The following is a 139,482-nucleotide window of genomic DNA, read 5'->3' as shown; positions in this document are numbered from 1 at the left end:
TGGTGCACAGTGGAGCAAACTCACTCTTACCGCGACAGCGGTCAAAACCCTTTCCCTTTCTGGGGTCCAACACCTGATGTCAATAATTACCTAATTGCTTATATAGTTGAGCACAAGGTGAGCACCCCAGAACAGCGCCACCCAGTGTACATATAGAGGAAAGGCATTTGATGGAAACATTTAACACCTACAATATATACATACATACATACATACCATTGCGCAGCCCATTCCTCTTTCTGTTAATAGCTACCCCAGCCTTCTGTTGACATGCTGGAGGGGAACAAACGGTGGTGTCAGTCAGTGGACCAACTTACAGTTACGGTCACAGGTAGCCGCCGCATATGCTAGTGATGCTGGTAGGGTGTGGCGCCAGTTAAAGCAACGCGAGCCGTTGTATCTGGTTGATGACCACAGTACTACTTCAATATTCAACAGGAAAACCACTGACGATCAATAACATTATACACCACAGCACCCAGACCTTCACTCACAAAAACATACAGCACTAATGTTAACCGTGAATCAAGCAAGCGATAGCTGACACTAAGTAAACAAATACATAAATGACAGAATGAATAAATAGGAAATAATATATAAATGTATGATACAAATTAAATTAATAACTCAAAACAACAATTACCTCCTGCAAATGATTTCAGAGAAAAATGTATTTCCAACTGTGTGAACGCTTAGTCAAACTTATTAATAAAGAAAACATTTCTAAAGACCAATCTGACTCAAAAATGACAGTACACCACCTCAAAGTCAGAAACTTCAAGGTTCCACTGAGTAACTAATTTAACTTGGGATTGATAGCAGACCACCTCAGAGTGTCACTCAGATAATATCAGGCCATCCTGATGTAGATTGTTATTATTATTGTCAGAATAAGTTAAATTTAGATTAATAGCAGATGACCTTTAAGTGTCAGTCATACAGTATCAGGACATTCTAGCAGTGGTGGGCTGTCAGGGCCAGCTAAGCCTTCTCTGCTGGCCGAAACAGAATCACAAAGTTATAGCTATTTTATCATTTAATAATTTTTCACAAATACACTACATGTATTCTAATTTTAATAATGTTTCCCATTAGCTTATTTTCTCATTGCACAGCTCCTGTCTTCCTCAGTTGCTCTGCTTCCAGCCTGCAGTGCTGCTTCCAGTGCAGCTTGTTTCAAAGAGAGCTTTTATCAAATCAGTTTCAGGAGAGAGGCCTGATGCCCTCTAAGTAGACCTTGCAGATTAAACTATATGGGGACGATACTGGTGATTGTCATTGTCTTCAACCAATCAAATCTTTAGTTTGAGATGTTGGGCGTATTCTTTGACGTGCCACTGCTACCCAGGTAGCCTGCTAAGTACGTCAGCATTAAGGTGCACCGTGATTGGTCAGTTGCCCAGCTGACTTTTGTCAAACAGAAAGCTAGCTAGCAGATCTAGTGTTTAGTAGGAGTTCAAGTTGAAACATATGTAAGAGAAGTTATGACATTTTTAGCGTTTTGCTTGGTGTAGATTTTTACCTAGCGTTGTTTTAACACTCAATTGCTGAAGGAGGTGAAACGGATTTCTGGAGAAGGACATTTCCAGAAAAACTGGACATCATATCAAAGGGTCGGTCAAGCCCACAGCTAGCAGCCCTGACCCAGCATGGAAAAGGATTGTAGGTATTTCTGGCTGACAGCGGCGGAGAAGCGTTGCACATTTTATGGCTAAGAATGCATTTCATTTGCAACTGAGCTCTTGGTGTTTGGAGCTGTTTAGAGCTACGCTACGCTAACCAAGGCAACTACACCACAGGACACGCACAAGCTACATGCTTTTGAAAACTTTTGTACAACCACGGTTTTAAAATTTGTTAACAAAGAAAGGAGGATGGACTTTGTCTTTAAATAGTGAACAGCAGCTTTGGTAAGTGAAGTGCTTTCTACTGTGTTCATTTGTCTATTGTGTCCTTTTTATGAATAATATGAATGGCTCATTCTCTAGCGCTGCAGTGTTGCTGGATTGATTTGTTGTCTTATAAATATATATGTGACCCGTCATGCGCGGAGTTATTGTCCGGACAATTGAATCCGGCTGTTGTTTCCCCGCTAGCTTAGCCCCCCTGAAGACACGTGCGGTGCCGCGCCGCAGCCTCAGCTGTTTTTTGTTATTGTTCTGGGTTCAGAAGTCACAAAGCCTGTTGTCTGTTACAGTCCACCGAAAACATTATATTTCCCTCAATTTAAGTTTCTGCATTTTCCAAATGCACTAGTATTATTCCAAGGTATTGTTCGGTTTGTAAGCCTTGTACCGAACGGTTTAATATGAATAGGTGATGTTACACCCCTAGAAACAAATACCCATAGCTGTGGTGTCATAATGAGCTTATTAGGAGATGGCTCAAGTGTAGTAGGACAGCACAGAAGGCCCAGGTATAAAATGCACGGCCCGCCACTGCATTCTAGTAATAGTATGGCTACTCGTTTTTATTAAACTAAGCTAATATAGGCTAACGTCAGTTGGTACTTGTTGCCCATGGGCCAAGGCAACGATAAACGCTTTCAGTCAGCGGACTGAAGAAATGCAAATTGTAATTAAAAACTATTATATAAAATTGGTCTGTAGATGTCTTCAGAACTGGAGTCTCATCAAACATGTGAAATCTGGTAAAGGTCTGATGATGTGGAGTCGAGTTACATCAGTTTATTTGTTCACGGCAAAGGATCAAAATTCGCAGAGCCACCACGTTGCTGCCCTTCGATAACTTCCTACAATCTTCACAATGAAGCATTATCAAGGTCTTAAAGCTTTTCTAACAAAATTTGAGAGGGATCGGATTAATCTGTGAGCAGTAGGATGTCAAAGTACAGAATCTATTATACTAGGTGGCGCTATTACTATGATTCTAAATTGTCATATAGATGTGTTATGGGTCAGGATCTTATGACATAGGAGAGATTTGGCGCAGATTAGACGATGTACGGCTGAGTTACAACAACTTCCTGTTTCATGGCGAATGGTGTTTTTTTGCCGCCACGCCACGGATACATAGTTTGAAAACCTTTTGATCTTTTTGATCAAGGTCTCAAGAGCATACTGACCGAATCTGATGGCAATTGGGTTAAATCTCTAGGAGGAGTTTGTTAAAGTATGACGCCTTGAAACTTCAAAATGGCCGACTTCCTGTTTGGTTTAATGAAAAACTCCAAGAGGATTTTTTTGTACGTCCCATCAAGTTCCACATACTTTACCAATACCACATTCAGCAGCAGGGCACCCCAATCAGACTGCAATTTTTGCCACGACTTTTCCCCTTCTAAGACATAGAATAATAAGAATAATTAAAGCTGCAAGCAGCGATGTACGGGCCCTCGCACTTTCCCGCGTCTCTGGGGTACTGGCGGGACGCCGGCAGATGCAGCCGCGAATGTCTTTGACCATCGGACAACGCGTCCCGGAGTTTAATGTATTTTTCCCGCTGGACTCTGCGATGCTGAAAATTATGTAGTGCAAATATTCCACCAGTTCTTGTATCCACTATGTGGCACTAGAGAACACGCGCAAACATGCATTATGTTGCTTTACATCAAGTGCAGACCACAACATGTAAATGTCATGTAAATCGGAGTCCGTCTGTCACATAATGCTGACTTCCTGCTACGACTTTGAGTGAAGGTTGGCTTATAGACATCCTCAGGCAATGACCGTTATCAAGTATGGCAAGTTTGGGACAGATTTAAGCAAGTCCAGTGGAGTTACATCAGCTTGTTGTTTAATGGCGAATCACGTAAAATGACCGCCACACCACGGCTACGCCAATCCATCAAACGCAAAGCTTTAAGTAACTTTTAATTTTTTTAAATTTAATTAAACTTTTTTAGATTGTACTGACCAACTTTGAAGTGGATGTGACAAAGTCTCTAGGAGGAGTTTGTTAAAGTATACCGACTAGTTATCAAGTAAAAATTCACACTAAAATCAAAATGGCCGACATCCGGTTGATTTTAGAGTACGGTCCCAAGAGACGTCATATAGATGTGTTCCGGGTCAGGATCTTATGACATATGAGAGATTTGGCACAGATTAGACAATGTACGGTTTGTGACACCTTGAGGTGGTCTGCTATTAACCTGAAGTGAAATGATGCAACTATGCACCATTTCCTCGAAAATTAAATCTGAAATTAGACAAATTGTCTCATGAATGTGATTTAAAGTTGGCTCATGAATGAGATTTTGAAGGGCTTTAATTTTGAAATGCTACATCAGAATGTCCCTCTCCTGGGAGCCATCACCTTAACGTGGTGGAGAGGTTTGAGTGCCCCCATGACCCTGAGGGCTATGTTGTCTGGAGCCTAGAGCTCCTGGTAGGGTCTCCCATGGCAAATTGGTCTCAGGCGAAGGGCCAGACTAAGAATGGTTCAAAAACCCCAATGAAAAAACAAAGAAGAGTTGAGGAGACCCTGCCCGGAGGAAGCCCGGGGCCCACGTCTGGAGCCAGGCCCAGTCGGAGGGCCCGACAGCGAGCGCCTGGTGGCACGCTGTAAGTACGCTAAGGCACCAAAGGGTGTGTGCCAATTACCGCGGTATCACACTACTCAGCCTCCCTGGTAAAGTCTACTCCAAGGTGCTGGAAAGGAGGGTTCGGACGATAGTCGAACCTCGGATTGAAGAGGATCAATGCGGATTCCGTCCTGGCCGTGGAACAACGGACCAGCTCTTCATTCTCGCAAGGATCCTGGAGGGGGCTTGGGAATACGGCCATCCGGTCTACATGTGTTTTGTGGACCTGGAGAAGGCGTATGACCGGGTCCCCCAGGAGATACTGTGGGAGGTGCTGCGGGAGTATGGGGTGAGGGGGCCACTTCGGAGCATCTGGGGCGGTATTGCAGTCGTTGTGACGAAAAGAGAGCTGAGCCGCAAGGCAAAGCTCTCTATCTACCGGGCAATCTTCGTTCCTACCCTCACCTATGGTCATGTGGCCTGGGTCATGACCGAAAGAATTAGATCGCGGGTACAAGCGGCCAAAATGTGTTTTCTCAGGAGGGTGGCTGGCATCTCCCTTAGAGATAGGGTGAGAAGTTCGGTCATCCGTGAGGGACTCGGAGTAGAGCCGCTGCTCCTTTGCGTGGAAAGGAGCCAGTTGAGGTGGTTCGGGCATCTGCTAAGGATGCCACCTGGGCGCCTCCCTAGGGAGGTGTTCTAGGCACGACCAGCTGGGAGGAGACCCCGAGGGAGGCCCAGGACCAGGTGGATGGACTATATCTCCAAACTGGCCTGGGAGCGCCTTGGGATCCCCGAGTCAGAGCTGGCTGATGTGGCTCGGGAAAGGGAAGTTTGGGGTCCCCTGCTGGAGCTGTTGCCCCCGCGACCCGAACCCGGATAAGCGGTTGAAGATGAGATGAGATGAGATGAGACATCAGAATGTCCTGGTTCTCTCTGAGTGACACCTTAAGGTAGTCTGCTATTAATTTTGAAATGCTACATCAGAATGTCCTGGTTGTCTCTGAGTGACACCTTGAGGTGGTCTGCTATTGACCTGAAGTGAAATGATGTTGTAACTATGCACCGTTTCCTCTAAAATCAAATCTGAAATTAGACAAATTGTCTCATGAATTTGATTTGAAGTTGGCTCGTGAATGAGAATTTGAAGGGCTTTCATTTTAAAATGCTACATCAGAATGTCCTGGTTCTCTCTGAGTGACACCTTGAGGTGGTCTGCTATCAACCTGAGGTGAAATGATTTTGTAACTATGCACCATTTCCTCCTAAATCCCATCTGAAATTAAAGCTGCAAGGAGCATTGATCGGGCACTCGCAACTTCACGCATGTCGAGGCTACTGGCAGGACTCTGGTTGTTGCGGCCATGCATTTCTGTGACCATCATACTCTGCGTGCACGAGTTAAACGGTATTTCCTGGTACTGGCAGGACTCTGGGTGACGCGGCCATGCATTTCTTTGACTATCATACTCTGCAAGCATGAATTAGATGATATTTCCTGCGTCGATCAGCAGCGTAGCAAGATCATGTTGCCAGGTCTTAAGCCTCAAATGTTTTGAGTGTACCTCGGATACAATCATAAATGTAAGCCTGTTAAGATCATTAAGAAAATGAATGTGCGTGAATGCGCTTCAGTGTTTGTAACATAACAGACTGTCAGCTTACTGGGATGGGGTTCAACTCCCAGCAGTGTTCTGCTGATTGTATTTGGACTTACATAAAAGTTAACAGAACAGTAGTGTCATTTGCTTTTACTTGAACACTTTAATTGAACACTGTTTTCATTTTAAGCTCTTCTGTAACTTTAGATTGTAGTGTGAAGCATTCATTGGAACATTTAACCTGATTCTCATGTAGAAGCTCTGGACAGATCATTTATACTAATGCCCTCTGACATGGTTTGAGAACCACTGTTATCTAACTTTTGTTCTCCAAGCATCTTAGTTTGCACATATTTAGATCAGAGAAGTATTTTTCTCATGGTGTCCCCACAAACCCTTTTAATAAGTTCAGTGTTTGGGCCGCTGTAATTATAGAATCCTGCTTATGTCCGTGGTTGCCAGTAGGTGGCGCTATGTCTATGAGTTAATATTGGCATGCATAAGTCCTAAAATCATGACAGTAATAAAGCATGTCAGGTTTGGGACAGTTTTCACAAAGTACAGTTGAGTTACAACAGCTTGATGGATGATGGCGAACCATGTAAAGTCAAAATAGGATCTGAGATATTCAGTTTGTTCATTGAAACCTCAAGCTTTTAGTAACTTTTAATCGCTAACGTCTTTAGATTGTTCTGACCAAATTTTAAGTAGTACAGCACCTGGAAATGGAAAAAAACCACGAGAAATTCATATAAAATTCAAAATGGCTGGGTTTAGAGCAGAGGTCTTCAACAGGGGGTCCGTGACCCCTAGGGTCGATTAGACAATTTACTTTTTTTTTTTTCCAAACATGAATCTGTCCATTATTTTAATAGTTCAGTATTGTATGGAAGATAATAGGTATGTTTATGCATGGCAGTGGCACTAATAGGCCATCACTCATTTTCGTTTCCACATTAATGCTAAAATGAAAACCTCAATTTCGATGCATGATTATCATGCAATTGACAATGTTGATATTGGCATTGGTATCAGCTGACAAGGTATGTTTCTAAATGGCAGTGGCATGGCCACCATACTCACTGTACCTTGCACATGTTTAAAATAAAAACTGGAATATGAACCTGTGTATTATTTGAATAGCTTAGTATTGAATGCACAATAAAGTGCCGCCCGTTGCCTCAGGTCCGCCGGTGCAAACACTCTGAAGACCATCAGGACCAAGCGCCGGACCTGGGGTGACAGGGCCTTCGCAGCTGCTGCACCCCGCCTCAGGAACGTGAGGCTCCCTCCCTATCATCATTCAAACAGGCCCTCAAAACCCACCTCTTCAAACTCGCCTTCACCTGCTAACCCCTGCACCCTACCCTCCACTACATGACTCTTTCCACACAGCTTCTCCAGTTTTCTTTTTTTACCAAAATGTTTTGTTTGTTTTGTTTTGTTTGTTCTGTTTGTCTCTGCCCTATGTGAAGCGTCTTTGGATACTTAGAAAAGCGCTATATAAAATTAAAGTATTATTATTATTATTATTATTATGTTTATACATGGCACTAGGCCCAGTTTGATATAAAACACAATTTTATACAATATATGTAGTCGGGGTGTGAAGAATTTAAGTTTAGAAAGCATTCCTAGTATGTTTAATAGCACCCCCTAGTGGTGGATATCTTATGCCAATGTTTAATTATAAGTTTTAAGCCAAAGGTATTATTATATAAAATGTCATAACATGTTTAATTGTAGAAGTGTTAAACCATAAAAGCATAACCATTGAATATATTAAACCAGGGGTATTCAATTAACATTCCAAAAGGTGCAGATTGAGAAAATCTCCTCGGGCAAAGGTCCGGAACATTACTTGCGCTATTTAGTGCTATATATATATATATATATATATATATATATATATATATATATTCAAGAAGCCTAGAAGTAGTAACAACGTCTCTGTGTAGTCAACAACTGTCAAATCAAATAAAGAAAGTACACATCAATTATTATTCTCAGTTTTCAAATTTAACTGGATGGATTATAAATGATACATAAATAAATGTTCTTCTCATTTCAAGTAAAATGAGGGTTGGATTAAAGAATAACTGACATAACAGAAAGCTTTTGAAAAATGTGCATCTTAAAATAAAGTACTTAATTTTAGAAAAAATAATTTCACTGAATCGCCCTGCAGCTTTAAATGCAGTTCATTCAGGTGTGAAGTGATGTCAATCAAAAAAGCCACATTATTATTTTTTTCTCATCTTCTAACAAGATTAATCTGTGTGCAGGGACTTTATCTGTGGTTATTAAACCACTTGTTTCAGCTCTATCCTCTCTGTTAACATCATTGTTGGTCAGTGAATTAACCTGTTAGGATTCTGATCATATTGGGCTCTTAGGTTTATTTTCTGTGACTTAATTTCAGATGTGAGTGGGTACGTTTGCTCAAAAGAGTTGTTCTTTGTCTCGTAGTGGCACTTCACTTTACCGCTTTTAATAATCGTCACGGTCTCTGAACATATGAGACACACTGGTTTTAAACTGTCAGTGTGAAGAATTAACATATAAGAGTCTGTTCATTATTGGTTGGTCTCTCTGGTCTCTCTGACCACTTTTCTCTCTTTGGAGAACGTCATGTGAAATAACTTCTCTGACTCACGGTAATAATTCTCCTGCTCCTCGTTCTCTTTCCTCATCTCTCCCCTGTGTGTGTACATCTCACTTGAGTCAGGAAACGTGTCAGAATACCCAAATTTGATTCTGATCTGGGTCCGGGTCCGGAGGTCACCAAGGAGGTCAGCTGTCCGAAGCCAGGAGGGGACAGTTGGATTTCAGCCAATCACAAAGCTGATAATGGACTTTTATAAGTACACTACTGACTTTCGGGTATAAAAACATTGTTCGGAAAGAAGTTATTTAGTTCTTGGCGACCCTTTTTTACAGTAAACTGGCGTTTGTCTGCCTGTTGGGGGGGGGGGAGTGTTTGAACTCGGCTTCGCAATTCCTTACTATTGATAGTGTAATTCAGTTTGTAACTGTCTTTTAGCTTCTGTGAATTATTAAATATTTTTTTATTGTAAACCGGATACAGCTGACTTTTTGGCGTGACTTCGTTGCTCAAACAACATCAGAGCGAGAGGTCCGCGGCCTCCTGCAACGAGAGGTCCCACAGCATCACAGGGGTCCCTGCTCCATCTCTCTATCAGTTTGGGGGTCCTTGGCCTGAAAGACGGTGAAGACCCCTGACCTAAGCTGTCGGCCAGAGTCTGCAGGCGGAGGCAGCACGTGCAGTTTGCTGAAGGCTGAAGGTGGATGTTTTGTTTTAACTCTCCGGTTCTTCCAAAGTGTCCACAAAATAATGCGGAGGAGAAACTCCGACCCCGTACGAGACGTCCACGTGCACCCGTCCGTCTTTGTCTACTGAACTCCTGAAACATGAGGTCTCAAATCAAATCTAGTCTTTCCTGGATTTCTTCACTAATAATGAATCTGACCAAAACAAAGTTTCTGCAATTTGAAATGGTTAATATTCTATCAGCTGTGTCTTTACTTCACCAGAAAGATGAATGTTGAATCAATTTATACACAGCTTATTCATATTTACAACTATTGGAAAATAAAGACTTGATATGTCTCTGATCATCATTGTGAATTTGTATTGGTCTCACACTTCACTCACAGCCATCAAAGACTTTTCATGAGTCCTTATACGTGTGTTATAGTAGCTTTCATACAATAGCTAATAACTTACAGTGCTCTCACTTCACTTAAAACTCATAAAGTTATGCTATAACGTGTTATTGATGTTTGTAACACATTATTCCATTTCAGAAACGTAGAAATTATCTGTTCTGACACGTGTCTGAATAACTGAATAAAGTTATGGTAGTTATGATGTGCTGTGTAACACAGGACTCATATTCTTCTTTTCGATGTGTTCTCATTATTACTACGAATATTAACAGTATTATTGTGATTATCGTCATTATCAAAAACTTGTAAACAATCATCCACAAATTCCCCAAAACTGACAAACTCCCATCTGCCCATAAACCATTATATTCATAATTTTTTGACAACAAGGCAGAGAGAAAGATAAGCAGAAGGAAAGAAACACACACAGACACATACAAACATCGTTGGTCACTTTGACATGGAGGTAAAAAGCATCATGAACGCTGAACTTAAAAGACATTATTTCCACAATTAATTCTTCTTCTTCTTCTTCTTCTGAGTTTTACGGCATCCATTACGTTGCTTTGCTGCCACCTCCTGGATCAAGATCAATACTGTGATATCTGCATACTACAACCTTGTTTATTAAATCAGCGTCTCTCAAGAAGTCAAGCAGCCATATTACATTACAGTCATTTAGCAGACGCTTTTATCCAAAGCGACTTACAATTCAGTGAATCTATCTACACACCGTAGACGCAGCTACGGGAGCAATTTTGGGGTTAAGTGTCTTGCTCAAGGACACATTGACATGAGACTAGTAGAGCAGGAGCCGGGGATCGAACCGCCAACCCTCTGATTGAAAGGTGGCCACTTAGCTATGGCCACCCGATATTATTCATTTTCCTTTACTTCCTTACTCTAAACATATTTCTTACTGATATTTCTGTCAATCCAATTTTCTTCATTCCAGTTAACATCACTTCTCTTTCTGCCCCACATCTCCTATGTGACATAAGTACATACTGCACTGTCTCTATCTGCTGGCACTGCTCCCAACACTCTGTTGGATTCTTGCCCAAGATGAATAGAGTGCTGTTCAGATTGGTGTGTCCCTCTTTCATTCTGGCCGATTTGACCTGTTCCCTCCTTTTGCTTTCAGATTTTGATAGTTTTATGTTGACCTCTAGTTTCTCTTTTTAACAGCTTCCTTTAACAACTTTTCCACCTTTTTGTTGCCCTGAATGTCAATATGTGCTGGGACCCATAAGACGGTAACCTCACTGCTTTTGTAAAGACGGACATTCAGGACCTCGGAACTACCACGGCAGCTCCTGTTGCATCAGCTGCTGGATCCTTTGACCCGTCTGTGAAAATTTAAAGATGCTCCCTGTACCTTTTTTTTTCTATGTGGCAATAGTATTCATTCACTAGGTTTACTTTTGTATTCCTCACTATGGCCTCATGTAGCTCCAGATCAACTTTTGTGGTCTCTAGCAGCCATACTGGTACAAAAGGCCACAATACTGCAGGGCAGAACTCTTGTTCAACTACCCACATATCCCACTAAGTCCCCCATCCACTCAAAGCCTGTTGTTCTGTCACCCAGCACTCCTGCCCCATCTGCTTTGTGGGGTGATTTCCTCCATGTCGCTTCAAGCTCAGCCAGTAATTAGCCAGTAGCTGCTTAAGGGCTATCCAAATTATTGCCATAGAGTTTGAACTGGAAATTTTGGTCTTTGTAAAAAAACATTCTTTGTCTTCTCTACGGAGAATTTAAAGGCCCATTTCACTCTCCACTCCTCTACCTGGTCTATCCCTTGTTGTACTTTCCTCACAATAAAATCTACACTTCTCCCTCTTTTCCATAGATTGTCATCATCCGCAAAGAGTGACCGTCCAATGCCTGGCTGAATGTTTGCAGGTGTATCATTGGTCATGACTGAGAAGAGGAAACTGAATATCTCAGATCCTATTTTGACTAAAATAAAAGAGAAAGAGAAGCAGGAGGAAAGAAACATACACACACACACACACACACACACACACACACACACACACACACACACACACACACACACACACACACACACACACACACACACACACACAGAGGCTCTTTGCTCTGCCAAAAAACATGTAGTTTGTTAGTTTGTGTGACGACCCTGTTTGGCTGCCTTCCTTGCAGGTGTGGAGGTGGGTATGACAGGGGATTGTCAGGCAGAGTGGAGACACGTGAGGCCATTAACAACACTGGGCCTGTGTGCCAGTGCACCCTTTATAAAAACCCTCTGGATCCTCAGTTGGCCCCCTCCTCCTACCTGAGACACCCATTTTGGTTTTGGTTCAGGTTATGATTGTTTTCGACACTATACAACACTGCATATACACTTTCCACGCACCCACTCACTTACACTGCTGAAATTACTGACTTCACATGTCACTGTTAGTTTATGTTTGTCTTTTATGTTACTTTAAACCTAATAAATAACTGTTAAACTGCTTCATTGAATGCATCTCCCTTTTTTGTCATGGCCGTTCAGCCCGGTTTGTGACATTTGTGAATCTGATCTAAAAGATGAACACGTTAGATAGCATTAGCTAGTAGATCATTTATGTTCAGTTTTCATCTTTTTTTCTGCTCCAGATGCATCATTTCTTTTCTGAGACATCTTGAACTCAATGGCAGTGTCAATACTACTGTCACCACCACTGTGAGCTGAATCTGTTCTTTTTAAATGTTTTTAGAGAAAGTACGGTGCTGCTCACTCACTGGTTTGTAATTTTTTTTAATAAATTTAGATTTAGTCTTAGCCTATTAACTAAAATGTATCAGTACTATATAATACTATAGTTTTATGTACCCTTTTATGAAGCCTCATGAATTTGAAACAAAAACAACTCAACCTCATCAAACTTGTGCTGCTGCTGGAACTCTTCTCTGGCTGAAGGAGGACAGCACACACAGACACCTGTTCACTTCATCAATCTCTATTTATTTCAACAACATTGTGCTGAATCAAAAGCCCAACGTTTCCACATGTGTCTTCTTCAGGGGCCGAGCAAGCAGTCTAAGTACAAACCACTTTTTATACATTTCCAAAAACATGTTCACACATAACAAGACATCCTATAATAGAATCACATCACTGGTGATCAAACCATAGCATGTATCACCTTCATTAACTTGTCACCTGTGTGTGCTTTAAATTTCATGGCAACATCTTGTGGTTGAAATAAGAAATACAACAAGTTGTATCCAAACTAAAAAGTAACAGTTGAACTTCATCTCAAGTCTCAAATCTTTGTGGACTCACACATGAAGAAGCTGGTGAATGCTTTGCCCTCCTACATACAAGACACCACTGACATGCTGCTGAAGAGCAGTGCTCTCATTGTTGATGAGAAGGATTTACTAGTAACCATAGATGTGAATTCATTCTGTTCCTCATGAGGACGCTGTGAATGCTTTGAGATACTTTTTGTCCATTGATGTGAATCAAATGTTGTCTGTAGATTTTGTGTTCAAGAGAACTGAGACGATTTTCACCGAGATTTACTGTAATTTTGATGAGTCCTTTTTAAAATGGATTGTATTTAACACAATTGGGCAATTTGGTCGTCACTGTGGTCATTAAATCACAGTTTGGGGCTGATCTGTAATGATATTTGTCTTGAGTTCAATTGGTAAGTTAGAAAAGCTGGAAGAATTCAAAATGTATTTGAATAGTTTGACACCAACTCTCTCTTTTGACACAAATTTCAGTTCTGGATCAATCAACTTTTTAGATGTTAAATTAATCAAAAATGGTGAAAAAACTACAAACAAGTATTCCCACTAAACCCACTGACAGTAACACTCTGATGACTGCAAGCAGTTTTAATCTAAGACCACTGAAAGAAGGTCTTCCTTTAAGACAACTACGGATTGTGAAGAATTGAAATTGACTTTAATACAAAATCAGTGGAGTTCCAAAAAGACAAGTTTCCTTATCAATAGACTGATTGTTCTTACAAGATCAGAGAAAAAGCCAGAATCTTTACTGAAACCAACCAGAAAGAAAAATATCTTAAAGACGTTCTAGTTTCTTTAGATTTGGTCTCACAGGTGTCAAGTTAATGTAGGTGCTACATGTGATGACTTGATTATGAGATTATCCTATAGGATGCCTTGAAATGAAGCTTTATAGATACATTATAATGTGTTGTGATTGTGCTTATAAAGCTTTATAGACATGACCTTTATATAATGTGTTACAGAATTCTTTATTAATAAATGATTAAATATTATTCTGGTTGACTGACAGTAATGTGTTTGTTTGTGCTGTTTGTTTGTATTTAGTCTCCTTTACTTTTAGTTTATTAAATACTTGTAGTCATACCTTTCTGATGTCCTGCATCGACACGCTCCCAACCGCAACGTCAGATCCATCCCTGTGTCTGATAAAGACAAATGTTCATGCAAGAGCTTGGATAAAACATCACCTCACAAAAACCCAGCAGAGACGTCCCTCTGAATATGATCCTTGATTGTGGATCCTGTTGGCCAATTGATGTGATAAAGTCCAGATTACAGCAACTACAAAACATAGTTTGACGCTGAAAATACAGCAGGAATCTTGTCTCTGGTAAAGATGAGGAAAATATGATGAACTGAGGAAATGAGAAGATTGAAATGTAAGAGGTCTTATAAAGATTGAGGCTGAATATTTCAGGTGCATTGCTTCTTTAAATCAATAATCAATAATTATTCCCCATAATGCACCCTTCCTTTTGATGGAAAGACATTTCCCATAAAAACTTAATTAAAACAATTACAGACAGTTTACTTCTGATAATTAAAAAACTCCGCAAATGACTGTGACCCATTTGCCAACACAATCATTACATAAATACAAATTTTCTGCTAATATTGATATTTTTCCAAACTTTCCTCCATCATTTCAGCAACAGGGCTCTGCAATACATCACAAAAATGAATTCCTCATATGTTATTATTACTCACTGGGATTAATCCCATAATATCCACATATGTTGACAGTGTTACCTGCTCTGTAACTACTCCATCTCTCTGAGCTTCAGTCACTTCAAACTGTAAACCACGTCTTGTGCTACTAAACCATGAGCTCTCTGTATTGTTTCACAACTACTGTTCATATTTAAGGCTGATATAATAATCACTCAATGACAACAAACTTACAACAAGATAGAAAAACACATTTTTTAATGTTTGTGATCCAGATTGTTATAACTTGAAGAATTATTATGAACATATTTTCTATTCACCTCTCATCAAGTTCATTGAATGTAATAAAGAAAGCCCCGTTACTTTGCTGTATCTGTGGCGCTGCACTGACTTCTGTGATTGATGCTCATTGCTCCTCTCCTCCAGGTGGAGGCGCTGTAGGACAAACAAACACAACTGGTTTGTGAATGTTTTCATGTGAACTAGAATATAAAGAAGCAGTGATGAAGCTGCTGTAACATGTAACATGTATCAGCAGTAGAACGAGTGTGAAAAGACTGGTGTCCCGCAGGCTGTACTACAGCGTCTATTCACAGGCACGATCCCACTACTGAGGGCACGGGGGCTTTGACCTGCTCCGTCTCCAACCTGGGTCGCTGCACCCCTCCTTAGACGACCTGGTGGTCCCGGGCTCCTCAGGAGCACCATATCGATACCAAACTTAGTGCGGAAACCCGATCTTCATAGTCCGCTGCAGCTCAAAGCACCTGAGCTCAAACGATCCTCCAGCCTCAGCCTCCCGGTAACTTGGACCACAGGAGCGCGCCACCGCAACCGGCGGGAGCGCTATTCGTTCAGAGAGGTTTGGGTTTTTACAAACGTGACGTCATCAGGGTGCACGATCAAGCGGCATCTAGTGATGAAAAAAACCTGCAGCTGCAACGTTGAAGGCTGATCAGTAAAGTACGATTAACCTAAAACCTTATTTCAATAATGATTAATACTTTATCTCGTACCTTTTAAACATCTGTATGCTCAGTATGAGTTTGTATCATCCACAGTCATGCACAGTTGATGTTTTTCATAATGTCAGCAGATTGCATGATACAATAACTTATATTCACAATCTGTTATTCAAATATAAAGAAGTTATGCTTGTTCTAACGCTTAATAACAAGAGCTGAGTAGCTTAAAAGTGGATCACAATGTCACATATTTTCTTTATTTGAAGAATAAAATTAATACATTTGGAACTACTTTTGTCTCCAACATTTCAATGACAAAGGTGCAACATGACACTTAAATGTATGTGTGATGAGGTTTAAAAAGCCTGTTAACCTTTTCTGGATTCTAAACTTCTTAGACTGGTAATTTGTTGTTATTTATGAGCCTCTGGTTTATTTAGTGAAGTCTGGTTCAACCACACAGCTTCTTTCATTTGTTGTTTCATTAGTTCTCTTGTCAGGACTTTGTAGATGTGTACTGACTGAGCTCTCTTTACACCTTCTGACTCTCTGTGTTGTTACTTCTGTTAAGGTGGTACGATTCACATCTTTATGATTAATTAAACCTCTTATTATTGTGGAAAAAATTACAGCTTTATATCAACAGTGAATTGAAAGTTTAATAGAAAAACTTGTGAAATGAAGTTAAACCTCCAACTGTTTAGTTCAGCTTTAGTGTCAAGATGATGTGAGACATGTTTTCCTCTTGTGTTCAGTTTTCATTAGTAAAGCATGTTCACGGGTGAATGTTGGATTACGTCACATTACACAGTCACTAGACTGGACTTCTCCTGTACTGCTAACAGTCACATCTGGATCAGTGGACAAAGAATATAGCTCAACTGTTTACAATGTTTTCATTGTCATCATAGAGAGGACCATGTGACTCATAAAAAATAACATAACAACCCTCCATTATAACTTTACCCAAGTTAGTGAGAACACGACTCTGGAGAATTTGAACCCAAACGCAAAGCATGCTGGGAAGAGCTCACAACCTTTCAGTGTTCAAACTTCTGAAATGGTTCAAAGGTTCAAAAATAATTGTTCTCACTTTGTACTGAATAAAAACTAGACTTTTCTATATATATATTTTAAAGGTATATATATATATCAACAGTATGTCTTGGAAGATTAATGTAGAAAAATGTGTGATGTGAAGTTAAACCTACAACTGTTTATTTCAGCTTTAGTGTCAAGAATTATTTCTCACTTTGTACTGAATCAAAACGAGACGTTTTACATTATGAATGATCACTGTCGGTGAAGTACGAGGACTGGCTTGGTTTGTTGCTACAACTGAAGGTTTTACTTTGAATGATGATAATTGATATTTTTAAGTTTGAACAAGTTGTGATCTTTATCTATGTTAAACCGTTAGTATTCCTCATTTAAACTAATAATAACAGAAAGCTGCTGGCAAACGGCAAAACAAATAATACAAATGAGAAAAGTGTCTGATGAGAAAATTGTGTTAAAAATCCCACAAATCCACTGAGAACTCGAATATGAAGGAATCTGTTTGATGCTGATTGCTGTGGACTCAAATGATCTGATCTGATGACGGCAGAGATTGATGGACTTTATTTAACTTTGAGAAGAGCAGGAGTTGGTGGTGAACGTGGAGGATGAGGAGGAGGAAGAAGCATCTCTGATGCTCAGATCTTGCAGAAGGAATTCATCCGTTGGGACCCGACTGAGTGTGTCCCTCTGCTCCTCCACTTAGGTCTTCTCAAGGCAATAGGACATTTCCTCCTTGGTGATATCAGATCATCTTTTCAAGTCCATTCGCGATTAAGAAATCTTTATTCTCTGTAAAAGTTAAAGAGATAATTTGTACTTCATTAATAAGGAATGTGATGAGTTTCTGTTCATCTTGCAAATGTTTGACATGTGTGTCTCGCCTCTGTGTCTTCATGATGTCCTCAGGGCTCTTTGGGTCACATGTCCTGCAGGTTAAACTGCTCGGATGCCAGAGTCTGCAGGTGAGGCGGAGGTGCAGGTAGCTGGAAACGTATGGAGGTGGAGGTTTGAGCTGCACTTTTCTGCTGGTATCTGAAGGTGGAGATGAAGGCTGCAGGAAGATTCTGGAACAGGTTGTAGGTGCAGCTGTCTCTCACAACATGTGGGTGGTGGTGGAGGCCATGGTGAAGGTTTCTGCAAAAGGCTGTAGGTAGAGGTTTAGGTTTGTGAATATCTTCAAGTAGAGGCGGAGGTGCAGGTTAATGACAGAGGCCATAGGTGGAGGTGCAGGCAGTACCTTTTTGCAATTATTTGAAGGTGTAGACGGGGGCTGCTGGTCACTGGCGAAGGCTGCAGGCTGGAACTGGAAGAGGCTGGAGGTGGAGCAGGAGTCTGGAGATGTCTACCAGAATCGACAGGTGGAGGCCAGGGCTGTAGACTGCTGGAGGAGGCTGTAGTTGGAGGTTCTAGCTGCAGCTGTCTGCCAGAATGTGCAGGTGGAGGCAGCTGCACATTCTGCAGGTTGCTGGCAGAGGCTGCAGGTGGAGTATGTAAAATCTTTTGGAGGTCTTTGACTATGTGTAAGCTTTATTTCTATTGCTTGTAGTCAGGTCTATGTTAAAGAGAGATTCTCATTGTTGGGCCGTTTGTCAAACATTTACAAATGTCCTCTTTATGTCACCCGACTATTCTTCCACCAAAGGCTCATAAAAGGTTACACAGACCTGAGGTGAAATCAATTTGTAACTATGCACCAATTCCTCTAAAATGTAATCTGAAGTTAGACAAATTGTCTCATGAATGTGATTTGAAGTTAGCTCATGCATGCGATTTTGATGGGTTTTTATTTTGAAATGCTACATCAGAATTTCCTGATTCTCTCTGAGTGACACCTTGAAGTGGTCTGTCAGACTTCTTTTTGCAACCAGAGCAGTCACTCTCGGCTGTCCAGTAGAGAGAATGCAAGTTTAAGACACTTCCACATTGGCTTCACTTTTTAGAACCAATCATTGCCACCTAATTGTAATTCAAGTGGTCTTAGCGTAACTAGACTTTAAGATATCTAGCCTGTGACAGGAGAATTTTGCCAGTCATAGGTCATTTCAGAGAGGGCGTTCCTATTGGCTGTTCTATAAATGCAGTAGCACTCAAACTTCCCTACAACACTATTGTTTGTGTTTTTTTCCGAGAATGACCTGCCTTACTCTGCCTCTGATTGGCTTACTTTGATATTCTTACTATTACCGTAACAAATCTCACTCATCACGCATAAAACTAACCTACCCAACCAACAAAGTCAACCAGTACTATCCAATCAGAGGCCAAATAGAGTGGGTCATGAATTCACAATCCTTGAAAAAAAAGGCTTAGACTATGAATAGGTAAAGCCTGTTTCAGTGGCAGAATTCGGCAGAATAAGTTGCTATTCCACCATTGGCAACAATCAAATCAACACAAAAAAGGAAGACAAACTCAAAGAGTGTCCAACAATAAATCCAATAAAATAAATGTCAACTGCAAAGCGTTTCAGAGAAGGAGAGAAAATGTTGCGAATAGTTTAGCCTTATGCTAACCTAAGCCAAAAGCTCAGGGCTGCAGCTATGTAGCTGGCTAGAGCCTTGAATCTAAACGTAACAGTTAATGTCATAAGGTAGGTAAGTCTGCCCACTCCACCGAGTTTGAGTGGACTTATTAGTCTCGCACTTTAACACGAAACAGCGGTTTCTCGATTAAAAAATAATTGATGAATAAGTGCAGCGGGGGGACTAACAATTAGCCAATCAGCACCAGTCTGGGACAAATGCTGTTGTCAAGCCATTGTTAAGAATTGTCAGCTGTGCGCTGGAGCGGAGGAGTAAAAATAACAATGGAGGTCGCTAATATAGAGGACTGCTATCGAGGCTGTTGTGAATCGATTAAAAGTACCGAACAGCACTCAACTTTGATGTCTGGAAACATTAATTACTTACCTCTGTCATACTACTATGAGATGCCTGCATAGCTTTGACACCGTGGCGTCTTAATTGGCATATCAAAGTCCCTTTTCTCTACTCTTCTCAAGCCTTCCTCATTTGTGTCTTTAACCTTAACGTTAAGCTTTGTTTGTCACCTTTTTACTTTATAATTCATCCACCCCATGAGGGGGGACAGTCGACTCCATGCTTTGCAAAGTTTGTGCGTTGGCATGTTATGTTGAACGCAAGGCCTACATCCCACACAGTGAAGAGGTGTTCATGTGCACCTGGGACAGTGTGGCCTATAAAGCTCTACGTATGGTGAGATGGCTTTGTGAGTGTGTCTCCCAAAGTTATAGGCAAGCAAGAAAAGACCATCCCATACTCCAGACGCAACGTTGCAGTGTTGGTGGCCTTATTCTGTGGGGTGCGTGTCGAGGACATATGTACCCCCAGGTTGTAGTCAATACCTTGCTCGGTAGAACAGTACTGGACTGGTGAAAAGGGTGCGCTGTTTATCACAGCAGGGTGTGCATTTATCGGGCTCCACCCCTGTTCTGCTCAAAGTCTGTGTGAGTTAAAGAAAAGGTTAAGATAGCACAGGTGGAGCCCTCTACCAAGAGGGGCGGCGGGGTCTGTCCCACACTGCTCGTTGAAGAGGGTGTAGGATGGCAGACAGTTTTGTGAACTGCCTAATATACTGTAAGAACCGCACATATTTGGGTAGATGCGTCCTGATTAGCCAGCTATGCTAATGCAAATTTTTAGTGGGTTGAATAGGGCTTGTGTTTGGATACAATATTGTAACCTTTATTACTGGAAAGGGTCCTACAAGAGCTTCAAAGTTACCCTTTTAAAAAAAGTGGAGGCCTGGTATGATTAACACAACCAAAATAATTCAAAACAATTGAATTTCTAAATTTCAAGATGTTAGCATCAGATCATGCAGTCAACATCCTAAACCCTATACATTTTACACATTTTAAATGCCTTAGTACTTTGACCCTGTGTATAGGATGTGCAATAAAAAGTTTATTCTCCCAGAATAGAATACATTAGCACACAGTATTTTGGTTGAAATCCAAAACTAAAGCTCACAGGTACAGCAAGGTAGCAGATAAGCTCAATATTTACCCCAAAAACTGAGCCTCAGACACTCCAGAGAATAAATATCTTTATATCGTCTAAATATAAATTAAAGTGATATGCTCCTTGTACTTATATGTTCTTGTACACAACAGTTGCAATGCTGTGATATCCATACAAACAACGGGTTAATTTATGGCTTGTCACTTCTTTTCTTTTCCCATTAGGTGCTGTTTTGTATTCTTTTCTGGCTTCAGTAAAATAATGTAACATTTTGGAGCAAACAGGCAGAACAACAAGCCAAAGCTGGAAGCCAGAATGGCAAACGACTCCACTGCATCTGCATAATTTCCAGGAGAGCTGATATAAGCAGGAATAAATGCTAGCCAGACAGCACAGAAGATCAGCATGCTGAAAGTGATGAACTTGGCCTCGTTGAAGTTGCCTGGCAACGTACGGGCTAGAAAAGCCAGTACAAAGCAAAGACAGGCCTGTAAACCAATATATCCCAGAACACACCAGAATGCAATGCTGGAGCCCACACTGCACTCCAGTATGATCTTTGAGCGTTCATATTGTGTATTTGGAGATGGAGAAGGGGGAGCATCAATGAGCCAGGCAGCGCAGATAACAACCTGAATTAGAGTACTCATGAAGATAATGGCTCTCTGCTGTTTGGGCCCCAGCCACTTCATGATGTTGTCCCCTGGCCTGGTGGCAGTGAAAGCAGCCAACACCACCAGGGTCTTCCCCAGGATGCAGGAGATGCAAAGTGAAAAAGTGATGCTAAAGGCAGTGTGGCGCAGCATGCAGGACAAAAAGGTTGGTTCTCCAATGAACAACAAGGAACACAGGAAACACAGAGTCAGAGCGAACAGGATGAAGAAGCTAAGTTCAGAGTTATTCACACGGACGATGACTGTGTTTCTATGATAGAAAAAGACTGCAAATACAGCTATAGTGAGGCAGGCACCCACCACAGCGATCACTGTCAGGCTTATACCCAAGGAATCATAGGCCAAGAACTCCACCTCTTTTGGGATGCAGGCTGCTCTGTCGTTGTTTGACCAGAAGTCCTCAGGACAAAGTGAGCACTCTATTGAATCTAGGGAAGATGGTCAAAAAAAGAGTAGTTCAAACATTCAGTATTCAAATATTACTTGGTAATAGAATATAGATTTGAATTAAGGATGTGTACAATTTGTATACCCTTGCTACCTTGCTACACTTGCAAACTACACCAGAAATACTAGTTGGTTAAACTTGTTATTTTGTTCATGTTCACATTTAAATAACATTTTGACATATGCTATCTGAGCTCTTGCTTGAGAGGCTGCTCCTCCTGCAACAGCGGCGACTCTCTGCTCTGATATTAACTCATCAGCCCTAATTTGAATTGTCATTATTTTTATGGCTTGGTTTTGAGCTCACTTGTCTGATTGCTAATTTTGCCACTATCACATGGTACACAGTCAAAGCAGCAGACAGGCTCCCCACGACGGACAGCCTTCCGGGACCCTGGAAGACAGCTGGCACTGCATACAGACACTGGCACCTGGGAGCAAATAATGGCTTTCAGCTCTACAGTGTGAAAGGAGTCTGCAGAATATATATATATATATATATATATATATATATATATATATATATATATATATATATATATATATAGGGAGGCATTATTATATCACCAAACAAGTCACTCTGTATGGTGGGCTTTGAACTGTTTACGGAATACAAAGAGACTCACATAAGATCCAGCTCGTTCTGCCCACCTGACTTACCTCCACCTCAACCTACAGAACTTCAACAGTTGGCATCTGAAGGTAAAAACACAGTGGGAGCAGCTTGCCTCACTCTGATGCCCTGCCCACATTATCCTGTCCTCCTGGATCAGCAGCTCCTCTCCGGCAGGCTTGGTTCCATCAAACAACCCCACGTTGACAAATTCAATGTTACCGCCCGTGCCTCTCTGCCAGTTGAGGATATCATAATATGGTATGGAGTCTCCCTTCAGGTCAAAGTTTACCTCCTCCTCTGCCATGTTAAATTTCACTTCCTGGAGGTAGTACTGGAGCTGGAAAACCAATAGATCATATTCTGCAAAATAAACGTCAAACACGATTTACATCACAATAACAGTAAGAAGACTGAACTATACCTGCCAGGGGTATATGTTGTTGTTTTGAGCACATGAGTTGTTTCGGAAAGGGCCAGTGCCTGGTTTACAGAGAAGAAGATTGTGCAGGGAATGAGCAACTGCATATACAGCTTTATAGACATTATAAGCCACCCTAGGGCTGGATGTATTCATGTAGGCTGAATGCTGCTCCAACAGGGACTCCTGCCCTGAGCATGGAGGAAACTGGGAGCCAGGCGACGGAGAAGGATTGCAGCCATACAGGGCCTCCCACAGCTCCTTAACCAGAGTATTATTTGGATACATCTGAGGGTTAACTGTCTGCAGGTAGAGACTGAGTCTGGAGATATGTCCTTTTCGTATGCCAAACCCGATGGTGCCCCCAAGGTAGGGGTAAAACTCGCTGCCCGTAAAGACAGATGCTGTGACCCAGGCCTCACTAGCCACCCACTGGATTCCAGTGATGTTCTGTGTCATGTAGTCCCTCAAAAAAGGTGTCATCTCTCCCTCAGCTGAAAATACCACCACCACTTTTGCTGAAGAGAAACGCATCACCTTTACAGAGATGCAGATGATGAAGGAGGAAAGTTTCATAAGAGAGAAGGCAGAGAGAAGGCAAAAAAGAAAGCAGATGAAAACTAAGTGACATTCAACAAAACACATAAGTGCATGATGTTAAATAACTGCATTTATTAAGGTCACTATATGTAGGATTTAAAATTTGTCTCGTGGTAATATACCAAAATACACTTTGGCAAACAGTGCATGCAAATACCCGCCTCCCCTCCAAAGCTCCAACCTGGGGACGCTGGAATAATGGGCTGAAAGCAACACATAGACTTCTACTAATTTCACCAGGGATGTCTATTTTTTATTACAAATTAACATGAAATTCCCTACATATGGGCTGACACTGATGTGTTATCAGCAACTACTATAAAAGGGTCTTGGGGTGAATAAAAACTGTCTAGTGCTTTGAAACTTAATTCACTGTGTTGCATCTACCTCCATGATCTCCAGAGCCCTCTGGCGATTGTAGAGCAGAGGGATCATTTCTTGGTACGCCACACACACTTTAGTATCCTGTAATTCTCTCAGTAAACCTTGCACAGCAAATCGGCCGTACTCATGGTCCCCTCGCACCAGCCCCACCCAGGTCCATTTGAAGCGTACCAGCAGCTGAGCAATGGCTTTCACCTGGGTTCAACAGCAGAGAGTGGCAACTCACTCAAAACACGTCATAAAAAAGAGTGACATGTTAATATTATTCTATAGTCTATAAGTTATTTTCTCTTGTATTGCACTACCAGGCAACAGAAATATATGACAATTTCAAGAAATGCCTTTTTACACTGAAATATGTTAAACCCTCACCTGATAGTCATCATTAGGGATTACTCTGAAAAAGGTGGGATATTCTCTTCTGTCAGTGAGACAGGCACATGAAGAAAAGTAGCTGATCTGTGTAAACAAATTTAAGTAAAGTAAAACCAAATTGTAGGGTAATATGCTCATGTTTTGGGGGGATTAAGAAGAAAAGAGTCATCTTTACCATTGGAATTCTGAATGGCTGCAGGATTCTTGACACCACAATAGACTGAGCAGAACCAGATTCCCCAACCACAGCAAGGAGCGGAGAAGCCCCTTGGCACATGGGGGAGTCATCCTCGCTCAGCCCGTTCAACACAGCCAGAGCAGCCCTCTGGCCGGTCAGTGGATACGCACATGAATCAAATATTTTGTACCCAAGGGTGTAATTTGGCAACAGGTCTGCACTCTGATTTATCTCCTCCACTGCCAGCCTCATAGTCTGGGCCCAGCGGAAAGCCCTGGGATCAAAGCTGCAGACACAGATGCACACACCACACATTAATTAAAGGCATATATAATTTTTTAAGTTGAAGTTAGTCTGATTTGAATCTTTGCATCTATCTTGTGAAAAAGTAACAGATTGGTTTCTTTTTGCTTAGTCCACATTTTCAAAACCTTTTTTTTACTAATATGTTACTAAGATATGTCTAAAGTAATGATTTATTCGATACGTCTTTAATTTTTGCTATATTATTTTAGATATTATCTTGAAAGACCCATATGATGTGAAATTAATATCAGTGGAAAATAGACACATGGTCAATTGCTACACTTCCAAGTTATTAATTAAAATTGATTGCTGTGTACTCCAAATTTGAATAATACCAAACTACATAGTTCTTGGAATCTTCTAGGGAATAATTAAGGAAAATATTAGGATACATTATGACTTTTTCTGTCTCTCTCTGGAACTTTATGTTCTTTGTTATGAATATCTAACTCAAACTCAAAGTGCAATTCAGTTCAAGCCATCGCTTTATATTATGTTTTCTCACGTCAGGCAAATTATCACTGTATAGTAAAACCTGGTGGATAAAAATGCATTAATTGAAGCAAAAGTTTGAAATCAGACACCATTTGATTGAGAAAAAGTAAGTTACATACACCCACTATGATTTACACATATATCAAACTTACCCATTACACTTCACTGGCAGTGCTCTGTAAGTACAGTTGAGGTCTGGCATCTCCTGGTTATAGTGCAGTGGGAAGATCCCTCCAATAACATAGTCACCCTTGGCCACAAAGCTTGGCTGAAAGCTGTTTTGAAGTGTGCAGAATTTGGCTGCAGATGGTGGTGAAGAGGTAAAGCTGGAAATTAGGTTACAAGATATAGTGAGGAAACAGAGAGAGTAAAGCAAGGGAAATAACACAAGTAGAGTCATATTGTTCACACATCCCTAAAGAGAGTGAGAGACAGAGAGATATTAGGCAAGATATATGCAGTATGTGACCCTCTTATTCTTACATCTTATTAATGGCAAAGTGGCGCTGGATTGGATATCAGCAGCCCCGCCTGATTTACTAAAGAGAGGTAATGCAGACTGAATGATGCAAATAAATGATATAACAGGACATTGATACAAGAGATAGGATTTCCAATTAAAAAAGACTTTCAACTTACTTTCTAGTTTACAACACCTAGTTAGAACTAATTTAGTCAAATGTGATAAATCTTACTTACTTGTGGGTTATATTGATTCAGTCTGGATTAAACTGTTTCATAGAAGTGTTAATTAAAATCTATGGTAATTTTAGAGGGTGTAGATTGTGGCAATATCGAATGGTATTGCCTTATACTGAGGTATTTCAAATAATGGGTTGACCATTCCAGACAAACTGGTTATCACAGGGTTGGTGGTTCAATCCCTAAGCAAGCTTCTCTTCGATTCAGTTTATCATTTTTATAAACAGGATCTCAAGGCGCAACTGAGGGAGGAGAGTGTCTTGTTTGGGAACCTTAGAATTGCATCTCTGCTCTTTGTAGATGATGATGTTCTGTACACATCTGGTCCATCAGACCTTCAGCAAGCACTGGGGTGGATTACATGTGAGTGTGAAGTGGATGACAGTCATTACCTCCAAACCAATGCGTCAATGCTGGTAAATTATGAATGGCGGTCCCCAGGTTGAGAGTGAGTCATTGCCCCAAGCGAGGGAGTTCAATTACTAAGGGGTCTTGTTCATCAGCGAGGGTAAAATGGAGCATGAGATGAACAGGCGGTTTTGTGTGGCATCAGCAGTGATGCGGGGGTTGTACCGGACCGTTGTGGTAAAGAGGGGGCTAAGCCGGAAGGCAAAGTCTAAATTTACCAGTCCATCTAGGTTCTGACCGTGACCTATGGTCGTGAGCTTTGGGATGTGACCGAAATAATGACATTGCGGATACAAGCAGGGTGGGTGGGACGAATAATGAGTACAATCAAATACATATCACAGCCTTCTTCTGCACATTTAATTCTTCTGCAATGTTTGCCCAGTAGTGCGTAACATTAGTACACAACCAGTACCGCCATGGCATTCTAACAACATGACTGGTAGATGATTTCTTCTCATCTGCTATATTATGCCCTGCTTTTGCAGGACATGAACATTGTATAGATGAATCACAGCACCTTCTTTTTGACGCATCAAAAAAGCAAGCTGCAATGGCAAGGAAAACCAAGACTTGAGAAAAGCAACGGCACAGGTGCGGCAGGGCCCCCACGCAGGCTCCGCCCTCTACTGGACTCTATGGACATAACATCTACCACAATGTGGTCAAGAATGTCAATTTGAGAGGGCAAGCTGGGGCATCAGACTGAGGAGATGCCAGTGTGGTTTAGAACAGTGATTCTTAACCATGGGGCCTCAGCCCAATCGTGGGCCCCATGGCCACCTAGAGGGCCGCAGAAAACTTTCAGTTTTGCACCTGTGGACCGCGAGGGCCGTGGGACTGCATAGGTTATCAATTGAAGACACCAGAGATATTACTGTTATCCATGACGTCAGTTGTTTAACAAGCTCCAATAAGCAGAAGAAGACACTCAGCTAGCCGCTAGCCTGTAGCGAAAGTTATGGAGAAGTATTTAAAATAGTGCTGGGCAAGTTAACGTGTTATTATCGCATTAATTAAGTAACGCCGACAATTATTTTATCGCACATTAACGCAGGTTTTTTATTATTATTAAGCGGACATTTTTAACACAAGAACCGGGCAGCGAGCGGTGAACATCTGTTTGTGTGTGTGTGTTTGTGTGGCGTCTCTTCCTGCCGCTCCCCCCGGGTGACACGTCTCGTTACAGGATCAAACGTGACAATATCAAAATAAATATTGTTGTGTTTTTAAATAAACATATAAGCACTTGAGAACAAACTGATCTTAACTCAACTCTTTATTAGCATAACTTCACATGCACGTTACTGCCCCGGTACAGACTCCCTCCACATTCCATGCTTCACCTACATTCCCCTGGGTCCTAAGTCCCACCATGTACAGCTTCTTATCACTCTATGTACCAACTACATTTATAACAAATACCACACATAGTACACGGTACTCAGCGTTGCATATGTGTCTGACCAAAAAAAGCGAAAAGAAATGATTAATTTGAATATTTGTTGTTGTTTTGTTTGGAATATGTATAATAAGCATATCATTTAGTTATCCTACTGAGAATTTAACAAACGTAAAAAACATGACGTAGATAGGTTTGCAGTTTTCAAGGTGTATATTTCAAATTGCATCAATTACACACATGAAAATAAAGTTGTGAACACCGGCTGAATATCTATTATCAGAATCATTATAACTGTATTTTAACTGCTACGGTGTAAAGGAATACTGCTGTTAAAAAGAACCTGATTTGTTTAAAGTGTGCAAACCAAATGTTATTGGACTTTTGTACATATAGCAGTACTTTTAGTGCACAATACACTACTTTTGAATTCATTATTGAATATTGCGCATAACAATGCGATTTATCACAATTAATCACGATTAATTGCAGAAAATCATGCGATTAATTGCGATTAAAAATTGTAATTGTTGCTCAACACTTATTTAAAACAAAAAAATGAAGACGAAAGTGGTGCCAAACCCCCCGAAAAGTCTAAATTTACAATCCTGACTTCATTAAGTACGGCTTTGTGAACGGACGAGGCAGAGCCGAGAGAGTGAATTTGACGGCGGTACCTCGTCTGGTACGTGTCCTGTGTCGAAGTGTCCCTGAGCAAGACACTCAATCCCTAACTGCTCCCCGGGCGCTTCTCAGCAGCCCCACTGCTCCCAAAAAGTTGGTGATAGGTTGAAAGCAGAAGCTAAATTTTGTATATGTGTAAAAATGTATATGACAATATAATACATGTTTTCTTTCTTTATCAAACAATATACAATGCATGATGTCACATCATTTAATAATTTTTCAACAAAAAATACAATGATTAAATTTCTAGTAAATGATGCATTCAGTGATACTTAATATATATCTATATAGATATGCAATCACATTCATTCATGATATTTGATATTTGATTAAGAAATCCTATTTTCAGGAAGAGTTTTTCTCATGACATGTTTCTTGGTATTTTTCTCTGGCTTGATCAATATTATGTAACATTTAGGTGCAAAAATGCTAGTAAATAAGCCAAACGCTGAAGACAAAATTGCAAATATTTCCACAGCTACAGTGAACTTCCCAGGAGAGCTGACATATGCTGGGATAAAGGTGATCCAGACAGCACAGAATATCAGCATGCTGAATGTGATTAATTTGGCTTCATTAAAGTTATCTGGCAACTTTCTTGCTAGAAATGCCAGGACCAAACATATTAATGCAAGGATCCCTATGTACCCCAGCACTGCATAGAAAGCTGCCTCAGAGCCTGTATTACATTCTAAAACAATCTTCTTATTGCTATGTCTGAGAACCATGTCTGGAAAAGGTGGATTTAACTTAAGCCACAAAACACATATCACTATCTGAATCAAAGTGCAGGAGCAAACTATGATCCTTTGCTGTGCAGGACCAAACTTTCCAGCAAATGTGTTGCCAGGAAATGTTGCTTTGAAAGCTGTAACAACAACAATAGTTTTTCCCAAGACACAGGAAATACAAAGTGCAAATGTCACACCAAAAGCTGTGTGGCGCAGCATACATGTCCAGACTGTAGGTCTGCCGATGAACGTGAGGGGACAGAGAAAACACAAAAAAAGAGAAAGCAACAGGAAACAGCTCAGCTCAGAGTTGCTGGCCTTTATCACAGGAGTCTCTCTATAGCGGATAAAGACCATCATCATGGCCAGCGACAGGGAGGCCCCTAGCAGGGATACAACTGTAATAGCTATTCCCATTGGCTCGTGATATGTCAGGAACTCAATTGTTTTTGGAATGCACTCATCTTTCCTCTCATTGGACCAGTATTCTCGTGAACAGGGTGTGCAGTCTGCTGCACCTGTTGAACATGATCAGAAAGAATCGGTGCAGGGACACTGGCAATGATATATTTTATACATAATATAACTGCAAACACTAAGAACATGCTATGGTATTGGATTGTGTATACTTTTAAATTTGGCAATCATGCTTTTGATACCTGTTGAGTTGGCAATAGTTCCATCAGCACATGGGATACAATCAAAACAGCAATTGGGTTTTCCCTTTTTTTGAGCTTTCCTTGTTCCTACTGGACAAACATCAGAGCACATCGCCGTTGGAACCTGAAAAAAGAGATGTTTAAATATATGTAGTGTTCTGATCTACTGATCTTATGTTTCAACATTTTTTTTTTTTTTTTTACCATTTTCCCTGTCCTCCACACAATTTCTTCCTTCTGGATCCTGAGCTTATAATTTACATGAGTTGCAGAAGCAAAATGACCCACTGTGACATGTTGCACCTGCCCATCTATAAGTTGCCAGTTAATAATATCATAAGAGGGAGGAGGGTCACCATTGACATCAAAAAACACATGATCCCCAAACTGATTCTTAAAATTCACCCTTCGTAGGTGATCAGTGACCTGAGAAAAGGAACAGATTATGTATTACATATTCTATGTTCATATTGACAAGATAATTATACAAACACATTCTTAACTAACTTAACTTGCAGTATTTCTTACCTCTTTGGGCTGAATTTCCGACATATTCAAACATGGCCTCACTGTGTTTTCTCCGACTGGTTGACAGAATATCAGCTGATGTAGGGCATGTGCAATGGCATAAACTGCTTTATACACATTGTAGGACACTCTGAGCTGTGTGACATTGAAGAATACATCCTGTGAATTTAATAGTGTCTCATAGCCTGTGCATATTTCATTTGTTGCCTCAGTCCCTGTTTGTTCCCCAGGTAAGACAGGACGACAGCCGACCATAATTTCCCAGAAATCCCTCACAAAGGCTGCACTTGGATCAGTATAAGGGCTAATGCCTGTAAGAAATTGTTTTAGATTTGGAATAGCCATCTTCTGCACCACAAATCCGAGGGCTCCACCAAAAGCTTGATAGATTTCGGGTGTGGAGGGTCGAGTTGCTGTTATCCAGGCCTCGCTGGCAATCCACTGAATTCCTGTAATGTTTTGTTTCACAACCTCTTTCATCAAAGGGTAAAAGTCACCCTCTGGAATAAAGGCAAGAATGACTTTGACAGCTGACTGCTTGATCATTTCCACAACATCCAGAATTTTATCCATAGTATATGTACGTAGAATTGTCCCGACAAATGCTATACAAACCCCAAGCTTCTTAACCTCCTCAGTAAAAGCTTGAATCCCACCTCGCCCGTAGTCATTGTCTGACTGTATAGCCCCAATCCACTGCCAGCCAAAATGTTCTACAAGTGCTGCCAAAGCTTTTGCCTGGAAATAGTCACTGGGGATGGTCCGAAAAAATGTTGGATATTTAGCTCTGTCACTCAGACAAGCACATGTTGAGAAGTAACTTACCTATAAAAAGAACACCAAAAGGGTCACAGAACAAACACTACATTAGCATCAAATATCACAAAACACTAATGCAATAAAACATATAATTTAATCTCTTACTATTGGCACTTGAAATGGTCCAAGAGTTCCAGCCACTGCTAAAGACTGAGATGATCCTGATTCTGCTATGAGGGCAGATATAGCGGGAGGACAAGGGGAATTGAGTTCTCTCTCCTGTGGTCCACTAGCCAGTGTTAGTGCAGCACGTAAAGTATTTGTGGGAGATGCACAAGAGTTAAGGATCCTATAGCCAAGAGATATGTTTGGGAGGAAAGCAGGATCATTGTTGATTTCTTCAGTTGCAAATATCATCACTTGGGTCCATCGAAAAGCCCGCAGGTCAAATCTAAAAAGGTTTTGGTGATTGAAATAGGTTGTAAAATTACAGAGCTACTTCTGTACAGTGCATGAACGTACAATGGCAAGCTTGTAAGATAAGGAGCATGTAAGTCAGACATGTTAAAACTTACCCTGCACACTTCACTCTAGGTGGCTCGCTCTCGAACGTAGGAGTGCTAATAATTTCTTTGTTGAAAACCGGGAAAATCCCGCCTATCATTACGTCTCCCTGCTTGAACAAACTAGGCATGTCAAACTTCCTAAACAGTTCACAGCCAGAATCTGTGCTCGGGCAGAGAACAAAGAGAGACAAGATAATAGCTCTCTGCAGCTCATGCATGTTTTAATAGTGATGAGGACACAGCTCTTACAACAAGTGCGTTAGGTTGATTTGCTGTCTTCATAAAAGGTTGATTTATTTCCCACAGGGCATGATAGTCTTAGATGGGTAGGATCAATACATCAGGGAAGGGTGATTGTTATATTCAGTATACTATGTACACTTCGCTAACATATCTACTGGGCACAGTTATGTTTTCCAAGATACTTTGATAATATGCGTTGAACTTCATAATGAAGAAAGTTAGTAGCATAGGGAAGACATTTCGAGGCTTTACATTTTTGGAGGTTGTTAAATTAACTTTTAGGATTATCATGTCAATTTCCTTTGATTTTGAATAGATATTTTAATTGTATTAACATAAACTGAAATATTTAACATTTACATAAGACTGATGCACAATGAATGAATCACAAAATAAATACATAGTAACTGGAAGTTACTATGTATTACTATGTAGTGAATACAATACACAGGCACCCCCCCTAGTTGTGAGATGATATCTGCTGGCCGTTTTGGATATTACATACATTGAAGTATAAAATGAGTTACTCATGCAAACTAAAGAAAACAATGGGTATACAACAGGATTCAGCACAGATTTGGATAAAATGGCATTCTTACCACACATTAAACAAATATATATATATCACAGTTACAAACTACATTTTATATACCATATACTCAACAGTATTTATGATCAAATAAAAATCTGAAAAAGTCACTGTATTCAATTTATTCAACTCATCACAACAAGTTCGAAAAAACATGAATTGCAATGTTTTGCCTTTCCATAATATCTTAATATGCAATAACATGGGTTAATATGTTGTTACACCAATGCCATTTGTTTTGCAGGACACTTTGTGATCACAGATTAAAGACTTCTTGGTGGTATTTTGCCCATCAAATGTTTTTTTGAGTTTTGTTCAGGCCTGAAGATAATAATGTAACATTTCGGAAAAAAAATGCATGCCAGCAAACCAAAACTGGAGGCCAGAATGGCAAATATCTCCACAGCCACAGTGAACTTCCCAGGAGAGCTGACATATGCTGGGATAAATGTGATCCAGACTGCACAGAATATTAGCATGCTGAAGGTGATCAGTTTGGCTTCATTAAAGCTGTCTGGCAGCTTTCTAGCAAGAAAGGCAAGTACAAAACACAAGAGAGCAAGAAGTCCGATGTAACCCAACACAGCCCAGAACCCAAAAGCTGAGCCAAGGGCACACTCTAAGATTATTTTTTCTTTATAGTACTTCATGTTCCTCTTTGGGAATGGAGGGTTAATTCTCAGCCAAAGAATACAAATTATAACTTGAATGAGTGTGAAAGCTGAAACACTGAGCCTCTGATGTGCAGGCCCAAACCATTTCATCACATTACTACCTGGAAGTGTGGCCCTGAAGGCCATTAGCACCACTATGGTTTTCCCCAGAACACAAGAGATACAGAGGACAAAGGTGATGCCGAATGCTGTGTGTCGCAGCATGCAGGACCACTCAGTGGGCCGGCCTATGAAGGTCAGAGAACACAGGAAACACAGCTTTAATGAGAACAGCAGCAGGAAGCTCAGCTCAGAGTTGTTGGCTTTCACAATAGGAGTCTCTTTATGAGTCAAAAAAATGATTGATGTCAGAAGAGATAAAAAGACGCCACCACAGCCAAATCCAGTTAAAACGGTTCCCAGGATCTCTTTGTAGGACAGGTATTCAGTCGGTTTTGGAAGACACTTGTCTTTCTTTTCATTTGGCCAAAAATCAGGTGTACAGATCAAACAGTGTGGAGAATCTGTAAAAGAAATTAAATTATACAGAAATACAATCATTAAACCAAAATAAAATAGAATCCAAAATTATATTTTTTCATTTATCCTTAATACAATACATGAATGACTCCAATTTGAAATCTGTTACTCACTTGTCTTATTACTTATTGATCCCTCAGGACACTCAAAGCAGTCAAAGCAGCACACAGGCTTAAACTTGTTTATGGCCTTACGGCTCCCTGGTGGGCATGGCTCTTTGCAGACAGATCTTGGCACCTGATTAGGCAAAACACATGTAAAAAATGAATGTCAGACATTACAATGTTGTATAAAGTTTGGGTGGAAATATAATGTCTCCACTCAGAGAACCTGGGTTACACATGCAACCTTCCATTCACTTTACCTCATGACTGTTTCCTCCCCAAACTATTTTGGTGTTGTCTTTTAGTTTGACTTTTTCCCCCTCTGGGTACAAGGTATCATATTGACCGATATTGACAATCTCAACAGAGCCATCTTCTTTCATTTGCCAGTTAACTAAGTCATACTGGGCAACTGAGTCTCCATTTTCATCAAAGAAAACCTTTGCCCCATTCTGTGTCGTGAAGTTCACATAATTAATGTGTTCCAACACCTGTAGAGAGACAATCAGCACATTCTAGCAAACAAACAACTTGCAACCAAAAGAGAAACCTTTAAGACATTAGTATTGAAATGGTACTTAAAATGAATACACAAGATTGCATTCATCACAAAACAGAATCACTAAATACTAAATATGTATGCTATGCCTGAATAAATACACCGGAACTTACTAGTTTAGGCTGAACTTCGTTCTTGTTCACACAGGGCTTTCCAGTGGTGGGATTTGAGCCATTTTTACATTGCAGTAGTGCATGAAGGGCATATGCCACCAAGTACACAGCTTTGTACACATTATTCTCAGCTCTGAATTGTGTCACGTCTGTGTAGTCATTGGATACCGTCCTGAGATCCTCTGTGCCAGTGCACATAGTGGTATTTGATGGAGAGAAGCTGCAGTCAAAGAACTTCTCCCAGAAAGCTTTAATTATAGTACTCTGTGGTTCATCCAAAGGTTTCAAGTTGAGTAAGTATTCACCAAGACCTGGTATGTATGCCAGAGGGATGGCAAAGCCTATTGCCCCCTGTAAAATGCCCTTTCTCTTGACAGAAGCCAGGTCTGCTTGCGTGATCCAAGACTCACTTCCAAGCCACTGCTTTCCAGTGATATTATAATTTTCAATTTCTGACAGGAACGATTTGGTGAAAGACAAGGGGATAAACAACAGGACCACCTTTGAAGAGGACTCCCTTAGAGTCTGTACAATAGCATCCAACTGGACTAGATTTGTCTTTGCATACGGTAATGTGTATTCAACACATATTCCCTCTTTCTGTGCTTCCATGTTGAATTTAGCTGTACCTTCTTCTGAGTACAAACCTTTCGAGTATATAATCCCCACCCAGCGCCAGTCAAAATATTTCATAATCTGCACCAGACCAAGGATTTGGAAGTGGTCACTTGGCACAGTTCTGAAGAACGTGGGGTACCGTCTTTTGTCACTCAAACAAGCACAGGTTGAAAGATGGCTTACCTTCAAAGAGAAAAAAAAAAATCTTAAAAACAATAAATCTACATATCTTTCAAAGATGGAATTACAAATAAACATATAATACAATGACAATTGGACAATTTGCAGGTATTTCTTCTTACCTGTGGAATAGATAGCGGGCTTAGTATGATGTTTATGTCTTCACTCACTCCAGAGGATGAATGGCCTAAGAAAGCCTGGACCTGATCACTGCAGCCCTTTAAATCTGCTCCATTTACTGCTTCTACAGCTGCTCGAATCAGGTTTTCACTCCCACAGCCGTTATACAGCCTATAGCCCAGGCTCACTCCGGGAAGGAGCTTAGTGTCTCTGTTAATCTCCTCCACAGTAAAAATCATCGTTCGGGCAAACTTCAATTCCCTGTCATTCCACCTGCAAACAGTGTTAAGTGTATTGGTAAATTACTAATAAACAAGTTATTATAGCTGATCATTTTGCAAGCCGACACATAAACCATGTTATTTTCATACATTGCATACCGTATTTACATATTTTAACCACTTACCTAATGCAGTATGTGTGTGGAAGTGCTTGGTAGCCATTATCAATCAGTTTACGTGTACTAGTCATAGAGAAAATTCCTCCTATAATAAGATCACCTCCTTTGGAAAATTCCATGAACCCTGTCTGTCCGATCAGTTTGCAAGTTTGGTTTTCTGACCTTGCCCCTGCCAGCAGAGTGAGTAAGATACAAGTGATCCAACCCATCACGAGCCACCCTCCCCTTCAGTGAAGCAATTCTGACCTGGGAGCTGACCTTTATAGCTTTTCCTACCATATGAGAAACATCAGCAGCCAATGTGAGCACGCTTACGTCTCGAAAGAGATTTTCTATGCATCACTGCACTTCTGAGAAAGTGATCCTGTTGATTGACATGTAGAAGACAGAAGGTCTGATTTACGTTTTTTTTAATCTGAAAATGGACGTAAGGAGTAAGGAAGTGAAGTATTGAATACGCTGTGAGTACATACTGTGCTGTGCAGTACTTCTCAGGAACCCTATAAAGCTTATAGAGTTTAAACTTTATAGTATAAACTTGTTAAGATGGTGTGGATACCATGCAGTCTTCACAGCCAGTTGATGAAACCCAATCGTTAATTAATTGGTACACCCTTGTTTATTATATAAAGACAGTATGATTTTGTATGAGCTGTGCCATATAATCATGTATTTGATCACCTCTATGTACTGTATGTGTTTTATGCCTCTGAGATCTCGGGTTTCTGAGACCTTACCACCTTATTCAACACTCTGGTATCAAATTGACAATTAATTATTGAAATCCAAAACTACAGATAATATTTTTTTGGTAATTATTCATTCTTAGTTTACATTTTGGTTAAAATTACAGATTTAGTTCAACAACAATTTCAGTCATGCATCACTCTATTATTAAATAATCAACTTGACTGCATTTATATACAGCTATATCCAAAGCACAAACAGTTTGCTTCTCATCCACACAATCACACACTAATGAGGTGGCCTAACTATCAGGAGCAATTAGGGTTCAATGTCGTGTTTAAGGACACTTCAATAAATTAATGAGTTCATTCTGAACTCATTATTGATCTATTTTTTTGTCCTCTTTCTTTCTGTATTCTGGTCTAATGTATATCTAAATGTATTTAAAGTAATTGGGCTTAAATAATTTAATGAAATACATTTTTAAGAATGGTTACACATATGCACATTCATAATTAGTTATTAAACAGTTAATAGAGTAATCATTTAAAATATTTATATATTTTAATATATTTACTCTCACTATGGTCACTGTCAAGTTTTTACATCTTTGTGCCATGATAAGGGATTACAATAAATGAAGGCAATATCTCCATAAAAAAAGAAAATGTTTAATAAACTGATGAAGAGCTCTGTACAAGTGTTTATCACAGTCGGAATTTGTGTGAAATGTGTTGTAGAGCTGATAAAAACGTAGCTACAGAGGCTTATTACATTCAACCTTCATGGTCTTCAATCACTGTCGACTGTATGCTATCTTGTGTAAAATAAAAAAGAAGAGAAATTAAATATTTGCCATCACTTCAGCTGCTGAGGATGTCAATGGAACTAGTACACTGAAGTTAGATACAGTAGGGTATGTTTAATGGTTTTATTTTTAAATGAACCTGTTGATATTAATGACCAGTACATATTTTATTGGTACTCTTGAGTTCGGCAGACAGGTTACCAGTTGCACATGTAAAAAGACACTCAAAACATTCAGTCTAGTCAGGATTGATTGTAGCAAACTGGAAAGTGAGACAAACACACAGAGCAACGTAGCCAGTAGCTCTATCTGCCCTAACACAGCCCAGGATCCTAGTGTTGATCCCACACTACCCTCAACAAGTATGTCTTCAAACAAGTGTTTTCTGTTCTTACTTGGAAAAGGAGAACTGAAAGTCAGCCAGAAAAACAACACAGTGACAGGCAGAGCCCTAAATTGATGCTGCGTGAGACACAACAATTTCATGACAGTATGAGCAGCCCTGCAGGCAATTAACACATGAATAGTTTTCCCCAGACCCAGACCACACAAGAGGAAGACAACAACGGAGATCCTGACAGCTACCGGGGACCACTCAGAGGGCTGATGGATGATAACTGATGGTGAAAAACAGCGCAATGTCATGGTGAAAAACATCACCATTGTGGGGTTACTACCATAAGCAGAGCTGACTCTGTTTGATGACATCTTTATTCTTGTCATGTAGATTCCAAGCAGTAACACAGCTGCCAGAAAATATCTTGCTACCCATCTGCTGGTGTCTACAGGCATCCCACTCTTCACCCTGCCTGTGTAAACAAGAAAAAAAGTGTTAGATTACTATTTAAGTTAGAAAAAAAATGAAAGCATGCTTTTCTTGCAATGAATGGCATTTTTGTTTTGTTTTTCAGTATCACCTGCTTGTTTCAGAAGTACTTCTTTAAGACAGTGTGATGCAGAGAACTTTGACGGCATCTGATGACAAGATGTGAAAGATTATTACTGCACAAACATCACACAGCCATGCATACAAATACGGATAGGCTATATCACGATATACTGTAGTATGTGTTAGATAATATACATTTTTCAACTGTCATCACTGCATTTATATACACACATATATATATATATATATATATATATATATATATATATATATATATATATATATATCTATGGCGGTTTGTCATTTGAATTTCCAATACATTTCTATATTACAATATAAGAATTTCTACTGACATTTTATCCAGAATGCCCACATTTATGTACAAGCTACAAAATTCTGCAGATTTCTCACATCCATATCTGTCAATAAAATGTTAAATGTATTACCTATTCTTAACAAATAGCTGACATGATTAAAATACTTCCGCTTTTGAAGCTTACTGTATTTTGTATATATTTGTTAATTCAGTGATGAGCACTGTTGACGATGTAACACACCACTATGGAGAGTCAGAAGTAAGGCACTGCGCAGAAATACTGTAAGTGTACAGGCAAACCTGCCTTTTGCAACTCCTGACATAAGCTTTCATTTATTCAATACCATATGATGAGGACATCAGGCTCACTTGACTCTCAGAAAACTCTTATGGAAATGCCCGTCAAAGTTCTCTGTGGAAAAAAAACACCTGCAGAATTCTGACCTCTAGGTTGCATACTTTACAGATGCAGATACAATCCAATGTTTTCCAGTGGTCTATAATAGTGGTCTAGAACAATGGTAATGATGTAGGAGCAGTAAGCCACATTTCTCTGGAGAACAAATACTGGACAAATACTTCTGTAATTCAAATGTGTGCTGTGATTATCAATCTGTGTCTGTATGAAGGAAAATTACAGACAAACACAAAATATTGTTCATACATTTCATAATAAATTGGTGTGAACTGAAATGCAAGTTCTACACACAAGAAAGGCAATAATTACTGAGTGCCCTGTTCTAAATTTGAATTCAGATTTAATTTAACATACAATTTGATGAATATGATTACTATTATCATGTAACTATGGCGCTTACCTCTATTGTAAGTAGCAGACAGCTGGTCTTCGACCGGAAATGCAGCAAAAACTGCTGAAATTTACACTTGCAGACGGGTCTGTTTTGCTCCACAATTTCCTTCACTCTTTGCAACAGGTGCACACAGTCATAAAAGATCATGTAGTTCAAAGACACACCAGGAAACAGGGTACAGTCTTTTTTCACCTTGTTCTGTGTGAAAATCCTCTCTGAAGCAACAATCATTTCAGGAGATCTACACAAGTGAAAAAACAACAACAATCCGTTCATGTTCATATTATGGAGCAAAGTATTACATATTCATCACCCTTCACAACAGTCATACATCGCATTAATCACGAAACTGCTCAGCATTTAAAAAGCAATACAAAAGTAAAACCTCCTTTTTTTCAAATCCAACAGTGCAACATAGAAACCATAGTGACCCGACTGTATAAACAAAGGCTGTGTCTTTGTATATAATTAAAGTGACTTCAAATTGTAATTGACTCCTAAAAGCTCCTCTAGAGATCTAATTGTCTTATGAGGGGTCTCTCAATACGATGTTTAGGCCCCAATAATTCAGGTAATCAGAAAATTACAAGCTAATTGCTGATGAATCTGTGAGAAACCACACTGGAGTATCCAGGTCCTTCACTAAACAAACAGCAAGATACAAGTGGATGAATTGGAGATAAGAGAAAACTTTACTCACCTTTCACATGTCAGTGTCCGTTTTGTTTGGTCATGAATAACAGTGTTTTTATATGATGCACATAAGCTGCAGCCCTTTGTCTCTTCATCACATCCATACTGACTGAGCTCAGTACACTGGTCCAGTCTGAGCCATGTCCCAGATGACACCATCCAAGTGAACAATGTTAGGAAGACAAATACAACTGTTGACATCTCAGAGCCTCGCCTTTGGCACAGTCAGGATGCTTGCAAAGATGTGTTTTATAGCTTCCTGTCTGCTACTCAGGTGTAGGAGGCAACTCAGTGGTCCATTCTCAAAGGTTCATGCAAATTCCTTCTTTTTTTGCATATGTAAGACTTGAAGGATGTCAGGCATGAAGAGTAAATCTGACAAGAATACACATGGGCCCTGTTCCCAAACGATCAGTCTTAGTTTTAACGTGTTTACTGAGATCAACTTGGTGAAGGCCTTTAAGTATTTATTGCATATTCTGTAAGCCAATACTGAAGAGTGAATACATGTGTATAAACACTGAACATATGTCATAATTTAATTTACCTAATTTTTTGCTTATCTATTGCCTCAACAATGCTCTCAACATGTTTCTCAACATGGCGACGGCTGAGGCATGTGTGGCCCGTTCACATGCACTAACATGCATACCCTGCCGGTCTGGCTATGACAACAAAAGCAAGGGGAATCTCGGATAACAACACACACGGATGGAGAGCAACTTCACTTACTAAACTATATCTTTACATAGCAAATAGTTGTTTTCTTCTAATGCTCTGATTATCCTACAGAAGACATTCAGTTGGTTAACCATCTGGTGATCACATTTATAAGAAAGTACAAACTGAAAAAGGACTGGTCAATGGAGGTTTGTGCTTTTCGGTGATAAATTTACACTACAAGAAGAAGTGGACTGAACTGCCTGCAGATTCTACTTGTGTTCAGTCTGTCACTACCACATAACCGAGAAGCTACATGTAGCTAGCTATCTGGAGAGGTCAGAACTGATGTCACACAAACAGTGAATGCTAAATAACCTGCTTGTGCCAACATCAAATGCTTCTTGCATGATCTGTCCATATCTTGCTGTATAGCCCTCCACCATACACTAGGAAAAGCACAAGAATAGATGATAAATTAATCGTTAATACTACAAGTCAAAATGTTAGCAAAAGCTTTTTATACAATTTAGATATACTTGTGTGCCACACAAATGCAGTTCTCCAACTGTCTGTATGTGTAGCTGCACATGAGACATTATACTTGACCCTAGCAAAAACAAATAAGAGAGATGTCTTTCAAAGCTTTATTTTCGAGAATCTTACAAGCGGGAATTGAGCAAGTGAGCAAAGCAGTATTTCAAACACTTTCAGCAAAACTGAAACTAAACTAAAACTAGCAAACCCACATTGAAATCTAACTGAAAAGAAAATATAGGTCTATACGTTTGTCCACCACAAATTCACACATTCTTGAGGACATTAATAGATGATGAAATTGACGTCATGCCGACCTCAGCAGCCTTTTATGAACCATGTAGTGTGTTTTTTTAGATTTGTGCAGGCAATTAAATTATAATTGTAAATTGTTCATAACCTTGAAGAAATGCATATTTTTACATCACTTAAATTAAGTATTATTTTGTTACTTGAGTAGAGATTGTCAAATGTGAGTATATTGTAGCGACAAACATGAGGTGTCTACCCAAACTTACAGGATTTGCTTCGTAAAATCATCATCTTGCCAACTTTGAAGAGTTAAATGTTTTCAAAATCCTTCATCCATTAGTAAATAGTCTTCTCATAGTTGGAAATCATGACAATTTCAAAGAGACAAGAAATGACCACGAAGAGAACTAATTTCCAGAGGCAAATGTATGTGTGTCTTGAGCCTATAGGAGAGGTTTTTTTTTTTTTTGCTTTCTGTGCCCAGGGATCCATTGTTAAAAATTTCACCCATTTTGTTGAGAAATAGAAGAAAATAAACCAGTTAAAAACAAAAACAGAAGAAAAAACAGCATAATTCTTTAATCCCACTTCAACGATGTACCAACAAACTCTCTGGGCGAAGAAGAATGGCAGCAGACATTACGCAGTGTAAGTCAGTCAAAAGATACAGACTACAAAGCTTGTTTGGAATCAATCTCAAGAACTGAATTTAAAATGTGATTGAAAACCAACTATAATATGAAATGTATTAAATGTATAGGTAACACTTTATAATAACTACATGCTATGAAGCATTAGTTAAGTATCAGTAAACACTTATTTATAATTTATCAAGCAGACCCGACCCTCTGATTGAAAGGCGGCCCTGCTCTCCACTTCTATTGTGTTTCATGATTGGGTTTTCGTACTTTATAATTGATGGATTCCCCATTTGTAATTAAGTATTATATATATTACAAACCAATTATTAAGTAGTTGTAGATGATTAATAAAATAATTTATAATGTGAAAGTAAATGATTTAGAATTTATTTAGATGTAGATTATTTATGCATTTATATATCAAATGATTTAGATATGCACTAACTGTTAAGGACTATGTTAATATATGCTTATAAACGCATATTAATACTGCAATTCATGATTAATTCAGGTAGTTACTAGTCAATAGTGTCAATAGTAAAAGTGTTTTGTGTGACCTCATCTAAAGTCAGGAACATCTATGCCTTACAAAGCATTTATTAATGACATTGAAAGGCCATCACTGCCTCAAAAACCACAAACGCATCTTCTCAACAGAAAAGAAAAACCACAACCCAAAGTGATAAAGAACATATCAATATTTATTGCAAGATGCAAACAATGTACTCTTAAATACATAAGTTACCTTTCAGCCATTCATTCATGTAAAAAAACAAACAAAGACATTCTCCTTCAGGAGAACATGGCTGGATACAAAACGTTTACATTCACTCCACTCATATGAACAGATAAATGGTCATCTAACATTGTCGCTATCATATAACTGCTAGTTAGCCAACTGTCTGTACTTCTGTACCAGTTCCTGAGCAAAATGTTTGTCCCACGTTGATGACGTATTGAAATCGGGATTTCTCCCGATTTCACTTACTTCGCGGATCAGATCATAACCTCTTTGACATCTTCCTAAAACCACCACCGTCCAAAGCATTATTTTTTGCAAACAATGAGCAGATTTACGCGTTTATAAAGCATATATTAACATAGTCCCTAACCATTAGCATATCAAAATCATTATAAGAATAAATGCATGAATAATGTACATCTAAATAAGTTCTTAATCATTTACTTACACTTTATAAGTGATGTTATTAATCATCTACAACTCCTTAATAATTGGTTTGTAATATATATAATACTTAATTTACAAATGGAGAATCCATTATTTATAAAGTATAAAAACGCAATCACAAAACACAATAGACGAGCATATTAATCAAGATTAAAACATGTATAACTGTTGTTATGAATTGCATACTAATCAGTGTTGATGTAGGAACAATGCTTTATAAATGATGAAGTGTTTACTCATACTTAACTAATACTTAGCTAATGCTTCATTGTGTGTACATTGAATATCTTTTGATTTGCCCATTATATGTCTTTTGGTATTTTGTTCTGGTCTCAGTAAAATAACATAACATTTGGGCATAAAAATGCATAAAAGAAGTCCATAACTGGAGGCAATAATAGCAAATATCTCCACAGCCACAGTGAACTTCCCCGGAGAGCTGACATAAGCTGGGATAAATGCAATCCAGACTGCCCAGAATATCAACATGCTAAATGTGATGAATTTAGCTTCATTGAAGTTGTCAGGCAACTTTCTTGCCAAAAAAGCAAGTACAAAACACAACACAGCTAGGAGCCCTATATATCCTAACACAGCCCAGAACCCAACAGGTGATCCCAGTGCACACTCAAGAATAATCTTCTCCTTATAGTGGTTCATATTTTTGAAGGGAAAAGGAGGGTTGATTGTCAGCCATAGTATGCAAATAAGAACCTGTATTAGTGTGAAAGCCAGAACACTGAGTCTCTGCTGTGCAGGCCCAAACCATTTCATCACATTACTACCTGGAAGTGTGGCCCTGAAGGCCATTAGCACCACTATAGTTTTCCCCAGAACACAAGAGATACAGAGGACAAAGGTGATGCCGAATGCTGTGTGTCGCAGCATGCAGGACCACTCAGTGGGCCGGCCTATGAAGGTCAGAGAACACAGGAAACACAGAGTCAAGGAGAAGAGCAGCAGGAAGCTCAGCTCAGAGTTGTTGGCCCTGACAATAGGAGTTTCCCGGAAGTGAAAGAAAACAGATGCTATCACAGTTGTCACAATCGCCCCCATCAAACAAAAGAATGTTAATATGATCCCCATGATTTCTGCATAAGACAAGAATTCAATTTCCTTCAAGATGCACGTGTCTCCTCTGGTATTTGGCCAATAATCAATGGGACATTTGAAGCACTCAATGGAGTCTGTTTTTGAAAGAGAGAAAAACATTGATTAGGTCGTATGGTAATCATGGAAAGGCAAAATCACATTCCAGATACAGTATTCACAGGTAAACAATATGTTTTTAAAAATCCAACCTGTAATATTGTTGATTTCTCCTTCTGCACAGGGTATACAGTCATAACAGCAAATATGTTTGCTTTTCTGAAGGACTTTGTGTTTTCCCGGGGGGCAGCTCTCACTGCACACTGACACAGGCACCTGGTGCATGAAAATGTGGAGTTGTATGTGACAGTGTGTTCACTGTTTTATTTTATTGGTGTTCACATTCCATTAGAATTTCATCCAGATACATTAAATTAGGTTATAAACCAGTTTTACTGCACTTTATTGAAGTGGATTATGAAATATTATGCAGTATGGCATTGTGACTAACAACCCAGATATATGACAACAAAGCAATATGAGCATGTACCGTATGACTTCCTCCTCCCCACACTATCTTCATGCCATTCATTATAAATTGTCGCTCACGGGGCAGAGTGGAATCAAAAACCCCAACTGTGGCAACATGCATGGTCTTTGAGGTCACGTGTCGTAAATTTACGAGTTCATATCTTGCAGGTAAATCTCCATTCTGGTCAAAAGTCACTCTTTCCTCCTGATTTGTTGTGAAGTTGACATTCTGTAAATAATGCAGCACCTGTAAAGAGGAGGAGAGACTAAATTAAACACAACAAGCTCATTTTCTTGTTGACTTCATGGCACAAAAACATCACTGTTTTCTGCCTCACCTGCCATGGTTGAATGTTTCCAGTATCAGCACAGCTCCCATTGTAGAAGGGGCCCCTCCCCTCTTCACACATGACCAGGCTGTGGAGAGCATGAGCCACTGTGTAAACGGACTTGTATACATTATTAGTAAATCTCAGCTCAGAGACATCTGTGAAATACGATTCAACGGTCTGCAAGCTCTCAAAGCCGCTGCATGGCTTTCTTTGTGTGTTTACGGTGCCATTCAGAGTGCAGTCAAACACGTCTTCCCAGAAATCTCTGACAAACTGACTGTCAGGAAATTGTGATGGGTGGAGCTGCCTCAGGTGCTCCTCCAGCCCTGGGATCTTAGCTTTGCTGACAGTGAAGCCCAGTGAGCCCACCAGGAGGCTGTGTCCCTCACTGTCAGTCAGAGAGTCATCTGTAATCCAGGCGTCACTGCCGATCCACTGCAGTCCGGTAACGTTCTGTTTGTACAACTCAGTCACCAGCACATTAATCTCTCTGTGGGACATGAATGCAACAATGACCTTAGAGGTGGAGTACTTCACAGATTCAACTACTTTTGTTAACTCATGAAGAGGACCTGTTTGCTCAAATGCCTGATAATACTCTACGCACACCCCTTCTTCCTGTGCAGCTTGTATAAATGTGGCGATCCCGTTGATGCCATATTCATTTTTGTTACTAATTGCCCCCACCCAGGTCCAACTGAAGTGCTTGACCAGCTTTGCCAGAGCTCTACTCTGGTGGAGGTCACTGGGAATAGTTCGGAAGAAGGATGGAAACTCCTCTCTGTTGCTGAGACATGCACAGGTTGCAAAGTGGCTGATCTGTGCAAAAGAAATTTGGATAGAACAGAAATGTTTGCATTACATGTCAATCAGCTAGAAAAATATGAAATAAACTCTTTAAATCCAAAATTAGACATCTCCAAGATAATGTTAACTCAACTGACTCAACAATGGTTTTAGAAACAAAATATTAAGGGTAGTCTTTCGTAATCTTTAATGTACACACTGAATAAAAGTAAAATATTTACCACTGGTATCTGGAACCTTCCTATAATCCGAGCAAATCCCATTGTGGGTGCAGAGCCAGAGTGGCCAAGTACAGCCTGTGCAGTGTCAGCCTTCGTACAGTTCCTCTCATCTATGATCTCCCTCTGCCCGTTGGCTAAATCTAGAGCAGACCTGATAAGGTTTGACATTCCACAGGAATTGTATATCTTGTAGCCCATTGTGTGGTTAGGAAGAATAGCAGGATTTTGATTTATTTCCTCAATTGCAAAGATCATGGTCTGGGCAAATTTGAATTCTCTTACATTGATGCTAGAAAAAAAAAATTCTTATCAATTATTTGATTTGCACAAGAACGCATTGAACAAGAAAGCACATAATTAAACAAAAACAAAACAAGCATACTTACTCCAGGCACGTTGGAGGATCAGGTAATGTTTGAAAGGTGGGCACACTGCCTCTGTACCCAGTGCGAAAGGTAAAAATTCCACCTGTGACAAAGTCTCCAGCTTTGGTCAGCTCAGGTGATTGTGCCTTCCCCTGCAGCAGACAAACAGGTGCTCCCCTCCTGAATAGAAGAACCAGGACGACCAGCTTTAGTAGTGACATACCTTCACTCCACAGACTGGCCTCATTAACTCTGCCTCTGTGCCACTCTTTATACCTTGCCTACTGTAGGCCTTAGTATATGTCTACGCTCACATACATGGACCTGCTACTTTGAGTGCAGAGACAAATAAGATGCCACAAGAGACCGTGGAAAAACACATTTATTTAGCTTAAATCCATATCTTCTATCAAAGTTTTTTTTCTTTCAGTCCCATCTATTTGTTTGTCTGCAACAGAAAGTGAGAATCTGAATTTTTTTGTTAAGATTTCTCAACATAACAATTTTTTCATGTAATTCTAAAATTATTTCAATGAAAAAATAAATGATACATGTACTGATTCCCATTATTGTCTTTAAGTTGTTTGTTTTATTTGGCATTTTGATGCCAACCCATATCCATATCCCAATGTTGACAACACTTGCGATGACGCCCATGTCTATTATGCATTATAAACATTCTCACAATGTATTGTAATCTACTTACTGCACTGTACAATCACTGTTATGAGCACTCATACTGTACATGTTCATGCTATTACAATAATCAATAACATAACACACTTTGACTAATGGCTTATCAAGTATATTAAACTTTGTAAGGATCGTGGTGCATTATAAAAGTCATAGTTGTAATACATTATAATATTCTTTACAATGCATTAAGTTATTCTAAGTGGTCCTTGTTTACTTTAAGTGCCCTAAAAAATATTTTACAATGTTTTGTGTGTTGATCTTGTATAGATTTAATGTTTTTTTTTCACGCTACTTAAAACTCCCAACGCAATATAACAGTGATTATAAGTCATTAAGAAAAGATTATTATGTATTACAACTATGGGAACTATACACTATGATCCTTGCCAAAAAAAGAGTGACCAGCAATTACGAAGTATTATGATAATAATAATGCATTATCATCATTTAAAATTAGTGCTTACAGCTATAACTATATAACTAATATAAACCATTTGTGTATATATATATATATATATATATATATATATATATATATATATATATATATATATATATATATTAACGGTTTAGAATCCAACTTTTATATTAGTTTGCTCTTTGGGCAAACACTGGGACGGTACAGCAGACCTGATCTCAGAGCAAAAGGGGAAAAAAAATAACAAGGAAAGAAGTGAAAGATCAAAACAAACCCTTAATTGATTTAAAATGTAACATTTACATGTTGTGACAAGGATGTTAATTAACATTGACCCTGTTTTTCTGCTTGAAGCAATATGCCACCTGTTGTTCATGTTGTTGAGCAAAAGGATGAAGCAATCTGCAATGTTTAATCTCTAGTGTCCGCATGTTGGGGCCCTGCGTGAGCGTTCCCACTGGAGTCGAGCCACTGGGTAATAAAGTCGTGCTTACAACAGAAGGGGACTTATTTATCTTCCATTGTTTTTGTATATGTACACATGTAACCTTTATTTCTGTTGTATTGCATCATAGTATATTTCAACTTGAGAGTAGTGTGAAGAGATGTTGTTTTAATTTACTTTTGATTTTACCTTCACATCCCCTTCATCCACTATTGTTGCATTTTAACTTTCATTGATTTACTTTCCATGTTTGTTTCAGAAAACTTTAGCAAAGCTGAAAAGAAGCTGAGGGGAAGGACAGTTATGGATGTTGAGCAGAGAGGTGCAACTTTGATTTAAACTGATAAGCAGAGCCAAAGATTTGAAAGAAAGGCCACCACAACACTGTCAGTAATATTGACAATTTTGGTTTATCTTATTCCCAGTATGACAGAATGGATAATAACAGATACTAATAACTCCTTCAATGTGCATATGGACATGTGAGTACTTAAAAAAATGTGAATTTATCTTTTAATCTGATTACATGCAATTACAAAAGATAGAAATATAAATTATTAAAGGGAAAGTATGAAATTATTTAAATTACAGCCAACATACTTTTAACTTTATTTGAAAAAGTGGTGAACAAGAGTTGTGTGTGCAGCTTGCAAATGATGCAATTATATGGTAATTTGATTAAAAAGTGAGTATGCAGCGCACATATCATGGGTTTAAGGCCATTGCACACTAAGTTCATATCTGTCTACATATTAAGGATATTAAGGATATAACCTCTTGAAGTGTGCATTATATTTACATACCATTTCAATTCAATACATAATGTTCTTCTTTCATATATGTTAAAGATATAGAGAAACATTCTAAAGATAGATTTTCCTTAATGAGTCTTCTTCTGCCTTACATACATACTGTAATTGTTTGGAAGTATTCTTCACATTGCTATGTGTTATATGTCAGACGCTGCAATGGTCGCAGAAGTTTCAATCAAAACTTTATTCCAGACTCAGGGTCAAGACATTCAATTAAATGAATTACATACAAATGCACAATAAAACCACATGGTTTTAAAATAATATATATATACAGTATATATCAGTGTAGTATAATGTCCATGATATTTTATTACATTACAGACACAAGATTATTACCAGACAATTTAAAGTCAGGACATTTTACACATTATCCTCACTACTGATTATGACAACACTCTTATGGGTATTGTGTTTGATATCCACATGTTCCACATCATACACAGAACATATAGTAAGGAAGTGCTCACGACTAGAGCTGGATAACGTTAGGATCAAGTTCTTCTGCATATAATATATGGTTCAGAAGAGTATTAAAAACCATGCCCCCCCCCCCCCTCTGATGGAGCTGAGACCATATTGCCCCATTTAAGGAGCCATACCAGTAAGCCAAAATTCGTCAAAAGTAACCCTCTTTGACTCACAGATTACATTTGGGTTGTAAAAGAGAAGCAAAAACATTCTAAGTGATTTGGGAAATGGTTAATAATGTATGTCATTATTAGATGTCTTTCCCATTATGTGTTTCTTAGTGTTCTGCTCAGGTCTGAACAAGATTATGTAACATTTTGGCATAAAAATGCAGAAAAGAAGTCCATAACTTGAAGCCAGAATAGCAAATATTTCTACAGCAACAGTGAACTTCCCAGGAGAGCTGATATATGCTGGGATAAAGGTGATCCAGACTGCACATAATATCAACATGCTGAAGGTTATGAATTTGGCTTCGTTGAAGTTATCAGGCAGCTTCCGAGCCAAAAAAGCAAGTATAAAACATAATATAGCTAGAAGTCCTATATATCCTAACACCGCCCAGAACCCAACAGCTGAGCCAAAATTACACTCTAAGATGATTCTGTCCTTATGGAGCCACATATTATTGAATGGACATGGAGGGTTGATTGTCAGCCATAGTATGCAAATAAGAACCTGTATTAGAGTGAAAGCCAGAACACTGAGTCTCTGCTGTGCAGGCCCAAACCATTTCATCACATTACTACCTGGAAGTGTGGCCCTGAAGGCCATTAGCACCACTATAGTTTTCCCCAGAACACAAGAGATACAGAGGACAAAGGTGATGCCGAATGCTGTGTGTCGCAGCATGCAGGACCACTCAGTGGGCCGGCCTATGAAGGTCAGAGAACACAGGAAACACAGAGTCAAGGAGAAGAGCAGCAGGAAGCTCAGCTCAGAGTTGTTGGCCCTGACAATAGGAGTTTCTTTGTGGCCGTAGAAGACTAGCGTTGTTATCATAGTTAGAAAAACTCCCAGCAGAGCAAATGAGGCTAGCAAAGTTCCAAGGATTTCATCATATGCTAAAAATTCTAACTCTTTGTTGACACAAGCATCTCTCTTCTTGTTGGACCAGTATTCTGGTGGGCATTTCATACAGTGTATTGAGTCTGCAAAATAGAAAAATAAAGAATACAGATAAATACAGAGTTAAAATTATGTTATGGTTTCAGAGGTCAACACTTCTAAAACTGCATTCCAGATTTTCTGTTTTTTCCCTTTAAGTCATTATGTGTAATATTTATTTAATTGCATCTTAAATCGGAAAATAAATAGTTTCTTTACCTGTTGAATTACTGATTTCGCCTGCTTGACAGGGAATGCAATTATAACAGCAGATTGGCTTGTCTTTCTGGAGGACCTTACGAGTTCCTGGGAGACAGCTCTCACTGCAGACTGACACAGGAACCTCCTACACACATAAACACAATTTATATGTGAAAAACATAAAATATGAAGCTCAACATCCATATCAAGGTTTTTACAATTTTCAGTGATCAGTTAAGATGTCAAAACCTTAGTTTCTACTTTACCTTGGTCGGCCCATTTCCCCAGACAACTGGGATGTTATTCAAGATAAACTGATCAATCTCTGGAAGAGACGCATCATAAATGCCAACTGTTACTCCTTCCATGGTTCCTTTGTTTGTCATTTGTAAGTTTACAAGTTCATATCTTGCCGGTGAATCTCCATTGCTGTCAAAATAAACTCTTTCTCCTTCCTCAGTGGTGAAATTCACGGTGTTGAGATATTGCAAGACCTAGTAAATAAATCATAGAAAGATTAAACTACAAATTCCTGCTGTTATCATTCTTTCATACTAAACTGATGGTTTCTCACCTGCCATGGTTGAATGTGTTTGGTATCAGCACAGCTCATATTTGAAAAAGGCCCTTTACCTTCCTTACATTTAATCAGGTTTTCAAGAGCATGAGCCACTGCGTAAACTGACTTGTATACATTATTGGTGAATCTCAGCTCAGACCCATCAGTGAACATTGATTCAACGGTCTGCAAGCTCTCAAAGCCGCTGCATGGCTTTCTTTGTGTGTTTACGGTGCCATTCAGAGTGCAGTCAAACACGTCTTCCCAGAAATCTCTGACAAACTGACTGTCAGGAAATTGTGATGGGTGGAGCTGCCTCAGGTACTCCTCCAGCCCTGGGATCTTAGCTTTGCTGACAGTGAAGCCCAGTGAGCCCACCAGGAGGCTGTGTCCCTCACTGTCAGTCAGAGAGTCATCTGTAATCCAGGCGTCACTGCCAACCCACTGAAGCCCTGTAATGTTCTGTTTGAACAACTCTTTTGCCAGCAACTTAATTTCTCTGTGAGACATAAAAGCCATAATCACTTTGGAAGTGGCATGCTTAATGATCTCTATTATTCTCTGCAGGCTGTCAGGAGGATGTGAAGATGAAAATACTTCAGAATACTCAATGCACACTCCATATTCTTGTGCAGCTTGGATAAATGCAGCAATGCCATTGAGGCCATATTCGTTTTCCACAGATAGAGCCCCGATCCAGGTCCAACCAAAGTGCTTGACCAGCTTTGCCAGTGCTCTGCTCTGGTAATAGTCACTGGGAATAGTTCTAAAAAAAGTGGGGTACTCTTTTCTGTTGCTGAGACAGGCACAGGTGGCAAAATGACTGATCTGCAGTTGATTATACAAACATGTTACAGAGCAAATATTTAAGATTCTTGCATAATAACCAAATAGCTTCATAATGTAGATGTTTTCAACCACACACTTAAATCAAAGTTAAAGATACTTCACACTAATTGCAATGACCATTCCTCTATGACTTACCACAGGTATATCGAACCGTCCAACAACTTGTGCAAATGCAATAGTTGGTCTCGATCCTGAATGTCCCAAAATAGCTTGCACTGTCTCAGATTTATTGCAGTTGTTGTCACTGAGTTCTCCCTTTAGTCCGCTCACCAGGGCCAGTGCAGCTCTCAGAATGCCCATAGTTCCACAGTTATCATATATCTTGTAGCCCAGTTTAACATTAGGGAGCAAATTAGTGTTGTGGTTGATCTCATTTATAGCAAATATGACCACTTGAGCAAATTTAAATTCTCTAAAATTGAAGCTGGGTTGATAAAAGATAGAATAAAATAATATATATTTGTCTCAAATGCAATACAAAATACACATACACAATTTAAAATAGACATAACAATACATACTTGTTGCATTTTCGTAATTCTGGAAATTTCTGAAATGTGTTAATTACATAATCCTGCGCTGTGCGAAATGAAAATATGCCTCCGATTACAAGGTCGCCATCTTGAGCCAGTTCAGGTGGTTGTGCTGAGCCATGCAGTCGGCACACAGAGTCTCCCTTTCCCATTAGCACAACCAAGAGGAGCAACTTCAACAATGGCATAGCTCTGCTCTGCTCTTCAGGCCAGGCCAATCAGCTCTAATGCTTATGACATGGCTTTATACACCTTCAACAACAAGAGAGAAGTTGTCATGGTTGAACTCATGCCTCAGGAGACCACAGAAAGTTAAGCCAAAGATGTTTTGTCTCAGAAAATGTTGATTTTATTCTATGCTTTTATGAACTGTATTATGTGTTGAATATATCCATTTATTTATTTATATAATGGTCAATATGAAAATCTTGTAAATTAGCCCCCGAAAACCACTAAGGGTTAACTGCTTCCCACCACACACAAACGGACACAATCACCCTACCCTACCGACATCACCCTACCGCCAAATGGATAAATCTCTGTAGACTAGTAAAATAAGCTCCCCCTTGGCCTATGAACCATTGTTCTGGGCAGACGCCCCTCCTTACAGCCACTTTTGTTCATCCCCCGCTCTTAACACATACCTCACCCCCCCTCACAGACACTCAATAAATGCAATGACCACACTTCTTGGTTTAAACTTCTACAAGTATATATTGACATATAATATCCACCACTAGGGTGCTATTAAAGATACTAGGAATGCTTTTAAACTTAAATTCCTCACACTGCAGAAAGACATAGTGAATTCCCCACAAAACCAGGAACTAGGGCAAAAACAATGAACCAATGCAACTCTGGTAACAAAGCACGCAGCTAAAACAGCACAGAGCTGGACCACCTCAACTAGTCAGTCGAGCAATCAACATCATGCGCCTGCCGGCATCTGCTTTACCAAACTAACTTTTTTGCCAGACTAAGATTAATAGATAAGGCACAATTTGTTACGACCTAGAAAGTTGCCAAAACAAAAGGGAGACACACTATATGAACATTGAAAAAGAGACATTTTATTACACAAGACAAACCAAATGCCATCAGTTGAAACAAATTAAACTAAATTTAAGATGTGCTGAATAATAAAAATTTGAGGTGTGGACGTTACTGAAACCTGAAGTATGCGAGAGGGTTTGACGGTACGTGAAAGCAAAAGTAAGGAACTAAGGCAGCATAACAAAACCATACCAGAGTGGGTTCCTGAAGGGAGAAGCAGAGAAAGAGAGTGAAAAAGCTGCAGCCGTGCCTTATAACGTTAAAAAGGTTGCTGGGGAAGTGTTGGACAACCTTTCTTAGCCTGCTGCCACCGCAACCCGGCCTTGGATAAGTGTAAGGAAATGGATGGATGGATGGACTGTTAAAATTAAGCAAAGCAGTAAAGTTGCAGTAGGTAAAACCAAAACAGACCAAATGGGATAGGTTGGATTGGTAAAAGGTAGATAAATTAATATATCTCTTTGTTAAAATTCTCTGATATGGAAGGCATAAAATGTGTAAAATGGCATGAGCCATCATATTATTTTAACTTTTCAGAATTATTTTAATGACTCCTTCCCCATCATATTCTTTTTAGTATTCTTCTCAGGTTTCAGTAGGATAATATAACATTTCGGAATAAAAATGCAAAACAGCAGTCCAAAACTAGAGGCCAGAATAGCAAATATTTCCACAGCAACACTAAACTTTCTAGGAGAGCTGATATACGCTGGAATAAAAGTGAGCCAGACTGTACAAAATATCAGCATGCTAAAGGTGATAAATTTGGCTTCATTGAAATTATCAGGCAGTTTACGGGCCAGAAAAGCAAGAATAAAACAAAACAAGGCCAGAAGTCCAATGTATCCAAGTACAGCCCAAAAGCCTACAGCTGAACCCAGAGCACACTCTAAGATGATTTTGTCCTTGAATTCCTTAAAATTCTTGAATGGAAAAGGAGGAGAAATTGTTAACCAGAGGACACATATGATAACTTGTATGAGAGTGAAAGCCAGAACACTGAGTCTCTGCTGTGCAGGCCCAAACCATTTCATCACATTACTACCTGGAAGTGTGGCCCTGAAGGCCATTAGCACCACTATAGTTTTCCCCAGAACACAAGAGATACAGAGGACAAAGGTGATGCCGAATGCTGTGTGTCGCAGCATGCAGGACCACTCAGTGGGCTGGCCTATGAAGGTCAGAGAACACAGGAAACACAGAGTCAAGGAGAAGAGCAGCAGGAAGCTCAGCTCAGAGTTATTGGCCCTGACAATAGGAGTTTTTCTGTATCTGAAGAAAATGAGTGCAACAACATTTGTGATGCATGTTCCAAATAAGGATGCTGCAGTGAGCAGTGCTCCCATAATCTCTTCATAAGATAGAAACTCTGCCTTCTTCTTCACACAGGCATCTCTTTTCTCATTTGACCAGAACTCAGGGTAGCATCGCACACAGGTAATAGAATCTAAAAAAAAGATATTAAAGCAGGTGTTGGATTTGCTCAGTATATTTGTCTTACATTTCTTCTCTATTTTGCATATTTTTTTGCATACATGACAGCCACTACATGAGTACCAGATACCAAATAGTATTGTGATGGTTGCATGGTATCAATATGAATGATTTGGATTGTATGAGTATAATTTTCAATGGTATTGCACAAACACAATTTAATCCACTCTGAATGCATTTATTGCAGTTTCAGAGATAGAAAAGGTCAAATGTCAAAACCTCACTAGGTGAGATCAAAACAATTTGCATATTCATGCACCACAATGAGGAGGTGAGAAATGTGCTATAATATTACTACACCTGTAATGTTGCTTATTTCTCCCTCTGCACATCTTAAACAGTCATAGCAGCAGACTGGCTTTCCTTTCTGGAGAACCTTGCGAGTTCCTGCAGGACACTTCTCACTGCAAACTGACAAAGGCACCTGTATGAACAAAACAACCATGAGAAAGCAATATGGGCAATTATACCAATTCAAATAGACTGTGTTCAACAGCTTCAGTGATAACATTGAATCATACCTGCTGTGAGTTCTGTGCCCAAATCAAAGACTTATTTTGCAGATTCAGCTGTTTGTCTGCAGGTAAAGATGCATCATGAAGACCAACTGTGACAAAGTCCACAATGCCCTTTTCTGTTGGCTGCCAGTTTATAATTTCATACTTTGCTGCTGGGTCTCCATTCTCATTAAAGTAAACCTCCTCTCCTTCCTTTGTTTTGAACAGAATCTTTTTCATAAGATGTAAAATCTAAGAAGATATGCATAACTGTCGATCATTATCTGACAAATATGCTATAGGCTTAAGTGCAAATGTGTATCTTTTAAAATGATAACAAAATATTTTCATTACAGTTAAAAATGATAATTCAAGTCGTTGGTCAACTCACCTTATATGGATCAAGCTGCACTGTGTTGTTGCAGGTTTTGTTACAGTTGATAATTCTATGAAGTGTGTGAGCCACAGCATACACTCCTTTATAGACATTGTTAAAGATTGGCATGAGCGACATATCAGTGAAGCTGTTTTGCACTCCAGTCAGATCTTCATGTCCAGTACATTCTCTCTGATTCCCTGATGATGACTTTGACTGCCTGAACTTACAGCTAAATAATGCCTCCCAAAACTCTGTAAATATTTCATTACTAGATGAATTGAGCGGCTTTACATCCAACATGAACTCTCTAACGCCACTGACATGTGCTTTGGGGATGGACAGGCCTATGGCACCATCCAGAATGTGATGCCTATCCATTGCTGCAGTTTGGGAATCAAATATCCAGCCCTCAGTGCCTACCCACTGGTATCCAGTCAAGTTGTGGTGAGACAACTCATGTAATACCACATCCATATCCATGTGGGAGAGGAAAGCGACAATAACCTTGGAAGTAGAAGTCTTGATAGTGTCAATTATCTTTTGTATTTTGTCTCGTGGATCTGTTCTAAAGAAAGATACAGAGTACTCCAGACAGATGCCCAGTTGCTGGGCGGTTTCTGTGAATGTGGCCATGCCATTATTGCCATAATCATCATTTGTTCTAATAGCACCAACAAATGTCCAACCAAAATGCTTGACCAACTGGGCCAGGGCTCTGCTCTGGTAGTAGTCACTGGGTACTGTTCTGAGGAAGGATGGGTACTTTGTTTTATCACTGAGACAAGCACAAGTAGCAAAATGGCTGATCTAAAAGAAAAAAAAGAATTATTTCCCAAGATAAACATATGAAATATAATGCTAGACCAGCCGGAAGATTTGAAGAATTATAACATTGTTTTCGCAAGTATTAACAATTTACCAATCTTACCCACCATTGGGATGTGAAAGGGTCCGATGACAGTAGCTATAGCCATGCAAGGAGAAGAAGAGGTTTCTCCCATAATGGCTTGCACTTGGGAAAGTCTGGTACATGGTGCCTCGGAAAGGGCCGATGCTGCGTCATTACCATTAGCCAAGGCCAGTGCAACCCTTACACTTCTGGCAATGGAGCCGCATGCATCATAAATCTGGTAGCCCAGAGAGATTCCAGGCAGTAGGTCTGTGCTGTTATTGATCTCCTCAATGGCAAAGAGCATAGCCTGGGCAAATTGGAACCCTCTGAAATTCAGACTTGATGCAGACAGTTATAAATCTTTGTAATTTGAAATATCTTTGAAATAGAAACAATAGCATAATAAATAAAAGCATTTGATGGTATTAATACACACAACAGGGAAAATTTCTCATTCCGAATACTTAGTATGACTTCCTCTTAGATATTCCTAAATCAAAATAGATTTATTGGGTATAATTTACCTGGTGCATTGCAGTGGCAGTGGTTTTTGAATGTAGGTATCCTGTCTGTCTTTCCAGCTGCTGTGGAAAGAGAATATTCCCCCTAACATAATGTCCCCATCCTTATAAAGCTGGGGGCTCTCAGGATCCCCTCTCCGCCTGCACACCAGCTCCTCAGTCTGAGAGAAAGATGCAACCAGCAAGAGCTGTAAGAGTGCCCATCCCTGCTCTGGCCACCTCTGTGTGGATGGCATACTGTCTAAGAGAGCTAAACCACTGGGTGGCATCATTTGTGCCTTACTGTTAATATAAAGCTTGCACTGGTATTTATACGTTTTGGTACAGCATGGCAAATACTAATAGAACAGTGATGTTTTATCTTTATGGACTGTGGCAAGAGGAAGGAGGTTCCCAAATTGAAAAAAAGGCTTTTGGGCCTTGGCAAACATGGCGAGTATGAAAGCTGATACCTGGCAAACTGCAAATTACCATCCATGCCATCTCCATGGATTCTCAGCCAGATCATCTGTCAACCATCTCCGCTGACGAACAATAAGATCACCAGTCCCCCATCGTCGCCCATCTATATCTTCCAAATCACCAGTTGGCCTTCTCTTCCGAAGCCCAGCGATATCATCAGCCTTTGGGTTCCTGCTCCACTACTTTTCTGTCTCTAGGCCGACCACCAGAGCTTTTCTGTCCTGCTGTCTAAGCATCCACTGTCCAAACAATCTATATTCATTGGTTCTTCCCTATGGAATGTTACCATTTATGCTTTTTATGGGAGCCTAATCAAAAAATATGTATATATTTTTTTTCCAAATTGATGAGGTTGTCCACAGTTTTTCCACGTGCCAACTGCAGTAATACCCTACTATAGGTACTAGAACCCCTGTTTGGGAATCAGTGTTTTAACAATAATGTAATTCCAACTTTGTGGCAGTTTGGTGAAGACCCTTCATATGACAATGATGTCCTGCATAAAACCACAGCCTTGTAAATGGCAGGTTGAAAGACTGACAGAGCCCTGACCTCAACTCAATCAAACAAACTTTGGGTTGAACCGAAAAACAGGCTGAGCCAGGACGTATCACCCAACATCAGTGCCAAACCTAATCTAATCCTAATCTAACACACTTGTGGCTGAATGGGAGAAAATCCCGGCAGCCAACTTTAAAAATGATGTGGACAGTCTTCACAAAAGAGTGTTGTAACTGCATTTTAATGACCATGGTTTTGGAGGGAATTGCTGAGAGCGATATGTTCAACAGTTATACAGGTGTGTAAATTTTGGGTAATCACATAATTTGGCCTTGTCTTGTAGAATTATAGGCAGATCATCTTTAATGTGCAAATACACTGTTACAGGAAAAACAGGAACTTCGTGAGAACAGGTGAAGGTTGCAGGGCTGGGTCCTTTCTTCCCTTTTTCTTGTTGAGATTTACTTGATTTGAGCCAAATACTCATTGTGCCGAACCCTGCGATAAATGTTTTTTTGTAGTATTTATTAGAACTCGCCATTGCAGTTTGCAAACTTGTTGAATCTTGTAGATCAAGAAAAAATATCCCTCATTTTCCATGTACTGTTCATTGTGAAGTTATTGGTGAAACTAAACTGTTTATTTTAGGAATGGGTCTTACATCTATCTGGATGTTTTCTGTAACCATTCAGCACATCACATTGATTCCCCTTCCTATGGTTCAAAAATAACAACCTTAATTCTATGTCTTTATTTGTCATATTCGTAAGTGAAGTTACACAAACTCGTGGTCAAATGCTCATGTTGACATAGGCCTAATATTCTCCAGTAGAGATCTTAAGGGGATCATGATGCAACAGCCCTGAAGGAAATTTTCCAGTGTAAACTGAGGGGACAGGTGCGGTGTGGAGGAAGACTATAGACACTGTGAACACTGGAGGGAGATCATTTGTTTGTTTGCACACTTGTGAGTGGGAAGAGTCTGAGGTGTAAGTCATGGTCAGGCCGGAGGCACCTGTACTTTACCGCATATGTTCCAATAAGCCCCCAAAGGACCCTCTAGAGAGGTCGAAAGTGTTTCATAGAGTCATCTCTACAAACATACAAACAACAATTTCTTTTTAATTAAAGAGGACCTAAGAGGCATATCAGCTGGCTATTAACATCCCTTTGACTGAATAATAACAATAACACCAAATTAAATTTCACATGGTCCAATGACTTGCTAAATCAGGTGTGCTAAATGATTTGTTTTGATCGCTTGACAAAAGTGTAACTTTAATTCCCTTATCCAAATGCAGAATTCACTAAAAGTAATGTGACATGTATGGTAAAGTAAAAGAAAATTAAATATAAATGTCAATAATCATTTAACAGTAATTAATGGATGAGGATGTGCATTATGTAAAATACACAGATGCTTTTTTTAAAAATATATATTTATGGCTTCCATTATTAACACAGTAAAAGCTTACTGGCCAATACAGATATATTTGAAAAAAAGAAGAAATTGACAGAATAAAGAAAAAATAAGCTCACATTTGTTAAATATTTATCTGATCACATTGTGTGTTGATATTTGCATCAAATGTCAATATACTGTCTTAAAAGTGCATTGACTAAGGTGGTAAATGTAATGGACCAATGTTGTAGTGAACAGATTGCACAAAACAACATGATTTTTCAGGAGAGGAAGTTTGTATTCTTCCTCACCTGCATGACCTGTTCATCACTGTGATCTACCGGAAGATGTTTTCAATTAGCCTAATAACTCCTAACTTGAAAGCATTTCAATAAATCATATTTTTTGTATACTGTACATAAAATAAAAAATAGAATGCAAGAATAATGAATTGGCATCAAAACACAGACAACATTTGTACATGGACGTGCATTGAAGACTGCCATCACAATTTAAAAAATGTAATATTTAGTTTTGAATTGTATCACTTATTTTTTTTCAGCTGCAACAGTGGTTGAAGCTGAATATATTCATGAATAATATTCATGTGTAATGTAACATACTGTAGGAGCTGTGGCTTCCATCATAGTTGCCATTGCAAGTCCAGAAGTATTGTCAGCATAATATTCTGTAGTTAGAGAATCCAAAGTAAAAGTATTTTATATAAATTACGATATAAAGTTGGTTACTGTGACGCTCATATTGTTTCTATTTTCTACACTGTTGGAAAGTGTAATCTGTAACAATTCATGATATTTTATAACTTATCATAAGTTTTGAACAGATAATTTATTCTGCAAATTAATTAGTAACTACACCTTTACTATTGTATACAAAAGATTCATAGCAAGAGCCAATCAAGACTGTCCTATCTCACTTATCTCTGATTGGTTAGTAGGAGGCCAGTGACCCGTACCGTCAACCAAGATAATAAAATGTCACATTTAAGATGCTTTGATCCCGACCTGGCTGGGTAACTCTGCACAATCAGGATTTGGGAGTGGAAAATGTCACAAGTGATAATAGGGCTGCTTTTCTGGGGGCATCTGTTGACATTTGGAGTAGCGCAGGAGAAAGCTCCTTTCTGTCAGATCCTGGGGAGTCCAGAGTTCCCTCTGCTGTCTAAGGAGGGAGATGTCATGATTGGGGGAGCCTTTTCCATCCACAGCAAAATCACACAACCTCCACTTTCCTTTACAGAGAAACCATCACGTCTCACATGTTCCAGGTAATTTTGAGCTTTGTATAAAAATATGTACTCAAGAGTTGTGTTATAGTCAAGTTTAATTTTGCTCTTTTTGTCTCAGTGTGAACCTTAGGGAGTTTCGATTTGCCCAGACCATGATCTTTGCAATCCAAGAAATAAACAAAAGCAAATTTCTTCTTCCAAATGTTTTAATTGGATACCGTATTTATGACAACTGTGGCTCAACATTATCCTCAATGCGTGCTGCGATGGCCCTGATGAACGGTGATGACTGGACTGTAGGAAAGAGCTGTTCGGGTCAATCAGCTGTTCACGCTATTATCGGGGAGTCTGAATCCTCTTCAACCATTGTGCTGTCACGCACTACTGGACCATTCAAAATACCTGTGGTAAGAGCAATGTTTGTGTATCACTGTTTATATTACGTGCAAATTCTTCTTATTGGTTCTCTCTCTTTGTGTATTCTCAGATAAGTCATTCAGCTACTTGTGAGTGTTTGAGCAATAGGAAGGAGTATCCCTCTTTCTTTCGAACCATTGCCAGCGATCGCTACCAAAGTCGAGCTCTTGCCCAGATGGTCAAGCACTTTGGCTGGACCTGGGTCGGGGCAGTCAACAGTGACAGTGACTATGGCAACAATGGCATGGCCATCTTCCTTGCTGCAGCCCAGGAGGAAGGAGTGTGTGTGGAGTATACAGAGAAATTTCACCGGGCAGAACCAGAGAAACTCATGAAAGTTGTAGAAGTGATTCAAAAGAGCACTGCCCGGGTCATTGTTGGTTTCCTGGCCCACGTAGAGATGAACAACCTTCTAGAGAAGTTAAGTCTGCACAACATCACGGGCCTGCAGTTTATTGGTGTAGAGGCCTGGATCACTGCCGACAGCCTTGTGACTCCCACCAGCTTTAGTGTGCTGGGAGGTTCACTGGGTTTTGCTGTGCAAAAGGCCAACATCAGTGGCCTGAGTGATTTTTTAATCAAAGATTTCTGGGAAACAGAGTTTATGTGTAAGGAGACAAACAAGGACACCAAGGCAGCATCATGCAAAGGAAACCAGGATCTAATTGGGCTTCAAGACAATGATGATGATGTTGCAGAGCTGCGATACTCCAATAACATCTACAGAGCTATCTATGCTGTGGCCCATTCTCTGCACAGCATTCTAAAGTGCTCAAAAAGTCAGGGGTGTGACAGGACGATAAAGGTTACTCCCTGGCAGGTAAAAAGGACAGATTACCGTATGGTTTATTAATTAGCTCTATTCATTTACATGGTGACATATTGTCTTATCATTTTTTAGGTAGTGGAGTCTTTGAAGCAGGTCAACTTTACCATTAATAACGGAGACCAGGTGTGGTTTGACAGCACTGGAGCAGCTGTGGCTAGGTATGAGGTGGTGAACTGGCAGCGTGGATCAGAGGACTCAGTCCAATTTAAACCTGTCGGCTATTATGATGCCTCCCTACCTCCCGGACAGAAGTTTGTCCTCAATACTGAAGCCATATTGTGGCCTGGAGAGAAGACAGAGGCAAATATAATTTTTGACAGTAATGCAATGCAAGGCTTTGACATATTTCGTCCTGAATGGTTGTTTATAAAAAATGAACATCTATCATCTTCTTTGATTTAAAGATGCCTGTGTCAGTGTGCAGTAAACAATGTCATCCAGGAACTCATAAAGTCCTTCAGAAAGGAAAGCCAGTTTGCTGCTATCACTGCATACCATGTGCAGAGGGAGAAATCAGCAACAGCACAGGTATATGTACCACAGACCTTAGATATGGCAATTTGCACACATTGTTTTCTTTCCACACTCTATGTATCATGCTAAAGTTTGCTATTACAGTCTCTTATTTACATTTTTAGGATGTAACTGATAGAATCATAATAATAGTGAGCATTTTCCTATTACAGATTCTAATGACTGCAAAAAGTGTCCTGAAGAGTATTGGTCCAATCAAAACAGAGATGCATGTGTACTGAAAAATGTTGAGTTCCTCTACTTCACTGAGGTTATGGGTATAATCCTTGTATTTTTTACTTTGTTTGGTGTGGTCCTTACTTTAATTGTGGCCACTCTTTTCTTTGTCAATAAAGACTCTCCCTTAGTGAAAGCCAACAACTCTGAGCTGAGCTTCCTGCTGCTCTTCTCCTTGACTCTGTGTTTCCTGTGCTCTCTGACCTTCATAGGCCGGCCCACTGAGTGGTCCTGCATGCTGCGACACACAGCATTCGGCATCACCTTTGTCCTCTGTATCTCTTGTGTTCTGGGGAAAACTATAGTGGTGCTAATGGCCTTCAGGGCCACACTTCCAGGTAGTAATGTGATGAAATGGTTTGGGCCTGCACAGCAGAGACTCAGTGTTCTGGCTTTCACACTAATACAGGTTCTTATTTGCATACTATGGTTGACAATCAACCCTCCTTTTCCCTTCAAAAATATGAACCATTATAAGGAGAAGATTATTATTGAGTGTGCACTGGGATCACCTGTTGGGTTCTGGGCTGTGTTAGGATATATAGGGCTCCTAGCTGTGTTGTGTTTTGTATTTGCTTTTTTGGCTAGGAAGTTGCCTGATAACTTCAATGAAGTTAAATTCATCACCTTCAGCATGTTGATATTCTGTGCAGTTTGGATCACATTTATCCCAGCTTATGTCAGCTCTCCTGGAAAGTTCACTGTGGCTGTGGAGATATTTGCTATTTTAGCCTCCAGTTATGGGCTACTTTTCTGTATATTTGCACCCAAATGCTTTATTATTGTACTCAAACCTGAACTGAACACAAAAAAACATCTGATGGGGAAAACGGGATCCGATTAAATTCAAGTGAATGTTTTTTTTTTATTCAAAGTTAATTCAACATTCTTGACTGGCAGTTCAACTTTTGCTTTTTTTTTGCTGTAATATATACAAGTACATGATTTAATGAATAACACAGACAGTAAACAATGCTTGAGTAAAAAATAGAACTTTTAAAAAACATGTTTTGTACTGTTTGTTCTTAAACTTGTATTGTTACCACTTTATTGGACAATAAGAAGAAAATAAACTGTCCATGACTCCCTGCCTTTTCATTTTTATTAGCACAATTAGGGCCTGCAAAGTAGAGATTACTGTACAAGCCTTCACATTGTCATCACACAAGTGTAACATGAACATGTTTTACAACAATGTGGGTGAAAAGACTTTGTCATTAAAGAAATGCTTAAGTATGTCTTCAGTATCCCCAAATATACAGTAGCTAATGAAATAACAAAGATCGTACCTCAATTCATTCATAGAAGCTCCATTGCAAACCCGATTCTCTTTTTTAGTAAGGCCCTATTTAAACTCAACCACCTATAAAAATATACATCTTGAACCTTGCCAGTGCATAGCTTCACTGAATCAGAATAGGATGCTGTGAATTTATCCAACGACCAAAAGTCACAAGCAAGCATAAGATACATCATAAAATATAACATATTTATTGAGCATATTTTCAGGGTTTCATTCCAACATAAAGTGAGAATAAAGGCTGTCATTAGTGCATTATATGCTAACAACAATGAAACCAAACATACCATGTTTAGCATAACATTTAGCATGTTAGCATGATAAATAAAAGAATGTTCTTCAGTGCCGCCTGCTGGACAGTTAATATATTGTAATTGTGATCAATCAATTCAAATAAAACTACTTGTTTAATATGTGCACACACTGTACATATCTATTGTATCCATATGCAATGGTATTAAATAACAAGTCTGACAATTCAGTGAAGCCCCAGATTTAAATTCCGAAGTTCTTAGAATTTACAATGCAAACAATATCTGCAAAACCTAAGGGAAAGACTGAGGATAAGGTTAATAAAAACAATAAAAAGTAAAGGGGATCCAAACTTTAGTCTACTACTTGAAGTCAGACGTGCTACATGTCCATTCACTGCTATAACATCCACACAACTAACTACATCCTGCATTGGCACTGAACATTGGCATTGTACTTATATTAAGGTGTACAATCATTCTTTAGAATACTGGGCTGGAATATTATGTTTATTTTGTATTTGTTTATTACATTGTTTAATATTAAATAAGCACATAAAGTGTAATAACACATGTGCCCACCACCACACACACACACACACACACACACACACACACACACACACACACACACACACACACACACACACACATAAACACACCCAATATTTATATAGTTGAGCACAGACAGAGGTAGAGGGATTTTATTGTTTGGTTTACACTGGTCCACACCTGATTTGTGTTGATATGCTGCTCCAAAACTGTTCAAACAACATAAGCTATGTCTACACTCTGTCAAAAGCTTTCTTCACGTGAAGATCAAATGCCAAATGCAGTGTCAGGGAGTACACTCTCATATACTCCTTTTAGTATCTGGGTCTGAAACCTTTAAAGTGAACTGCCCCAAACAAGCATGAATCAGAAGACCTATAATAGTTTTAATTTTGTAGATACTCTTGTAGGTATATCATTATTTTTTTAAGAATACAATCAAAGCACTTTCTTAAATTTTGGTTCGAATATTTTTCTGCATAATATATGGAGTATTTCTCTAGATCATCTCCTGATTCTTGAGTTAGATTTCAAGCTTTTCTTTTTTTCCTTTTCATTGTTGTATAAAGGCAAATGTAAAGACAAAGGAAGAGGAGCAAATTGATATGACGTCATCAAACAGTGATTTGATAAGAAGCCCTCAATCATCATCACATGCAGAAGTATAAAGCTCTGCCCATGAAAGGAGATACATGTTATGGTCAGTAATAGAATAACTTATTACAGAGTACAGGTTTGTGTGCACATGTCACGTGTGCCTGTTAGTACCAGATGTGGGACTGTGTTGATATAATGTTACTCTTTGTTCTCTTTGTGGGAGTGTGTGGAGCAATGGATGACACTGCGCTCTGTGAGATGTTGGGGAGCCCAGAGTTTCCTCTGTTATCTATGGAAGGAGATATCACTATTGGAGGAGCTTTCTCCATCCATAGCCAAATATCAAAGCCTTCGCTCTCCTTCACAAATGCTCCAGAATCTCTCATATGTTCCAGGTAATGTTTGTCATCTCCTTTCTTGTTTGTTGGTTTCTTAACCGAGAAAGTCAGAAAACTGTCGGTCAAAACTGTTCTTACTCTTTTCAGAATAAATTTTAGAGAATTTCGTTTTGCCCAAACGATGATTTTTGCCATCCAGGAAATCAACAATAGCAGCTCTCTGCTGCCTAATATCTCAATTGGTTATAAGGTATTTGACAGCTGTGGTTCAACACTGCCTTCAATGCGTGCAGTGATGGGTCTAATTAATGGACAGGAAAGGACTTTGGGTAAAACCTGCTCAAGACAATCATCTGTTCATGCCATCATCGGGGCCTCTGAGTCCTCCTCAACCATTGAGATGCTACAAATTTCAGGCGTTTTCCAAATACCGGTGGTAATTATTTGTCAGCTTCATTTTGTCTGTTTTTTTTACTGATTTCACCCTGTTCCTTTTTACAGTAGGCTTGTAATGATCTGAAAAAGTCAAATATTGAGTCAAACAACATTTTGCCATAGTTTTACTTATACTCAAATGTTATCAATGTTATGTTTTGTTTCCCTCCTTTTCTTTTTTATTAGATCAGCCACTTTGCCACTTGTGCATGTCTGAGTAACAGAAAGGAATACCCTTCCTTCTTCAGAACCATCCCGAGTGATTACTATCAGAGCAGAGCATTAGCAAAACTGCTAAAGCACTTTGGCTGGACATGGGTTGGGGCAGTTAGAAGTGACAATGACTATGGTAACAATGGCATGGAAACATTTATCACAGCTGCAAGCCAGGAGGGGGTCTGTGTTGAGTACTCAGAGGCCATCTCAAGGACTGACCCCAGTTGGCAGGTTGCCAGGGTGGTCAGAGTGATCCACAGCGGCAGTACAAGGGTCTTAGTTGCCTTCCTCGCCCAGGGCGAGATGGACATTCTGCTTGAGGAAGCTCTGAAGCAGAACTTGACTGGGCTGCAGTGGGTGGGCAGTGAGTCCTGGATTACGGCAGGTCATCTGGCCACTGAGAGGTACTCGGGAATCCTGACGGGGTCTCTTGGCTTCACCATCAGAAAAACAAAGATCACAGGCCTGCAAGAGTTTCTTTTGATGGTTAATCCAAGTCAAAACCCACACAATAGTCTGCTGAGAGAGTTCTGGGAAGCCACATTTGGTTGCAGTTTCCAATCCAATCTGCATGGTCAGACCCAATGCTCTGGCTCTGAGAGACTAGAGGACATCAACAATCCTTTCACAGATGTGTCAGAGCTTAGGATATCTAACAATGTCTATAAAGCTGTGTATGCTGTGGCTCATGCAATACATAACATGTTAAAATGTGGACAAAATGATGAAGCGATGAATCAGTCGTGTAACTGGAAAGATAATTTACAGATAAAACAGGTAAGTGGTTGCCTTCAAGGATTATGTGAATAATTTGAAATAATAAACAATTCCCTTAAATATAAGTTATTCAAGCTTGTTCTCTTTTGGTAGGTTGTGAAACACTTCCGAAGTGTGAATTTCACTCTTCAGTCAGGAGAAAGAGTGAATTTTGATGGAAATGGAGACCCTTCAGCAACTTATGAGCTGGTGAACTGGCAGAGAAACCAAGCAGGAGATATTGTGTTTGTGGCTGTAGGGAGCTACGATGCCTCTCTACCGAATGGAAAACAGTTTATCATGAACAAAATAAACAAAACATGGGCTGCTGAATCTCCAAAGGTATCAATGTGTTTAGCATTATATACTAATTGTGGAGGTTGTTTTTCAAAGTAATAACTTGTCTGAGCCATTTCCAACATGAAAAATAAGTAAATAATCATATAAAAGTCTAAAAAAACCCACATTCATAACCATAACTATTTTGCAGATTGACAAGCAAAGTGCCAAGATTTACTTTTGATTGATGTTTAAGAGGTATAAAGCTTGAACTAGAGTTTTTGGCCCTGAAAAAGACCCTAATGCTGATTAAATTAAAACAAATTAAATGAATACTAGGATTATAAGGGCAACAAACTATGAGTAACTGATGAGTGGTGTTGTTACAGAGGCCACAGTCTGTCTGCAGTGAGAGTTGCCTGCCAGGTTTTCGGCAGGCTGTGATTAATGGCAAACCCATCTGCTGTTTCTCCTGCATCGCCTGTGCTGCTGGAGAGATCAGCAACTCCAGCAGTGAGTAGAAGCTTTCTTATCTGTAATTTAATGTGTAATATTTGTACTAAATAAATGCTCTCCAGTTTCTTATAAGTGAGTAAATATAGCAGGCAATACCCCACAGTATATACGGCAGCACACCCCGCTGCTAAATTTATACACTCTTTTCAGCAAGCAGGGCAGCCCGTGCTTAGAACTAAAGTTATAATATTGAAACCTTTGCCTTAACTCAAACAGGCTCTGCTCTCTACGGGACTCTATTGGTACAGTGGGTGGGGCTGTGTGTTCAACATAACATGCCAACGCACAAACTGTGCAGATGTAAATTTGCCTCCCTGTGCCCTGCATTGGAAGGAATAGCATTCAGCTGTATTACCCTCGATCTAAAAGAACTCAAAGTAGGGATTTGGTGTGGGTGTAGCCCGCAACTGTCACAACAACAAGCAATTGGGGTGCACCGACAGGGGGCATAGTTCATAAATCTTGTATTTGAGGTCAGTGCAAGCAGCAAAGCTGTCTTAAATGACAATGCCCTCGTAGAGGTGTGCTCCAGAGGCTCAAAAGGACCCTTAACCAAGGCATCGGGCCCTTACCCAGGGCTTAGCCGGACAAAATTCAGTGGACTTGTAGGCTATCCGCTGGAATGTGAAGCGGAAGAATATCCTGTGTTTCGAAGCTACAACAACCTGAAAGTATGCACCTTTAGTTCAGTGGTGGTGAACCAATTGCCCCACTGAACCATTTCCAGCAAGGGCTGGCTTGAAAAATATGCAGCAGACATTGCGACACTTGGTCCAATCCCTCCAAGCTCCGTTTTCGCTCTCATCGCAGCGAAGAAATGTAGCGAAGCTATGCAGCAAAGCAACACAGCCAAGCAAAGCAGGCAAGCATAGCAGCCAAGCATAGCAGCCAGGCATTGCAGCCAAATATAGCAGCCAAGAATCGCAGCATCGCACAGAACCATCGCACAGAACCGTCGCACAGAACCGTCGCATTGACATGCCGGAAGTAATCCCACGACTGCTGGCTTAGAATATTGGGCAGCTTAGAAATTCCCATGGATGTGAGGTTGGGACATGACAGCACTGATGGGATTCTCGTAGCAGCGACTCCACTGGGCAAGTCACAATTTGCTGAAGAGAAAAAAGATAGCTTAGTGGTGGGATGTGCTGCCTTATACTGTAGAGTTTGCACGTATTTTGGTAGACACATCTTGATTAGGCAACTACGCTTACGCAATTTTCTTGTGCGAACGCGTGTTGTGATTTGAGGAGAGTTACCACAGAGTCCAGTTGAGGGCAGAGGGTGTGTGAGTTTGAACCAGCACATTTCAACATTAATACATTTTAGTGTTCCATGTTTTTCTATTCAGGTCCGGGAGAGTGTTCCCGCTGTCCACTGGAGTACTGGTCAAATGAAGATCACAGCCAGTGTGTCCCAAAGGTGATTGAGTTCCTATCTTTTGGAGAAACTATGGGCGCCCTTCTCACCGCTTTCTCATTGTTTGGAGCAAGTTTAACACTGGTGGTGTCATGTGTCTTCTTTCGGTTTCATCACACACCACTTGTCAAAGCCAGTAACTCTGAGCTGAGCTTCTTGCAGCTCTTCTCCTTGACTCTGTGTTTCCTGTGTTCTCTTACTTTCATAGGCCGGCCCACTGAGTGGTCCTGCATGCTGCGACACACAGCTTTTGGCATCACCTTTGCCTTGTGCATATCTTGTATCTTGGCTAAAACTTTAGCAGTGGTGATCGCCTTTAAGGCCAAAAGGCCAGCATACCCAGCTCCTCAGTGTTCTGCTCCACTTCAGAGAACAAGTGTCCTCAGCTGTACATTACTGCAGGTGTTAGTTTGTGTGTTGTGGTTAATTCTTGCCCCACCTTTCCCCTACAAAAATACAGCTTATGCCACTGAAAGGATAATTCTAGAGTGTAATTTAGGTTCATCTATAGGGTTCTGGGCTGTGCTGGGGTATATAGGACTCCTGGCTGTGCTATGCTTCATCCTTGCTTTTCTGGCTCGAAAGGTGCCTGATCATTTCAATGAAGCTAAGTTCATCACCTTCAGTATGCTGATATTCTGTGCAGTCTGGGTTACTTTTATCCCAGCGTATGTCAGTTCTCCTGGGAAGTTCACTGTAGCTGTAGAGATATTTGCTATTCTGGTCTCTAGCTTCGGGTTGCTCTTTTGTATATTTGCTCCAAAATGTTATATTTTACTGCTAAAACCAGAGAGAAATACTAAAAAACATATGATAGGGAGAAACCATGAAAATCACCATGAATGAGTTTACAGAATAGTAACACTAAAAGGTCTGAATTAATATTTTAGTCCTAATTTGATAAAAACTATGAGTTAAGTATGATCTTGCGGACATGAGCCGAGTAGCATTCAGACTAGTCACATTTGCAGTTGTTTAATTGCAATTAACAATTTCAGTGCATTACCATCCCTGAAGCTTAATACTCTGATATTGAATGTTGTCAGCTGCTGTGAATTAAATGCCTGAAAAAGTAATAATAATAATGCATTCCATCAAATGTATCATTGTCCAAAATGTATTTTTCATCATTTAGTTCAAAATTAAAATCAATAATAAAATATTTAATACTCAAGAGCTCAGATATCCCCATGGACGCTGGTTTCTGAAATCATTATTGTCAGTCATCATTGTTTATGCTAAAAACAATGATGGCATACAAATGTAGTAGTCCCTCTAATAGGCCCATCCATCTTTCAGTCACACCAAAAGCACTGTCATTGGTGGACAGAAACACAATATTCACAAAGGCTGCAACCTGGCCCCTGTGGCTTTGTGATAGTTAGAAGAAAAAGCCTATAAAATCCTCAGAGTTAAGGGATTTTAGCTTTCGGCCTTGTGTGGTAATTATTGAGGTGAACTACAATGCTGCTGATAGCAGATCTGCTACTTCTTTCCCTTCTGGCCGTCAGAGGAGGGAAGCCTGTGTGTCAAACATATGGGACTAAAGAACAGTCTCAGTTTTCTAAGGAGGGAGACATCAACATTGGAGGCATTTTCTCCTTCCATCAGAACCCAGTCAGTGTCAATCCAGCTCACCAAGTTAACCCAGGAACAATCCAGTGTGAAGGGTAAGAGGGATGAAAAAAATATAACTGTAAATTTCATTACAATATGTGTTGTTTATTAAGTACATATCAGTGTGTGTTTGAATATCTTTTTTACTTTTCACAAATTGTAAAATCTGGTCCCTCTTCTTTTTTAAGACTGGACCCAGGAGAGCTTCAATACGCATTCACTATGATATTTGCCATAGGGGAGATCAACAACAGCTCAGATCTGCTGCCAGGAGTGACACTGGGTTACAGGATATTTGACTCCTGCCCCAGTATCCCTCTGTCCATCAGGGCATCGCTTAACCTGATGAATAGGTATGAGAGTGGGGACGGCAGCTGTAGCAAACTCTCAAATGTGCATGCTGTCATAGGGGAAACCACATCTACCTCTACAATAGGTATTGCACGCACCATGGGACCCTTCAATATACCTGTGGTGAGTGTTAAGGGTATGCACAGTCTCTGTACACATGAACTGTCAAGTGTGTTTTTTTGTCGTTGAATGAGAAGTTAAAAAATATGTGAAAACGTTTTATGACATGTGTCATTCATATTAGGCATCTCAAAATTTGCTATTTTTCTGTGTTACTTGTGTTTCAGATCAGTCATTCAGCCACTTGTGCGTGTCTTAGCAACAGAAGAGACTATCCCTCTTTCTTCAGAACCATACCTAGTGACATTCACCAGAGCAAAGCCCTAGCAAAGCTTGTGAAACACTTTGGCTGGACCTGGGTAGGAGCTATCAGAACTAATAGTGACTATGGGAATGGTGGCATGGCCACTTTCCTGGAAGCAGCAGAAAGGGAAGGTGTGTGTGTTGAGTACTCAGTGGCTATTTACAGAACTGATCCCAGGAAGTGGTTCTTAGAGGTAGTGAACATTATAAAGAAATCCACCTCTAAGGTAATAGTGGCATTTGCTGATGGCACAGACCTTGACATACTTATTAAGGAGCTTCATGCGCAGAATGTGACAGGCCTGCAGTGGGTGGGCAGTGAGGGTTGGATCACTTATCGCTATATTGCCTCTCCAATAAACTACGCTGTGGTGCAGGGGGCGGTGGGCTTTTCAGCATTAAATGCTCACATCCCTGGACTGCAGGAATTCCTCGCTAATAGCAGGCCCTCCACCACACTGGGAGACCAGGGACTGGTGGAGTTATGGGAGACGGTGTTCGGCTGCACCCTGACACCCCAAGCAGAGACTCAAGCTCAGGGGTCAGTCGCTGCCTGCACTGGGAAGGAGTCTCTGTGGGACACAAGCACACGCTTCACAGATGTTTCAGATGCCAGTTTACTGAACAATGTTTACAAGGCCACATATGCTGTCGCTCAAGCTTTGCACATGTTGTTTACCTGCAAAGATGGACAGGGGCCTTTTGAGAACAATACTTGTGCTGATTGGGGAAATGCCCAACCATGGCAGGTAAAATTAAAAAAAGTCAAAAAATTGTATATGTTAATTATGTAGTTAATTAACAACTTCTCTGTTTCCCTGCAGGTTCTGCATTACCTAATGCAGGTCAATTTCACCACTAAAATTGGTGAAAGGGTTTTCTTTGATGAGTTGGGCAACCCTGTGGCAAGTTATGCACTGGTAAACTGGCAGATGGATGAGACTGATTACATAGTCTTTAAAACCATTGGTTTCTATGATGCCTCACAGCCTGAGGGTCAGCAGTTTAAGATGAAAACAGATGTGAAAGCTATCTGGGCAGGGGAGAATCTTGAAGTAAGTAAATCTTGAAAGCTTGTCCGAATGAGCTTTCTTGAATTTATTCTGAGCACAATATTACATTTTTTTAATACAGGTACCGAGGTCTGTTTGCAGTGAGAGATGTTTGCCAGGCACCCTCCGGGCTTTTGTCAAGGGCAAGCCTATCTGCTGTTTTGATTGCATCACCTGTGCTGACGGGGAGTTCAGCAACAGTACAAGTGAGACTGCAGGATTCCTTGCCTTTACGTTAGCACTTATCGTGTTTTTGTTGGGTAAAATCACTGTGAGCACTTTACTGGTCTATCTGAGGATGTGTGTGCTGTACAGCCTAAACGTATTTATGCTTTCAGATGCAGTGAAATGTGACAAATGCCTTCCCGAGTACAAGTCCAGCGAAGAGAGGAATAACTGTGACTTGAAAGCTATTGAGTTCATCACCTTCAGGGAATTAATGGGTATACTGTTGGTCACCTTTTCTGTCTTTGGTGCCTGCCTGGCGATGACTATAGCCCTGATATTTTTCCACTACAGGCAGACTCCTATTGTCAGGGCCAACAACTCTGAGCTGAGCTTCCTGCTGCTCTTCTCCTTGACTCTGTGTTTCCTGTGTTCTCTGACCTTCATAGGCCGGCCCACTGAGTGGTCCTGCATGCTGCGACACACAGCATTCGGCATCACCTTTGTCCTCTGTATCTCTTGTGTTCTGGGGAAAACCATAGTGGTGCTAATGGCCTTCAGGGCCACACTTCCAGGTAGTAATGTGATGAAATGGTTTGGGCCTGCACAGCAGAGACTCAGTGTTCTGGCTTTCACACTAATACAGGTTCTTATTTGCATACTATGGTTGACAATCAGCCCTCCTTTTCCCTTCAAAAATATGAACCACTATAAGGAGAAGATTATTCTTGAGTGTGCACTGGGATCACCTGTTGGGTTCTGGGCTGTGTTAGGATATATAGGGCTCCTAGCTGTGTTGTGTTTTGTACTTGCTTTTTTGGCTAGAAAGTTACCTGATAATTTTAATGAAGCTAAATTCATCACATTTAGCATGTTGATATTCTGTGCAGTCTGGATCACATTTATCCCAGCGTATGCCAGCTCTCCTGGGAAGTTCACTGTGGCTGTGGAGATATTTGCTATTCTGGCTTCAAGTTATGGAATGCTGTTTTGTGTTTTTTTGCCGAAGTGCTACATCATTTTATTAAAGCCTGAGAACAATACAAAGAAACATTTGTTGAGTAAAGCGACCAGAAGAGCCCTTTGATTAATTTGGTAAATCACAGCAGTAGATTTATTTTTAATTTATTTAATTGTTTTATACTTATACTATTAAAATGAACTGACTAACTCTCTAACTTAAATGTAAAAGCAATGTATGGCTCTGCCCAAAACTTTCCTGATAATGTCTATATATCAACAACTTGAAACTAATAATTAATAGTAAACCCTTTAATGTGGCAACGTTTTCTCATGTATTGGGCTCAGAAAATAATTATTTAATGTTGCAACCTTTTCAACTGTTAATATTTGTATTACTACACAGTAGATGAGTTCCAAAGGTCAAGAATGAACCTCCATATTTAACTTTAAAATGAACAAATGTTTTTTTGCATTCAAACTTCAAAATAAAATATTGTATGAAATGTGCATTCTTTTTTGTGTTGTTTTTGACAGCTATGAAAAAATATTCATTAACGCTATAGTAGTTCACATTACAGTACAAGATGGCACACATAGTAAACTACAAAACACAGCGCAAATTGCAGAGACATAATTATTTTAGAATGACTTTAGGAATTCCTAATTAAACATTAATTTATTTACAACCTTACACTGTATCTCATGATTCTCATGGAGAAACAAATGTATTTTATTTGTTGGCTCATGCACACCAGTCCTGTCACGCAGCAAGGGAATAACTTATACATATAAGTATATATGTATAGTATATGTCATACTAAAGAAGTCGTTTCATCAGAATACTTTATCATAATTTCTGTAATGTCCAACAGATGGCATTGAACAACAGACTAAACATATGCATGCAAAATGTAACAGCAGCATGCAAGGGTTTAAGTGTAAGCATGCCAACACAAGCATGGTACAGTAGCATGCTAACAAAACTCAAAAGTACATCTAAGTCTAATGAAGTACATCTGAGGCTCATTATCATATACACAAACAGTGATCAGACATCTTCATAATGTATACTATATATATATATATATATATATATATATATATATATATAGATATATAGATATATATATATATTAATTACTGTATGATTTTGGCACAGTAACATTTCATTTTATTTTATTTTAACCTATATTTTAAATCATTTTTGAGACTTTTGCATTTGGATAAGGGAATTAATCCTACACAGTGGACAAGTGATCAAAGTAACACATTTAGCACACCTGATTTAGCTAGTCATTGGGCCATGTGACATTTAATTTGGTGTTATTGTTATTTTTCATCATTTTAATCAGTTGATATGTCTCTTAGGTCTTCCTTAATCAAAAACAAATAGTTGCTTGTATGTTTGTAGTGATGACTGTTAGAAACACTTTCAACCTCTCCAGAGGGTATGTCTTTTGGGGTATCATTAGAAACACATGTGGGGAAGTACAGGTGCCTTAGGCCGGACCATGACTTACACCTCAGGCTCTTTCCACTCACAAGTGCACTAACAAACTAACAATCTCCCTCCAGAGTTTGAAGTGTCTCCAGTTTACCTCCACAGCACACCTGTCCCCTCAGTTTACACTGGAAAATTTCCATCAGGGCTGTTGCATCATGATTCCCTTAAGATCCCTACTAGAGAACTTGAGCCTTTTGTCTGTCAAGACTTTGCCCTGAAACATTTGACCATGGCTTTGCTTTTTGAACTTGACAAACGTCAATAATGAATACAATAAATGAAGACAGCATTTAAGTATATATGCTTAGGATTTTTAAAATGTTTAAAGGGAATTAACTCTTAATGTGGTGTTCTGGATTGGTGGACAGAGAACATCCAGTGGGAAATGAAGTTAGATCAATTCCTAAAATACATCATACAGTTTAGGCTTGACAATAACTGCATGTTCTGAAACATTTTATAATGTTTTAGTAATATGATTTAAACAATCAATCTGACTGTTAGTATGTAATAATCTATCTATCTATCTATCTATCTATCTATCTATCTATCTATCTATCTATCTATCTATCTATCTATCTATCTATCTATCTATCTATCTATCTATCTATCTATCTATCTATCTATCTATCTATCTATCTATCTGTCTGTCTGTCTGTCTGTCTATCTATCTATCTATCTATCTATCTATCTATCTATCTATCTATCTATCTATCTATCTATCTATTCATCTATCTATCCATCTATCTATCTACTCTGTATGTCGGTTGACCGTCTTATTCTAAAACCAAGGGCATAAATATGCAGCTACAACATTCTTCTATGAAGACTGTCTACAAGATTTCTAAAGATTTCCTCTCTTTCAGCCACAAGTGTGTTAGTGTGGTTGGGCACTGATGTTGGCCTATACAGCCCAGCTTCTGCCACCATTAGTGGTAGTAGTGTGACTTTAATCTGGCCTGAACCCACTGAAAAATGGAACAAAATCTCTATGGTTAACCTTGTGAACACATTTTTGTATACAAATATACAAGCACAGCCACAAACCATCACGCACTCAGTCTTTGCTTTGAAAACTATGGAGCTTAGTGATAGCATGGATGTCGCCATCTTGTGACAATATTGTGCAGTTGCAGAAAAGCTGCAATAATGTTAGAGATTATGCTGCTGCTATTGATGATGATGTATATTATTGTCATTATTATTATTAGTAGTAGTATTGGTAGTAGTATTATGAGGAAAAAGAAGAAATAATTCATACATTGTTATTGTTGACACATTGAAAGCCCAATACTCAAAGGTATGAAGTAAAGCAATAAAACAAACACACATTAAGAGACAAATATAAATATAAGCATGAATGCAAACATAAATGCAAAATAAGAGATACAAGAAAGGTTGAAATGGACCAATATGTAAGGTAAGATATAAGAAACATATAGAAAAAGAAAGAAATGTATTATATTGTCATTATACATGTCTACAAAATGTAGCTTCTGCTTTTAACCCATCACCAACTTAATGGGAAGAGTGTGCTGCTGAGAAGAGCCCGGGGAGCAGTAAGGGGTTCAGTGACACTTTGACACAGGACACAATCCAGTCAAGGATCGAACCATTGACCTTGCTGTTTTCAGACAACCCTCTTAACCTAGTGAGCCACAGTCACCTGTATATATTTCAAAAATTAAAAGGATAATCAAAATTAAATTATAAAAGGACGACCACATTATATTATATATCCAGGTGCTGGATATAATCCAGCACCTGGATTTTTGTGGTCCAGGTGCTGACACATGGTGGTCCTTGACCAGTCTCCAGCAAGTTTTCTGGGTCCTGGCCTGCCCCCTTTAACCCCTCACTCTAAATCATTAATGTAGAGAATATAGCTTGAAACTGTACCAGTGAAGGTCTTTGTACAGTGCGTGGTACATTAATACTATAAAAACAGGAAATGGAGATTCAGCCCTGCTAATGAAAATATAAAAGCTTTTTGAATTTAAGTACACTAAAGCTGTGTCTAAATTCAGGGGCTGCATCTTCCGAAGGATGTAGCCTGAAAGGCAGGTTCGTTAGAGGACTTCTGAACCTCCTCTCCCAATAAGATGATAACGCATCCACACTATAGTGTGCCTCATTGACTTAAATAAATACAAGGTATATTTAGAAGCAGTTTCCCTCAGATGGCTAAGTGTTGTGTCCTCACTTGCTACCAAAGTTCTGTGTCACTTTACATTACAGCATACAAGCTGTCTTCAACCACAATTATTCTTTAAAAAAAACACAATTATGAATGACTTTTATTTACTTCCCCCTTTACTTTAATTTGCCCAGAGTGAATCTACACATACCCACAGTGGGCATTTTTTCTGGGCCCTGGCTTTCTGATGTTTAAAGGTTTTTGTGGAGGAAAACCTGTTCAGATCATGCCAACTCTAATGATCAGGTGCAGCATGTATGTCATACAGTCTAATTAAATGTTATCCAAATTGTAGGGTGAGGAACATCAGCCCAAATACTGTAAACCCTATTAAAATGTAATGTTATCTAGCAGACATTAGAATAACATTACAAATTACAAAAGTCCTTTGAATTCTTGATTGATGGTTGGAGAGCAGGCCAAGATGCATTAAAGCAGTAACTCCACTAAAATCTAATGTTGAACCCTTGCCAAGCCAATGAATTCTAATATATACAATTCATTTTATTTCACACTTAAGAAAACCATGTATCTTGTCAATAAGCACCTTTTGATTGCTCTGAGAATCATAGTGCTGGATTGCGTTAGGCTGTGACATGCAAGATCTTTATTTAACCTAAAGATTCTATCATCTCCAATATAAAACTAGTAAGTGTAGCTGGAAGTAAATAATGATTATGCTGTAGTCTTGCTAATTACTGTGAGCTGCTTATTTTGAAAGGGGTGAGATCACCTCCCATTAAAATTTAAAATTAATTAATTTCTAACAGAACACCTGGAGAGCTCTTGTTTCATAGCCTCAGGCCCAGATGTCATCAGTCTTGTTGGAAACGCTTGCTTGTCTTTGCTTGCCCAGCTGGCCCCGTGTTGCCCCTCAATCCCCTGAGTAAAAGGTAAATTGGCAGGTTTAGGATGATGCCATGACGCCACCTCCAAAATATACACAATAACAAGCTTAAGTGTTTCCCAGATGTGTTACGATTCACCGCTTTACCGGTTCACATCACACACGCACAGTCCATATGGTGCCCGTCCTGAACATTTAATCAGGATGTTTTTGTTTTGTAGCTATTCCAATAAAACATGTATGATACAAGGAGGCCTACCAGTTATTTTCTGGCGGATATCTATTTAATCCTACTTTTAGCTCCTGTATTTTTTACAAATTAGTTTTAATATCTCTTCTTAAAACTTAATTAATATTAGCCTCAAGCTAACCTGTATTAAGTTAAATGATGTAGGTGCAAAAGATTTTACAGTGACAATAAGAGCTCAATTCTGCATTTTGTAAAAGTTTTTATCTCAAATGTAGAACATCTGTGACAGTCCTGAAACATGGAAATTGGTCATTCTCGTTACAATAACTAAACCACAGTTTCTTGAGAGATGCTTTTAGTCATGGCCTTTGTGTCCTGACAAACTTCAGTGAACTCTCCAAGCAGTTACACAAACCTTGAATGGTGCAGCTTCATAATTCATTATGAAAGTAGGTCATCCTTTAATGTCTGTTTTTACCATCAACATATTTCATTTGCCATGCTCAAAACTAAGATTCTCTTCTGGGTTTACTACCTGGGTATGCGGCTGACTGAATATGTGCAATAGTGTTTCTCCCACTCTTGCAATCCTAGAAGTGAATGATGTCAGACTCCCTTTTATGTAGCATCAAAAAACGAATCAAAACCAAACTTGTCAAAAAGAACAGACATCAGCATGGTAAGAACTATATCAAATAAAAACTAAAACAAATTTTGTTGGGCCTATGCCCCATCTATCAAGAAAGGGAGGGGGTGGGATTTCTGACCTATGGTTTGGTATTACTGGAAACTGCAAATTCCAAGCTTTCTAAAATACTTAAACCAGTGTGAGTGATACGGGGGACTTGGACCCTAGACCCTTTGATGAAAATTTCAGACCCCCTGAAACCCACAATAGCAAAATTTCGGGGGTCTCTATCATCATAAGACAATTATTTGTCAAATGTAAAAGCTTACCAATGACCAGCAGTTTTCTTTATTCATACTGCAAAACATTTACGTATTCACAAATATGAATAGTGAGTGCGAGAGATGACTTTCCCCTGTAAATGACACAGCCAGCCAGAGCCACAACAGGTTGCGTGAAGTGATCCTGTCTTCAGTCTTGTGGACCTTACTGGACCCACTTTGGAGAAATTGAGGGGGATGACGAGACCTCCGATTGCCACCGCTTATTTCATACATTGACCTAAATGCACCATGATTCGAAACACACAACATCTACTATTTATAGGGAAACAAAACTATTAAATGTCATATTTCATAGTCACTCTGAAATAAATTGATGTCCTTGTCAAAATGTTTCATAAAGGCATATGTTATTTTCGCCAAAAATGGTAGGCTTTAGTTACTTGCGGTTCTACAGTTAAGTTTGGGCCGATAGAATGCTAAATTACAAATCTTGCGATGGAAGGCATGACCCATGCTCTGTCTCTGCTGGGCTAATCGTTGCTCTCGTTGGTCGGATTGGTTAGATTTTGGTGTTTGGTATGTCTCAGGGATAGTGAGCAGCCATCTTAATCAAGTTTTACTGATTTTCACTGGTGGTTGCTGTGGCGGATCATTGCCACCTGGTGGCTGTATGCACCCACACCAACAAGCCCTTACATCATTCTATTCCCCTAGACGAGACAGATCTGTGAAAATCTCATAAAGCACTATTGGGCCTGGCATTATCCATGGATATTCATTTCAATATTCAATATTTCAATATTTTGCAAAAATAATTTTGAACATGGCTAAAAGCATAAAAGAAAGTGTTTTGAATTAAAGCTCACAGTAAACTGTGATCATGGCCAAACATGGAAACATGGTATATTTTTATAAATTGTATCATAAATAGTGATCTTTAGTGTATGTTCATCACATTTACTTGCTCTAACTGAGACCTGGATCACACCAGAAAACACCACCACACCCGCAGCGCTGTCAGATGTGTACTCTTTCTCTCACTGTTACATCCTGTAGCTAGGGGTATCAGGACATAGACATAAAACCAGGTGTAATTGGCATAAAAGGATATTTATTATTGGAATAAGGAAAACTTAACAACAGAGTGGATAAATGAGAAAAAAAAATGGGCCAATGGGTGCTGTGGAAATCAAAAACTGAATATAACAAAAGGAGATCCTCAAAAGGAAGACTATTCTGGCCCTACAAGAAACACAAAAGGTTAAACAAAAAGTCCTCACTAACTTAAACACTGGGAAAACAGAAAATACAACACTCACAGCACCCCTGGATCTAATGTGACTATTTACAGCAAAGTGTGTTAAATGCATTCGGTAGTATCAGTTTTGACGCTTCACCTTGCCCGCTTCCTCACGCTATCACAAAGGTTCGCTCTCAAACAATTCTGGTCCGCCCACCCTGCTCCGCTGCACACATCCAGCTATTTGAGCTGGGGCGGGAACTGTAGGTGACCTTGCTGATTGGCCGTTCAGTGGAGCCACCAATCCGCTTCCTCCTCCGGGAACTGGGCGGGACGTCGGCATCCAATCCTTGGCATGGGATGCCACAGCCTGCTTTGCATTCCACACAATTAACACACATGATGGTGCCAACGGCAGCCGTAAACACTCACACTCCCAGAGCTGCGAGGCAGGGTGGTGGTACTGGCCTGCTAATTTCCCCAAAATGGAAATACTCTCTTGTCTCTGTTCCTCAGTTCTCCCCGTCCTCTTTCGAATTTCATGCTGTTACTGTCACTTATCCAGTCAAGCTCACCATTGCTGTTGTGTATCGCCCACCAGGGCCTCTTGGTGAGTTCCTGGAGGAGCTCGACACATTAGTCTCGCACTTCCATGACGATGGCTCGGCTCTCATCCTGCTCGGTGACTTCAACATCCAGACCGATAAGCTTGAACCTCTTCTTTTATTCCTCTCCTCCTTTGACCTTTACCACTCTTCTTCTCCTCCTACCCACAAGGCCGGCAACCAGCTGGATCTTATTTTCACTAGGCACTGTTCTACTGCTAACCTCTCTGTCACTCCCCTCCAGCTCTCCGACCACTATTTCATGTCCTACTCCCTCTCCCTATCCTCTGCTCCATCACTTCCTCCACCTACCCACATGGTTTCTACCCAGAGTCATCTCCGCTCCCTCTCCCCTGCTGATCTTTCCTCTTCTGTCACCTCTGCTCTCCCTGACCCCGAATCCTTCTCTCTCCTATCCCCTGATACTGCTACTGATCTTCTCCTCTCCACCCTAACTTCTACTTTGGACAAACTCTGTCCCTTCACCTCCAGGCCTGCACGCCCAACTCCACCTGCCCCGTGGCTGTCGGACTCAGTGCGTACTGATAAACGGAGCCTAAGAGAGGCTGAGCGTAAATGGAGAAAAGGCAAACTCCCGGAGGACCTTCTTAACTTCCAAGCTCTTCTTTCCACTTTTTCCTCCTCTCTATCTACTGCTAAAGCTGCGTTCTTCCGCTCTAAAATCCTAACCTCTGCTTCCAATCCTAAAAAACTCTTTGAAACTTTCACTTCACTCCTCCAACCCCCACCCCCTCCTCCTACTTCCTCCCTTCTCCCTGATGACTTCGCCAACTTCTTTGACAAGAAGGTAAACGATATCAGATCCTCCTTCTCTCAGCCCCTCTCTCCCTGTCCAATCCTGCCCCCACAGCTCTCCCTCCCATCTCCACGCCCCATCTTACCCTTTCTGGCTCCTCTCTCCCCTAACGAGGTCCTCAACCTTGTTACGTCTAACCGCCCCACCACGTGCTCCCTTGACCCGATCCCTTCCCCTCTTCTTCAATCTATTGCGACTGAACTCTTTCCTTTCCTCACCCACCTCATCAACACATCTCTTGTTTCAGGATGCTTTCCCACGGCCTTCAAGGCCACCAGAGTCACCCCCCTTCTGAAGAAACCATCACTTGACCCCTCTGATGTCAAGAACTTCAGACCGGTTTCTCTTCTACCCTTTCTATCCAAAACACTTGAACGTGCTGTCTTTAACCAACTGTCTTCCTATCTCCACCAAAACAGCTTTTTGGACCCTCACCAGTCCAGGTTCAAAGTGGGTCACTCGACAGAGACGGCCCTCTTTGCGGTGACAGAGTCGCTTCACGCCGACTCAGAGCTAACTCTCTCTCCTCTGTCCTGATTCTCCTGGACTTGTCTGCGGCGTTTGACACTGTGAACCATCAAATCCTCCTCTCATCCCTCGAGGGAATGGGCGTCTCAGGCTCTGCACTCTCCCTGTTTGCATCCTACCTGACGGGTCGATCCTACCAGGTGACCTGGAGGGGGGCCGTGTCGGAACCACGCATGCTGACTACGGGGGTTCCGCAAGGGTCAGTTCTGGGCCCCCTTCTCTTCTCGCTCTACACAACATCTCTGGGTTCTGTTATTCGATCGCATGACTTCTCCTACCATTGTTATGCCGATGACACCCAGCTGGTCTTGTCATTTCCCCCCGGTGACACCCAAGTGGAGACGTGCATCGCTGCGTGTTTGGCTGACATCTCGAAGTGGATGACGACACACCACCTCAAGCTCAACCTAGACAAAACTGAGCTACTGTTCCTCCCGGGGAAGGGTTGCCTGCACCGGGACCTGTCCATCACCATTGATGATACCGTGGTGACGCCAACTCGGACTGCGAGGAACCTGGGTGTGACCCTGGATGACCAACTGTCATTCTCTGCAAACATTTCATCCGTTACACGCTCCTGCAGATTCCTGCTCTACAACATCAGGAGGATTTGTCCCTTCCTGACTAACGAGACGACTGTTTTCTGTCCTGGCCCAACAGTGGTGGAATGAACTTCCCACTGACGTCAGGACAGCGGAGTCGCTGCCCATCTTTCGGCGCAGGCTGAAAACCCACCTCTTCAGGAAGTGCTTCCCTGAGCCTTCCACTTAGCACTTATTGTTTTCATACTAGCTTGTTGCACTTATTGTATTCGTATTACTTATAGCACTAACTGTTTTTCTTGTTTCTGCACTGTACTTTGGCTCTGAGTTATGCTCTGCTTCATGCTCTTAGATGCTTGTTTGGAAAAGGAAATGTACTTATGACTTCTGGTGACTAGTAGTTCTTTTGATTACCAATGTTGATGCACTTATTGTAAGTCGCTTTGGATAAAAGCATCTGCTAAATGACTGTAATGTAATGTAAATGTAATTTACAGTCCCAATAGTAGGATAATACATTTAGCTGCATTGTCATCCTTGGTTATAATGCTAATATTGCCTTTGAAATCAAGACTATATACAATTCTCCTTTATTGAATCTCAATTAACCCTGTAATGGTAATAGAAATAGGATTCCATACCATGGATTTATATTCCTTATTCTTTCAAAGGAAACTAACAATTTTCATATATTCCTTATGGTTGAGGAGCAAGCAAGCAAGTGCTCGTCATATACTGCAGTGCACTGTAAGACACAGTCTTTCTGCACTGCATGTGGTCCACTCTATTCATTTGGCTCATATTTCACCAATGATGGCAAGACAGTGACATCACACGTCTACTCAAATCTGCCAAAATTAAAGATTTGATGTTCAACAATAAATGGATTGTACTTGTGTACTGGGAATGTCCCTTACTGCTATCCCGACAGTGAAGTCAACCGAGACAACCCCACAATGTCCAGAGCCTTCATCATCTCAGGGTGATTCTCGATCATCCTCAGCGTCTTGCCATTGTGAAGCTTTGTGACCATCATGACCACCTCAGTAACCTCTACCAAAGAAATGGAAAAGGTTTCTCTACCTTCCAGCTTTGCCTTTTCCAAGGAGAAGTGTGTTTCAAAGTGTTCCTTTGACCATCCAATAATATTTTTTGTCTGATTGTTGGTTTATTTATTTGTTTGTCTATTGACCTCCTTCTCAAATCGTCAAGTTTTTAAATCAGCCACCACGGAAGCTGCAGCCTTTCTGGTTTCCTGATACCTATCTGCTGAGTCACCTGGGCCCATCAAGCCATAAATGTTTCGACCACACGTGTGCACTGACTAGTGGGTACTTTAGTGGCCGCCACAACAGTCACAGAAGCCCTTCTGGCCATGACTCCAAGCAGCAAACTTTGAACCTGACTAGATTCCATTTGTCAAGCCTCACCCCAAGTGCAAGTGTGAAAATGTTTCAGACTCAAAACATTACAATTTTAACAATTCTTTCATTAAGAACATTTTGGAAATCTTTTTTTCATCAAAGCAGAACATGTACCTAGCAAAATCGTGTTAGCTGTTGGGTTTTACACACATTTTCAAATCAAATCAAAATTTAGCAGACTTGACAGTTACTTCTTTCAAATCCAACCCTTGAATATTTTGATTGACAAACAGTTTTTAATTTACTCCTTATTCTGTCTTCTATCCCCTCAATTTGTCTGCACCCATCCCAATTTATTTCTCATCTTCCTTTCTGCTTATTGTCGGTCTATCTGTCTGTCTTCATTTCCTTCCAATCATTGTCCATGATAAATTGACTTACACATATAGCACTTTTCTAGTCTTCGGAACACTAAAGCACTGTACACTACATGTCAACAGGCCAGCATTCAGCCATTGACACCCATTAATATTCTAAATGCCTCCTGTCCATCAAGATCTAAAGTAATGCACATTCACGCACAGTCACACTGAGGTTTAGATCAGGGGCATTTTGGGGTTTAGTGTCTTGTTCAAGGACACATCAACATGAGGACTGTTGAAGCCAGAGAATGAACTGACAATCTCCCGATTAGAAGACAACCCACTCTACCTCTGAGCCACAGCCCTCCCTGTATATAGCTAATTAACCTCTGCTTTAACCCAACATACTCATCATATTTCTCTAGTTGACTTGCTGCAAAATGTTTGTATCTTTCTGTTGTTTTCAACGCTATGAAAATATGATTGTGTTTCTGCCTTTTTTTGTTGTTTTCTTTAAATCTGTATTTCTGTCTTTTGCAAGACTGCATATTCAACGTCTTAACAGAATACAGTGAAACGTCCAATACTCAGGGGTTTTAATTATCTTGAATCTCCCTCTGAGGACAACTGATACAATTACAGTGCCCTTTGTTCACTTCTAATCAGCTTGTTTTCAGAAACAATAAGGCTGATCCCTTTCCCTTGAGAGGATAGACCCAAGTCTAAAATATTACTTACAAGAAAAGGAAACAACTGTATCATAATGCTGAGCATTCTGTCTTGGGGCACCTCTGTCCTTCCTCTGAGCTTCACAAAGGGACATATTAAATCAATAAGGAAACCTACAGTATATGACCTGAGGCAGCATAACATACGGCATGTAAAATTGTCTTTGCTACACACTGAGTGGTGCTCTGTTTTGTAGCCTGCAGGGTTTGTCCGCCTAATGATATGCACAACACACTAATGCCTCATTGAATTCATTTCACCATACCTGTTTAACCCTAAGGAAGGATATTTGTTACGGAAAAATAAGTAAAAGTAGAAAAAAAGGACAGAATGTTTGTAAAAACTGCTGCACCGTATGTACTGTAGCTGACACTATTATTGTAGCTAAACATATTGTTTTGAATATTCAAAACAATATGTTTAAGGGTTAAAACAATAATGCATTTCATTACCCACCTCTTTCTGTCTATCAGAATGAACAATTCTTATTAGGTTTTGATACTACTTTGAAGTTTTCCTCTCACTCAGTTCACTGTGCATCAAGTATGTTTCTGTGTCTTATGTGTTTGAAAGGCATGCAACTTAGATCAGCAGCCCCTTGTGACATGGGCCTACCGCCTGCCTTTTCACATCATTGAAGGATGAGTAAGGCCTAGTCAGGCATGCCATCGTGACATGACACCGCTCATGTCTTTCTCCGCTCATTATGGTCAAGTGCTCATTCCAGTTCCTTGTTGTTGTTGTTACTTACAAACTGGGGGCTCTTTTTCCAGTGACCAGAGGCCCAGGGGAAATTCGGTCAATTTGACAGTTGTGATATTAGGCAGGTAGCATATATAGGCTACAGGGCAGCATCTCCCACTTAAAACTTAAGATTGGATTGCTTATCTGTGGAGTGAAGATGTAGCACTGGAGCTGTTTGATGAACATAACCTTGAATATACAGGCTTAGGTTGATGATAGTATTTTTTTTTTTCTACTAAATGGATTGAGTTAAAGAAAAAAAGAAAATAAGATTTTTCTACCTGACTCAACAAGACATTTTACACTTCCACATTTTTGTAGATAATTTGAAAGGATCTGAAAGGAGACATAATGTATAATTTTCTGTGTAGTAGCACTTGTTCCTTACTGACCAATGACAAATTGTTTGAGGCTTTGTCAGCTTACTAAGTGCTTATTTGGTTCAGTATTCACTGTTTGTGTTATCTAAAGGTGTTAGTTGAACTGATATAGATATTGGCTATCAATGGTGTGTGGTGATAGCTTAAAGAAAGGATGACATTTTCTGGGATGAGATCGCTCGAGTTCAATCTTTCCAAGAGAAGGACAAAGCCTGTGCTTTTGAGTCTCCTATGGTGTGTGATTTTTCCCTTCAACTCCAACCAAGACCAGAGCCAACAATGCAAACTTATCCCAGGGTCTATGGCCCTGCCTGTGCTGGAGAAAAAGGGGGACATCATCTTGGGGGGACTCTTCTCCCTTCATGACATGGTGGTGGAGCCCACTCTGCCCTTCACCTCTTCACCACCTCCTGAACAGTGCACCAGGTGAGCTGTTTTTCAGCTAGTCTTGCTGTAGCTGCACATTTTCTCTTCATTGTATTTCTTCTATAGTTCTGTGTGGCAATGTTTTTTAAACTATGTTGAGTAAAATAAAGTATTTTTTACTGAACTTCACAATCATAATTGTGTTGAAAACTAAGATTGCGTTCTCTCTATTCTTCCAGATTTAACTTCCGGACTTTCCGTTGGATGCAAACTATGATCTTTGCCATAGAGGAGATCAACAGAGATGGCAAACTCCTTCCCAACATCACACTGGGCTATAGGATCTATGATTCGTGCAGTACACCCCATCAGGCACTGAAGGCTGCCATGGAGTTAGTGGGGAGTGAGAAGAGTTCAGGGGTCGAAGGAGAAACTCAGAGTAAAGGCACCTGTCATGAGACAGTACCAGCAGTGATAGGAGACGGAGGCTCTACTCAGTCTCTCGTCGTGGCCCGTTTCCTAGGAGTCTTCCATGTGCCACAGGTGTTTTGCCTTTTTTCTTGTTACCACTACTGGGGAGGGTCAATAGTCTCAAATTCATAGTGGCTTTACCATTTGGGTACGATGAGTTAAGTCCTACCAACTGATTGAATAATGTTTTAATGTTGGACATTGTAAATTGTATTCTTTCTTTCAGGTTAGTTATTTCTCCAGCTGTGCTTGTCTAAGTGACAAAAATGAGTTTCCTGCTTTTTTAAGGACTATGCCCAGTGACTTCTTTCAGGTTAGAGGCAGCAGGCACTCACAATGTAACCTCTATACAAAACAAAGTAAGTCCATATTTTCATCTCTGGAATTTAAATCTTCTCTCTCTCTCTCTCTCTCTCTCTCTCTCTCTCTCTCTCTCTCTCTCTCTCTCTCTCTCTCTCTCTGTCTCGTCGTGTCTCTCCTCCTTTTCCTCTTTCTATCACTAGGTAGATGCATTAGTACAACTTGTCAAGCATTTTGGCTGGACTTGGGTGGGTGTGATAGCAGGGGACGATGCCTATGGCCTTGGTGGGGCAAACATATTTGCCAATGAGGTGAGTCACACACCCAGAAATGAATAATTTAACAAAAATAAATACCCATTAAATAATTTTCATTGTGTAACTTATTCAAAATATTGTGAACTTAAAATGAAGTTGTCATGCATCCCTCCTGTTGTTCATAGGTTAGAAAATTGGGTGCTTGCATTGCCCTTCATGAGGTCATCCCTAAGAACCGAGCACAGACCACAATTGCATCAATAGTTTCCAAGATCCGCTCCTCTGGGGCTCGAGTGATTCTAGTGTTCGCTGTGGAACAAGATGCAGCCGCATTATTTGCCGAAGCTCTCAGGCATGATTTGTTTAGAATCTTCAACACCACAATAGTATTTAAAATATGATACAAATTCACTATCAACTTTTTGTTTTGTTGACTTTTTACAAATACAGGTTTATTGAGTTTGAATGTCTAATATGTTTATCATTGCAAAAAATGCCATCGCCATATCACTTTAATTTAGAGAGGAGCTCACTGGGATACAGTGGCTGGCCAGTGAGGCTTGGAGCACGGCTGCTGTCCTCTCCACCCCCAAAAAGCACCACCACATTCTCCAGGGTTCTATGGGATTTGCCATTCGGCGAGCACACATCCCTGGATTGCAAGACTTTCTGCTTCACCTGCATCCCTCAAGCCCAGATGCCCCTGCAGATCCCTTCCTGATACCCTTCTGGGAAGAGATGTTTCAATGCAGCCTAGGTGTGCAGGCTGAAGGTCAGGAACATAATGTTGAGGGTAAACCTCCATGCTCCGGAGCAGAAGAGCTGGGGAGTGTGACGAATATCTATTCAGATGTATCACAACTAAGGATTTCCTACAATGTCCATAAAGCTGTGTATACCATTGCTCATGCACTTAAGGCGATGAGAAGCTGTGTGAAAGGAAACGGGCCATTTCCTCAACAGGCCTGTCCAGATGTAGACAATATACAGCCATGGCAGGTACAGTCCCACATGTTCCCTAATTCACTCCAGATAAACAAAAGTTACAGTGATGCTAAAATATTATTATATATATATATATATATATATATATATATATATATATATATATATATATATATATATATATATATATATTGTTAAACAAATAAAGTACAATGATATGCACTTTATTCCCATAGTTACTTCATTACATAAAACTTGTGGAATACTTGAACTTCTTTGGCGATGAAATCAAGTTTGATGAGAATGGTGACCCTGCAGCCATGTATGACCTGGTGAACTGGCAGCTGAGACCAGATGGAGAAATGGACTTTGTCACTATTGGCAAATTTGATGAGACGACCACAGGTGGAAAGCAAAAACTCCAGATCCAGGAACATATAATTGTATGGAATGGCAACCAAACCAAAGTTAGTATCTCAATAGAATAAAATAAAGTTATTTTTGTTATTATTTTGTTCAATAATATTTTTTATGATGTGACTGTGTTGTGATCAGTGTAGTGTATGTTCCCACGTTTGCCTAGATTCCCCTGTCAGTATGCAGCAGGCTTTGTCCCCCAGGTACCCGGAAGGCAATCAGACCCAACTTCCCTATCTGCTGCCATGATTGTGTGATTTGCACAGCTGGCGAGATTAGCAATCAGACTGGTGAGGAAATGCTACTTGTCTACATTGTGTTAGAGAATTTAGCATGCAGTTGCAGTAGTAAAAAATGTACAGTGGTAAAACCACATTATAACAACTAAAGTCTTCTTTCCTTTCCTCTAGATGCCATAGAGTGTGTGCGCTGCCTGCCAGAGTTCTGGTCCAATACTGAGAGAACAGCCTGTATCCCCAAACAGGTGGAGTTCCTCTCCTATAGCAGCACCATGGGCATCATCATGATGGCTATTTCCCTCTTTGGCTCCTTCTGCACTTGTGTTGTGGCCTTCATATTCTCTTGTCACAGAGCCACCCCCATTGTCAGGGCCAACAACTCTGAGCTGAGCTTCCTGCTGCTCTTCTCATTGACTCTGTGTTTCCTGTGTTCTCTGACCTTCATAGGCCGGCCCACTGAGTGGTCCTGCATGCTGCGACACACAGCATTTGGAATCACCTTTGTCCTCTGTATCTCTTGTGTTCTGGGAAAAACTATAGTGGTGCTAATGGCCTTCAAGGCCACACTTCCAGGCAAGAATGTAATTAAATGGTTTGGGCCTGCACAACAAAAGGTAATCATTACCTTTTGTACACTGATCCAGGTAAGGATTTCTGACTCATTATGCACCTTGAGTGGGGCATTTTCTAACATTTCTGAATAAGACACTTTTTTTTATGCAGGTAATAATCTGCACAGTGTGGCTGGTTGTTGCTCCCCCCACTCCACACCAACTGATGCCACGTAAGAGCATTCTTGTCATTCTCTTGTGTGACGAAGGTTCACCTGTAGCATTCGCTCTCGTCCTGGGTTACATTGGCCTGCTGGCCTGCCTCTGCCTTGTCTTGGCCTTCCTGGCAAGGAAACTACCGGACAACTTCAACGAGGCCAGACTCATCACCTTCAGCATGCTCATTTTTTGTGCAGTGTGGATAGCCTTTGTTCCTGCTTACATCAGCTCTCCCGGGAAGTACTCCACGGCCACTGAGGTGTTTGCTATCTTGGCCTCCAGTTATGGACTGTTGGGTTGCATCTTTGCACCAAAGTGCTACATAATCCTTCTAAGGCCAGAAAAGAACACATGGAAACACTTGATGTCAAAAGCTGCCACTGACAAATTTTAGGAGATCATCTTTATTTCATGCACATTTCATGTACTTCTTTTACTAGCTTTTTCTCTGATGAATAAAATATATGTATATAGAGACAACGTTTATAAGCATCTAGTCCTTGAATATGAACAGTTACATTCTACCACTAGATGGTAGTAGTGTGTTGTTAATGCCGCCTTCTGTTATTCTTCATGGCCCACCTTTATCCATGCCAATAACATTCACCACAGGTCTTTGTACATTTTCCTGTGTACCATTGTTGCTACTATTATGGAAATTCTTACCCCTAGTTTAAGATCTTCCTTAACTTTATGAATTATGAATCACTTTGGTCAGTGATGTAGAAATAAAAACAGATGGTATAATCATTGAAACAATATAAAAAACATATAAAAGTGCATTATCATAATGAGGTGATGTTATAATATGAAGGCCCCAATAGTCTTTAACATCCTGCAATTCAAGACTGCCAACAGTTTACAAATGTTTTATTTTTCCAACTACATGACACTTCTTTTATGTTCTCCATAGAAATGTGAAGGACATCTTATTGCTGGATCTGAATGGGATTTGGCAACAGTGTCCATGCGGATTTGACCTGAGATAGAATGATGAGGCCCAGGGTCTCTAAGGTATGCTCTGTGGAAATCCCAGCCATCAATGGTTAATTTAAACCCTCATACTCTGGAGGCCTTTACATATAAACATCACGCTTGGCTCTTCCCTACAATAACAAACTAAAACGTCAGACATTTTTCCGGCTCTCCACAGCTGCTCTCAGGCTAACATTGATTATCCACCACTAATTGATCTGTTCCTCTCAAGGCAGACAAATTGGAAGATGGAGAGATGTACGGCCTCTGTCTGCTGGAGTCAAAAAGGTGTTTGTCGGGGCAGATGGACAGCAGTATTTTATTGACACTGTATTACTTGATTTTCATGTATTTACAGTTGTTACTCTTCTTACCCTTTGTATTTTCTTCTCTATAATGCATCATACATTTCAATATGAGACAGTGGTCCTTCTTTGTTACGGATGACTACAGCGTGTGGCTGCTGGTATTGTGTTTCCTTATGAGTCTCTTTGGGTGTTGTGATGGCGAAATGTGGTCCTGGAGATACTTACTGTAGCAGTGACTACAACAAAAGTGGTTTTGAGTACTTTGCCAGGTGTTTATGTCTGTCCATGGACAGATTTTGTCAACACGAAAGGGTCATAACTGTGTAGGATGCAGTTGTGAATCAGGTATGTAGTTGAGATCAAAATGAAGGCCGAATTAGAAGATGGGTTTGATCAAGCAAGGGCTCTGGAAGTAGGGAGGTTGAAAGTTGGAAAGGGACCATTGCTCCACCCACTACAGCCCCTGGCCTGATTTGGCATCGCATCCCATCACAAGATAGTCTCTTGTTTCATTTCAAAGAGTGATCCTTCAGATAGTAGCAAGCTTGATTTAATTAGGGAAATCAGAATAGACCATCACTATTTGAGGGTGAGATCATTTGAATGAAAAAAACCCCTGTATGTCTTATGGTAATTATTCAATAAAATGAACGGCCCATCAAATTACAGGCACACAGATGTAAAATGGAAGTGTGCATGGCTGTAAAAAAATATTAAAAGAGTGAGTGAGTGTAGAGAATAAGTCCAGAATTCATTGAAATCCATTTTCGATATACTGGTAAAGATAACTCCAAACATAATGACATATATTGCTGGCAGCGGAGATGTAATTACAGGAGGGAGACTGAAAGATGTAATAAGGACATGACTACAGTGCTTACATGCAGCTATTTGCTCAATCTTGTCATCAGTGAGTTTTTGTAATGGGCCGAATGCTGACCAGATGTTTGGACACATTTGGGCTTACCTCATCAAAGACAGAGGAGTTATAAAAAAATAATGTCTTATGAAAATGAAGTTGTGATGTCTTAGGATGAAGCAAAGTGTTAGTAATGACTGAGCTAAAGACAAAGGGATGGATAAAAGAGCAAACACCTTAAATATTATTTTGGTGCAGCATCTGATGTTTGCTTTGTTTCGAACAAGTCAAAAGAGTAATTTCTGTCTGCCTAATTTGCCTGTTTTGAGGAAGGAATTTGTAGGGTTGTTAAGCAAATGTTCTGTCAAGTGCCTTTTCAGTTAAAGCTATTGACCCTCCTCTTGACTTGTACTTGACAATTATACTGCTTGAGACTTATCCTCCCACCTAATTTTGAAGTGTTTGCAACTAACACCAGCAATTCAGGAGGCAAATCACAATGCAGCAATTAACATTACGTGTCAGTTTTAATCTGACGAGCACCACTTTTGTAAGTTTTCAAACTAACTGGCAAAGGTACAGAGATGTCGCATATCTTGCCTGGATATTCATAACTAAACCCATACCAACATTATGCAAAATACAATTAACTGGATGTTGATTTAAATGTACTGCATTTTTATGTAACACCTTTCTAAGTCCCCAGAGAAAGAGTTTTTAAATTTGCCTCTCATTCACCCATCGACACACATATTCAAACACAGATGGTGGAGATAAGTGTATATATCAGTGACTTTGCATAATCATTATATAAGGGTACAGAGTAGAGTGATTGAATCATGTCTTGCACAGATGCACCATGACCTAAAATCTCTTTTCATGATGAAGGCGTCTCTTTCATCATAATCCTGGCTTTCTGTCAATTTTCCTTTTTGAAACCCACTCTTTTCAGGTAGCTTTTTCTCCAACTTTCTTTCACCTATTATGCAGTGAAAGCCGGTATCACAGAAGAGATGGACACCATAGAAACTGGAGCCAAAACTAATGGTCTCTCCCACAATAGCACCATTTACTGGGCCCCATGTGGCAGTTTACATTATATAGGGCAGCAAATAATGTGAAGGTCTCAAAATCCCCCCGAAATTGAAGTAACGGTGGTGATGACGGCTTTTTTTTAATATAGTATGAGTCACTATGATTATCTAATTAGGCGCCAGATCCATGTCCAAATGGGAGGACAGATAAGAAATGCGTTGACAGAATGCAATTGAGAGACAGCAATGCAGAGTATTTTCACACTGAATAATATCTGTGAGAGCAAACAATTATCAGTGTGCAACACACTGATGAGTGAATGTTTATGATGGACCATCAGGGTGGTACCACAGCAACTGGTGATAATAGTAGCTCTAGCAGCTGATGAAATATCATTTCTATTTAGGCAGAAATACATATGCAGATATTTTGCTACAGTACATTTAGTAACATTCAATAGCTTAGATTAAACTATGTACACTACAGATAACATGAGCACAGAAGAAAAGTGACAATATTTGAATACAAATAACATTGAATATTATTAATGTGAAGAATATGTATTTATTCATTGCTTCGTTCTTTCTTTTGGTGCTGTTGTTGTCGCATGTGTCATGATGGACACCATATAGTTTTCAAAAGTCAATACTTCTATGAAATTCAGTTTTTATTTTATTTGAAGTCTTTTATGCCTTCATCTACTGACCATGAGTCCTCTGTATTTCCCTCTAAAAACCATCAGGTGTTTTTTAGTGGTTCTCTCAGGCCTCAGAAGAAAAATATAACACTTTGAGGCAAATAATTTGAGTCCAGGATGGCAAAAATCTATTTCCTAGGATAGCTTATGTAGGCTAACAGAGAGGCCACAGAAGATCAGCATGCTGAAGTTGATTTTTTTGGCTGCATTAAAGTCGTCAGTAAATTTCTTTGCTAGGAAGGTCAGGGGGAGGCTGAAACATGCCAGCCTAGAACTATAGAGCCCATGGAACATTCAAGAATGACCTTGGGTCCCCAGTGGTCCAATATGTTCTTTTCTGCAAGCTGAGGAAGAGCCAGGGTCAGACACAGCCCTGAGATTAGCACCCGGGGAAAAAAAGTCCGGTCAGGAGATGGTGAGGGAGATTTGTTTCGAATACAAAGATAATGAAAATTAGGTGTATCTAAAAGTAGATATTGTATTAGGAAACAGAAATCAGTAACCCGAAGTACTTTGAACAATACACTGAATCTCTATTTGTATAATTGACCCTTTCCTTATATGGATGGGTGTGTGAAAAATAAAACATAATTTTTGAAGAGAGATACTTTTGAGAGATATTGAAACAAGGGGATACTAGGATAAGCACAACATGATGTTGGATATCTTTTCTTTTTTTCAATTTTGATGTTAATGTATCAGGAGACTGCAATATCATTACACAATTATTCTCTCAGCATGATGAAACTACAATGTAATTCTCTCCGAAATGTAATATGGCATCATCTGACGGTGCTACACTTCACCAAAGGTGTGCCACTAGTAAAGGAACGTGGCAAATATGGCAGCTGTCAGGGCTGCCGCAACAGTTTAGACAATGGAGAGAATGATTCCCATGGTGCTATTGTAAGAAGGGAAATCCATCTGCTGAGGAATAAGAATGTTTGGTTTTAGTTAAACCAGAACAAAGGTTATAATATTGTAACCCTAGTTCTATAAGTGCAGGTGGAGCTCTCTACTCGACTCCATGTGTAATGCTCTCCTCCTTTCACAAGCACACATTTGCCCACTGAAGATTGGCATAAGAACTGAACCTGACCAGCTCAAGGTTAGCCGCCGAAGCCCACCTACTTCTTTATAACCTAGGCTGCACTGCCAAGAAGGTAGTACGCAAATGAACAGGGTAGAGCCATAGCCTGCACACTACGCTCACCACTTCATCAAGGAGCACGGAAACATGTTGATGTATCAGGCCTCCCTGTCCTCCGCAGAGTTGGAACACAAAAAGCTCCCAGCTGTATAATGCTCAACCTGAAAGAACTCCTAGAGTCCTTGGGAACAAAAGAGGGATTTGATATGACAGTAGCCCTGCTACGGTCACCACAGTGGAGCAAGCAACTGGGCTGGACCAACAGGGTGGTTCACACACAGTCTTTTGGCCAAGGTCAAAACAGCATAGTCAGTGCAAACAGCATAGCTGTCTTAGACGACAACACCTTCAGGTTGTCATTTAAGCTGCCGCTGTAGCCCAACCAAAGTCCCGCGTCAACACGTGCTAGCGGGAGGTCCTGGCGGAGAGATGTTGGCAGTGGACATTTTCGTGGGATCCTGGGGCGGGACTTCAACGTTGACGCTCTCGAGGTACAAGTAGCCTGTGTGAGTTGGAACCGCACAGGACACCAAACAAACTCCAGTGATCCTAAAACAGAGACAGAGAAAGCAGATGTGTTTTTCACAGTTAAATCTGAAGCTGTTGCTATACCCTTGTATCAATGTTACATTAGAGTTAAAAGTCCCAGTCTATTCTTATCAGACTCCAGAGTTAAATATGAACCTTCCTCACAGGCAGTAGGGGAAAAGCATTAATCAGTAACAAATATGTTTTTGTTCAAACAATTAAAATGAAACCTGAAAAGTAGCTGTTTTGATACTAATTTCTCCCTTGGTGGAAAAGGGGTAAAATAATTAATTTGGAAGACGACAACAGCAAGCATAACAAACCCACACGAACACAGGGAAAACTGTGAGACCCAAACACAAATGTTCAAGAAGACAATAGAGACATATGTTAGTGTAATACAAAATTGAAAGATACTTTGCAACAAAATTAACATGAACATGAATCATGTTCATTATGTTTGCAACACAGTTATCCTCACCATGGGTTTATCAAACACCCCAAGCGTGTTTGACACAACAATGGAGGCTGAAGTGAGTGCATCGCAAACATAACTGGCACTGTAGGGACAAATCCACATTCTGAGTTTGCCAAATGAGCTTTCTGTCCAGAGTGGTGCTCTCTGCTAGGCAAGCATCAGCTGCCAGATAGCCAAGGGTGAAGTTGGGCAGGAGGTCTGGGTTATTGTTAATTTCCTCCACTGAGAAGATCATGGCCTGAAGCCAGCGATAAGCTCCCTGGTTTAAGTGTAGCAGGTGAGTCACAGGAAAATGATAGCAAGAAAGATCTGAAACCAAGACATATGATGACAGAGTCTATAGACTTAGTTCAGCTAAACAAGAAAAGAAAATGTGTTATTCTTCAAAATCTTACATTTCAGCTGCATTAATAACCTTTTCACTCCGAAAATCCAACTCACGCTGAGGTGCCTTCACATGAACAGGGAACAGAGCCCCAGTCACTATATCTATTGCCTGATAAGCGCTATGTGGAATAGACTTTACCATCAGCTTGCAGGGCTCCCCTCCATAAACCCCTGGATAATCCCAGGGAGGTAGCAGAGGAGCAGAGCACAGATACACATCACTTGGAAGATAGCAGCACAGCCCGGGCTTTAGACACCTAGGTATCAAATATCTATGGAGCAGAAAACGTCAAACCTTCAAGTTAAGATTTAATAAAACTCTAATTTCCTCCATTGAAGGTTTTTTTCAATGTTCATTCTATGTCCATCTTCATATGGTAAAACTTTTTGTGCTGCATTTCTTGTATGAAAGGTGCTATGTGTCAGGTATCACAAAACGACAGACAAGAACCCAATAGCACGACACAGAAAACAGTTCAGGTGTAGAAACCGGGTTTAATAACCAGCAGATGTCAAACCAGGTAGTAACCCGCGTGGCAAACAAATCCAGTGGGAGCAGGCAAAAGAGAAGGTCCAAAGTCCAAAAAGGCAGGTCAATACACGGATAATCAGGATCAGAATCGGAATGACAGGTTGCTGGATAGCAAGGGAAACACACTAGACAATCTGGCAGAGAACTGAGGGAAATGGGCCGGTACATATACACTGAGGGGCTGATTGCTGATGAGGAGCAGGTGAGTATGGAGGTGGGGCAGGCCAGGTGAAATGAAATCAGCAATTAGTGCAGAGCGGGGGGGAGTGGCAGATTCTGAAATGACATGAGAGTTAGTGTGGCAAAACAGGAGACAGACAAATGAAAAACTAAAGCCTGGCTGAAGTTGTGACACTATGAAAATCATCATTATTAATCAATCATTATTACTGTTACTATTATTATTATTGTTGTTGTTTTTATTATTATCATTATAAACATTATGAATACAGCCAGATAAAAGAAGCCAGAAAAACACAGTATCCTAATGAGAGAAATTGTTACCTTTATAGCCAATGCTCTTTTTGTTTTTGTTGTTGATGCAACCGAGCAAAATCTAACAGTTGTTCAACAAATTAAGTGGTTCTGTTTGCTCAAAACACAAACTCATACCAGAACTTGATAACAGGTATGGGTGCCTACTTTGACCAGCAGTGGCTGCGGGCTATTTCATGTAGATCCAAAGGAAGGAAGAGGAGGACGAAGCATTTGATATACAGAAATCACTGCCACACGGGAGGGGAAACAGACTTTGTCCTAGTGGAAGGAGGAAATTAGTTTGTTATTGCAGGGAGAGTGAGAGTCCCGCAAGCTAACACAGTAAAGGAGCAAAACCCAGGTGTGTTCATTCACCGTGGAAAGCAGTTTCCAAATAGATGATGCAATTGTACGCACTTTCTCTTATCTCAATATCAAATGCTGTAACTTTTGATATTAACAACAGCCTTGTTAATCGCAAGGTTGGGGGTTTGATCCCCGGCTTCTCCTCTCCGCAGACCCCAAGTTACTCCCGATGGGCAGACCAGCGCCTTCATGGCAACTCTATCACCATCTGTGTGTAAATGTGAGAATGAGAGGCAAATTGTTAAGTGCACATAAATCCAGTCCATTTACCATTTTGTCAGATTGTACCATATATCGTACCATATATTATATTTGATTGTCATCAACAATCACACTTTTCAGTGATAACAGAGATTGGGTAATTCCATGTAATCATCCAATCAATTTTACCCCATACCTCTCGAACATCACCATACTAATGATAGGTTATATGCAAGCATGCTGAGATGTACAATTGGCAGGATGGATGAATTAGACTGGCCTATAAAAGATGAGATGGGTTACAGTGAGAAAAAGAGAGCTGTCATTTTCAGGAGCAGGCACTGTCAATGACAAGTGCTCATCCAATTACACTATGAGTGCCCCTCTCTTCTCCGTTCACTCCTGTTCTCTCATTCTTCCTGTGCTCTCCACTTTCTAGACCAGCTGATCTCTCTCTTCCTCTGCTCTCCTCCTTCAGTCTTTATTGGTTCTTCAAGTCTCTCCAGTAATTACTACTCCTCTCATCTCATCTTCTCTCCTCTGCTCTCTCTCTAGCCTTTAAAGGTTTGATATTTTGGGAAATATGAACGACTGAAAACAGCCAGCCTGTCTCTGTCCCAATGTAACAAAATCCTTCCCCAAGCACCTCTTAATCTCACCAATTAACATAATATATCTCATTTCTTTACTCTGCACAAGGTGTAAAAATGACAAGTTGCAGTTTTACTCCTAAAGTCACAGCTTCCAGCCAAGAAAGTGTCCTGAGTAAAAACCCTTGGCATTTTTACACTTCCACTGTTTTTAGTATAGATTATGCAAATCCCTCAAGTTTACATCCAGTGAGTTAAATTTATCTAGAAGTAGCTTCATATTCATCCTACAGACATTAAAGTGGTATCAATCGTATCTAAATCTTGGGAAGAATAAGCCAATTTTTCAAAATGTCAAAAGATTCTTAAAGCTTCTGCATGGTTTAGACGCGTCAAAATTCACACAAAACATTTCAGCTACTCAAAAAACTGAATTTTGATCAGATGCTGCTCAGTTGAACAAGTGTTTTTTGTCTTTCTGTGGCTCTGATATTGACCCATTGTATGAGCCTAACTGAAGAACAACCAGTATGCCCCCTAGAGACACAGTTGCCGGCCCCAGCTGCAACAGCTCCTCCAGGGGAATCCAGGAAGAAGAGCACAGGGCCAAGCACAGCTGGGACCAGGTCCACAGAGAAAAGCATGTGACTAGAATGGTGTGAAAAAATATAAAAATGTAAGTTTCTGTCAACAATGTGTTTTGTGAATGTTAAAGAGAAGGGAACAGGCTATAGAGTTAGAAGGGACCGATGAAAGGCTAAGGATGGATATAAATCCAAGCCCCCACGATTTGTTCCACCCTTCCCTGCCGGATGCCAGCGTGAACTCTTCACAGCATGGAGCCTGGCGATGTACCTATTACAACAAAAAGATGAGAGCAAAGAGAGGTGTTATGTCCATGAGAGGTAAGAAACCCACACTGGACCCAAATATTGGGGCAAAAAGAATAACTAACTTTGTTATTTTTTTCTATATTTGTCTGACAGCTTCCTCCAACAAACTCTTCCCTGTTATGCTGATGGTAGGATGGATTGCTGGCTGCACGGCAGTTGTCTACTTTGTCTTCATTTTTGCTTGGGTAAATTATTCCATCTTTAAAGTTTATAATATATTTGTATATATATGTATCACCAGGTGTGTCCTTTGGCGATGGCAACGTCAGACTGTCCACCACTTCGATCCAGAATTAAATATCTCAACAACTATTGATTGACGTGAGACTCTGTGATTCATGTTCCTCCAAGTATAGAATCTTGATATTTGTGGATTTGAGTGAAATTTTGACAACTGGATGGGTTGCCATGAAATCTGACACAGCTATTTTGTGATCAGGCTGATTGTAATAACTTTGGTAATCACTTAAATTCATCCAGCACCGTTTCAAGGTCAAAATAACATTCCCTTGGTGGTTGCTAAATGTTAAAATGTCAGCATTTTTTGAGCATGTTAGTATGCTGAATCTGATCATTTTTCAAAACTTACCAGCAAGATAGACTGCAGCTCCAGCCCATGTGTTTGTTTTACCAATGGATTTTGATTCTCTTTCTTTGCCAGAAAAGAGGTGTGCGAGGAAGAAATTGAATTCAGCACAGAAATTAAGTTCTCCTCCCAGGGGACACAGGGACGAAAAGATCATCTTTATGTTTTGATATTCATTTTCTTTTAGATATGAACTGTCAGCTATTTTAGCAGATTTGGAAATGCTAAAAGTGAGCAATGGATATCTTCAATTGTCCAGTGGAAATGATGTTTAGCTGTGAAGAGAGTTTTCTTTAACAGGAATAATTCTCTTTCATCTAACTAAAAAAAGAGGAACCTCTGTCTCTCTGTCTGACTGTATGTTCTTCGCACATCATGAGAACTGCTCATCCGATCTACTTCACACTTGGTTGGTTGCTGTGGACCCCATAGAGTGCTTTGTCGAATTTAGTACAATTTGGACGTGGGACTCGTTCAATATTAATAAACTTTGAATAAACAAGCACACACTGTATAGCAGTAGGGGGTGGAGCTTCATGGCTCTGCAGTCCAGAAAACTGCAGCGGACCGACAGCGGTGCATTGACTGCAGATCACTTTGGCTGCTGGATCCTCAACATGTTCTCGCTCCAAACTCGTCAAATACCAACGGTTGGTCGCTGCCACTCAGCATCAGAAATCGATGCATAGAGTCCTATTGGATGGGTATAGCATGTGATGTAGCATTAGGTGTGTGAGAGTCTGTTTAAGTAGGTGGTAGAGTGGTGATGAATGTGTCAAACAAACACAGGACTTTAATCTAACAGACTGGCATTTTTGTCCCGTGTGAGACTAAAAGTAAACGTTTTTGTGGCCTGAGTTGTAAGCATGGACATATAAGACGTAGTCATCGCGATTTCATCCATTGGTTTGTGGACTGCCGTTTTGAGGCCCCGAGTTTGTTGCCATCTTGGATTACGGCTGTCGCCACCTTGGCGTTTTGCAACGAGTGAATATTTGGACTGTGGAGGAGTGACATAGGGCTCTGGTAGCGCTGCATTTTCATATCTTAACATCATAATAAATCTGTTTGCGGCCCTTTTACCATCAAATAGATGTCCTAATGAGAACACACCGTTTTCTATGACCAATGTCAGATGTGATACATTTCAGTTTTTCAGACTTTATAATAACTACACACTATGAAGCATTAGTTAAGTATGAGTAAACACTTAATTCATCATTTATACAGCATTGTTCACTCATTAACACTCATTAGTATGCAATTTATAACAGTTATAAATGTTTTATTCTTGATTAATAAGATTGTCTATTATATGTTTGGTGATTGTGTTTTCATACTTTATAAATGATGGATTCCTCATTTGTAAATGAAGTATTTTATATTACAAACCAATTAAGGAGTTGTAGATGATTAATAACATCCTTTATAAAGTGCTAGTAAATGATTAAGAACTTATTTAGATGTACATCTAAAGAACTTATTTAAAGAACTTATTTAGATGTACATTATTCATGCATTTATATATATATATATATATATATATATATATATATATATATATATATATATATATATATATATAAAATGATTTAGATATGCACTAATGGTTAGTGACTATGCTAATAATAGACCTCATCTAAAGTGTGGATTATCTATGCCTTACAAAGCATTTATAAATGACAATGAAAGGCCATCAGTGCCTCAAAACCCACAAGTCAGAAAAGACAAATAGACACAACCCAAAGTGATAAAGAACACATCAATATTTATTACAAGATGCAAACAATGTACTCTTAAATACATAAGTTACCTTTCAGCCATTCATTCATGTAAAAAAACAAAACAAACAGATTCTCCTTCAGGAGAACATGGCTGGATACAAAACATTTACATTCACTCCACTCATGTGAACAGATAAATGGTCATCTAACATTGTCGCTATTATATAACCGCTAGTTAGCCAACTGTCTCCTGGATTGCTCTATTTACAACGGAGGTAACGCCGTGGCGTGCGCCGTCTCAGGACCTCTAGTTAGTGACTTGCTAGCAGGAAGGCTAGCTACGTACTCATCCTCCATAATGTGTAACGTTACGTGACAGCTGTCATTCTATCTAGTCCGGGTCCGCGCGTCCTTTCAATTTAAGTCAGCGTTTTCCATAGCTTAAGGGCACTTCCGTATCAGTTTCTGAGCGAAACGTTTGTCCCACGTTGATGACAAAATATTGATATGTTCTAGATCACTTTGTGCTCTCTTTTTGTCTTTTCTGTTGAGAAGATATAAATGCTTTGTAAAGCATAGATAATCCACACTTTAGATGAGGTCACACGAAATACTTAATAAATGACAAGTAACTACCTGAATTATTCATGAATTTATGAATTTATAAAGCCTATATTAACATAGTCCCTAACTATTGGTACATATCTAAATCATTATATATATATATATATATATATATATATATATATATATATATATATATATATATATATATATATATATATATATGCATGAATAATGTTATAAAACATTTATAACTTGTTATGAATTGTATACTAATGAGTGTTAATGTAGGAATGCTCTATAAATGATGAATTAAGTGTTTACTCATACTTAACTAATGCTTCATAGTGTCTAGTTATTATAAAGTGTTACCCAGTTTTTGTGTATTCAGGCTGCTGCACTTCACTCAGAGCAGAGCCTTTCAGAGATAAAGTAAAAAAAAAACAGATAGTGTTTTGTAACAAAGGGGAAGTAAAATGATGAATGGACATACCTGGTTATGTGTATGTGTGTGTCTGTGAGTGTGTTTGCATTTTTGTGTCTCCTGTGTATTCATGTCACACTGCTGGGCATCAAAACTATTGGGTGTTAGGACTGGCAATGCCGTTGCTATGGCTACCACAAGTCCATTTATTTTTTCCCACACTCTCATAGGAGAGAAAAACAATGGAAAGAAAATTGGGTGGGGAGCTGTACTTTCGTAAACACCTTTAATTGTTATGTGCAGAGACGGCCTTGGGGGACTTTTTGCTCATAATTTGTTTCATCAAATGTAAGCACTTGATGAACTGATTTACTTTTGACACACTACAGAACTCATGATTAAAACTGAATTGAGCTTAAAACTTGGATTTCAGCTCAAAGCAATTTATGTTTTGCCTGACATGTGAGCTTATAACCTGCCATTATAACTGAGCCTCCAAATCTGTAATAGTAGCGTGGTCAGCTTTAAAGAGCATTTTTCAAGTCTCCATTTAATAACAGGGAATTAGATTGTCTGGTTGTTACTGCAGGTTGTGTCACATCCACTTCCCAGTAAGCAGGAGGTGTAAGCTGTATAAACCTGCACAGGCCAAATAATCACTTATACTTGGCATTCTACTTGAACATGTGCACCAGATGCAAACATCAGTGTAATGAGGTTGAGATGGAAACTTTCTGAACCACAGCAATGCGACAGGGTTTAGGAGAAACACATGTGAACCTAAACTTGCACACATAGTTTTATGCAGGGAAACATGTTAACACATACAATCTCTTTCACTTATGCACATGCACAATGATGCCTACACACACACACACAACTTCTCGTAATTATGAAGCATCGGGTTGCTGTTGTAACAGGTAGACTTGTTTAGGCTGTTAACATGCTCAATCTGTTAACATCAACAACAGCAAAACAATTCCGCTCACTGCCGCTCTTCAAGACACACACACACACACACACACACACACACACACACACACACACACACACACACACACACACACACACACACCTCCCAGCTTGTGCACCCTCAGCCTCAATTTAGCATTACTCTCCTCAAAATAGATCATTATGCACCACATGGTGAAGATGTCTTCCAGGTGGGGTAGATTAACGCTGTGTCTACAATTTACATTTATGTTAATTGCCATTCGGGTTGCTTGCACAATGGAATGGTGTAATGAAAAATATTTGATTAGGACCCAAAGGTGACGGATAATCCATCCTAAGATATTTGAACTCTGCTAAATAACAACAAAATGAATGGTAGTTATAATTATAAATGTAATTTTTACACAATTACAGCTTGTTAAACTGTTTTGATCATGGACATTTAATAAAATATGTGCTATACAAATATACTATTGTTTTCTTTCATAATCTAATAGTTGTAGCACTATTGTTAACAGGTGTAGTGTAGTGGTAATAGTGATGTTTTTAGACGTGGCCTTGCAACAACCCGGCCCATGGCAGGTTGATAAAAAACCCACAGGAGTTGAGGAAGAGGCCAGGTTTCCTTTAGTCCTAAAGTTGTTGGGACTGCAATGAGGGCCTTGCATGTGGATGTGATGCTCTTCCCTGACTCATTAGAAATTCTCAAATTGCTTATAACAGTAGCTTTAAGACAAATCCAACTGTGCTAAGAGATCATTGAAACTTTAAAATTAATCCAGATGCCAAAAAACACAATTTGAGTAATGTGATGTTGCTGTGTAACTACATGGCAGCTACATTATGATGCAAGCCAGTCCAGATGCTAGGAGATTCAAGTACAACAGGCTTTCTTCAGATAATTAAACGTTGGAGAAGAAAGATTGCATGTCTCTCTTTTAAAAGCCATTTTTTCAAAACATCTGGCTCTTTATGCCTTCCTTTAATATTCTTTGAGAGTTCCTCGTCAGCTGTATTTGTGTATCAACAGTATGTAACGATGTAAGATGCCAATGAACTATTGCGCTTATGGATTATTTGGCCTAACAAGAGCATTGAAATGGTTAGCCAAATGAAGACTGTGACCTAAAGTAGCCCCACAGAGTACTGCATGTCAAAAAAGATGTGGCATTTCCCATTGTGACGGAAAATGTGTTCCTTCAGCTGAACCAATTAAGTGCTGTGACCTTCATGCCAGTCCCGAACCTGAAGCGGTTAATCTGAATTGCATAGTCTACAGTGTCACTGACTGCGCTAAGATGTAAAAGTAATGAAACTGATCTTTCACCTGTCTACATCTAACAGACGATCAATGGTTACTTTAAGGCTGCAGTCTCAGTAACTGTACAATACCCTTAATCAAGATTGGATTTCTCAACAAATGGGTTTGATTCATTAAAGCTATTCTCTGGTTTGAAACAACTTCAAAATCCTGAGACAAAAGCTTTACTCATCTGGATCAGAGGGATTAATGCTCTTTTTGTGGGGGATGGGATAAATATGAAAAGGTAAGTGCATTGCTGTAGCCTGGTCAAAACGTGAGGAGAAAAGCATGAATGGCCCCAGATTGCTAAATTATAAATGGCGTCAGTGAGCTGTCAGTACCTGTGTCTTGAAGTGCATTAGAAAAAGCCAACACGCAACTTAACCTGTGAAGAAGAAATAAGATTCAATGCAGAAATCAACAAATGGCTTATATTTGCCATTTGAAGGAACAAAATGATATGTATTGTTTTAAAGAAATTAAATGCTGGCTTTAAGTAAACCTTGTTACTCTTGAGTCAGTCACTACAGGCTCAGATGAACAACACAGATCTGTTGAACAACCACAGGATGTCACTGTCTTACATTAATTATGGAGTGAGCGTGTGACGGCTCAAACAGGAGATACACAGTGTGTATTCTGGGATATCAAGTGAAACTTGTTGTTTCTAGATTTTCGCTACCAATTGATGGATACAAGTTGGCCATTAATACACAAATTATGAGAGGGTTCATCATTAGTCATGACTGTAATATTTATATTTTGAATAGGCATTTTTTTCACAGGTAATAAATATTGTGTACATATTGATTCTTTGAAGCTCACTGTGCTGCTTGTAGTTATATCAACATTTGCAATGCAGATTATGTCACATCTGACAGGCAAACCACTCAGGGTACAATGTGTCTCTTATTTCAAATGCATACATTCTTAACACAATTCAAAAAAGACTGTGTGCTGTTTACTTTTGCTGCCTGTGCACTAGTAAGTTGCAAGCAACATGTTTTTTTAATTTTTTAAAGTCCCTTTGTTTAGTATTAAATCAAGAGCACCAAATATAATGAGACTTTTAAGTGGGTGTGGAAAAGAATTGTTATTTTGCTTTAATACCAGTGCCTGAAAGAGTATTGGCAATTATACAGAAAATTCAGCCTCTTTAAAATCAGAATTGATGGTGATCAGTGGCTGTTAACAATGAGAGTGCACTTCACAATAAGAGCCTCTTTTAAATAAAGTGTGCAATAGCACTGTGCCCACTCTAATTACCCGAAAGACTTTGCACATGTATGTGTATACGTACATGTGTACTTTTGTGCACGTGTTCTTAAAGGCGTGCATGTGGTGTGAGTGCACACATTTGCATGTAATTGTGCTGTGCTCCCCTTTCATACACCTCGGACACCACACACTGCCACACACACACACATACACTGAAAAGCATTCCAGAGGCTGCATGCCCGCCCCCCACCCACCCCCCACACACACATACCACTGGACCCACTGTTAGGGTCGCCTAAAGGGCACATGAAGGAAAACTGAGTGGTTTTATGACCAAAGGGCAACAGAGGGGAGCAGAACTTTGAATTGAGAGCAAAAACAAAAGTAGGTCTAACATTGGTGACTTCCTACAATCGAAGGTTTAATAAAGTGCCAAGGTGTTTTATTCCCCACTGACAAATGTAATTTTAGTCAAGTCATGTTTCTACTTTTTTTTCAAGATTAAAAGTTACAAACATCCCCCATGCTCTGTGTTACTTCAGGGCAAAACCTCAGCCGCCTATGGTGTACAAAGTGCAAAACACTCTGTTCTGCCTCCCAGGAACATGCTGAGGTGTTGTAATGTTAGCTGTGATGTTAGCAAGCTTTGCTGCTAATGACAGGGAGGGTGAGAGCACGAGGAAAGTGGGTGGTGTGAACCTTCAGTTATCAAAGTTGTTCAAGCCACTGAGGGTTAAAAGGGACGCCAAGACGTAAATAAGCAATTGCAACTGATATGCAGCTGAAATTAATACTTGAATGAGTCTCAGAGAGTCACACAATAGGACAGGCTTCTTTTTATACTTACCATACTTATGATAAAGAATAACCAAATTAACATTTGAAAAAGGTTTAAGAAATGCACTCTGTAGTTGATTGTTTAAGCCAGACTATTTGACTCTGCCATGTTGGTCTTTTTGGTCATCATGACATGTTGTGGAGTGTGAAGTAAAACCCAAAAATGCTCTTAGTCTGCTCCACCAATCAGAGGTAGTGTATTCTCATTTGAGTTGTTGAGACAACTCAACTTGTTGAAACAACTCAAATGGTCACAAATCTGTTGGAATTATTAAAAATATTGTTGTAAGAATGTTTTCTTTTTAAATGAACAAATAAATAAAATAAAGGTCATTAACTTCCGAACTTAACTTAAGTGTATTTGCACAAGTGTGGCCCCTCCTGCACTCCCCCATCGGCCTCAAAGTGTGGCCATATTTCTGGTGCTCTTACTTGGCACCCCTGCTCTATATTCCGTAAGAATTCTCTTTTTTTTCTTTTTTTTCCTTATTCACTGTACATCTCTGACTGCCTCTCCAGTTTCAGCTTAGGTACAAGCCTTCCCCATGCCAGGATGTACACTTTCTGGTTCATTGCAGCATGGGGTATATTTACCAGTCGGCAGCTTGGGAGCAGCCGTAAAGATATTTATTTGTTTGCATCGTGCCTTTGACTAACTTCAAACAATAGCCCATACTCCTCCAATGCTTATAGGTCCAATTAGTGAGGAAAGAGTTTGGGCTAATGCTGCATTTAAATTTACATATCAGTTTTTATTTTCTTCCTGTCTCTGTGGAAATTACAAAATTAAACTAAACCCTCATATTCATAATACTCCCCTGAAGTCAGTTAATACCATATGAGTGCAACAGAATGTAGGAATGTCTCTCTATAGTTGAACCTTTTTATGAACATCACAGGCAGCACTATAGGTAAAGAACTTCTGCTTTGATGTAGAACATTTCTATACAATTTCTATATATAAAGTCTTTTAAGTCCAGACCAAAAATATGTCAAGTCAGGAGAACCAAGCTATTATGTGCACTCACACTGTCTGACATTAAGTCTGACATTGAAGGAATGTTTCTCAACATGTCTTTGTATCATTTTAGATTACATTTATATAGGTGCCGGATTCAAATGCTAAAACACATATACACACAAATATATAGACAAACCTTCACCTGCAGCCTCAGTGTGTTATTTAAATATTTATTTTGAAAGAAAAAGAATGCTCCTCAAGATGATTATCAGTCATTGTTATAAAGTATCTAAATACAGGCAACTGAGGTATATCTGTCTTTCTACAGGTGGAGTGTGACAGAGAGAGAGGCAGAAAGAAAGAAAGCCTGAGGGAGTGAGCAGCGGTGACAAGGACAGAAAGATTGCACATACAATGAACACATGAGGAAACAACACAAGGCTGGACACGAAGGGTGTTGTATACTGTCTGAAGAAGTGGTCTACATGATCATGGTGCAGCATTCATTAATTTCAATAGAAAAGGCAAAGGCTAAAATTTCCACAATTAACTACCAGCTTCAGTTACACTTTGAAAATAAAGCCATACAAAACCACGAATGCTAAACTGTGATCCACTAACTTGATAAAACCTTCTGCATTCGGAAAAATGTAGTTGAAAAATCCATTAGGTTCCAGCAAAGACTCAGCCCGCAGTTTAAAATAGATAAATCCCTCGAAAGCGTAATCATATTATCGCCAGTCAATTGACTTTTGCTTCAATGTCTTAAAGAATGAAAAAAAAGATTTGTCACACGACACTCTTCATGTGATTAAACCAAGATCAAACTGGAATATCTCTACACCTTTCTCCAATAGTTCAACATTTTGTGAATTACACATATTCACTTTTTTGCCTTGAGTAAGAATATTGATACCACTCATATCTTTCTCATAAATATAAAGTTACAGAGATGGTTAGCTTAGCATACAGACAGGAAGCAGGGGAAACTGCTAGCCTGGCTCTCTCCAAAGGTAAGACCAAATCTGCCTTCCAGCACATTCAAAGCTAACCAATTAAGTTAGTTTGATCCATAGAAAAATGGAAGGGTAAAGACTCAAAGTCTTCAGATTTGTCATCACCATCAGGTTGCCAGGCAGCTGGCGGAGACTTCAGGAGGTCACTGCTCCCAGCCAGGAAACAGTCCGGCACATAACGCCCTGTAAACCACAACATATTGTTTTTTGTGCTAATTAAACAAACGAGAAGTAACGTGGTTATTAATGAGCTTTAGATATGCTGGCAGCCATCTTTTTTTACCTTTGGACAGAGCGGTTAACCGTCTGCTGGCTGTAGAGGAAAGACATGAGAGTGGTAACGATATTGTCATCTAACTCTCTGCAAGAAAAGCAAAGAAGCCTATTTGTTAAAAAGTCAAACTATTGCTTTAATGATACACTTTCTTATTCTTTGTTCTCCTGCATAAACACACTCTCAGACACAGCAGCACAGCAGATCATGTAAGGCATACCAATTTGCTTGACAAACAGTAGGCAGCAATCATAATGACTTAAAAAGACAACACATTGAGACGTACATCCACGCAGAAACACACAGGAGGCTCAGTGAACGTATAAAAAGGGTCCGGTGTCGATTGTCAGCTCAATGATTCATGACCACCTGTCATCTTAAAGGTAAAAATTAAAATTTGGTTTATTGGACATACTTCTAATGAACAACAGCTGCCTTTCAACTGCAGTTAAGTCATTATCATTAAATATAGAACAGTATTGTTTAATATATGATTAGGGTTAAATACTTACTGGTCTATTCAGCAAATTCAGATTATCTGGAATAATTTATCTAATCTGGTTATACAAATTAACAAAGAGTACATTATGGATGCATTGTAGAGCGTATCAGCATGTAGATGAAGGCTGAAACCAGCTGAGGTTTTATGAGAGGCATACAGCTTAGTCCCACATACAGTACAGTGGTTCAGCCCCGTTAGATGTGTATGAGTGTGAGTGGGTGGGTGGTGTATTCATATGCCAGTGGATTTGAGCACATTTGTCTGTCCGTCCCTCTCTTGACAAGTACAGTTTTTTGACTGAACACAAATGATGAGTAAAACAAGATCAAAATGGAGAGAGAAAAAAAACACACACACAAGGAGTGATTGTATCCAGTGAGTAGCAGAATAATCAGGCTGATTGAATGAACTACAGTATCAGAGTCGGAGAGACAGTGCTCCACTTGTCCGTGAGGGTACAGTCCACTGCTTTCCTCGGAGGAAGTGCATACTGCAGTGTCAGTCCACCAGCCCTGGTCCATCCAGTAAAGAGCTAAGGGGAGCTTCCTCTTCCCTGTAGCCCCTATGAGTGTTCCAACAGTCAGAGGGGTGAGGAACAATGGGACAGGGACGCCCCATGTCAGAACTGTCCCCATCCCAAACGTTTGTGGATCACCACACACGGCAAATGTTGTCAGGGACCATGTAGCTGCTCTTGTTGCAGTTGAATGCTCTGGCAAATTCTGGGAAATTCTGAAGGGAGCCCAGTACTCTGTAACACACACAGAGGAGATTGTTGGTTGGGGTTTAAGTTGCTGTATTTGAAGGTTACTTGAAATTGAATTTCTATTTTTTTAAATAATTCTTTATCGAGGTTTTAAAATGTTAGATACTACTGTAATTTGGTTCCTGCCCTTTGCCTCACATGGCACATTGATGTAACAGAAAACAAGTTTTAATTTACCTGAATTTCCCTGGACTGTGGACATCTATTTTAATAGAATTAACAGCTTGCTCTGGTCGATGTGTTCCACACCACACCTGAAATAACAGAGATTAGGATCATACTTCATTAGACCAATGCAATGTACAATATACTGCACTATTTACAATCATCCATCCATATATCAGTCATCAAGCAAATTAATCAGTCAAGTAATCAATCAATCCAAACATACATCCATAAACTACCTGAGCAAAGTTTAGGAAGAAGAGTTGATTGTGGGAGAGGTCAATACCGGGCAGTGATGGCTCCTTTCCATGCTCCTCCACATAGTTTTTATAGGCCTGCAGTATTAATATGAGACATTTTATATAAATTGTTCCAATTTTGGTTGTTATTCTGTTGTCTTCATCAAAATGTTTTATTTCTGTGGATACTTCCTGTAGACTTCTTATAGAGTTCATATACTGGGCTGTTGCATGTGTGCTAAAAATACAACTGTGTTGTTTTCGAAATAGCCTGGTCAACTCAATTACAATTGGTTTATTGTGATATTTTGAAAGTTGCTGCAGCATCTAATAATAATCTATATTTCCAGCATTTAAATTATCATGTCAATGCTAATTCATGTCACTTTGGGTAATAGAAAGCCAGCATGAAACAATAATAATACTAATAATAAAATACTGGCATGTTGCCTGTTTGAAAAATTGTGTTACTCATGAATGAAATCAAATCTCCACTGCCCCAAATTGACAATTGTAATGTAAATAAATGAAATACAAATACTACATGAAATCATAGCTGATCTAAAGAATTATTATCTCAAGTCTTGCATATTAATCTGTGAATGCCAATTCTCTGTTCACCCATGGTAAAAACTGATGAAATCAGCAGCAACATAATGTCTTTCATTGGTGCTTATAATAGCTAAAATGACCTATTAATCTATCTCTTGATCTATTAATGTTAGCAAGCATATGGCAAAAACAAACCACATATTGAATCCCATCCTCTGTCATCTTTAAACAAGGGCTTATAAACTGAGTTCCCCCTTTTGTGTTCAAGCTCATTACCTGATATGCCTGCCGTATCCCTCCATTGTCAGCAATGTTCTCCCCAAGGGTGTTGTTACCATTTAACTAGAGTGGAGAGATAAGGAGGGAAAACACATAAATAGGCAGTATAAAAGGACAGAGGGAGCTGGTCATTTTTTCTACTGTAATGTCAGCAAATCACAGATATCACTTTTTTTGGGATACAAGAAATCATTGTCCCAGCGATAAATGAACCATTGTTCAAAGCAATAGGACAGAGGAGGAGAAACAAAGAGAGGGAGAGGGATTGACATGTCAACACAGAATATTAAAGGCACCTTAAGCAGAGAAGAGATGAGCCTGCAAAACTGGGGGAAGATAGAAATGGATAGGCTGGCAAAGGTAACAGGAAAGCAAATAAATGAGACAATGAGCAAGGTTTTGGGAATACCTTTTGAGTAAATTTACATTTTATGAGAACTTGTGGAAAGAAGAAGGAGAGAGAGAGATTGTCTATGAAGACATACATGTAGTCCATTGGCCAGGTCCCAGGAAAAGTTGCCATACTGATTGACGATGCACTTCGACAGGTCGAGGAATCTATTAGTGGACCCTGGTGTCCACCAGTCCTTCAGGTCACCATCCTTATCATAGTTACGACCTAAAAAAAAGCCAAATGCATGAAAGGTTGGTTGGTTGGATTTTATCAACAAGAAAAAAAAGGATTGTGACACTTCTCTAAGCCCAACCACCATTCCCATTGGATTTCTGGGTGGCTTGCAGTTGTGGATATCATTATAAAAGAGTCCTGACATTGAACATAATAACTTCACATAACCCAACGAAAATTAATGCTGTGGAAAATGATCTGAGGCAGCACAAAGAAATGACATTTCAAAAGACTTGTTTTCTGTGGTACCAGTTACAGAAAGGGAAATATTTCTATCCAAAGTATTATAATCTGCCAACACTGCCTCTGGGAGAAACAGAGAGCAACAGTGTGGAAAATCATACCATTGTCATCAAAGCCATGTGTGATCTCGTGACCGATCACCATGCCGATGCCACCATAGTTGAGAGATTTAGCCTGGCCTTTGCTGAAGAAAGGCGGTTGGAGGATACCTGCAGGGAAAACTGACACCAGGGAATAACAAAATAGGTATGTCTTCACAAAACTTTACAAAATGTAGAATGTTGAATAATTGCACAAATGTATGTTTGCATGTGCACATGTGAAAATACCTATTTGGTTTTTGCTGGGTGAGTAGAAGGCGTTGACAACAGCAGCTCCAGTTACCCACCTGCAGAAAACAGGGAGGATGGAATTAAAGAATGATACAGTAAGGAGCACTATAGTTCAGCATGATTCACATTTTATATTAGAATTAACCCGTGATCAATAACAGCAAGCTAATATTAGCAATGCTGCTGTGCTTAGTGGAAGGCGGAACGGTATGTGTGAGTAGGAGTTTGTGTGGGAGAATGCACTGTGCTAAATGCAAGATAGTGTGTCACCCACAAGCACCATAAGCAAATAAGTAATTTATTTTTAAGAACTTAAACACTTAACATTGCCTCTTTAAATTACTACACAACTTGTATACGGCTGTTTACAGAGCAATGATTTAATCCTGACCCCAGAATTATATCAATTAGATCTTACTCCTCTTTGTTGACTTTGACTCTGAGTTTCCGCAGGCGTTTCTTCTGCACATACTCCAGGTTCTGCAGAATGTTTTCAAAGTACTCCTCTGCACTGTACCCCAGCTAGCACCAACACACAGCCAGAGAAACAGGAGGATTAGCTTCGATGAGAGCTATCAACACTTGGTCATATATTCTCCAGCAAAACCAAAGCCAAGAATTTATCGAGATGTTTTCATAGAGCTGATACGCAGCTACGATGAACCCACTCTGTATTCTGTTACACTAATTCCGCGAAAGAAGAAAAACATTCACAATCACATCTTTTCAGACACTCACATCTTTGTACTCATTGTTAAGATATTTGTCATCCATGATGTTGTCAGAATAGCCTATCCGTTCCCGAATAGTTCGGGCCTGCAGAAAAATAGAGGAGACAATTTGATAAACAAACTTCTGAGTCATCTCATATAAAATAGAGTACAATACAATAAAACAGACAGTTCATTCCAGCCAATACCTTCTCCTCAGCTGCTATCTTGGTCTCTGCATCCATCCAGGTCAGGTCATCAAGGTTACTAATGAACACTTCCCGAATATCTTTTATCATCTCCTCCATCTGATGCCCACCCACCCACACACACACAAACACAAAGAGAGAATGATAAATCATAAATACGTCACTGATATTTGACAATCAAATGTATATCATGAAAAGATACCAACTGTCAGTATAGTGTGGGAGTTTTTCCTCATAAGATCTGCCATGAGGATCCAGTGGAAAGCACACACACAAAATCTTGCAACATATTGTGCAACACAGTCAAAAAATAAACTTCCCTGAGCCATCATTATATAGTCACATATCAATGTACAGAAGACACACTTTGGGTTAGAATCCCTCTTAGTAGAAGTGTGGTGAACCTGGGTATTATTACTGGTCATGTGGTAATGTGTAATGTGAATAATAGGACAGATGAAATACTAATAAAATAGTTTTGGGACATTTCTACAGCGTTTAAGACTCAACTTGTTGTCTTAATATAGTAGTATAGCAGTTTGGGGTTGCATTTTGTGTTATTGAAATAATCCAAAGCTTTATGACTTGTCTTCATGTAACATATTGACACGAATGTAGAGTTCTCACAATAGTGAGATTTTTTATATGCAAATTCACACAGTAGGTGCCCCAAAATCAACATCCAAAGCTCAATTTTCAGAGGGAACCTGCGGTGCAATGTTTAATGTTTATATAATGTATTGCTCTTGAGTTATAGTATTTACAAGAATGTGCCTGCATACTGAGAGACAGACTTACTGACGCCACCATGATGGCATAATGCTGTGCAAACCATGTACTGTACCATGGTCATCGGAGAGCAAAAGGCTAAATCTTGTCCACAAACAAAATAAAAACTAAATTAGAATGTTTCACAAAAAAGTTGCTGAACCAAGAATGAAAGGCAAATAGGAAAGGGAAAAAAACTAAAAACTGCAGTGACAGTGAAGGTTGACTTTCTAGATTCCTTGAAGTTGTTCTCTGAGACCTCAACAAGCTGACAGAGGCATTCCAGTGTCTCATCATATCAGCAGACCCCTCGCTTACACACTCCATGACCACTCGGACAACACACTGTGGTTCGCCACAAACCACCAGGGACAATACTGATGAGGCTTTTCTGAAAACCTTTAAGCATACATAACTGTGTGTGTGTGTGTGTGTGTGTGTGTGTGTGTGTGTGTGTGTGTGTGTGTGTGTGTGTGTGTGTGTGTGTGTGTGTGTCCTGTATGCATGCATAGATGCTTGTGGTTGCATGCAAATGTGTGCATATATCTGCATGTGAAATGCTATAATATAAATGACATGGGTCAAATGCAGGGTTTATAATGCAATGGTAAGCCTAGTTAAGCTGTATGTATCATGATAGTTTGAAATGTGATGATTTTCCATTATGGGCATTAATCCACTGCTATTGATAGCGATGTAATTCTCCAAATAAGTACGCAAGTTGTGCATAAACAATTTGTAAGCGGGGGTGACTGTGGCTAAGTGGAGAGCAGGGCTGCCTTTCAATCAGAGGGTCAGCGGTTCGATCCCCGGCTCCTGCTCTACTAGTCTCATGTCAATGTGTCCTTGAGCAAGACACTTAACCCCAAAATTGCTCCCATAGCTGCGTCTACGGTGTGTGGATAGATACTGAATTGTAAGTCGCTTTGGATAAAAGCGTCTGCTAAATGACTGTAATGTAATGTAATGTAAGCACATTTGATAAATAGCATTCATTATATACTCTAACAATCAAAAGTTTAAGTACTCATCATGCTGAAAAAAATTAGTGTTATATTATTAAATATTATATTTTAGATTAGTATGATTAGTATTTTACTGTTTTAGTTGGTCATTATTTTATCTATAGTAAAAAATCATAATGTAAAGGTTGATGACATTTGCTTGTGAAATATTTATCAGAAAAAGGAACTACAGCAGTAACTATAGCTAATTGACTAAATCTTGCAATGTCTGCCTCTAAATCATAGTGAGGTAGTATTAGTATGAAGTAGCATTAATGTAAGTACTTCAGTAGAGTATAAGTAATTCTACAATCTTGTAGTAGAAGTACAGTAATTGTGTAAAAGTACTGTAAAAAGTTACATTCCACTAATGATTATATCTGAAATGAAGCTTTGTAAGGAATGCTGCATGTGTGCCAGCTGCAAGTCAATTCAGCACAATTAGCACAATTACACACTCTATGGCTATGTATTTGGGCAAATGGGTGTTGGTACGTACTCGGAGCTGTGTGTCACTTTCAACACACACAAACACACAAACATGTACTCGGTGCAATGGGAAATCCACATGCGGGAGAAGGGAAAGGTCCAGAAGATTTACGGCATGTGAGACACTCAGCATGATTGCACCTGACTCACAATCTGACACACAGCCACAATGGTGTGGGGGTGATAACAAGGACAACTTCAGTTGCTTTCAATGAGTGCAAGCAGAAAATACAGAACTGTGGTTAAGACACATGACACAAATGTGACAAAAGAGTAAGACACAAAAACACACTTAACATCCAAAACTTATGTTCGAATACTGCATTTATCAATAACTGAATAAATGCAGATTCATTTCCATGATTCAGTAGTGTCGAAGTGTCAATAAAACTATTCATATTAATAATATAACATTCAATATTAAAAATATTTATTACACAGAATCTTCTCTGTCTATCAAGGAATTTAAAGCATAATCCACCCCCTACTGACCAGTTCTTTGCTCTTTTCAGAGAAGGCCTCCTGCACATACAGTCGTCCCACAGCATTGTCCATGTTGCTGTTGACGTAAAGTGCACATTGTCGCCACACGGCTGCCTCTGACGTAGTACCAGACAAAGCCTGCAGGGAAAGTTACGAGGCACCGATCAATTAGAGATGCAGCATAAACCACTCAGCATGTTGGTTAAAGAGACTTGTGACAATTCTTTATTTGCACCTTCATGTAGCATCACCATTACACTATAGGACTATAAGGAACAGGATGGAGGGGAAATTTTCAGTTATAAATGTAGAGGAAAAATGTGAATGCAGTGGAAATGTTTATTAGAGCACAACTTTAATCCAGATTGAAATAGCTCCACTACTGTCATGGAGTTTTTTAATGAAGATATTCATGGTCCCCAGAAGATGAATTCTACTGATTTTGGTGATACCATGACTGTTCACCCAGTGCCACAAAGAGGTTGACATTTTTGCTTTTTGAAAACAAAAATGTAAACCTTGAATTATTTGTAATGACTTTGGTGATCCCTTAACTTTTCCTCAGGTGCCACTGGCAGGTCAAAATTTGACTTTGCCCACCACTGTGGTTCAAGACAAAATATCTGCAATCCTAATGACATTCCCAGAAAAATAAATAAATAAACCGACTGGAATGTTGTCACAATCAGTTTACAAGCTAATTTTTAAGCCAATAAAAATCGAAATCATAGCTGCTAGGTCCGCCTCTTTTGCTCTCCACACGGATTGTTTACCCACATGGAACCAAAGCCTGCCCGAACGTTATTGGTCAACTACAAACAGAATGCTTACAATTGCAAAATCTTATCATCATATCAGAATCTTTTTATAGAGGCTATCTACAGAAAGATGAAGTGGCAATGTACCTTGCGGAAGGCTTTCCTGGTGTCCCTGTAATTTCTGCTCAGGCCCACCACCATGTTCATAGCAAAACGCCACACCATGTAGTTCTGCAGATCCCTGCGAGGAGAGGAGGGATGTTAAAAGAAACTGCCTTACTCACACAAAGCTACGATATATCAGTAATGTGCCGTTTTCATCGCAGTGCACTCCCGCCCCCACAATCAGGCTATCATACACAAACACAACTACAGACTCATACAAACACCTCTTGTTGTATCTGGCCAAGATGAGGTTGAGTCGTCTGTAATAGTTGGGGGAGTAGTTTATGACCTTCTCTGTGTCAGGAACGCTCATGTTGACTGTATCCATTATCTTTGCTGTAAAGTAACTCCAATTAAATACCTTCAAGTCCAAGAGCACAGACAAAGGAAAAAACAGCATTAGAAAGAGGATAGGAGATGAAAAAGTAACAGCAAATTCGGACATACAAGGAGTCTATTTTTACCTGGGATTCAACCTCAAGGGTGAAGTTGGCGTTCAGATCACCTAGTTCCATCTTGTTGTAAAGCAACACTGGGTTGTTACGGTCCTCTGGAGTATCAGTAGCCTTGGAGTGAGTAAGACAGAGAGGTGGAAAATCAAGAATGCTGTCACAACATAACTCTCCTGTTTCCTGACACGTGTACAATTGCAGTGCAGGTCCAGCAGCAACAAACATATTTGGAGTCCCAGAAGGCTTCAGTTCTGTAAATGTCAGGGCTTGAACAGTGTGGGTGTCTTGTAAAAGCCAGCAGCCGAGCAGAGGGTAAGTAAAGCGTGGCAGAGGACAGAACCAGCGCAGAATGACAAACGTGGAGTGTGGAAACCTGTTGGTGTTTGAGAAAAGTTGTTGTGTAGGGATCAAGCTGGTTAACGGCTTGTTTTACACAGTAGCTGCTCCAGACTGGAGCCACAAACACATGCAGGAGAGAGGTTTGGGCTACAAATGGAGGAGTGGAAGGTCATTCTGTCAGAAGCCGTTTGCTCTCAAAATCCTCCTGTTGTGTGAAGCTAGGATGGAAGATAAGGTATCTTTTGCTGGGAAAAAGGGTGAATGCATGCTTACATTGGCGATGTCCCTCTCCAGGTCCATTACTCGTGTCACCTCTTCTCTGATGCGGGTTTCATTGATGGCCAATCTCCGGTCTGAGCGAATCAGCTTTGCCAGGTCAACCATGAACTGCTCATAGGCCCGACATGCCTGTCAAACACACACTCATTCATGATAATCATATCTTGAATTTACTTTAACAGGAAGGAAAGGAGGTCGCTAGTTTAAATTTAACCAATGACCAGGAGTACATGGAAGTCATAAAGTAAAACCAGAGCAGAGAATGTTTGCCCCAATTGCACTCTGGATTGAGACAAAAACAAATCCGTTGTTTTTTTTGCCCATTTGACTTCAATTATCACGTACTGCCTCAGAGCACATTTTTATTTATCCATACACACCTGCTCATGAATGCATGCAAGTGTAGAACTAAACACAAAGTCATGTCAGATAGTTATGTTTTAACTGATGCCCTCACCATTTTTTGGGCATCAGGTTTACCGTAATAAACTCCTGGGGACATAAAACCCAAACTCAGTGGCACTGGCCCAAATAAACACTTTTAGCTGTTATCATCGTGCATTGGTTGAAATCTTTAATTATATTACAAGAGTGTGTATGTGCATGTTTGTACACTTTAAGAGTACCTCTGCGTAGGGTCCGGTGCAAGCGTAGTAATCTCTGGACAAGAGGCCGAGGCTTGTCTGCTGGTCAAACTGGCAAAGAGGAAGACAAGAAAACATACATATGTATTGAGATAAAGACATCAGATTGGAGTAAATTGGTGGGGTGATTATTTTCCAGCTGGATGGAAATGATGTGTGGCTTTCTGCTACAGTTTCACACCTACATGAATGATGTGAGAATTGGAGTCCCTGTCATCGGTGCCGACAAAAAAGTTAACCAAGAGTTGAGTCCCATATTTCTCATTCAGCTTGGCGATGACGTTCTCCAACTTCCATGTTTTACCTGAGTAAAGGAGAAGGAAGGAAAAGTGAGAAAGAAAAGGATTGCCTGTATATAACATCCTCTGTGCGTGACAGTGGAAAACAATACTCTACCATAGTCGGTCTCCCAGTTTTCCACAGCTATGGGCCACTCAAACACATCAGGCAGCATGTCGAGCAAAGGAGCCCCTCCTCTGAGCTCGATTAAACCTTACATGAAACGTATACAAACAAGCAAAAATCTGTTTACAATAACGGATACATTTATTTTATGCCAATTAAAATTCAAAAGTCATGTCCATGTATTGTACTTGTTATCAAGCCTTATTAATCTATTCCAATTTGGGGACATTTGAGGGGTTTATTGATGTCACTTCAAAGCTAAATATTTTGGAGAAAGTATTTATTTGGATCAATCAATGGATCAATACATTTTACTAATAATTGATAAAGATTACAGGTTTTTAATTATAGTTTAACAATTCAATAAACAAAGTGAGACACAGAACCTTTGATGACTGTAAGAAAGATTTTAAGACAATAGAAGATAAAAAAAATTAATAGTTTGTGTTGAATTCTGATGCCTGTTGACTCACTTTCATTGGTGCAGGACTTATAAAGGGTCTTAGCCTTGGTGAGAGCAGTGGCTTCACCCTCCACTGTTTTTTCAAGGACACCTACAAATAGAGCAGAGAAACAGAGCAAGCATGAAGGAAAGAAATAAAGACAAAGACAGAATGATGAAGGAAGAATGAGCATACATGGGAACAGAGGGAAGAGAAAAGAGAGAGGGGCGTAATAACTTAGGTACATAATTCTTTCATCTTTGTTGATTCAATATAGCATCCAGCTGTCGTCCAGATGCATTTCATCATTTTAATTAAGGCACGATGTCTGTCCCTATGTCAGAAAGCCCCAGCTAAAATAAAGTAATGACTTCAAACTGTGGCAATCCATAGCAACCAGTGACAACACACAACATGACATTAATCCACGGGGGAGAAACAAGAACATATTATGACTGAATTTAAAGAACAAAAAAACTCAAAATCAACTTTAAAGCTGTCATGCATAAATAAATGTTATGGAACATAAGGAAGAAACTTTTTTTCAGATTACATCTTTTTTTGAAGATTGTGTATAATGACAAAACTGTCTTTAAATGTGCACTGTGTAACTGTGCAAGCCACCTGCTCTATGCACTTTAATACAACTGGCTCCATACAATACATGTACAGTTATCGGTAAAAAAAAAAAAAAAAGATAGTTTGTTTCTTGGGTTGAGTCTGGGGTGGCAGAGATAAGGGAATGACTTATGTTTCATATCATTCTCCTCGCCTATGAGGGACTGCATTGCTGGGAGATGAGCGTGCGATGCATCCAGAGCTTCACTTGGGTCGCTGTGACGACCCAGATTCAGCCTGCAAAATAAGCAGACCAGACTGCCGGAGCTGGGATTTACTCTGAATTCTGAATTCGAGCTGACTACTAACTATAGGTCTGTGTCCATCTCCCAAAGCTGCCACACGCACTACTCTCTGCTAAGTAGTCTCCTGGCTGTGGGGTGGATGAGGCAAGGGTGCAAGTCATTTTCTCGTTTCCACCACTTTGGATTTAATCCAATAGACAAAACTAACAAAACTCAAATTCTGGCAAGATCTTACACATTGCAACTTTAATGCTCACTTTCCCTTACTAAACAAACATAGCCAGTCAGTTTCCACTATTCTGGAAATGGTGCAACAGTACACATGCCAGCTTTGAACAGATCAAACGTTTTATCTAACACTGAATGCACTGAAACGTTACATTAATTAATTTATAGACCAGGTACCAGGAACGCACATCAATAGCAAGTACACCAGTGCACAGTCAGAAATTGTTCCCTTATACTATGCACGGCCAATCTTTGCTTTGAAGGATTGACTAAATGACTAAACACAAACTATGTATTAGTTGCAGTGCAAGTGATCTTTGCATTTGAGTGGTTAAGATTATTTGGATCATTTGTTGTAAAGGTCAACACTGTCATATAGAACACAAATTGCAATATGCAATGCATATTTTCATCCCTGGTTGCTATAAAGTGAATTCTCAGCATGTAATCGAGGTGAGGCCAGTGACCTCAGAGTAAGGATGTCATAGCAAAAATAATAAGCTGGAACGAAATCAGGACGCAGTAAAGCTGAAGGTGTGGCAGTAAAAGGCCATTTGAAAACAAGAGTGAACACCATTGCTTGTTTTATTGCCTGCGTTCATTGCCTCTTCAACACCTGTTGTGGGCATGAACGCCAGTAGCTCAGCCTCAGGCCAGAGTTTCTAGGTAGACAGCTAATCAAAATGAGTGATAAGTATGTAAACGTACTCAACTGAGGGGGAGGAGAGTGGGACCAACAATACACTTTTCCTGCTCTAACCTAAGGCACAAAGTTGCATATTGCAGCTTTAAAAAGTAACCATTCCTTCAGGATGCGCTGACACTTTTCAGCAGCATCGATCATGAGAGTGAGTGATCATCAAGTTTCAACCCACATGGTAATTTCGGTATTTGCAAAAAACCACCATGGTGAATGCGAGTGTTTTGTTGTGATAGTGTTCCAAACTCTGTGCCCTTAGGTGAAATCCTCACACCCACTCAATGACTACCTGAAGCTTTAGCTCAACTTCAGCTTAAACTATCTGATGATCAGTCAATCGGTGCAAAACTCAACATTTTGTATAATCAGGGATTAGGAACTCAAATCCTGACTGAGTCACCTCAGCAAGTTGGTTCCCACCATCACGATTTACAGCACACAGTTGTTTAAATGCACAGTACGTAATTTCAGCCGCTAGGTGTCTCTCAATCAAAACAATAACAAAAGATGGACTTTGATGACATCGTGAGTGGGATCTGGCAATTGTTGTCCTCATTGTTGTTGTCCTCATTTTTAAACAACCATTATTGTTGAAGAAAATCTAGTTGACGTGATTTAGAAATCATGTTCAAGGACAAGGTAATGTTTTCAATTCATTCACGTTATGTCATTTTATTCAATGAAACAGCCGCAAGTAATGCTAATTAACTACCCAAGTCAGGTAACTTAGCCTACTATTATGAGTCAACTACTCAAACATCCACTGTAGCTAAATGTGGACAGCTTCAGCGACAGAACGTGCAGCATACTCGTTGAATAATTATGCTCCATCACTCGTGAGCAGTACAAACAATGGTTACCAATAGAGTGACTCACCACTGCAGTTTGCAATGTCATCGCAGTTTTACTGTACCTTTAATAGAATTACAGATTTCTTTGTATTTGGTTTGAACTTTGTTGAAAACATTTGGTGTAAAATAAGTACATACACAACTAAAAAATATATATAAAATAGGTCTAGTCCTTTTTAGACATTTTTACATGGAAATAATAAGTACAGTGAGATTTTGAAGGATCCCTTGAACACCTGGTTATGATATGGTTCATTGGAGCAGCACTACATTACATTACAGTCATTTACCAGATGCTTTTAGCTAGAGAATTCAGATTCTATCACATTCATACACCATAGGCACAGCTACGGGAGCAATTTTGGGGTTAAGTGTCTTGCTCAAGGACACATCAACATGCGACTAGCCGACCCTCTGATTGAAGGACAACCCTGCTCTCCACTTAGCCACAGTCCACTTATCCACAGTTGACCACTAATTGGAAAAACTAAACTGACAAATAAACCATTATGTAAAACAAAAGAGCATAATCATATATTTTATATATATATATATATGGAAAACCTCATGACGTGTCCATTTGTTCTTTCAGATTGCATTATGTATAATGGAAGACGTAAAACTGTTTTAAGTCTAAGAACATGTGACAAATGTCATGTATATACAAAATGTAAATTGCAAAGTTTTTATGAATTCCACATATAAAAATGTTTGTCATTCTAAATTCTTGTATATTTACATTTTTTATTTATTCACAAATTCTGGCTTTGTAGTATGTGCAAGGTGTGTCATGAATTTATTATATGTTTTCTCAACTAGTTCCGATTTATGCATTTGGATTGTTGTTGATTGGGAGCTCAAACATTAGTTTATTCTCTGTCTGTTTGTAGCATTTGTAAGTACTCCATTTCACAGCTTTTTGAAGATTGCTATAAATCATGGGTATCAGATAGCTTAGCATCGGAATCTGCCACTTGTGTGCATTCACAAAGATGCCACTTGTTGACATCCACCAAGTAAGCTTGCCATGTAAAGCTGTGTGTTTCAGTACAATGCTTGTATCCATTACTTTTGTACAATAATTTAAGGATTAAGATAAATTTGCATGTGGATTTAAGAGCAGACCGTACAGGGCACAAAGGCTTGGAAAAAGATTTTCATAACTGTGCATGCGCACTGGGATGGACCCAATAGCGACAGCTCTTAGAGGGCTACGTCTGTACTCATAGAACCTAGAGTAACAATCTTTTAAAACGTAACTACATCCAGCAGCTGGTTAGCTTAGCTTAGAACAAAGACTGTAAGATACTTTGGCACTATTAAAAGATTAAAAACCCACCTACCAGAAACCATAAAGCTCATATATTAACATATTTTACCTCATGTTTAATCAGTACATAAACCAAAGTGCAAAAAACAACAATTTGTCATTTTATGTAGAGATATGTTCTGGACTATTTCTTGTCAGGCAACTATTAGAGACTTCAGGAAGTTACTGGCCCCGGCCAAGAAATACTCAAATACATAACCTTGCATTAAATGATGATCAGATAGTGTTCAGATTAAACAAACAAGATAAAAGTAGAGAGATTTAGAAGTGATTGTTGGCAGATTTGATGGTATCATCAAGTATTTCTGAAGATCATGAACTTTAAATATCATTACCAATTAAAAGAAAACACTGTAAAGGGGTATCATGTAGGAAAACTTTTTGACTTTGAGTTTATCACACAACTCATGGTTTCAGTACTGCTGGTGACTGATAAACTGAACTCCTATGTTGCATCAGGATCAACAGATATACACCATCCAACAGCACATCTCAATGCAATGCCAAGATCAATACAGGAAAGAGGATGGATCTTCAATTGCACAGCCAACTTGACAGCAAACTCTCCCCTGAGTCCATCATTCATGTCACAGTGAGTCGGGATCAAAAGATAAAAATGAGGAAAATTTGATTTTTTTTCTTTCTTTGTAATTTTCAGGAGTTAACGGCAGGCCCAATCACAATAAAGACTGTTAGATAATGCATATTTAAAACAAGGTTTATCCCTTTCTTTCAGCTCCAATTTCATTTAACGTCACATCAGATCATCGTGTCTTCAAAACACCTTTTGTTATTGCATAATTTATCAAATATCCAGTCTCATTCAACTTAGCAGCCCCAAGATATTCTAAATTTAATTCCATATTTAATCATACTCTTTTTCAATTATTTTCATTTGCTCAGTGCTTTGAGTCATTCATATCCCTTATGTCTACTTGTTTCACTCATTGCATGACTGACTTTCACTTCTGCCTCTTTCTATCCTTTAATTTTTCTAATCCTTCCATTTTCTCATTACCATGTGTGCACTATTTATGTGCTCATTTAATCTTAATGAAGTTCTGAGATAGGGATCCTTCACAGGGCGCTTCCTGCAAAAGGGCACAGATCATGTGTGTATGATTGGATTACTGACTGCCTGGTGCTAATGTTTAACCACAGCAGAGGCTTAACCTATCACTCTCTCTCTCTCTCTCTCTCTCTCTCTCTCTCTCTCGCCCCATGTGTGTGCGTGTTTGGATTTATTTGAGAATGGATTTTGTGCCACCTGATGTTTGTTTGAGACATCGCGTCAATTTGAGCCAAACCACTCAGCATGATACAGAATCTGAATTTGGAGTTTCTTCTCTCTGCATTGCCATTTATCCATGACTGCTTCTAGTTCCAAATGGCATTTCACTTGCAGTGTTTTTCCTACTAGAGTTCTGCTTCTAATTTATCATCATGAAGCATATATTTTAGTATACATGCAGAAACCTTAAATGAAGTTGAGACTGAAATGAGTTGACACTTCATGAGAGTGATTAGTCTCAATCTGCAAAAGCAGAGCTGTTTACTGTTCTGTGTGTGGTATAAAAACATGAAAAACAAAACAAAGACTGCATTGAGAGGAAACAAATTTGACAAAAGAACAGAGAACAAGTTTAAATTGCCATTCCAACCAGTACATTAGCCCAATAGAAACTCCCATAACTACTTGATTGAGGTTCATATATATATATTTTAATTTTTTTATTTTTTATTTTTATTTATTTTATTTTTTTTGTAAGAAAATGGGAACAAACCAGTTCAATCCCATTTTGCAACTATGGTGTCAGGTAACATCATTACAGTGGTTGCTGAAAACAGTATTCCTGCTCAACAGTGTCCTGTGGGAAATATATAAGCTTTCAGTAACAACACCCACTGGCCCTGTGATCAAGCCAAACATTGGACATCTACTGTGCACCATATACCAATTATGCCATTGACTCAGTAACATCTTTTCAGTCAAAGTCTAAATATCCAGTGTTGGCTGAGAAACAGCAAACAGGCCAGATTTTTACCCTGATGGAGATCTAAACTCTTTCCTGTTAATCATAAGCATCCTTGCTGACAAGAAAACATATTCAATTCAGGATCTTTTATTCAATTTATTTTTGTTGGCCAAGAATTGCTGCATTAATAGTCATAGTATTTTACTTGGCCACAAAGGTCTGGTCTGCTTTCCTTATTTGATATGTTGATGAGAAATACGGTATTAATGGTGTTGTGCAATGGTTCTGACTGGAATTTTGAAGGTCATGTGAATAAACCATTTATCGCAGAAAAATTTTATCGCAGTCTGTATTGTTTGACGCAAGTTCTGTTTCAGTTATTGTTATCACAGGAAAAACACAGACATTCTGTCTCTGACTATTAGCTGCATGCCAGACAAACAGCTCACATCTAACCACTATTCTATCGTCACAGCCACCTCACAGACATGCTTCGATGCTCTTGGTGATGCCAAATTCTCTAAGAAACATAAGCTGGTTCCTGTGCTGCATGCCTCTGGCGAGAATTTTCTCTGTTCAATGAGATTTAGACCTGGAGTCAGAAGCACCTTGTGTAATACAGAAGAGATGCAGTGTGCTCACACGCACGTGCTCAAGCACGGATGGATGTCCGCACATAGAGCCTATAGCTTGGAGATTACTTCCACATGCTGTTTCACATTTCGTGACCTATCCTCCTGGCTACAGAGCTCTTCCTCACCTCTCCTCAAAGCACCTTGGTTTCTGTGTAGTTCTCAACTTTATTTTCTTTTATCACACTTTTTTTGTCTTTCATTTCCCCTCAGTATTGAAATCCTTACTTTCCCTCTTTTTTTGTCTGTTGTCCTTCTTCCTTCCCTTTCCTCCCCTGACACAAACTAGCAAGTAATTAAAATGCTCATGGTCAATTGGGTAAATTATTGCACAGTATGCCACACCTGAGTAGGGGGAGGTGGAAAAACAAGCTCACACAGGCGCGTACAAACACATGCACACACAAAGCTGTGGTCACAATCGGTGTCCTCATTATGAATCATTTATGGCCTTTTACAGCAGCAGAGAACAATCCGAGGCATTTACAAGCAACCACAAATCTACACAGCTATTCACACACATACACATGCACGCAGCCTTTTTTATTGCCGTCTTGCAGCCTAGAGCGCTGCAGAGTCCAGGTGTTTCCAGGCCCCTGCAGCTGTTGACAGGAAAAAAGATCCGCTTGTCAGCGGGTGGTGGTATCCAAGCAGGTGGCAGCAGCCAGTCCCGAGATCAGAGGTTGCATGTTTGATGTCACATCCACAGTAGAGGTCACAGCTCTACTGAGGCCTCGCACTAGTCACTAGTCAAATTAATTCTGACAGCTAGTATGTCTCGTTGTTACTGCACATGTTCAAGAAAACAGAATGCACACATACCTTGGTTAGAAATATAAAGTATGATCTTAGATACATAGCATTCCCTTTTTATTTCTCTCTAAAACACACACAGACCCAAACACACAAAGTCAACCTGAACATGTGTGTGTACAGTACAGTCGGAGGCATTCCAACTCTGACTGGTAAGACACCCTGAAGGAATGAGCACAACAACAACGGTTGGTGGGGAGATTTAAGCTGTTGAATGATTAAGACCAGTTCTTTAGCTGCTCCATTCCTTTCTGCGGTAAACGCAGAATTTAGATCACTTAAGTCAACGATTTTAAAACTTAAACCTTTGCACTTTGTCCAATATTTCATCATTAGTTGCAGAAGTGCATTTTGTATCTCTATCCCTGCTTTCAGACCTCTGATAAATCTGCTTAGGTGTAGTACAAGTACAACAAAGTGTGAAATGACGCCACACACTTACACAGAGACGTGCTATGTACGTGCACATACAGTAACACAATGCCAAAAATGAGCCCATTTTGAGCAATGTTTATTTTACTTTTCCCCCTTGTGTGTGATTTTTATGGGTGTTAAACCATGTAGAAGAGAGCAGAAGAGAGCAAAGCAGAACAAAACAGATGGGCTATAAGTTGTTGGCAATGTACAATACACCAAAAAGTTAATATGCATAATTTTTCTGACAACTCTTATAGTTGCATACATGCTTTTTTCTAGCAACCTGCATACCAGCATGTCATGTTTGTTAGGAATCTAATTAGAGCTCTCTGAATCACATAGAAGCTCATGTTCAAGTAAATAATTGTGAAGGAAAAAGAGCCAGAGTTTCAATAGCACACTTTTATAATTACACTACGCAGAGTGAATGAAAATGCACTTTTGCCACTACAAACAACTTCGAAAGAAAAGGTATACACATTAATAACGACCATTACATGCAATTTCTAAACCATAATGAATGTTGTATTGATCTGTGAAAAGGAGTTTATCAAGAAGAAGAAGAAGGAAAGTGAGAGCTGTCAGTACAGAAAGAAAGACAATAGCATTTCATATGCAGCACTATCCTTTCAAACAATAATGTGGTATGACCAATTAAGACTAAATGTCATGCATATCTTATTTTGGATTGAATAAAGACATCTAGTCATTACCCCCCACATTCAGCTTTATCCTTATGAAAAATAAGTTGTCATCACAGGCCAGATGGCAAAAAGAAAAAATGCTGTCCCAGACACAACGGTGTGTTTTTCCATCTAGATTGGACAGATAAAGTGCTTGGGGTGGTAAAAATTATCTGAGTCCACAAGACGGGCTGAACTTTAAACCCAGGTTTTCATTTCCCACTAAGGATCCATCTATCTCAACCCTCTGAATCACTCCATTACTCTTGCAGTATAGCTGCACTGTCGTTTTCATAGTGGAAGGACACCGGCATATAAATTGTAAATTTACGGTAGAAGAAGAGTTCCAGTTGTCCGTGGAAAGTTTGTGCGCCTCGAAGATTTAGCACCCACTGCTCAGGACGCGACTGGCCTTCTCACAGACAAGTCGAAGTGAAGTATGGACCCTGGCGTGCACACACAAATCCACTAGTGCTCTCACGTATGCAGTGTAACGTGACCCTTTCTATATCAACCTTGCCAAAAGAACACTAACAAGACTCTAATGTTTGCTGAAAGCTGGCAAAACACATGAGACACACACGCAAATGCAAACTTGCAATGAAGATTGTTTCTCACAGCCTAGTCTTTAGAAAACAGCCTGAAAGCAACACACACACACACACACACACACACACTGATAATGCCAGTTCTGTTGACAAATTCTCCACTCACATGGTGTTACTGAAGCCAAACTCCCATGGCATCCATGATATCTATAGCGCTGCAGTCCCTGAAGAACAGCCCTCTTCAGCTCATATTCTCGAGGAACTTAATCAAGCTGTTCTCCGTCCTCTTACAATGCAAGAGGACTTACTAGTCTAGCTTTAAAACTCTTAACCATGGACTAAATACAGTATCAATACTCACAAGTTAGTACCCCTGCCTGTATGTGTTACGGCCTTTCTGTATGTGGATCTTGATTTGTTTGTGCGAGTAGGTGTCTAACCTTTGAGAATGACTTCCAGCTCGTCTCTTAAGATGTCAAAGGTGCTGTATCTAGAGCTAGTCTCAGGGATGATGTTCTTTTTCAGCCAGCCCCCACAGGCGTACTGGTAGAAGTTGTCACAAGGATCCACGCTGGCATCCATGTTCTCAATGAGGCGAGAAGCTGCAAGGACAGAGAGGAAACAAGCCCTGTGAAGTGGAGGAAATGCTTACCTAAAAAGACCTCAATATACTGCAGGATAAAGGAGAATGATGCAAAATCAACCGACTCAAACAATATCCTGTCCTCTCATCAGTTTTATGGACAACTACATACACTGTTTGTATGCAGGGCGTCATTTTATCATTTAATAGTTGGGAAATATGCTTTTTTGCTTTATTTTGGAGAGTTAACCTAGCAGAGCATAAACACTGGGAACACAAGGGAAGCTGACAAGTTCTGACTAACGGTACCAAAATCCACCTACCGGCAACTGTAATGCTCACTAAGCTTTCCTTAGCGGAGGTCATTGTGCCTGTCCGGCCCAGCACATAAACCACAGTAAAAGTAAAACAGTATCATGGCACTGATTGGGTTAAGTTTGGCACCAGTCCTGAAAATGTGTGAACTTTTTTGAGCTGCAATTAAATTACATGAGGCAGCTGACAGATCTCTAGTGACAAGTCTGTCAGTCAAATCTGACTGAATTGGGACATTGGTTTCCCAAAAATGCATCGCAAATGATTGGTCGTCTGTTGCTGGAAACTAGAGGAAGAATTATATATCTTTAATTTACTGTGGTAGTGGTTTTCATGAAAATTAAACTGTTGTTCTATGAACAATGTCTACTGAAGTGAAAAAAAATATATATATTTAAGAGGTTGTTGCATAAAGGATTAATAAAAGAAGTGTTAGGACAATATACTGGAATGCTATAGTAAGAGACTTTGAAATTGGGTTTGTGTGATACAAAAAGGTTTCCGCAGCATGGGATCATGTGGTCAAGTTATAAGAGCTTGGATGTGTTGAAATATTTCAGTTTTGGACACACGCTGCACACATATAAGCTGTACATACATGCTTATACACATTACCAGTTTCACAACTTCTCCTGTACAATTCTTGATCCGAGAACAATAACCCTTTGCAACATGTTTCTGCTGATCAGGACTGTTCCTGTTTGACTACTGTTTTGACTTAGTGGCAAAATATTCACAATTGAAGTGGCTATTTTCTCTAAGTGTGTCTAAAAATCCCCTGGGTCTCTGCAGCAGTCTCAATTTCCACAATCTTTCCCCCTCTGGGGAAAAAGCAAAACCCTATTATTGAGACAATAAAGAGAACATACGAACAAACAAAAACAGACACAATGCTTACCTGACTGCGTGCAGTCAGCTGATGTGCAGATTTCATCTGTAGGAAAACGCAAAACAAATCATTATTCAGTGGAATTTTTGCTGTCATCACGTCAAACGCTCACTCTCTCATCTCATCTCTCTCATCTTAGCCTTTTACTTCATATTATCGCCATTTCACACACGTATAACCCCGAACTACTTAGAAGTGTGGCTTTCATTCTGTCTAGAATAATTTAGGTGCTAAACTGTTAATCAAATTCAGTCTGACATATATTGACACGCACACACACACACACACACACACACACACACACATTAGTGAGCTGTCATTTGACCACAAATACACTGCTTCATGTGTTACGTGTGAATGCACATGGTGTGCACACAGTTGAGTGCACACAGGTACAAACGTAGTCATTAAACGTTCTCATCTTCCTGACATGGCAGCTTACACATTTATCAACAACAAGATTGCGGACGATAATAATACACGCACAAAAATAGGACAACCAATGTTGTATGTATCATGAGATTACATTTGATTGGCTTTTTGACAGGTTTTTGACCTGCTGAACTTCCAAGTTGTTCATTTTGTCAGTAATGAATACGTAGATCTATTAATAAGCTGTTTACTATCCTTTCAATGTCATACAAGTAGATAGCTTTTCTTGTACCACATCTCGGTGATCCATCATCCTTGGACTTACTAATGATTAATAAATCATCAGTTACCTAACAAAGACTTTGTGTCAGTACTAGCGTAATACATTTTTATATAAAAGTGGAAAAAGCAAGCAAGGTCAGGATATTAACAACTAAAAAACCCATGTGATACTCATATTGTGAAATTGATCTGAATGAAGCAGGCTTGATTGGTTTCCCAAAGTGAGGACAAATTGGTGGGGGTGTGTCTTTGAGTTCACTGTTTTCATTTTAAATGATCCATTTGAATTGATGACATTTACAGCAAGATATTAGACACATCATTTTTCATAATTTACAGAAAAGTCTAAATTTTAAATAAGCTCAATGTTTTGAGGTAAACATGGTTGTTTGAAAATGCCTGAGAACAGAAAGGAAAGTCTAAAAAGGACCTTTGCACACTGCATTCTTCTTTCTGGCTCAGTGGTTGTACTTTTGCACTATGCTTTAAAAGCACACAGCTCAAGTGTCTTCAGTTCACCTGAACAAAATGCTGCTCTCAAGCACGCTCCTTCGTGCTTGCTATTAACCATGAACTCAGCTGGAATTGAACTTCAAAAGTTCTTAAAAGCTCACTTAATATTGCGGTGACCAGAAAAACAGAGAATGTCCTCTAAGCTGAATGGCTCCCGACATAAAAGTTTTTGATTGCATGACATTATTTTTCTCAGGTTTACTACATTTTTGTTAACATAAGTCTGTTTATCTAGGAACCACTCAGGTTTACATATATTTCTCACTCTGTCCTCTGTTCTCTCTTCAAAACTCACCAGTCTTCTGTGTGGCAAAGAGGATGATGAGGGCGACGATGACGATGAAAAGCAAGGAGACAATAGTAATAAGGCCGACCTCTAGGGAGGTCCAGCGGGGCTTCTTAGCCGACTTGGGGGGGTTGCTCTCCGTCATTCTCAGGACTCCTCCTTCAGCTGCCGGCTGTATCAACTCACCTGAGAGAGGGAGAACCACAGAGGTAGAGCTGAAACCATTTGTCGACTGGTCAGCAACAATTATGATAATCAATTATTCGTCATTCACCAAGCAATCATGCCAAACACTTAAATGTGAGAATGTGCTGCTTCTCTGGTGTATATAATTGTAAACTGAGTATTTGGGGGTTTTGGACTGTAGGTTGGACAAAACAAGCTATTTGAAGATTTATCCTTCGGCTCTGATTTATTTATTTTGTTTAACTTTTTTTCTGACATTATATCAATGAATTAATTGAAAAATATGAATGGATAAATTCACTGATAATGAAAATAATCATTAGTTGCAGCCCTAAACAGAAGACAATAAGACATAGATAACATAGAAGTTTGGTGAAAAAATAAATACAAGTGTAATTCATGAACCAAAGATGAACTAAAGAATTTGTCAACAACGCATACATTTTCATCGTTTCAGCATTAATTAAAATCTAAAAATCAATTCATCTTTGAAGCCTTCAACCAAAAATGCCAAACACTTCTCAAATGTGAGGATATTACTTTTGCAACATACCATTTTTAATTAAAATATATGCATTTTGTCATTGATAATGGCAAACATTCAGTTAAATCTTCAGACTTTTCAGACACAAGTTGAAAAAAGAAAAGGAAAAGAGTGAAAGCGAGATAAAAGACACCTGGCAGTGATAAGAAAGCAAATAAGCTAAAAAAAAACAAAAAACAAAGACAAACAGTATATTGTTTTAACAAGTATTGGAGCAAAAGGCAAGAACAATAGAAGTTCTTACCCTCTGGTGGCAGTACACTCCAGACAAAAACAAGAAACACACACTTCTGAAGAATGGAAAACAAGAGAGACCTTCCCTCTGCTCCTCACTGTTGTTTTCCGCTCTGGGGCCAAGTGAGAACTTTACAAAGTTCATGTAACAAGCAGTTAAGTCTATCTCTGAAGGCAATTAATCCTTAATCCCTTACTGAAGTCACACACACACACACACACACACACACACACACACACACACACTTGTGCAATTACGACAAGCACACATCCACAGCCATGCTCTCACACACACTTTTACAAGCTGGTGTCATGAGGCATCTGTGCAGATGGGTGGGTCTCTCTGCGTGCTGGCTGAGATGAGAGCGCCGCCTGACCAAAGGACAAAGTCTCTTAGCTTCCTTTGAACGAGTAGACAGCCACAGGCACACAACGTCACCTACTGTAATAACCACAGACCTGCTGAATGTCAAATCCTCTATCATTGTTCTTCGTGACTAAACAATTGCCCAGTGTAAAGTAAACTACAGTCACTATTCAAGCTTGTCATTTGCCTTTACTGTTTAAATCACAACAGGCTGCTTTCCCAACTCCACACCAGCACTGTAGGCTACAGCATGCATGATGTCCCTCTGGAGCATAAGATTTACTATAGGTCAGTGGTGGCCCTGTATGTAATGGATATTTTTCCCTTTGCAGTGTTTGTGTGGGAACGATGTGATTCTACGACAGGCATAAAGGCAACAAAAAATATGGGCAGAAAATGAATGATCAAAAGCCTAAAAACAGGAGACGGGACAGTGGAATGACACAAATTGATGTGTTAATCTCAACTTCCTGTCAACCTGCCTCTGGTTGGCTGCAGGACAGGGCAGAAACTTTGCCAAGCAAGCAAACACTTCACAGTGGCAGAAGTCCCACAGCTCTAATGAAACCATTTGTGCATGTAAGCTTTGGAGAGGCTGTGCATTATATTCATTTACGTTAATACTGACAAGTTTCATGGCAAGAAATGAAAACGTCTGTGAAATTTATTGAAAGGGAAAAGGAACATAAACATAGAGTAAAGGAATGTGCAAAAATTAAGGGGGGGGGGGGGGGGGGGGGGAACAGAGATGGACACTTGACACAGAAAGGTACTAAATCATGTGTAAGTGAGCTGAGGGCATGTTAGATATGAATCTAAAGGAGCTCTAACTGTACATGCATGCATCACCCTTATATAATGCTTTCTGCTTTCTTTCTGTGAATTGTGCACATTTACAATCAGATAATTCCAGTTCCCTCTCAACATTGCTTCTGGGTGGATTAAGGAACCACAGCTCTTTAAAGATGTTTGTTCAATGAGGGAAGAAGGCCTAATATGAGTGTGAGTTATTTGTAAAGTGAGCTGTCATTTCTGCTGCTGGTGTGACTGCTCCTGTTGCAGGACGCAGTCACTAGTTTTACTTTTCTTGGTGTGGCTCTGATGATTTGTCTTCAGCGTGTTTTGGTAGGTATGTGTAAAAACTCTCTCTTACAATTTTTTTTTTGTCAGTCATGATATATCTGAAACATAAACAGTTCCCGTGTCTTGTGGGACCTCACAAACCCCCTTCAAAATTAAACCCATCATTCACTGAGACGCCTGAAAATACCCATTCGTCTGCACGCACACACACCACACACACAAGTACACACACTACTTGTGCAAAGTCACTTTTTAACAACCTATATCTCTGAGAGCCATGAACATGTCATGTACTTAATTGAGTTTGAATAAGTACAGGAATGTGGCCTACTTTAACTTAAAATAACACCTTCTCTGGGATATAACTTTCAGCACTGGGCCTAGCTGCACACTGCACACTGAAATCACTTTAAAAAGACTTGATGCCCAAAGGTGCTGTGAACTAGCTGGAATGAAGTCCACCTCTTAAATTGCTTTCCTAATGGTATTGATAGTAGTATGAATGAAATAGGAAAAATAAAGGGATATAGCACTTACAGCTGCTATACAGTGAACCAAAACCACAAAGTAAGCTTGGATACCCAGCTGTGATTCTATGACAGCAGACTGAGATGTTTTCTGATAGCACCAAATGCAACTGGTGTTAAACTCCAGTGATAAAAATATTCAGCTGCAGAACACACGGTGAGCAAGACGCGGTTAAATGCGTGCCAGATCCTCATCTCCTGTTGCACGTCGGGAATTCCAAGGGGGTGGCATGATCAACTGGTGTATGCTGCCCCGTGTCACCCAGCCGGCACGCGCGCACACGCAAAAATAATGCACTCACGCGCGCGCACACACACACATACACACAGACGGAGACTCACACAGATGGCACGGCGTTAAAAAAGAAGCGCTCGGGGTGAGTGAGCGACTTACCAGATGTGTCGGGAAATTTTCGGTCGATGATATATATGGGCATCACATCCACTGATCCATCAAATCCAAAAAGCGGGCGCGAAGTGCTGATCGATCTGTGACAGATTATTGTTTGTGCTTCACCCTGGATTTCAACAAGGCGCAAACCGATCCCGCCTCTCTCTCTCTCTCTCCCTCTATCTCTCTCTCTCCCCCCCTCTCCTTAATATTCTTCTTTCTTTGGCTTTATATTCTACGAGTGCACATTCACACAAACACACACGCGCGCACAGACCCTTCACTAAAACTGCCTACCCACGGAGGATCGCTGAATTCAAACGACCCATTAGACTCTTGCACGGTGCAATTGGTCAAGTGTGTGATCCAAAGCGGCGAGATCCCATATTTATACAGCCAATGACATATAGTGAGGCAATGAAGCAGCCCTCGGAAGTTCCCCGTCCTCCGAGCCGTTGCCTCCTCCGTCAGGGCGGCGTTTAGAAGTGACCCTGTTGGCGGAACCCGGGCGCAGGTTCAGGTAAAGAGTGTGATGAAGTGATGTATTGCGGTTACTCACAGAGTTGTCATTAACTTTTAAAAACCAATGCACTTTATGGATAATAAGTGTATACAGCAAAAGCCCTGTTACAAGCTAATTGATATGAACACTGTATTGAGTTGTAGTGGTCCAACAGCCTTTTAGTGTCATTATTGCCTACAGTCATTTACATTTTTAAATATAACCATTTCATAGTAACAAAGTTGCACCAAGTTATTTAAGGGTCATGCTTATGGTCCACACCATGCAAGATGGTCTTAATGTTCACCTGAAGGTCCTTGGACTCCACTTTGGGAACCACTCATGTTACTAAAAACAAAAAAAATGTAAACCCTTGATTGAAGCACATGTTTGAGGTGCACCAGTGTTGCATACAGTGTACGGCCAGTTCGACGCTATGCAGTGAGATCAGTGTGTTAGAATTTTAAAGGTTGAGAGTAACCAGCTAAGCATGCAGCACAGCATTAAATCCCCACCACTGTGGTTGGAAAGGTTACACAAGGTTATAAGAAATATTAACTTGATTATAGGCTGCTACATAATTATGAAATTTAACCTACAGACCATGCTCATGGGTTCTTTTTCTGGTGTCCGCAAGTCTTCACACAGCAACACATGTCAATCACAGAAGCAGTTAACTGCACAATTTATGGAAGTGTGGTTTAAATGACCAAGACAACTGCCACTGTGCTTCCATGCTTAGAGATTAAGGCAGTCACCAGCACTGTATAATGTATTTGATTCTACTTTGGTAAAAACCTGCTGGCTCTGAGATCTTTCTTACACTAAACCACAAGCGGGTCATGAGCCTATACACATTCCTTACAGTAACATGGCTTGCTATCTAGCACTATTCGAATTTGATCCATTTACTCTGTTTTGTTGCTGTTAGGTTACATGTCTAATGTTGAACACCAAAGTTCATCAGTGGGTCACTTATGTGAGAGCAATTAACTCTGCAAACACATGAGGAAGTTGGGTCTGAAAGTAAAGGTTAGCATCAAAGCGAGAAGAAAGCAAAGCCTACATCACATCAGAGAATAAATGATCGTAGTCATGCGATCTATGTTAAGCTGTAGTTGCATATGTGGATTCATCTACTTAGATAGAACATTTTACCAGCTATATTTAAGTGAGGTGGAGTAATCACCTGCTGAAACAGACATGAATGTCACCTAAAGGATTGGGAAACTGCTTTTTTTAAATCGTATCCCAAACCATTCCATGTGACCCTTATAGACTTGATCTCGGCATATGCTTTCTTTGCAGCTCCATTGTCATTTACAGACACTAAACTTGAATGATATGTGTTTAAGCAAGCCTATTTGTGTCACCTTATAACACCATCCATGTGTCATTGCTTCTGCATGAAAACTGCATGATTTCTCTCCAAAGAATGTCCATCTGTGTATATCTTTTCAATATCTGTGAAGCTGAACTGACAGCAATTTTCACAGCAGCTGCCTGTCAGTGCATCGAAAAGTTGTTCACATTTGCCGGCAGTGCAACCTCTGTGATCATATTTTCCATGATTTTGTAGCTGTGCTCTTCAAATAAAACCCCTCGTCCCTTCTCTGTTGGCTATTTGAGCTCTGTTCGCTGTCAGTAAACCCAGCATGTTATGGATTCCTGGAGCGTATTGGATTTTAATTGCACTGCGCCCGGGGTGACACAGGTATTAACAGTCTTTTGCTGCAAAAATAGGCGCACGTGTGCAAACACAGATACACAGGCTTGCATGCACTCTACATTACTCTTTAGGTCCTGTATTTCTTAATGAAACCAACCAGTGCCAAACGCAGAGATTAACATTTGGATGCAAACCATGCCTCTCCGACTTGAAAGATGTGGTTTTAATTGTACCTTTCTTGAGAGCACAAACAACTACGTGTTTGCTTTGATGTGATGCATCATCAGAGTTATGATTGACGGCCTTGTGGTTTTGCTATCAATTAACATCAATTGTTCACTACCACCCTTCAAGACACAATGTATACCAAAGAACTAGTATTGCAAGGAAGCACACACCATGACTAATAAGTCGTTCTGCATTTGGTCTATATGCCTGTGAATCACACAGACCAGC

At 39.8% G+C, this 139,482-nt stretch overlaps 11 protein-coding genes across 12 annotated transcripts; 4 read left to right on the top strand and 7 right to left on the bottom strand.

Annotated features, from left to right (window-relative positions):
* Nucleotides 1-20,935: 20,935 nt before the first annotated feature.
* LOC137892451 (extracellular calcium-sensing receptor-like) lies at nt 20,936-26,759 on the bottom strand. Its single transcript, XM_068737618.1, has 11 exons — nt 26,754-26,759; nt 26,414-26,595; nt 25,381-25,554; nt 24,425-24,713; nt 24,247-24,333; nt 23,878-24,069; nt 23,158-23,427; nt 22,894-23,097; nt 22,590-22,809; nt 22,164-22,280; nt 20,936-21,837 (listed from the first exon to the last, which is right to left on the bottom strand). Exons 1-11 carry the CDS (start codon nt 26,757-26,759, stop codon nt 20,936-20,938), a joined length of 2,643 nt encoding a protein of 880 aa, XP_068593719.1.
* Nucleotides 26,760-28,756: 1,997 nt separating this feature from the next.
* Nucleotides 28,757-31,888, bottom strand: olfcn1 (olfactory receptor C family, n1). The gene is made up of 6 exons (XM_068737488.1): nt 31,680-31,888; nt 31,270-31,555; nt 30,346-31,170; nt 30,022-30,243; nt 29,818-29,941; nt 28,757-29,676 (listed from the first exon to the last, which is right to left on the bottom strand). The coding sequence occupies exons 1-6, from the start codon at nt 31,886-31,888 to the stop codon at nt 28,757-28,759; spliced, it is 2,586 nt and encodes an 861-aa protein (XP_068593589.1).
* Nucleotides 31,889-32,765: 877 nt separating this feature from the next.
* Nucleotides 32,766-35,998, bottom strand: LOC137892290 (extracellular calcium-sensing receptor-like). Its single transcript, XM_068737364.1, has 6 exons — nt 35,952-35,998; nt 35,392-35,662; nt 34,472-35,272; nt 34,060-34,290; nt 33,809-33,932; nt 32,766-33,679 (listed from the first exon to the last, which is right to left on the bottom strand). Exons 1-6 carry the CDS (start codon nt 35,996-35,998, stop codon nt 32,766-32,768), a joined length of 2,388 nt encoding a protein of 795 aa, XP_068593465.1.
* A 2,226-nt stretch (nt 35,999-38,224) lies between these two features.
* On the bottom strand, nt 38,225-46,770 carry LOC137892215 (extracellular calcium-sensing receptor-like). The gene is made up of 7 exons (XM_068737242.1): nt 46,640-46,770; nt 46,254-46,542; nt 45,232-46,044; nt 44,913-45,140; nt 44,575-44,698; nt 43,552-44,460; nt 38,225-38,259 (listed from the first exon to the last, which is right to left on the bottom strand). Exons 2-7 carry the CDS (start codon nt 46,506-46,508, stop codon nt 38,225-38,227), a joined length of 2,364 nt encoding a protein of 787 aa, XP_068593343.1. The 5' UTR covers nt 46,509-46,542; nt 46,640-46,770.
* A 2,921-nt stretch (nt 46,771-49,691) lies between these two features.
* On the bottom strand, nt 49,692-52,861 carry LOC137892146 (extracellular calcium-sensing receptor-like). The gene is made up of 6 exons (XM_068737120.1): nt 52,698-52,861; nt 52,312-52,600; nt 51,343-52,155; nt 51,035-51,262; nt 50,787-50,913; nt 49,692-50,611 (listed from the first exon to the last, which is right to left on the bottom strand). Exons 1-6 carry the CDS (start codon nt 52,859-52,861, stop codon nt 49,692-49,694), a joined length of 2,541 nt encoding a protein of 846 aa, XP_068593221.1.
* A 1,440-nt stretch (nt 52,862-54,301) lies between these two features.
* On the bottom strand, nt 54,302-57,739 carry LOC137873804 (extracellular calcium-sensing receptor-like). The gene is made up of 6 exons (XM_068712220.1): nt 57,549-57,739; nt 57,065-57,362; nt 56,145-56,939; nt 55,778-56,005; nt 55,557-55,680; nt 54,302-55,209 (listed from the first exon to the last, which is right to left on the bottom strand). Exons 1-6 carry the CDS (start codon nt 57,635-57,637, stop codon nt 54,302-54,304), a joined length of 2,442 nt encoding a protein of 813 aa, XP_068568321.1. The 5' UTR covers nt 57,638-57,739.
* A 3,319-nt stretch (nt 57,740-61,058) lies between these two features.
* LOC137892059 (extracellular calcium-sensing receptor-like) lies at nt 61,059-63,999 on the top strand. Its single transcript, XM_068736999.1, has 6 exons — nt 61,059-61,198; nt 61,278-61,566; nt 61,647-62,396; nt 62,478-62,705; nt 62,810-62,933; nt 63,092-63,999. Exons 1-6 carry the CDS (start codon nt 61,110-61,112, stop codon nt 63,997-63,999), a joined length of 2,388 nt encoding a protein of 795 aa, XP_068593100.1. The 5' UTR covers nt 61,059-61,109.
* Nucleotides 64,000-66,089: 2,090 nt separating this feature from the next.
* On the top strand, nt 66,090-70,660 carry LOC137873789 (extracellular calcium-sensing receptor-like). The gene is made up of 6 exons (XM_068712195.1): nt 66,090-66,250; nt 66,341-66,629; nt 66,815-67,621; nt 67,715-67,942; nt 68,269-68,392; nt 69,747-70,660. Exons 1-6 carry the CDS (start codon nt 66,090-66,092, stop codon nt 70,658-70,660), a joined length of 2,523 nt encoding a protein of 840 aa, XP_068568296.1.
* A 795-nt stretch (nt 70,661-71,455) lies between these two features.
* LOC137873798 (extracellular calcium-sensing receptor-like) lies at nt 71,456-74,449 on the top strand. Its single transcript, XM_068712207.1, has 6 exons — nt 71,456-71,484; nt 71,620-71,905; nt 72,070-72,894; nt 72,970-73,200; nt 73,280-73,403; nt 73,536-74,449. Exons 2-6 carry the CDS (start codon nt 71,654-71,656, stop codon nt 74,447-74,449), a joined length of 2,346 nt encoding a protein of 781 aa, XP_068568308.1. The 5' UTR covers nt 71,456-71,484; nt 71,620-71,653.
* A 12,991-nt stretch (nt 74,450-87,440) lies between these two features.
* Nucleotides 87,441-91,445, top strand: LOC137891970 (extracellular calcium-sensing receptor-like). Its single transcript, XM_068736881.1, has 10 exons — nt 87,441-87,712; nt 87,892-88,195; nt 88,350-88,436; nt 88,627-88,734; nt 88,866-89,041; nt 89,202-89,679; nt 89,862-90,092; nt 90,209-90,311; nt 90,453-90,925; nt 91,005-91,445. The coding sequence occupies exons 1-10, from the start codon at nt 87,441-87,443 to the stop codon at nt 91,443-91,445; spliced, it is 2,673 nt and encodes an 890-aa protein (XP_068592982.1).
* A 17,869-nt stretch (nt 91,446-109,314) lies between these two features.
* On the bottom strand, nt 109,315-137,206 carry LOC137873773 (neprilysin-like). 2 transcript variants are annotated; one of them, XM_068712175.1, is made up of 23 exons: nt 136,859-137,206; nt 133,533-133,709; nt 132,080-132,115; nt 130,724-130,885; nt 121,273-121,353; nt 120,791-120,886; nt 120,580-120,698; nt 120,377-120,445; nt 119,745-119,879; nt 119,145-119,246; nt 118,905-119,041; nt 118,663-118,756; nt 117,767-117,895; nt 115,014-115,112; nt 114,833-114,910; nt 114,513-114,616; nt 114,092-114,150; nt 113,864-113,983; nt 113,377-113,510; nt 112,889-112,954; nt 112,061-112,156; nt 111,834-111,910; nt 109,315-111,641 (listed from the first exon to the last, which is right to left on the bottom strand). In XM_068712175.1, exons 1-23 carry the CDS (start codon nt 136,899-136,901, stop codon nt 111,542-111,544), a joined length of 2,313 nt encoding a protein of 770 aa, XP_068568276.1. In that variant the 5' UTR covers nt 136,902-137,206; the 3' UTR covers nt 109,315-111,541. The 2 variants fall into 2 exon arrangements, with proteins under 2 accessions (XP_068568276.1, XP_068568284.1); XM_068712183.1 differs by lacking the exon at nt 136,859-137,206 and adding an exon at nt 134,498-134,730.
* Between the last annotated feature and the right edge of the window lie 2,276 nt (nt 137,207-139,482).

This window comes from Cebidichthys violaceus, unplaced genomic scaffold (assembly GCF_023349555.1).
Source record: "Cebidichthys violaceus isolate CVI_PGR_0920_01 unplaced genomic scaffold, fCebVio1.0.p SCAF_1, whole genome shotgun sequence".
NCBI lineage: Eukaryota > Metazoa > Chordata > Actinopteri > Perciformes > Stichaeidae > Cebidichthys > Cebidichthys violaceus.
The sequence above is the reverse complement of the archived record's forward strand: the minus strand, read 5'-3'. Positions and strand labels throughout refer to the sequence as shown.

What these genes read in the sequence shown, in the direction of transcription:
- LOC137892451 (XM_068737618.1), bottom strand. An exon ending in TCCCTAATGATGACTATCAG is followed by an intron (nt 24,070 to 24,246) that starts GTGAGGGTTTAA and finishes TGTTGAACCCAG; the next exon opens with GTGAAAGCCATTGCTCAGCT. An exon ending in GGGCTCTGGAGATCATGGAG is followed by an intron (nt 23,428 to 23,877) that starts GTAGATGCAACA and finishes ATCTCTGTAAAG; the next exon opens with GTGATGCGTTTCTCTTCAGC.
- olfcn1 (XM_068737488.1), bottom strand. Translation starts at nt 31,888, where the DNA reads ATGCATGAGCTGCAGAGAGCTATTATCTTGTCTCTCTTTGTTCTCTGC. An exon ending in CCTAGAGTGAAGTGTGCAGG is followed by an intron (nt 31,556 to 31,679) that starts GTAAGTTTTAAC and finishes AAACCTTTTTAG; the next exon opens with ATTTGACCTGCGGGCTTTTC. An exon ending in CGGAAATTCAGCCCAAAGAG is followed by an intron (nt 30,244 to 30,345) that starts GTAAGAAATACT and finishes TCCTTTTCTCAG; the next exon opens with GTCACTGATCACCTACGAAG.
- LOC137892290 (XM_068737364.1), bottom strand. Translation starts at nt 35,998, where the DNA reads ATGGGTTGGATCACTTGTATCTTACTCACTCTGCTGGCAGGGGCAAG. An exon ending in ACTCTGCTGGCAGGGGCAAG is followed by an intron (nt 35,663 to 35,951) that starts GTCAGAAAACCA and finishes CACTGTTTGCAG; the next exon opens with GTGGAATGACAGGGAATTGA. An exon ending in GCCCGCTATCTATTCCACAG is followed by an intron (nt 35,273 to 35,391) that starts GTAAGAAGAAAT and finishes TTCTCTTTGAAG; the next exon opens with GTAAGCCATCTTTCAACCTG.
- LOC137892215 (XM_068737242.1), bottom strand. Translation starts at nt 46,508, where the DNA reads ATGATCTTTGCAATTGAGGAAATAAATCAAAATCCTGCTATTCTTCCT. An exon ending in GGGGAGGAGGAAGTCATACG is followed by an intron (nt 44,699 to 44,912) that starts GTACATGCTCAT and finishes TTCATGCACCAG; the next exon opens with GTGCCTGTGTCAGTGTGCAG. An exon ending in AGAAATCAACAATATTACAG is followed by an intron (nt 44,461 to 44,574) that starts GTTGGATTTTTA and finishes TTTCAAAAACAG; the next exon opens with ACTCCATTGAGTGCTTCAAA.
- LOC137892146 (XM_068737120.1), bottom strand. Translation starts at nt 52,861, where the DNA reads ATGGGAAAGGGAGACTCTGTGTGCCGACTGCATGGCTCAGCACAACCA. An exon ending in GGGGAAATGGGCCGACCAAG is followed by an intron (nt 50,914 to 51,034) that starts GTAAAGTAGAAA and finishes TTATGTGTGTAG; the next exon opens with GAGGTTCCTGTGTCAGTCTG. An exon ending in CGAAATCAGTAATTCAACAG is followed by an intron (nt 50,612 to 50,786) that starts GTAAAGAAACTA and finishes TCTATTTTGCAG; the next exon opens with ACTCAATACACTGTATGAAA.
- LOC137873804 (XM_068712220.1), bottom strand. Translation starts at nt 57,637, where the DNA reads ATGTTAGGGGGAATATTCTCTTTCCACAGCAGCTGGAAAGACAGACAG. An exon ending in GACCCTTTCACATCCCAATG is followed by an intron (nt 56,940 to 57,064) that starts GTGGGTAAGATT and finishes TTTTTCTTTTAG; the next exon opens with ATCAGCCATTTTGCTACTTG. An exon ending in AGAAATAAGCAACATTACAG is followed by an intron (nt 55,210 to 55,556) that starts GTGTAGTAATAT and finishes TCTTTTTTTTAG; the next exon opens with ATTCTATTACCTGTGTGCGA.
- LOC137892059 (XM_068736999.1), top strand. Translation starts at nt 61,110, where the DNA reads ATGATTGGGGGAGCCTTTTCCATCCACAGCAAAATCACACAACCTCCA. An exon ending in TCACGTCTCACATGTTCCAG is followed by an intron (nt 61,199 to 61,277) that starts GTAATTTTGAGC and finishes TTTTTGTCTCAG; the next exon opens with TGTGAACCTTAGGGAGTTTC. An exon ending in TAAAGGTTACTCCCTGGCAG is followed by an intron (nt 62,397 to 62,477) that starts GTAAAAAGGACA and finishes ATCATTTTTTAG; the next exon opens with GTAGTGGAGTCTTTGAAGCA.
- LOC137873789 (XM_068712195.1), top strand. Translation starts at nt 66,090, where the DNA reads ATGGATGACACTGCGCTCTGTGAGATGTTGGGGAGCCCAGAGTTTCCT. An exon ending in GAATCTCTCATATGTTCCAG is followed by an intron (nt 66,251 to 66,340) that starts GTAATGTTTGTC and finishes TACTCTTTTCAG; the next exon opens with AATAAATTTTAGAGAATTTC. An exon ending in ATAATTTACAGATAAAACAG is followed by an intron (nt 67,622 to 67,714) that starts GTAAGTGGTTGC and finishes CTCTTTTGGTAG; the next exon opens with GTTGTGAAACACTTCCGAAG.
- LOC137873798 (XM_068712207.1), top strand. Translation starts at nt 71,654, where the DNA reads ATGATATTTGCCATAGGGGAGATCAACAACAGCTCAGATCTGCTGCCA. An exon ending in GACCCTTCAATATACCTGTG is followed by an intron (nt 71,906 to 72,069) that starts GTGAGTGTTAAG and finishes CTTGTGTTTCAG; the next exon opens with ATCAGTCATTCAGCCACTTG. An exon ending in GAAATGCCCAACCATGGCAG is followed by an intron (nt 72,895 to 72,969) that starts GTAAAATTAAAA and finishes GTTTCCCTGCAG; the next exon opens with GTTCTGCATTACCTAATGCA.
- LOC137891970 (XM_068736881.1), top strand. Translation starts at nt 87,441, where the DNA reads ATGACATTTTCTGGGATGAGATCGCTCGAGTTCAATCTTTCCAAGAGA. An exon ending in CAAACATATTTGCCAATGAG is followed by an intron (nt 88,735 to 88,865) that starts GTGAGTCACACA and finishes TGTTGTTCATAG; the next exon opens with GTTAGAAAATTGGGTGCTTG. An exon ending in CCTTTTGTACACTGATCCAG is followed by an intron (nt 90,926 to 91,004) that starts GTAAGGATTTCT and finishes TTTTTTATGCAG; the next exon opens with GTAATAATCTGCACAGTGTG.
- LOC137873773 (XM_068712175.1), bottom strand. Translation starts at nt 136,901, where the DNA reads ATGCCCATATATATCATCGACCGAAAATTTCCCGACACATCTG. An exon ending in CCAATTCTCACATCATTCAT is followed by an intron (nt 120,446 to 120,579) that starts GTAGGTGTGAAA and finishes CCTCTTTGCCAG; the next exon opens with TTTGACCAGCAGACAAGCCT. An exon ending in TCTTCCTAAACTTTGCTCAG is followed by an intron (nt 111,911 to 112,060) that starts GTAGTTTATGGA and finishes CTGTTATTTCAG; the next exon opens with GTGTGGTGTGGAACACATCG.